This window comes from Eleutherodactylus coqui, chromosome 8, assembly GCF_035609145.1.
Source record: "Eleutherodactylus coqui strain aEleCoq1 chromosome 8, aEleCoq1.hap1, whole genome shotgun sequence".
Classification (NCBI taxonomy): Eukaryota; Metazoa; Chordata; class Amphibia; order Anura; family Eleutherodactylidae; genus Eleutherodactylus; species Eleutherodactylus coqui.
This window is the reverse complement of record NC_089844.1, coordinates 174,837,263-174,981,441: the sequence shown is the minus strand read 5'-3', so window position 1 is coordinate 174,981,441 and position 144,179 is coordinate 174,837,263. Positions and strand designations below refer to the sequence as shown.

Below are 144,179 nucleotides of genomic sequence, written 5' to 3'. Positions count from 1 at the left end.
AATTCCAGTGTAGAATTATTTAATAGAGATGGCAGAATGGAGCATTAGAGAATAATTGTGTTCTTATATTGTTCAGGAAAAGATATGGAAGACCTACAGCAGCTAAAAGATAAGATCCTGAACTACCAGCTGGCAGGGACTAAGTTGGGAGAACTTGGCTACACACGTATCCTGATCCAGATCTGCGGACATGCTGGAAATGGCAAGTCTTCACTCATCAACTCCTTTAAGCATGCCTTGTATAATGAGAAGTTCTCAATGTCTGCCTCTGTGGCACCAGCGGAGCATAGCCAGGGAGGGTTCACTATGGTGAGAAACTCATATAAGCTCACTGATGTCATCACACTGGTGGACAATCGAGGCTTTGGCAAGTCAGACAGTTTTGAGAAAGAAGAACTTTATGCTCAACTTGGTAAGTTCTCCCGTAACCTTGAATCAAGTATATTACTGATTTACACATGATATCCAATGTGAAAGTCTAAGATAATATGTGTAGGGGAGTGTATCATACTAAGAAAGATTATGTTTCTTGAAGCTCTATTTGAAGGTTTTTTTTGTGCAGATTCAGGAAGTGTGAGGGTTGACAATTGGTTGGCTGATCTTCTGATGGTCCTTAATCCTAAAAGTATAGAGCAAACTTTCCAAATGTTCTGTTTGGCTAGTTCACCAAATGTTGGCTAAAAGTTTGGTTTGGTGCAAATTAATTTGAACCAAACTTTACCAATACCCTTAAAGGTGGTGTATAACGCTGTCAAAGAGCCACTGTCTAAGGAAAAAGAAGACAAAGAAGTAAAAAGAAACAGAAAAGAAAAGGAAGATGAAGAATTTGAGCAGGTTTGCTTCAGACAAACCTCCTGAGGCCTGGGTTCGCACCAACCTCAACTTTCAGCAAAGTTCGACCCAAAACAGGTTTGCTCAATGCTACTAAGTAATGAACAGAAATTTCCATTTCCTCTTACATTGACACACTTACATCTATAGATTGGTGCTTTATTGTTGAGCTTGATGCAGAGGAACCTTGTAAAAGTTATCTACCCTGACTCCAAACCATATTTTAAGATGCAGCCCCAATAAAGTTTGAAGAGCGGGTTGAGGAGAGTCTAGTAGTTCACAGAGCTACTTAATCCCCATGAAATATTAAGGAAGGCTGATTCCTGGCACCAGTGATGGCTTCCACTGCAGGAGCGTCTCCTCCCCCCCCCCCCCATCCCCTTCCCACTGATGCATGTGATGGACGTGTCATAGAAGCTTATAGTTTCTATACAGATGACTTATGAAAACATATGGCAGGAACACTACTCATGTATTTGTACCTCCAGATATCTGGAATGACATTTGCTCTCTGTTCTTCCAGCCAACATCCAACCTCTGGATAAAAAAGTGGTCTGGAACCGGTCTTATGAAGAGAGGATGAAGGCAGTGACCTCTGCAGTATGTAACACTAATGACCTGCTGGTGCCGATATATGTCCACAGGTGAGACTCCTACAATTACATATGAAGCAAAGGATGACGCCATCATTGTCCAAGCCCACAAATTACAGGGAAGGTTCCATTCTGAAAATGATTTCATGTTGGTTTTTAATAGTTTCTCCCATTAATCTTCTGTATTTTATGATCAGGTCCTTAAAGGGATTGTGCAGTTTAGCAGAGCTGTAGCTTGTTTTCCTGCACTTGGGTTAAAGATACAGTATCCCACCCTCCCCCCATCAATCCTAAATTAACGTATTTTACCCTTTTCATTTATTTTGTCCTTACATTGTGGAGTCCGGATCTGGACATCTGAGGATAAGACCCCACAGTGTAACGTTTGGGCAGCCGCCTTACAGCTTAAATATGTGCAGAACGGCATGTTGGTAATTTGTAAATTGATAGTTATTGTCTGTGCAGTTTTGCAAGTAAAGCAGCTGTTTACCTAAAAAATTGTGCATCCATTTAGTTATCAATTTTAGACCGCGCCAAACAATATCTCCATTCTGTTCTCAGTTGTACTATGATAGTGACACTATGTGGCCATACTCTAAGGGGTGTAGCTAAAGGCTCATGGACCCTGGTGAAAGAATTGAGTTTGGGGCCCTTCTGTGCAACTTCTATTCATGGCTGCTGGTGACCATCTGTAACCTTTCACTGCATCACCGGCTCTATTAGGCCATGAAAATCCACAGCAGAAATCCCTGTGGTTGCTGCAGATTTCCGGCACAGGTTATCATTTGTTGGTGTCACAGTTCTGCCTGCAGGTTTAGCACAGTTGTTCAGTGCGATTTTTCTGATGCAAAATCTGTGTTAAGAAACGACTTGTCATTTCTTTGTCTTCCGCATGTGGATTTCAAGTACACAAGTGGAAAAAAAACCTTACCTGCATACACTACAGTAGATTCACAATAAAAATGACAGACTTCCGGTACGGTTTGATGTGGAATTGGCATAGATTTCATCAGAGGCGTAACTTGAAGCTCCTGGGCCCCAATGCAAAACCTGGAACGGGGCCCCTAACTATAATGCTTTATACATAGTACTGGGCTCCCTATATGGAAAAGAGAGGCCTTATGGGCCCCCTAAGGCTCCTGGGCCCGTGTGAAACCGCATCCCCTGCATCCTCTATAGTTACACCCCTGGATTTTTTTTATGTCGAATGCGAAGTGAAAAACACCATGGGAACGTGGTCTTAAGTAACCCATCACTGCAGCACCAGTAGTCAGGGGTGTTCCTAGGACCTTAAGACATCAGGTGCACAAGTGTCCTCCTATGTGCCCTCTCCACAGTGGTAGTGTCCTCCTATGTGCCCCCACCATAGTTATCATGTCCTCCTATATATGTGCTCTTGCCATAGTGATAGTGTCCTCCTATGTGCCCCAACGTGATCGTATCCTCCTGTCTGCCCCAGAGCGATAGTGTAGTGGCCCAGAATTAACAAGCCTCTTTATAAGTGTGCATCTGTTTGTCCTGTGCCTTTGTATTGTCAGTGTCTTCTATGTGTATGAGGTTGAATACCCACTTGCGTTTTCCTTGCGCGATATCACTGCTTATTTTCACGCGATTGTCAATGGAACGTTCTAATTTTAAAAACATATTGCACAAAAATTGCAAAGCACAAACTAGCGACGCGTTTTTAACATTAGAAAGTCCCATTGACAATAGCGTGAAAAAAACGAGCAAGAAAAACGCAAGTGTGCAGGAGCCCTAAATATGATGTGTATTGCACCTTTGCAGCACTGAATGGGTTAACTGTCTGGCACGTAATATTCTGTCTGGAAATGTATCTTTTTGTCAGTCATGTGATTGCGCTATGTATATGTGTTTATGCAAAGTGTGTGCAAGTCAGCCTGCTTCTGAGTCTTGCAAAGTGAGTTGGAGCAAGTCTTGAAAGAGAGGTCTGCAAGTGAGCCACACAGACACTGTCTGCTCTGTGTGGTCCAGAATAGAAGAGGCAGAGAAGTTCCAATCAGCGTGCCTTGGGCCCTGTTCACCCAGGCCTGCCTTCCACTAATACGGAGGACTGAGAGAGAGGAAGTGAGAGGAACTGCCATGCAGCGCTGAGTGGCTTCTTCCTAAAAAGTGAATGTTGACCGGTAGACAGCTGGAGAGAAGAGAGTAGCCCAGAACAGAACCTTGCAGATAACTTGGACTGTGGACTCGTCTGTCATCCTGTGATTCCTCCCTGCAACATAACTAATTTGTCTGCACCAGTGTCCTGATGGCCTATGTAAAGTGTTAGGACTGTTAACCATTACTACAAGTAAACGAGCACTGCCGACCGTTCCCGGTTATGCTCTGAAAGTTAGCCCCATGACAAGGCCTAAATCTACCCCGCTATCTCCTCGGCTGTGGGCCTACTCGTCGGATGCTGCAATAGTATCCTGTATGTCCCCTCCACAGTGATAGTGTCCTCCTATGTGTCCCCACAGTGATAGTATCCTGTGTATCCCCTCCACGGTTATTGTGTCCTGCTGTGTGCCCCTTGTGCAATGATAGTATCCTCTAGGGTGCTCCCACAGTGATAGTATCCTGTGTGTCCCCTCCACAATGATAGTATCCTCTTGTGTGCCCCCTCCACAGTGATTGTGTCCTCTTGAGTGCCCCCTCCACAGTGATTGTGTCCTCCTATGTGCTCCTTGTGTGGTGATAACTCTTCCTACCCCTGTGACCAATCACATGTCCATGACACCATGAAGGTCATTTAGCTCCTCCAGCAGCCCTATATATGTGACTGGTTACATGATCACATCATCATGAAGGTCCTTTAGCCTTTTTCTGCTCTTCTGCAGCAAACAGCTGATGCCTGCTTTTGCCCCCTCCCTCTTTGCTCCCAGGGCACATGCCCCCTACTTCCCCCAAGCTACGTCCCTCAGTTTAGTAAACCCATTGTCATACACCCTATTAGGGAGTTTTGAGTTATTAGAAGTGTCCTCTGATCAGGATCCTTATCTCTTGGTCATAGTGAGGAGAGGTTTCATAGATCATCACTTTAAAGGACCTGTCCTCTCCTGCATTACACATACAACACATCGATGTGAATGAGCAGGGCAAGTGTGGGGGGAAATACGGGTCAGCAGAGTTAATGAAGAATTAAACAGTGTTCCCTGCTCTGACTGTTGGGCATCTCAACTATATTATATCCATATGTCCTAATAGTGATTGAGGATACTGGTAGCCTCAGACAATATAACACTGTAGTGGCTCCACTGATGCCATTCTTATTCTCTTGCAGTGTGGAGAAAAAAATCACTGAGGAAGATAAAGAAGACATGAAGACGCTTCTTACGACCATTCATAATATCACAGGTAAGAGAACTGTCAACAGCTAAAAGAACCCCATAAATAATCCTCATGGCTGCTGGCTGCGGTCTACCCCAAACTTGCTGCTGCATAACCAGGTTTCTTAAGTGACCCATTGATGCAGAACTAGTCTCCAGAAGCATTGCTTTAGGGCTCCTACCCACTTGCGTTTTTTTAACACTGCGATATCGCTGCGTTTTTTTAACGCGATTGTCATTGGGACTTTCTAATGTTAAAAAGGCATCGCAGGTTTGCGCTTTGCAATTTTTGTGCAATATGTTTTTAAAAGTGCAGTTACCTCCAGTGATACCTGAGTGGCTTCTTCCTAAAAAGTGAGTGTTGAGTCTTAGACAGCTGGAGAGAGGAGAGTGGTCGGGAACAGAACCCTGCAGATATTTTGGACTGTGGACTTGTCTGTCATCCTGTGATTCCTCCCTATAACATAACTAATTTGTCTACACCGGTGTCCTGCTGGCCTATGTAACGTGTTAGGAATGTTAACCATTATTACAAGTAAACGAGCCGAGCAATGCTGACCGTTCCCGCTTATGCTCTGAAAGTTAGCCCCATGACAGAAGCATTACCTACAGTGCAGTTACCTCCAGTATTGCTGATTACAGTGCAGTTACCTCCAGTAATGGTGATTACAGTGGAGTTAAAACAGATTGTCTAGTTGCCAAACAATTTTTAAAGTAACACTGCAAATGTGCTAGAATAATAAGAGAGGCCACAGCAGTCAGGTGCTGTTCTCCTGACATCACTGCTCAGCCGTGGGAGCCATAATGTCAGGAGAACCGTACCCGACTGCTGCGGCCTCTGATTGTCTGCAGTGCTTAGGGGTATTATTGTATCTTGACGCCACCGGAACTAGGAGGTGAAGACAAGATGCACGCCCACGACCAATGCTCCCACCTGGATTCGCTGGGCAGGATAATGGGTAGGCATTAGAGATGAGCGAGCACACTCATCCGAGCATGATACTTGTTCGTGTATTAGGCTACTCGAAATGCTCGGTACTCGAGTCGAGCAACGCACGGTACTCGAGAAAATTACTCGAGAAAATTTCATTTCCCTTCCCCGCATGTTTAGCGCCATTGTTTAGCTAATAAGCATGCGGGGAAGGCATTACCACTTTCTGCTGTCACGTGCCAGCACTCTGCCCGCCAACAGCAGTGAGTGGCTGACGGGATCAGGTGACCGCCGAGTACTTAAACTGGTCCCACCTGCGGCTCGCCTCAGATGCATGCTGGCAGAGGTTAGGGAAAGTGCTGCTGCTGATATAGGGAAAGTGTTAGAGTAGGATCCTGTCTTTAAGAAACCCAACGGTCCTTCTTAGGACTACATCTGACCGTGCATTACTGCTGTGGCTGGCTGGGAGCAGTAGTGCACCATTTTTTGTAAGCATCTAGGCCTGTGCAGAGCATTTCAGCTGTACTGTTCTGTGTGTGCAGTGCATTAGGCAGAGGTACAATACAATACAGTACCCTAATATTTCCTGGGCCACTGCAGACCATTTCACAGATACCATTCTCTGTGTTGGGTGAAGTAGCTGTAGTTATCAGCATTATCCACTGGCTTTAGAGTTTTCTGCCACTGTGCAGAGTGTCTCACAATACCCTTTCCTTGGGTGCAGTGAAGTAGCCACAGCTATTAGCACTGTACACTGGCTGCATAGCTTTCTGCCCCTTTGCAGAGTGTCTGAGCAGGCAGACTCCCAGGAACTGTTTTCGGGTTCCTGCCCTGAGTGGGAAAAAACAGTTCCTCTCTCACCTGAGGAGTTTGTCATGACCGATGCCCAACCTTTGGAAAGTTCCTGGAGTCCGAGTGATGAGGCTGGGGACTTCCGGCAACTGTCTCAAGAGCTTTTTGTGGATGAGGATGATGAGATACAGTTATCTGTCAGTGAGGTAGTAGTAAGGGCAGTAAGTCTGAGGGAGGAGCACACAGACGATTCGAAGGAAGAGCTGCTGGACGATGAGGTGACTGACCCCACCTGGCTTGCTAAGCCTACTGAAGACAGGGCTTCAAAGGGGGACGCAAGTGCAGCAGCAGGACAGGCTGGAAGAGGCAGTGGGGTGGCCAGGGGGAGAGGCAAGCCCAGAGCCCTGAATCCACCAACTGTTTTCCACAGCACCCCCTCGCGGCAAGCCTTCGTGCAGAGGGCTAGGTGTTCAAAGGTGTGGATGTTTTTTAATGAGAGCGTGGATGACCGACGAACAGTGGTGTGCAACCTGTGCCACACCAAGATCAGCCGGGGAGCCACCACTACCAGCCTCACCACCACCAGTATGCGCAGGCATATGATTGCCAAGCACCTCACAAGGTGGGACGAAGGCCATTCACTGCCTCCGGGTCACACCACTGCCTTTTTCCCTGTGCCACAATCCCCCTCCCAGAACGCAGGAACGAGCGCTTCCCGGCCTGCACCCACGCCCTTACCTCCATGGTCATCCACGGTCTCTAGCAATGTCTCCCAGCTCAGCGTTCAGCTGTCGCTAACACAAGCGTTGGAACGAAAGCGGAAATATGCCACCACCCACTCACATGTACAAGCTTTAAACATGCCCATGGCCAAATTAATCAGCCTGGAGATGCGTCTGTACAGGCTTGTGGAAACGGAGGCTTTCAAAAAGATGATGGCGGCGGCAGTCCCGCAATTCTCGGTTCCTAGTCGCCACTATTTTTCCCGGTGTGCTGTCCCCACCCTACACCAGCACGTCTCCCGCAACATTACCCGTGCCCTCACCAAAGCAGTTACTGGGAAGGTCCACTTAACAATGGACACGTAGACAAGAACTGGCGGGCAGGGCCACTATATCTCCCTGACGGCACATTGGGTGAACTTGGTGGAGGCTGGGACCGAGTCAGAGCCTGGGTCTGCTCACGTGCTACCCACACCCAGAATAGAGGGTCCTACCTCAATGCTGGTATCTGACCTGCTCGGCAAGGTGCACCACGTTTGCACACATTTCCGCAAGTCCACCACGGATGCTGCCACCCTCAGGACACTGCAACGTCGGTTTCAGCTGCCAGAGCACCGACTGCTGTGCGACGTGCCCATGTGCTGGAATTCTACGCTGCACATGTTGGCCAGGCTGTATGAGCAGCATAGAGCAATTGTGGAATACCAGCTGCAACATGGGTGGCGGAGTGGTATTCAGCCTCCGCAGTTCTTTACAGAGGAGTGGGCATGGATGGCAGACATCTAACAGGTCCTTGGAAACTTTGAGGAGTCTACCGAAATGGTGAGCGGTGATGCAGCCATCATTAGCATTACCATCCCGCTGCTTTGCCTGCTGAGAACTTCACTGCTAAGCTTAAAGGCCGATGCTTTGCGGTTAGAAGAGGAGAAGGGGATGACAGTATGTCGCTGGATAGCCATACCACCCTCACTTCTGTATCTCAGCGCGTTTTGAAGGAGGAGAGTGAGGAGGAGGAGGAGGAGAGGGAAGAGACTGCTGTCCACACTTCAGAGGGTACCCATGCTGCTTGCCTCTCATCTGTTCAGCGTGTATGGACTGAAGAGGAGGAGGAGCATCCTCCTAGTGAGGACAGCGATGTGTTGTGTACTGGGACTCTGGCACACATGGCTGACTTCATGTTAGGCTGCCTCTCCTGTGACCCGCGTATTAGTCGCATTCTGGCCAATATGGATTATGGTGTACACCCTTCTCAACCCACGGTATAAGGAAAACCTTTCCACTCTCATTCTCGAAGAGGAAAGGGGTATGAGAGTGATGCAATACCATAGGGCCCTGGTGGAAAAACTGATGCTAAAATTCCCATCTGACAGCGCTAGCGGTAAAAGACAAAGTTCAGAGGGCCAACTAGCAGAGGAGGTGCGGGGATCAGGCAGCATATCCAGCGCAGGCAGGGGAACACTCTCCAAGGCCTTTGGCAGTTTTATGGCTCTCCAGCAAGAGTGTGTCACTGCCTCCCGAGGCAAGACTGAGTCGGAGGGAGCACTGTAAAAAGATGGTGAGGGAGTACATAGCCGATCGTACCATGGTCCTCTGTGATGCCTCTGCTCCATACAACTATTGGGTGTCAAAGCTGGACCCGTGGCACGAACTTGCGATATACGCCCAGGAGGTGCTGGCCTGCCCTGACGCTAGAATTTTGTCAGAGAGGGTGTTTAGTGCTGCTGGGGGATCATCATGGATAATTATACCGGCCTGTCAACTGGCAGCGCCGACATGCTTACCCTCATAAAGATGAACAAAGGCTGGATTTCCCAAGACTTCTTTTCTCCACCGGTGGAAAGCAGCAAATCCTAAGGATTCTTTTCGCTGCACCAGGAGAAAAATGCATCCTCTATCACCCCAAAAAAGGGGAGAATTAGCTTTGTCTATCCCTCTCGGATATTATTACTCCTCCTCCCCCTAAGGGTGACTACCCACTACAGTTTTTTTTCACTGCGAAATTCGGAGCGTTTTTTTTTCTGCAGGGGTCTATAGGACTTGTAATGTTAAAATCGCGATTGCGCAAAAATGCGATTTTGCGTGATCGCGATTTTACCATTACAAGTTCTATAGACCCCTGGAGAAGAAAAAACCGCTGCGAATTTCGCAGTGAAAAATAAACGGTAGTCACCTTAAAACAGCATGTCATCACGCTGAACTGCCAATTTTTCTGTGGCCCAAAAGGCTCTGCTACAAATTAAGCAACAACGAGCTGTATCTTTAAAAAATGTTTATGGGTTTCACCTGCCCCGGGGTTCAGCAATTTTTCATGGGTACACTTGTACTCTTGGTACACCAATTTTTCAGGACATTGCCTATACTGTTAGCAAACTAATTTTTCCAGGCTTCGTCTATACTCTTGGTAAACAAATTTTTTCAGGTGTTTGCCTATACTCTTAGTACACCAATGTTTCCGGGGTTCGCCTTTACTCTTGCTACAAAAATGTTTCAGGGGTCTGCCTATACACTTTCTACAGAAATGTTACAGGGGGCCGCCTATACACTTTTTACTGAAAGGTTTGAGGGGTTCACCTATACTCTTGCCACAGAAATGTTACAGGGGGCTGCCTACACATGTCCTACTGAAAGGTTTGAGGGGTTCACCTATACTCTTGCTACAGAAATGTTACAGGGGGCTGCCTACACACGTGCTACTGAAAGGTTTGAGGGGTTCGCCTATACTCTTGCTAGAGAAATGCTACAGGGGTCTGCCTATACACTTGCTACAGAAATGCTACAGGGGGCCGCCTATACACTTGCTACTGAAAGGTTTGAGGGGTTTGCCTATAGTCTTGCTACAGAAATGTTACAGGCGTCCGCCTATGCATTTGCTATAGACATTAGGGTGGTGTGGCTATCAAGCGAGCGTGTGGCATGAGGGCAGCTGAACACTGCGCAGGGAAAAATTAGAGTACGCTGTGGACGCAGGGTCATGCGGTTGATTGGACAGCAATGCCAGCATGTAACCAAGGAGAAGAGGCAGCAGTGTCACCCGAAGGTGGTTATTGTCCTTGGTTGCAGCTAGTGTGGTGCTTAGCTAACATGTACCAGTGCATGTGCCTTGTTAATGATGGTCTGTCCAAAGTAAATTGTTAGGGGGGTGACCGCCAGTCTCTTGCCCCAATTTGGCTTAATAGTGCGACCTGGGAGCCTCAGATGCAGCCATGCATGCTGCTCTTGGAGTTCCCTACCCGTTACTGTGGTGTTTTCATGACTTTCTGATGTTTTCAGGTGATTCACACAACCTCCCCCATGCGGAGAATCGGTCAGCTTAAAAAAAAATAAGAATCATAGAATGGTAGAGTTGGAAGGGACATCCAGGGTCATCTGGTCCAACCCCCTGCTCAGTGCAGGATTTACTAAATCATCCCAGACTGATATTTGTCCAGCCTTTGTTTTAACACTTCCATCGAAGGAAAACTCACCACTTTCCGTGGTAACTTGTTCTACTCATTGATCACCCTCACCATCAGAAAGTTGTTTCTAATATCTAATGTGTCTCCTCCCTTTCAGTTTCATCCCATGGCTTCTAGTCTTTCCCTGTGCAAATGAGAATAGGGCTGATCCCTCTGCACCGTGATAACCCTTCAGATATTTGTAGAAAGCTATTAAGTCTCCTCTCAGCCTTCTTTTTTGCAAGCTAAACATTCCCAGATCCTTTAACTGTTCCTCATAGGACATGATTTGCAGACTGCTCACCATCTTGGTAACTCTTCTCTGAACTTGCTCCAGTTTGTCTATGTCTTCTTTAAAGTGGAGTGCCCAGAACTGGACACAGTATTCCAGATGAGGTCTGACTAAGGAAGAGTAGAGGGGGATAATGACCTCACATGATCCAGACTCTATGCTTCTCTTAATACATTCCAGAATTGTGTTTGCCTTTTTGCCTGCTGCATCACATTGTTGACTCATGTTCAGTCTATGATCTATTAGTATACCCAAGTCTTTTTCCCATATGCTGCAGCTTAGCTCAATTCCTCCCATTCTGTATGCGCTTTTTTCATTTTTCTTGCCCAGATGTAGGACTTTGCATTTCTCCTTGTTAAATACCATTCTGTTAGTCGCCGTCCGCTGTTCAAGCTTTTATAGATCTTTTTGAATACTCTCTCTCTCTTCCCTGGTGTTAGCTAATCCTCCTAGCTTTGTGTCATCAGCAAATTTGACCAGTTTCCCATCAATTCCCTCCTCCAGATCATTTATAAAAATGTTGAACAACACTGGGCCTAGGACAGAACCTTGTGGTACCCCACTTGATACATTCTTCCACTTGGATGTGCAGCCATTTATGACCACTCTATGAGTACGATCACTCAGCCAGTTCTAAATCTACCTAACAGTTGATCCACCTAAATGCTCGAGTCCCCCATTGACTTCAATGGGGTTCGTTACTTGAAATGAGCTCTCGAGCATTACGAAAAGATCGACTCGAGCAACAAGCACCCAAGCATTTTGGTGCTCGCCCATCTCTAGTAGGCATCATCTCCCGTGTCTTCTCTGTTGGTTCCTATAAAATCCCCTTTCGCCACTCAGCACTGTTCCCTTCCCGGCTCCTGCACTGTCAGTCTCCTGTCTGCCATAATTGGATGCCGCTGAGGAAACTGACAGCGGCTGAGCGACTGTGGCAGAGCAGGGAGGGGTGAAGGCAGAGCGGCGGACCCACTAACATCGCGGGACGGACGACTTCCATTTACTACAAGGTAAGCCATCTGTGCGATTTTTTTCCATCATGAGTGGAAAATCACAGTTGATTTCCACTCATGGTCAGGGGAGAATCTTTTAACCTTGCATGTCTATGGATGGACATTACAGAAGAACTCTCGGCAGCCGCCTGGCTGTGTATTCCGTAGCGATAATCCATCCGTGTGCATTGGGCCTTAGTAGGGCAGCTTTTATTGTTGTGACCTGCTGTACATGGGGTGAATAGTCAGACAGCAACTTCTGACAGCATTCCTGAAGAGTCATGCCATTCCTCATGGACAATGTATGCCAGTTCACTAATATTCTTGGGTTTGGTTACTGCAGTCAGCTGCACATCCCACCAAAGAAATACTTTTTTTTGTATATATATTCTTTATTTTTCCATTATAGTAAAAGGGGAAAGAGTTACAACAAAGGTGAGATAAAATCAGTAAGTAATCACATTGTAAAACAATCAATCTTATACATAACAAAGAACAATAACATTTATGACAAAAATGGAATAGAAATCATCAGATAAGAAAAAAAAAATGCAAAGAATAAAACCTAGATGTAGCGCAATCAAATAGAGAGATACGAGTCACTCAATGATTAGGAGGCATCAACGCATTGTGGTGGTGGACCTGGGTCTACGCATGTGAAGGAGAGCTGAACATTCCAAAGATTTGCAAACTTCTCAAAATCTCCTTCTCGTCTGACTCTGACCCTCTCGAAGGAACATATAGTATTCACCTCATTATACCATTCCAAGATAGAGAGAACTGCGCTGTTTCTCCAGTATATAGGGCTTAAAATCTTAGCTGCATTTATGAGGAACGGGAGAGTGGGCTTGTAGTTAATAAGTCTGGAACATTTATATTTAAGAGGACGGTCTCAAGTGTAAGGGGGATGATAGTTTTGAAAATAAGACCAAGTACCCTTTTGATCTGTTCCCAGAAAGCTTGTAAGAGTGGGCATGAGAACCAGATATGAGTGTACAAACCAATACCATCTGATCATCTCCAGCATAAAGGGCAATAGTCTGGATCTATTTTATTGAGCAGAGCTGGGGTTTTATACCACCTGAAGATGATTTTGTAATGTAATTCTTGGAATCTAGTGGAAGAGGAGGATGAGTGTGATCTGCAAATGATATCCTTTATCTCATCAGCGGTAAAAGTGGTGTTAAGTTCAGACTCCCATCGTGGAGATAAAGGAGGGTGGTTGTTAATTCTGTATCAGAGCCCTATAGATTTTAGAGATTGATTTCTTAACAGGTTGGGGATTCTAGAATAATTTGTGAAATGGAAGATTCTGATCCGTGTCTATAATATCTGGAGAATGTGTCACAACTGAGTCCTTAATGATGCGTAAATCTTCGCTTTTGAGTAAAGTGTCTCCCAGGTGGTTCAGGAACTGTAAGTCCAAGGGTACAGACTTGTGCGTAATGAGGCAGCGGCATTGTAATGCAGTTAAGTAGGTGTCACTCATAATTTTCTGCTTAAGCGTTCTACATTTATTAGGAATTAATGCAAGGAGTGGAGTATAGCTACTGATTTGGGGTACAAATGTATGCTTTTTGTTAAATTTATGCCATAAACTCAAGGTTAACTGGGTGAAAGGGTTTTGGATCTCTTTCAATTTAGGTTTGCTATATGAGGTGGTCCAGAGTAATATTTTCTGATCATTGTTTAGTGAAAGAAGTTCCAGCTCCACCTAAAGCTTAGGACTTGTTTGGCAGGTTAGGTCCATCATGCGGTTCAAGTGTGATGCAATTCAGTACAGTTCAAAATCTGGGAGCCCTATGTGAACACACCTTTTGATTTTGATAAGTGTTGTGTGTTTAACCCTATAAGGTTTTTTAGTTTAGCAAAAAAGGATTTGCCGGACCTCTATCGGAAGAGTTTGGAGTACATCTAGTATTTTTGGCAAGCAGGCCATTTTAATTAGGTTCTTCCTGCCAAACCAGGAAATCAGCAGAGAGCTCCAAGAGATAAGGTCCTTCTCAATTCTCTCAAGTAGAGGCACAAAGTATAAATTGTAAAGAGGTTCTGGGATATTTTTGCCCCTAAATATGTAATCTGTTTACCAGAGTTTTTGAATGCCAAGATTTTTAAGATTTCTATCCATGGGTCAGGCTTGATATTTATATTTATTATATATTACATTTTCTGATTTTTGAAAGGTTTAATTTAAAATTGGAGATCTGGCCAAAGTTCCTAAACTCTTGTAGAAGATGGGGGGATTGAGATTTTGGCGTCTGTAAGAAAAACTTAATATCATCCACATAGGAGACCGATTTGTGTTCCTTGGACCCACACTTCATTCCCGTAATTTGTTATTTCGTCTGACTTTTTCCAGAAAGGTCTCCATAGCTAGAACAAACGATAAAGGAGACAGGGGGCAGCCCTGTCTAGTTCCATAGTTAATCTGGACTGTAGGGGAGAGTTAATTTTGATTCTAGTCAAAGTAAGGGAGTACAAGGCCATAATCTTGTCTATGAATTTTTCTGGAAAACCAGATTTTTGAAGGGACATTCACGAAAATAAGCAGTCAACTCTATTAGCTAAACTTTTAGCTGATATTTTAACATTATTATTAAAGATATGGGTCTATACCACAGGATAGCATCTTTTCTCTCTTTGGGGATTAATATTATATGTGCTGAATTCCTACAGTCCTCTCTGTCCCCCATCTCTCTCTTCTCCTGCCCCATCCTAGCTGCCGCTCACTACAACACCGCTCTCAAACATGCCCTGGATGAAGCGGCGCCCCCCCCAGGACCTGAGCCATCCGATGTAGAACGCGGCAGCCCTGGCTCACGCCTCAAACACGCTTCATCCGGCAGTGCTCTAGAAGTGCTGAATGGCTGTGGAGGAAGTCACAAACGTCCGCAGACTTCCTCCACTACAAATTCATGCTCAGAACCTACAACCTCGCCCTCCACAACGCCAATCAAGTCTACTTCACCTCTCTAGTCTCCTCACTATCGCACAACCCTAAACGGCTCTTTGACACTTTTCACTCCCTTCTCAGCCCTAAACCGCAGCTCCTGTGATGGATCTCAATGCTGTTGAGTTGGCTGCTTACTTCAAAAAGAAAATTGATGACATCTGTCAGGAAATAACTTCCCAATCCCAGAGTAGCCCTGACCCTAGTCTTGTCAGCACTGCATCTAGCTCCTGCTCACTGTCTGTACTCAGACGAGCGACAGAGGAAAAAGTCTCCAAATTGCTCTTTTCTGCTCGCCCCACCACCTGCGCTAGCAACCCCCTCCCCTCACACCTCCTCCGATCCCTCTCCCCAGTGGTCATCTCCCATCTCACCACTATATTCAACCTCTCTCTGACCTCTGGCATCTTTCCCTCTTCTTTCAAACACGCCATCATATCCCCACTGCTAAAAAAGCTGACTCTGGACGCGACTGATGCTGCCAACTACCGACCCATCTCAAATCTCCCCTTCATCTCCAAACTACTAGAATGCCTGGTTTACTCCCGCACTCTCTCCTAGACCCCTACAGTCTGGCTTCCAACCTCAACACTCGAAAGAAACTGCCCTTTTTAAGGGTATCCAATGACCTACTGACAGCCAAATCGAGGGCCGATTACTCCCTACTGATCCTCCTCGACCTTACCGCAGCATTTGACACTGTTGACGACAAACTCCTCCTCAGCATGCTTCGCTCCATCGGCCTAAAGGACATTGCTCTCTCCTGGTTCTCCTACCAATCTGACCGCTCTTTCAGTGTCTCCTTTGCTGGCTCAACCTCCCCTCCTCTTACCCTTGTTGGGCTCCCCCAAGGCTCTGTCCTCGGCCCCCTCCTTTTCTCTATATACACAGCCCCAATTGGACAAACCATTAGGAGATTTGGCCTCCAATACCTTCTGTATGCTAACGACATCCAGCTATACACCTCTTCCCGTGACATCTCTACACCTTTCCTCCAAAACATCACCGACTGTCTGTCTGCTGTCTCTAACACTATGTCCTCTCTCTACCTAAAACTAAACCTCTCTAACACTGACTTACTAGTATGTCCACCCTCCACTAACTGATCTCATCCTGACATCTCCATCTCAGTGAAAGTGGCAGCAGCAAGGTAGTCCTTAAATTTTTCAGTGATGGCCCACACCAATGCTAACAATTCCAGTTTGAATAAGATGTAATTTTGATCATTTCTTTCAGGACCTTTGAGAGCTAGTGTATGAGACTACTATTTTCTACAATATAGAAAAATCATTCAGTGCGTGTTGAATACATGTATAGTCAGTCAGCCTAGGATTTTCCTGTAAAAGTACTATCAGAATATGGATTATGGATCTATGGAAGGTTTAGTGATAGGATTTTCAGTAGCAGGTTTTCTATTTTATGTGTACTGTTGTATATATATGTAAGTGATTACATTTTTTCAAGAACCTCATTTAATCCATGGGGGTGTAGGGTGTTAAAGTAATAAATGAAAAACATTTCTTTTGCTCTAAGCTTTGAAAATTCACCTTTAGGTATCTGTTCAATTGGAGTTATTTTCATTAGGGAGGGGTCAGAATTATGATGGAGAAAAAAATGTTTGGAAAGACTGTGTTTAAGGAAGTTTTTGTTTATATTATATCTGTGCTGATTGACCCGGGCTCGTAGTGAGTTGATTGTGCGACCAACATATCTTATCTGGCAGGGACATTCAATCAGGTAGATTAAATGTTCGGAGGCGCAATTTAGATGTTGCTTTATTTCAAAAGGTGTATCTGAAAGTCCTGTATTGACATTTTTTCTCCTGTGACAGATATTGGCGCAGCATTTGCATCCTGATGATCCACATTTATAAACCCCTATAGAACTGAAAAGAGATATGGGATTCTTCTTATGTTGATTTCTGCTTTTTTTGGAATTTTTTGAGGGACGGGATGGGGCCAAAATGTTGCCCAATGTTTTGTTTCTTCTGAAGATTAAATTTGGGTTAGTTGGTAGATGATCCATAATAAGGGGGTCACTTTTCAGGATATTCCAGTGTTTTTTGAGGACTTCTCTTAGTTCTTTCTGTTTTGAATTGAATCTTGTTATGAAGCATAGATCAAAGGTGGAGTTTGTAGGTCTATTGTTTTTCTTTTGTTCTTTATTACTTTGAGGGATCAAACGTTCTTCAAATTTAGCCCTATTAAGGGAGCTGTCCAAGAGGCTTCTTGGGTATTTCCTCTCTGTAAACCTCTTATATAGGGTTTCTGATTGTTTATCGAACATTTCTATGGTGGAACAATTTCTGCGTATTCTCTTGAATTGGCTGTATGGGACGTTGATCTTCCATTTTTTCGCGTGACAACTTCTAAAATCAAGAAAGCTGTTCGCGTCAACCTCTTTGAAATGAGTTTTGGTGTGGAGATTACCATCCTTGATGTATATATCTAAGTCCAAGAATGTGATTTCTGATGTACTGAAGGTACCTGTGAACTCTAGGCCCCAAATATTAGTGTTTAATGACTGAATATATTGTTTGGCTTCTTCAATCGGGCCATCCCAGAATAAGATGATATCGTCTATGAACCGTTTGTAGAAGATTATATGGGGGTCATTGATCTGCTGTTCAACTACACCCATAAAGAGGTTCGCATAACATGGCGCACATTTTGTACCCATGGCGGTCCCTTTTACCTGCAGAAAAAAACGGTTGTTAAATTTAAAGTAATTATTTTGAAGAATAAATTCTAGACTGTTGAGTATAAATTGTTTTTGTCTTGGTGGTAGTAAGGTGTCATTTTCCAAAAAAGATGCGGTAGCTTGAATGCCTAAAGAATGTGGAATACTGGAATATAAAGAACAAACGTCAAGGGTTATTAAGGTATATGTTGTTTTCCATGTGAAATTTTGCAGTAATTGAAGTAGATGTGAGGTATCCTCAAGTAAGCTGGGAGCTGGATGACGAATCTCTGGAGTTGTCGATCTATATATTCTGACAGATTACTTGTAAGGGAGCCTATACCGGCAATAATAGGTCTGTTCCAATAAACATTGCCTTCTGAGAACCCAAGAATCTACTCTCTACACGCCGACCAGGATTTTAGGGGTGTCAACATCACTGACACCCCTACAAAGTAAGTCAGCCTTCCACCTATTATCTATCTGCCCAAATATACTGGAGCATCAAAGGTTTTTTCCTTGTGTTTATATTCCCATTGGGGTTGTGAAGGCAGTCTTTTCTCTGTCAGCCTTGCTCATAGGTACCTGCCAGTAACCACTGGTCAGGTCAAGGGTGGAAAAATATGCTGCAGTACCCAGGGCAGTTAATTATTTCTCAATACGGGAAGAGCATATGCATCTTATGTGTTACATTATTCAACTTACAGTAATCCACACAATAGCGTATGCCACCATCCTTCTTTTTGACGAGCACTATTGGGGCTGCCCAGGGGCTATAGATCTCCCTAATAATGTGATTCTGTTTCATTTAAGCAATCATGTCCTTGACTTGCTTGTATGAGGATGGGGGCATTGGCCTGATGGGAGAATGGCCATTAGTGGAGATGACATATGTAATGTCCTTTACTTTACCAAAGTCTAGGTGGTGCTGGCTAAAAGCAGCCTGCTTAGTCAAGACAACGTCTTTCAACCCTTAAATCTGGGTCTCAGATGTCTGTGCATCTCCTAGGTCGAGATCAGCAAGCCAGGATGGCAAACTAGTGGATTCCTTCCTCACAGTTTGCATGCCCTACTGAGCACCCTGCTCCTCCTGATCTAGTACATCTTCAGGGGAGAGTAAGGATACTTGTGCAACACTTGTGTACTTTTTGAGCTGGATGGGAACGTTACCGATATTGATTAACTGGATGGGAATCCTGCCATCTCTTACTATATTTAAGTTCCATGCCACCATCAGAAATGGAAACCCATCAATAGAAATGGGTTCCACAAGAGCTTCATAGGCCCTCGCCATGAAGACCTGGGCGAGTCTGATACCTTAGAATAAATTCAGACTCTGGTGGGACTATGACAGGTCAGACGTCTTTAACATGGGCTCTGCCTATGTGGTCTTGTGGGTTAGCAAACCGCTAGTGGGCAGTAAGATCTTTTATAGCTGTTTTCAGGACGGCTTGCTGGGCTTGAGAGGCTACGGGAATCGTAATCTGCAGAGCCTCCAGCATTTCTGAGTAGCAGTTTCGAAGTATATTCATTTCAAAGGTTATTATGGGAGCGTTTTTATCTGGGGCATCCACCACAAGGATACCCTTGTGACACAGCTCCACTCTACCGGCTACCACATTGGGCTCCCAATACCCCCATATTGGTACGGGTAACCTGTTACTGGCCACCTGATTGATTAGCTGTTTGGGGGAACAACAGACCACGTCAGGAGACCAATATTTTTCAAAGTCTATTTTTTTTATTGTCGTTACTTGTGATCCAGTGTCCAGAAGTCAAAGTCAGGAGTTTCTACAAGGACCCTTTCCTAAACTAATTTCAACTAAACTACTAAATCCATCCCATCAGTTACCTAAAACACAGAGGAGCAGCTTCTAGCTTAACTACTGTTAAAGTACAGAAAGAGAGAGCATTGAAGAGATTGTCAATATAAGGATTCAACCACATTTCTATGTTATTCTGCTTGCACAATTGTATCTTTGGAAGTGTGTTGCGTTCTCATTGGACTGTGCTATATTACTTTGCCTCCGGCAATTGAGTTTAGTAAACTGTGCGCTTCAAGTTGTTAAAAATCACATCACTGGACTCGTGTCAAGTTATTTCCACCATCTTGATAAAAGTCCAACTGAAGTGCTGGCGTCACCCGTGACAAATACAAATCTAAAGGAAAAGAAGATCCGTATACAGGTAACCGCTAAGTCAGCATTGCCTGGAGAGGCCTTCAGGGCCTTGGCATAAGGTTGCATGCTTCCCTCTGGGAGAGGACTCGGGTAGAGCCATCGTGAGAAGTGTTACTTCTACCCCGCCAGCTCCTCCGTTGTGGGCCCTGCGCCTCGGTCACTGCACTTGAGACAACACCTGATTTGCAAATGTGTGCGCTTTTGAAGTATTCTATTCAGGGGTTAAATATTCTGAGACTGCAGTAGTCATTAGAAGTGGCATTTTGTGTTGAATTTGGAGAAACCCTTTGTTATACTAGTTGTGTTTAACTATTTAGACTGTTTTTGGTTGATTGGCTTTTTACAAACAGCTGAAAATTTGTAAATTTGGTAAATAAACCTAATTTGCATTAGAGGCTGAATAATAGTATTGTAATGATATATTATATTTAAAGGAAGTGAACAGTCCATGGCTGAGAAGTCTTTCATCCATAGTGTGAGGAGATGAGTGTTATTTCACAGTCCCATGCGGGAAGATTACATCCTTAAATATTGTAAAGCAGCAAGTTTAAGCCCTACTAACTTAGGCCGCCTGCAGACGGCCGGGTCAGATCCGGCTACAAGAATTCTCACAGCGGGACCCGACCCAAGCGTCTGCAGAGAGCAGCGTGTCACTCACCTGCTCCCGCGGCCCCGGCTCTTTCATGTGCTAGCTGCCGGGCAGCCGGCGCATGCGCAGAGCGGAGCCGGCAGTCGGTGAGTGACAAAAGCCTTAAAGGGCTTTTGTCATTAGAAAAAAAATGTCTATACTTGCCTATTTCTCCACAGGCAGTCTTCTTACCACATCTTGTCCTCCAGTCCCCCAGCTCACGTCAGCTCAAACTGGCCGGATCTTCTTCCTGTGATGTAGTGTCCATTCGCTACATTCTGCTTCCTGCAGGGAAATGTACACTATGTCACTAGTGATGTAGCATTCACTACCTGGCAGGAAGTAGAATGTAGCGAATGGACGCTACATCACAGGAAGAAGAGGATTCAAATAGTTTGCGGTGACGTGACCTGGGGGACTGGAGAAGCTAGAAGATAGGTGAGGAGAAGATCTGATAAGAAGACTGATGGGGAAAAATAGGCCACTATAGAAATTTTTTTTTTTCTGATGACAAGATCCCTTTAAGGCCTGTTAACATGTGCATTGGGGATTCCGTTTTCCTGCTCCATTATGGTTACAAGACAATGTAATCCCTTGACTGAATGGTTCCATTTTATGACTGAACCAAATGACATAGAATGACCTCATTGAATATAATGGGGTTTGATCGGTTCCTGTTGTCCTGTCCTGTGATTAAGGCTTCTCTTACACAGGTATTTTTGTACAGGATTTAGTGCAACCTTTTCAGCGCTGCACTAAATGCCTCCATTCTTTTCAATGGGGCTGCTCACACAAGCATCAAAGCGAAGTGTTTCTAACGCTGCACTTTTACAGTGATGCATGTTCTATCTTTTGACGTTTTCAGGCCTGCGTCTCCCATTTAAAATGAATGGGCAGCGGTTTCAGCGTTGTCGAAAACATGGCACAACTTGGTACCAAGTTTTTGGCAGCACTGAAATGCCCTAGCTACACTACCTGAGAGGATGCCGGGCACTTGTCAAGCCGGCAGAGGATCTTTTGCTGGTAACGGGAATTGGAAATGAATGGCCATGATTGGAGCATCCAGCACTGGCTGTAATTGGCTGAGCAGGTTGTTACTCAGTCGACTTACCCAATCAGAGCAATCTCTTGCTGGAGGCGCCTGCACCCATTGCCATAAAGGCAGACGCATTCACAAAAGCCACAGATTGCCACAATAAATTAAAATTTCCATGTTTCTGGCTATTAAACGTAGCCAAGAGCCTGGAGTTTTCACGGAGGGCCATGGTTCATGGTCACTGGACATTTGTTCGCCATTATCCAATAGATAACGGCTATCATGTAAAAGTAAAAAGCCAGCGCTGGATGCTCCTATCACAGCCATTCATTTCCAATCCCAGTTACCAACAGCCTGCCCCGAGGTCCGGAGCGTGGTGCTGGGGACACTGAGGTAAGTATTGATTTTTTTTTTTCAGCATCCCTGGCTGCCTTTTCAGCTGTGATGCTGAAACCGGGCGGAATCTGCAGTAAACACCTGTGAGGGAGGGCTCAGTGGACAAAAAGTCCTGATGAAGATGTGAACTCGCCCTAAGTCTTCTGTTTTCTGCCTTTCAGGTTTCCTTCCATTCATTGTCCTTACTAAGAAATTAAATGGTGATGCTGAACAGATGCGCCTCCAATTTGACAAGACATCTGCAGAAAACATATTTGCGGTGGAAAACTATACTGCGAAAAACAATATCAAATCTCCCGGGAAGGACAGAAGCTTCCTTACCATCCTGTCAGCTGTTCTGGACCTTGTGGACTTTGTTGCCAACTCAGTGATCCCTACCTTGGACACCCCAGAGCAGGAGCACTTAAAGCGGGTGCAGATGTTACTGACAATGGCATGCAACAACGAAGTTTTAAGAGAAAAGGATAAATTGATGAAAGAGATTATGCAAGCGAAACCCCAACCAATGCCCAAAAAAGAAGAAAAATGCGTTCTCTTGTAACCAATCTTAACCCCTTACTGACCAGCCCATAGTCTTTTTACATCCTAGGTTTCTGGGCTTTAATCCCCAGGGCTGTAAAAACACACTTGCTCTGGAGATTAAAGCCCTGCCTGCTATAGATATGACAGCTCCCTACTGTCAGCTGCCAATAGTAGCTGATAACCTGGAGCTGTCAGTAGGGGCCGTGATATGCAACCCCCGATGACGTGATCGCTATTATCCAATAGAGAACAGTGATCGCATGGAAGTAAATAACAAGCGAAAAAAAGATAACATTTCAGCTCTCCTAAAGAATAGGATACATTAGGGAAGCTGAAACTACTCAACTCCATCCTACATGATGTCCCACAGCGTTCTGGTCCTTCCAGGACCTGATGCCACCTTCTACGCATGCATTCCAGACATAAAACGTCAGGTGCATGCACAGAAGCCCTGGAGGCCCGGGAAATTTAAAATCACCCTGCTCCCAGCTAGTAGTACCATAGCAACATATTATGTTAGGCTGAATGAAGACAATGTCCATCCAGTTTATCCTGTTTCACCCCCCTCCCCTCCCCCTGTTAACCAGAGGAAGGCAAAAAACCCCAATAAGGGTGACTACCCACTACAGTTTTTTTTTTTTACTGCGAAATTCGCAGCATTTTTTTTTCCTGCAGGGGTCTATAGGACTTGTAATGTTAAAATCGCAAGTTTAACATTACAAGTCCCCATACAAGTCCCCTGCAGGAAAAAAAATGCTGCAAATTTCGCTGTGAAAAAAATCTGTAGTTGGTGGTCACCCTAAGGCAGATGCCAATTAGCCTATTCAGGGGGAAAATTCCTTCCCGACTCTGTAGTGGCTCAGAACACCATCCTGGTCCCCTCCATAAATGTCATACATGTTTGTCCTATGTAGGCACACTGTGCAAAGCTTGTCTTGTCATATCCAGTGTGTGTGTGTTGCACAGCTGCGGTGCTTGAGAGGTTAACTTCAATAAAATCATTGCCTGCATGTAAACTTAACAGTCTGACATGTCACGTGGTGTGAGTGAAGGTAGAAATATGAGTGATTGAGAGTGGGAAGGGAGTTCCATCTTGTGTGCTACCTGAGTGCTAACACAAAGCCACATGGAAGCACCTTTAGCTTCGATGTAGGTGAAGATGGAGGAGAAGGAAAGACATCCCGTAGCAATTGCAGTCTGGATGTAAGTGGAGTGAGTCCTAAGACAAAAAAGAGGGCATCCCCAAATAATTCTGTATATAGAGACCCATCGTTCAGGTACCATTTCAGACCACAAGTTTTGCCTATGCTGCCGTCCAGAGTCAGGATCACCACATAGAGCAACGCTACTGAGACATACCCACATGCCTGTTGTGCTGGGTGTTATTGTTAATCCTTTGAATTAATAATTGTTTTGCCTGACTGTCTGTGGAGTGACCCCTGTCTCCTTCCTTCTCTGGAGTGCTCCCAGTCCAGGAGTTGTACCGTTAAGATAACGTGGACTGTAGAACCAGTTTCATCCTAAAGATCCTCCCTGACCTCGGAGCTCTAGTCTGCTTGCACTTGAAAGAATTGTACCTGCCTTTCAGTGAATATTTGTTTGCCAAAGTTGTTTCTCTAAGTAAAGATTTTACCAGGTTCTAACCATTCCTGGTGACTTGAGGTACGATACACAAGTTTCTGTGTATTATTCTCTGATGCGTAGCATACCGGTGTGTGGGAACAGTTGCGTCATGAGTGCTAACCACTACTACTTCCCTCATCCCATTTATTGGCATGCCCTATCCTAGGGGTGTCGAAGGTGGCCTGCAATCCTGCTCTGGCCTTGGCTACGTGTCATCCCTCTGGGACCAGAGCCTGGTAAGTGCCGCCAAGACAAGCCACTTTACCCTCCCAGCTCTCAGATTAGTCAAGTGTCAGGGATGCCCCTCTGGGGTGTTGCAACTCCATAACGGCAGTCAGAATAATCCCTGGATCAACGCTTGATAGTTCCTGCCTAACTGTAACGCCCAGATCAACAACCTGCTGGTCACCTAGTGTCTATATCCTATAATATCATAGCGCTCTACAAAGACATCTAGTCCCCTCTTAAACTCCTGTATAGATTTTGCCATCACCACGTCCTCAGGCAGAGAGTTCCACAGTCTCACTGCTCTTACGGTGAAGAACCCCCTTAAAGTAGCCGAGAGCAGGGAGATTTCACCGGAAGCCGCTGCATTTGATTCCTGGTCACATGATCGCTGTTATTCAATGGATAACGGCGATCATGTAAAAGTTTTAAAAAAAAAGAGTAAAAAATAGAAAAATGTTTACGAAGTTTAAGTTTCATCTGCCCTCAGGGAGATGAAATTACACAGCTAAGGCCCACGGATTTATCCACAGACCTTACCCCGACTTCTGCATCTGCGCCTATTGTCATAATGGCAGATGCATTCACAAAAGCTGCGGACTGCCTAGTTAATTTAAAGTCTCCCTTTTCCTAGCTACTAAATGTAGCCGAGAGCCTGGAGATTTCACGGAGGGCCACGGTACTCGGTCCCTGGTCATGTGTTCGCTGTTATCCAATAGATAATGGCAATCATGTAAAAGTTAAAAAAAAAGTTAAGGCTCCGATCCGTGAGGGGAGGTGAAATTACTTACCTAAGGCCCCAGGCAATGTCCACTGATGGCAGACGCAAGCGCAGAAGCTGGGGAAGGCCTAGGAAATTTAAAATCTCTTTGCTCTTAGCTACTAAAGGTAGCTGAGAGCCTGCAGATGTTACTGGGGAGGCCGCAGTGAGTGGTCCCCTGTCACGTGATCGCCGTTATCCTATAGATAATGACGATCAAGTAAAAGTTTTTAAAAAAGTTGACATTTATTCTACCCTGACCGATGCAATTAGTTAGGGGAGAGGAAACTTGACACGTGACGCCAACTCTCTAACTGGGCACTCAAGATAATATGTCACAGAAATAACAGAGATGAGTCTAGTGGTATTTTAGTAAACTGAGAGAGTGCAGATTTACAGTTCTCTGTAACGTATTTGCAGCAAGTACACAGGCAATTTGAGTAACAAGAAGATGTAGTGTTGGGATTTATTTGTGGTCCACGACGTAATCAATAGGAATGTTTTCACCCTTCCTGATTAATCCTCTGAGATTGTGCATGCACAGAAGAACTTGACACCGAGATAGACTGTCAGTGTTAAAAGTCTTCCTCGACTCATGGGAATGCCAGAAGCAATACGTGATTGAAAATCAACGCATGGGATTGGGTGGTCCAAATAAGGGCTTTTTACATCCGCTTCTGCGTGTATGTAAGCTGTAAAATATGTTATATTAATGATCCTGGTAAAGTATCAATAATCCATCATCATGGGTGTTTGCTAACAGACCGTCAGGCTCAGTGATCCTAGGGAAAACAATTGAATAGCAGATTTTCATTAATCTATTTGGGGTGTACCGTATCCAGTCTAAATATCCAAGCCGGTTCTTTCTGGAGAAGCAAGGATCAATATCACCTTTCCTTATTCTCCCACTACACAAGGCACTTGTTAGGCCCCACATGGAATACTGTGTACAGTTCTGGTCACCGGTGCTCAGGAAAGATGTCACAGTGCTTGAGGGGGTTCAAAGAAAGGCAACTAAACTAATACATGGAATGACGGGACTGGAATACCCAGAGAGACTAACAAAATTGGGATTATTTACCCTGAAAAAAAGACGGCTAAGGGGCGACCAAATAACCATGTATAAATACATGAGGGGACAATACAAGGATCTCTCCCAGGATCTGTTTATACCCAGGACTGCGACGGTAACGAGAGGGCATCTGCTACGTCTAGAGGAAAGCAGGTTTTATCACAAACACTGAAGGGAGTTCTTTACTGTAAGAGCAGTGAGACTGTGGAACTCTCTGCCTGAGGACGTGGTGATGTCAAAATCCATAGAGGAGTTTAAAAGGGGACTTGATGTCTTCCTAGAGTGGAACGATATTACAGGATATTAATCTTAGGTCAATTGTTAATCCGGGTATACAGGCAGGTAGGAACTATTAGGGGTTGATCCAGGGATTAGTCTGATTGCCATTAAAGAGTCGGGAAGGAATTTTCCCCCTAAATGGGCTAATTGGCTCCTGCCTCTTGGTTTTTTTTTGTCTTCCTCTGGATCAACAACATAGGAGTTATTGTGATTGCTATTTAGAGAGAAAGGTCTTTTGACTGTCAAATTTCTTATGAATTTATGTATGTCCATCAAGGTGTTAAATAAGTCAAACTCATTGCAGGGGACAAAATTCCAGCCTTTTTTCAGGATTTTTAATTGATTTTCAGTAATAATGAAGGGGGTTAATATTATTTCATTGTTGGTTGATGTCTCCTGCTTCGGTTTGGATATTTTTTCAATCCCCCGATAAACTCGTTGTTTTGTTGCTGAGTTTTCCATCGGTTTTCTCTATTTGGTAATTCCGGGCTAGATAAGTTACAACTGGACAAATCTCGTTCCGTTGTATAATCTTCCATATCAGTGGTAAAAAATGAAACTCGGTTTTGCTTTTTATCATATTGCGTCTTCTTTAGGATTGGTCTGAATTCTCCGTAAGATCTTTTCTTGAACCAACTATATACTTCTTTCCTTTCATAATCTTTCTCATCCCGTTCAAGTTTTCTTCTTTTAATATCTATTATTCCTTCTTCCATTTTAGTCAGGTTGTCTTTAATTTTTTTATTTATTCTATCATACTCCTCTGGTTTTGTAACTTTTAATAATTTTTTTCCGTATTATGTATGTTCCTTTTCAACTCTTTCAGTTTATCCTCCTCGTATTCCACAATAAGATTCATTACTTTCAGTGAACAGTCCGTTAGTATTTTAGTTTTTTTGCTATTAGATTGTAATACAAAGAAAAAAACAAACACATTCACTGAAAAAGCCAAAAATACCTGAAGGTCTGCAAAGCAGACACGGTCGCCATAGGCACGATCGCCATAAGGCAGGCACAATCGCCACCGGCACAATCGCCGTAGGGCAGGCGCAATGGCCTTAAGCCCTGAGGATATGTAGTCAGCCAGACAATAATGTGTGGAGGAGCAACTTGTTCCTGGCAAGCTAATATGCAATCACCCACTCAACCCAGCCCAGGATGGGGAGGAGTGACTGCATATACTAAAAGCCTGCACATGTGAACGATACCAAAGATGTCAGCCATAGATAGGTGGTGACCCACCATACAGGATATCAACCCTGGCTGATATGACAGCGGGTTGCCCTGTATCTCCAAGGTGGGCCACACTGGCTGACATCTTGGGCTCCCCCACCAACTAGCAAACTACATACAAAAGTACTAATGCATACTGATAAAATGCGGGTGTTAGTACTGCATTTTGGCCAAAACGCATAGGCTGACGGACCGCGTCGAGGTCACACCGCTTCCGCCAGTACCTACGCTAACTCACGATAAATTACATAAAATCACAGAGGTGAGGAAAAAGAAAAAAACAAACACATTCACTGAAAAAGCCAAAAATACCTGAAGGTCTGCAAAGCAGACACGGTCGCCATAGGCACGATCGCCATAAGGCAGGCACAATCGCCACCGGCACAATCGCCGTAGGGCAGGCGCAATGGCCTTAAGCCCTGAGGATATGTAGTCAGCCAGACAATAATGTGTGGAGGAGCAACTTGTTCCTGGCAAGCTAATATGCAATCACCCACTCAACCCAGCCCAGGATGGGGAGGAGTGACTGTATGGTGGGTCACCACCTATCTATGGCTGACATCTTTGGTATCGTTCACATGTGCAGGCTTTTAGTATATGCAGTCACTCCTCCCCATCCTGGGCTGGGTTGAGTGGGTGATTGCATATTAGCTTGCCAGGAACAAGTTGCTCCTCCACACATTATTGTCTGGCTGACTACATATCCTCAGGGCTTAAGGCCATTGCGCCTGCCCTACGGCGATTGTGCCGGTGGCGATTGTGCCTGCCTTATGGCGATCGTGCCTATGGCGACCGTGTCTGCTTTGCAGACCTTCAGGTATTTTTGGCTTTTTCAGTGAATGTGTTTGTTTTTTTCTTTTTCCTCACCTCTGTGATTTTATGTAATTTATCGTGAGTTAGCGTAGGTACTGGCGGAAGCGGTGTGACCTCGACGCGGTCCGTCAGCCTATGCGTTTTGGCCAAAATGCAGTACTAACACCCGCATTTTATCAGTATGCATTAGTACTTTTGTATGTAGTTTGCTAGTTGGTGGGGGAGCCCAAGATGTCAGCCAGTGTGGCCCACCTTGGAGATACAGGGCAACCCGCTGTCATATCAGCCAGGGTTGATATCCTGTATGGTGGGTCACCACCTATCTATGGCTGACATCTTTGGTATCGTTCACATGTGCAGGCTTTTAGTATATGCAGTCACTCCTCCCCATCCTGGGCTGGGTTGAGTGGGTGATTGCATATTAGCTTGCCAGGAACAAGTTGCTCCTCCACACATTATTGTCTGGCTGACTACATATCCTCAGGGCTTAAGGCCATTGCGCCTGCCCTACGGCGATTGTGCCGGTGGCGATTGTGCCTGCCTTATGGCGATCGTGCCTATGGCGACCGTGTCTGCTTTGCAGACCTTCAGGTATTTTTGGCTTTTTCAGTGAATGTAGATTGTAATACAACAGCACAGGCATGGTTTATATATATATATATATATATATATATATATATATATATATATATTTTATATTTCCTTTTGTAAGTGAATTATGACAAATATTGAAATAATGATAATCTTTCTTAATATTACCTAGGTCTTTAGAACTACTAATGATCGCAAATAATTTCATATAGAATAATGAAAATAAGATATAAATGGTTTTTTTTTTGTTAAATAAACTGAAAATCATTCCCCTGTGTGTAGGGTGTATAGTGTACTAAGCTAAGTTACCATATTATTATGTACTACTCCACAGAGTAGACTAAGATTAAAAGATTTGAATTTTATTTGGTTGAATTAAAAACACAAACCACAGTAAGGGAACACAAGGGGGGTCATTAACAGAAATTAGTGGATAAAAATTCCTGCAGAGAGTCTTGTGAGGAGTTAGCTGCCCCAGTGTTACTGGAGAGCTGTTTTTTCTTGTGCCAGAGAGAGTGAGTGAACTCGGACTCCTGGAGTGACACTACCCAGCTCTTGCAAAGTGAGTGCTAGAGAGAGATCTATTAATTGTCCAAGGAAACATCAGCTGCCAGTGCCAACCATAAGTGCTGAGCTAACAGCTGGAGAAAGACCACCAGCAAGAGCTGACAGCCAGTATCTGGATATTCAAGTTTAGGTTGTGTGTAATTGTGAGTATCACCCCAAGGCTCTTCACCATTAAAATGGATAATCACTATACCGCCTCCCCAAAGGTCCTGTGCTAATAATTTGGCTAGGGGATGGTGACTGCATATTTCAGTTATCACATTTAATCATTTGGTTATCCTATGTTCCTGCAAGACTAAGTTACTTTAGAGGAGACTCGTAATTTCAACCAGCATCTGTGGAGCTATTTGCCCCTGGCCAAGGAAAATCATTTACTGACTGTGATAATTCTATATTGTGTGCACAATATTAAGAACACCCTATTCATACGGTACAGGCTGAGTTATTGCATTAACTGAATTTTAGTAAATTGTTTGCACTGTATCCAAAAAACGTTGCATTTATACGGTCAAGTGCAATATCGGTCTGATATCACAATTGTGAACAAGCAATTTTTACTTGTGATTTTGATTCTGATGCGTTTTGTGAAAAAAAACACATCACTACATATGTGATTGTCATGCGTGCTTTTAATGCACGTGTACATCGTATGTTTCAAAAATAAAAATAGAAAAATATCATCTCCCTTGCATGAAACTCACGTTTACATATGAATGTGATGCAATTAATTTTCCTCCTTTAAAAACGAATGAGTGGATCCTAAACAGAATCGCCCAAAAATAGGACATTCTGTGACTTTACTATTTTGGACCATTGTACATAAACACATTGAAATTAATATGTTATTTTTACGCATGAGTTCCGTCCATATTGCTATCAGATAGAACTACGCATAAAACTAGTCTGTGTAAATATGGCCTAATAATGTTATATAATATGGCCATGTTATTTTTTATTGTACATTCAGTTAAGCATTCTTTGTTCCTCTGACCTGGTGTAATGTCTTCCCATAGTCAGTGTCATATTGCGTACCTGCAATCTGTTTCATCCGCTGGCTGGCAGGGATTTAAGGGTGGCTAATACCGTATTTCCCCCCAAAATATGACACTGTCTTATGTTAAATTTTACCCCAAAAGAGGGTCTTATTATCTGGCTTTGAATTCTGCTATTTCCAGCAAGTGAGCGCTGTGATTGGATCGAGTGCCAGCCAGTCACAGCCGGCGCTCAATGAACCATTCAGTGAATTTAGGGGAATTCAAAGTCCCATGTACCAGAGAGAGAATCCTCTGACAAGGGGAGGATTATACAGCAGCTTGCCGCAGCCCCGGGGAGACTATTGCGGGAGACACAGACCCCGGCTGCGAGGTGAGTACAGTGGGTGTTTATTTTCACCTAGTGTATCTAGGGCTTATTTTGGGGGAAGGCTTATATTTCAAGCCCCTTGAAAATTAAGGTAGGGATTATTATCGGGGTAGGTCTTATTTTCTGGGAAACATTGTAACTTGTTTTAATGAGGCAAAAATAGAGAAAAATCTGCCCTGAACACAAACATTAGCCGCACCCTTAATATAACTCATGATATCGTAGTAAAAGGCAAAGAGGAGAAGCTTTCATTTTCATTTACAGACGCAGAAGAAGTCTCTTCCAGTTTATTCTCACATCTGGAGGAAAACAGGTAAGAAGATCATAATATATACATTTTGGGAGGTGGATGAGGCATGACCTTCTCGGGGCAGAGGTCTCCTATAAGTGGCACAGGTCAGTATGTGGGTGATGTGGGCTCCAGCCTGTGCCCTCCTCCCTATTGCATTTCCATACTATTTAAAAGCAGAAGTATTGCATGGAACACAACTAATAATGGTGGAAGGGCAAATTCACACTGTGGTATAAGATGTTCGGGTCTCTGCTTGGTCTTCTGCATTGGTTCTTGGGTGATGTGGGCTCCAGACGGTGCCCTTCTCCTTATTGTATTTCTATACTATCTAAAAGCACAGGTACTGCACAGAACACAACTAATAATGGTGGAAGGGCGATCTCCCACTATGGTGTAAGACGTTCAGGTCTCAGCTTGGTCTTCTGCGTTGGTTCTTGGTTGGACGTTGCTCCCTGTTGTGGGTAATTACCTCCGCTGCTGGTAGGGTGCAGGAACAGCCAATATTTAGCTCACACCACACAGTGTCTCCTCTGCTGAGTATGTACTACAAGCTCCTTGTATGTCAACCTCCACCATGACTGAGCGTCCAGGGATCCCATTCACAGGTATCCACCTATTACAGAGGCAAGTTGATGTTATGCTTAAGAAAGGGCATTTTTATTTGCTGCAGCATTGTACTCCGTACTGGATGGATACCTGAGAATAAGGGCGCTTTTTACACAACAGTTTTTATGTTCAGTTTTTTGTGAGCCAAAACCAGGAGTGGAGAGAAAGTATAATGGAAAGATTAGCACTTCTTCCGTATTTTGGAGCCAATGCTGATTTTGGCTCACAAAAAAACTGAACATAAAAACTGTCGTGTGAAAGCGCCCTAAGAGCAGTAACACTGATCCAGATGTCTTCTGAGATGATGTGAATCTTTCTGCTGATGCATCGCCTGTACATTGGGGACTTAATGCCCTACGATTACTTGCACAGCAGGGCATTGTCTAAATATTGTCCTTTATATTGTTTTTGATGTACCATTGTCATAGGTCTCCAGCATCTAGAAAATCTCGGCTTTATTGAGACCTACTAAAACCCCAACAAGAAGGACATACATTGGTACAACACTCTGACACATTTCAAGCTGTCCGAGCAACTCTTAGTCATAGTATGAAAACATGGCGCACCCGCTCAGGTTAAAAACAAACCACATCACCCTTTAAACAAACAAAAAGGTAATCATGTGGCTAAGCAGAAAACACCAGGCATGAAACACCATGCAATTAATCCTTAGTAGTGCAAAATCAGGTCAGATCTCTTGTTTAAACCAAAGGAAGCGCTAGTTTTTAACTGAAAAATCCAGTCATGTGATCGTCATTATTTGATCGGAGAGGGGAGATGAAACTTCTCATCTAAGGCCTCCAGAGATGTCCCTTGACGAAATATTCCTCCATAGACCTTCCCCAGCTTCTGCGATAGAAAAATGATGGACACATGCAGATATCAGGGAGGGTCCGCGAAATTTAACATCTCCTTGCCCCAGTTGCCAAAGGTAGCCAAGAGCCTGGAGCAGTGACCGGAGACCCGGTGACCAGTCTACAGTCACATGATCACAGTTATACATTTGATAACGGCGATCACGTTAAAGTTTAAAAAAAAGTTTAAAAAAGTTAAAGTTTCATCTCCCCTCACTGATCTGATCAGTGAGGGGAGATGAAACTTCTTACCTGAGGCCTCCACCAATCTTCAGTCCCATGCTCCTCCGCTGATCTATCTTATTCAGATCGCTACCTATAATGCATAATTTACGAAATGTTCCCGGGAATGTGGAGCGCCTTCTGTGTGAATTCACCGCACCTCAGCAAGCTTACAAATCTCACAGAGCACCAGTTTTTACACCCTATCCCTGCCGTTGAGGTCCAGAAATACCCCCAAAAAAGTGTCGGGTTTGCAGCAACCAAGGGAGGAGGAAGGATGCCCGGTTTTATTGCCCCATGTGCCCATTCCAACCGGACCTCCGTAATTACCCATGTTTTGAGACATACTACACAATTTTAGATTATTAATAGAGATGAGCGAGTATACTCGCTAAGGCACATTACTCGAGCGAGTAGTGCCTTAGCCGAGTATCTCCCAGCTCGTTTCTAAAGATTCTGGGGCGGGGAGTGGCGGGGGAGAGCGGGGAGGAACGGAGGGGAGATCTCTCCCTCTCTCCTCCCCCCACTCCCCGCCACAACTCACCTGTCACCCGCGCCGGCCCCCGAATCTTTAGAGACGAGCGGGGAGATACTCGGCTGAGGCACTACTCGCTCGAGTAATGTGCCTTAGCGAGTATACTCGCTCATCTCTAATTATTAATTTTTTAAGATTTAGGGAATGCCAAAAAGTGTGTGTGGGTGGATTTTTTTTGAGGGAGTCAATTTTTTTTATTTCTCTTCTGCACAAAAGTGCAATGGAGCCTGGAATTTATTCAGTTGTGCCCTGAAATCCAATGGGTGTTCCCTCCATTTTAGGCTTAGCCACGTGTCCTGTAAGTAGATTGGGGCTTCAATGGGGGTATTGCTGAACACAGAGGAACTAGTTGTATAAAATTTGGAATGCGTCTCCCTAGTTTTTCCTGCTTGAAACAAAGAACACTATCCTAGAAGTGACATATTTGTGACACTAATGAAATTTTATTGACTTTTTACCTGCTATATAATAATTTTGCAGAAAACAGTGGGGTCAGAATGTACAGTACACACCTAGATAAATGGGATAATGGGTCTAGATTTCAAAATTAGGTCAATTGTGGGGGGTGTTTTATCGTTTTGCAAGCTTGATGGCCCTACAAGTGAGCAATGGGGCCTGCAATTTATTTAGTTGTGCCCCGAAAGCCATTGGATGCTCCCTCCATTACAGGCCAAGCCATGTGTCTAGTAAGCACACTGGGGCTGCAATGGGTTTGTTACTGAACACAGGACAAACAGGGGTACCAATTTTAGGGTGAAAGTCTTCATTTGTATGTGTGTTGTTTTTAAGATGACACAATTGCCAAAAACATGAAAATCATATTTTTTTTCCTTCTGCTTTGCCTAGATCCATTCAACAACTGTGTTGTCAAAATATGCAGTACAAACCTAAAATTTAAGATGCGAACACGCAAGGCGTGTGAGAGGTGCTTGAAGGGTTGCAAACGGGCAGAGGCATGAGGAGTGTGATCTAGTTTGTTCTCGTTACTTCTATAAGTAAATTTGTGGATCCCCACTAGAATGAGCTCCATGCTTGACAATGCCATCCAGTGTGCTGCTTGTGCAATGTATGCGGTCCTGAGGGCGCCCACCCACTGGCGTTTGCGCCGCGGTTTCCGTGATTTTTCCGCGCGTTTTTCGCGGCGTTTTCCGCGATTTTTCCGTTAATTTCCATTGACATTCATGGGTGCATTAGGAGAAAAATAAGGACACATATGCAACTGACAGTTCCTATGTTAAAAACGCAAACGCAACGCAAAAAAAAATGCCAGTGGACAGGAACACATGTTATCTCTATGCCTGTGCAGGAAAAACGCAAAACGCAGGTAAAAAACCGCCAGTGGGTGGGCGCCCTGAATCAGCCGATCCAGGATGCATACTGTTATGCAAAAGTCATGCACGTCGCACATTTGAAAGTCCAAGTCCTGGATCTAACTACAATCCACTGACAATATAGAAAGGAGTTTGCGGCTCACTGAGCAGGCAGTCATTGTGGTAGAGGCAGGCATGGATGGTAGTTCAGAAGAGCAGGCAACTTGCTGAGTGACAGTAAGAAGGGGTAAAGGAAAGAAAACCACGGAAGCTAGTCCTGAACTGGCACACCCCAATAACTTTGAAAAGTTGGCAGATGAGGGAAATGCTGTTACAGAGCCAGCACCGCTGCAGTACGACATGCCCTCTGAATGCCAGGGAAATGACTGCTCCAGTAAGAAGGGGAAGGGGAGCGCAGAGCAGGTTAGACAGGTCCTAGTGGTGGGCGACTCAATTATAAGGGGGACAGACAGGGCAATCAGCAACAAAGACCGGGATCATCGAATGGTGTGTTGTCTTTCTGGTGCTAGTGCAACGGGCAACAAGCAGGAAGAGACCTGCACTCTCTGAGTGGTTTCTAAGATGTGGCTGAGGAGCCGTGTCACAGTGGCAATGAGTGTAGCACGCTCTTTGTAATCTCGTGCACCGTTGAAGGTACACAGCAGGATCTGGACGACTAATAGAATTAGGTGATCATGACTCCAGTGCCTGGATTAAAAGCGCTTGGTAGTTAAATAAGACTAACATAGGTATGTAGGTAAATGACAGGCACACCATTTACTTTAAGGCTCATGGTTGTCTGCATTATTTTTATGCACCAGAAATTGCATATACAACTTGCATAGATACTATTTAAAACATTATACACCAATAAACAAACTTTAAGGGGGCAGCATCTAGGCTAAGGAAGAGCTATATAGAAAGAACTGACAAGAAAATACACTTTATAAACCCCCACTAACAGTTTTGCCATTTCTGAAACACTGTGCTCCAGGTTTCTTTTGTACTCACAAACTTCTATGAAGATTCTCGACTTCTTGCCTGAGGTTGTCCTCTGGTAGAAAGCAGAGATGGTTTGAATGGACATCAGGTTTGGGCAAACAAACAGTCTCTCTCAGCTTCCAGGTGATTTATGGGCTGCTGCACACAGGATTTCTTGAAAGTTTACATAAGGAGTCTCTAATTACAGCAGGACAGAGAAAAGGAAGAAGCTGTGTCTTTACATGGCTTCTCTCTCCCCTCTGACTGACCTCTTTACTGTCTCACTCCATACTGCCTACTCTCTTTCACTTCCATCTTCTAACACTGTTATCAATTTCTAAGTGCACAATACAAAATGAACCGAAACCCCAACCTTTTTTTCTTCACTCAGGGAGCCTGTCACAGCTTAACTGATTCCTGACAGTGCCTAAACAACCTTAACTCTTCAGTTTCCTGACTCTCTCTTCTTATTAAATGAAGTCCAGCATAACTACCCTTTGGTAAATGAACTGGTAGTTAGAATAGTTGCTCTTAACTTACAGGTAAAGTATGTTTATTCTGTAGTGGTAGTCCAGGTCACTACACTAGAGTTCGACACATCGTGAATCGGGTTGACAGATTACTGGGAGAGGTTGGTGAGGACCCAGTGGTCATGGTGCACATTGGCACCGACAACAAAGTTAGTGGGCAATGGAGGACCCTCAAAAATGATTTCAGGAACCTAGGATTTAAGCTTAGGGCGAGGACCTCCAAGGTAGTTTTCTCGGAAATACTACCTGTACAAGCCACACCAGAAAGACAGTAGAAGCTTAGGGAGGTAAACAAGTGGCTCCAGAGTTAGTGTAAGAAGGAGGGCTTTGGATTCCTGGAGAACTGGGTTGACTTTGCTGCCTGCTGCAGGTTCTACAGTAGGGATGGGCTGCATCCCAATGGGGATAGTGCAGCTCTTCTAGGGGAGAAGATGGCTAGAAGGTTGGTGGAGTGTTAAAACTAGGGACTGGGGGGAGAGCAAAAAGAGTAATAGGGCGAAAACAGTGCAGACAGTGACCTGGGACCAAGTATTGGGAATGGGGGTCAAGCGGGGTAAGGGTTAGTACAGTTAGAACAGCTAATAGGACCATAAGTAGCATAATGAATAAAAAAAATAATAACTACAACAGTATAAACTGTATGGCAATGAATGCAAGAAGTCTTATAGGTAAGATGGGTGAGCTTGAAGCAAGAAAGTCTGAAAAAACATAGTAGGAATAACTGAAACATGGCTTGATGATAAGTGCGATTGAGAAGTAAATTTACAGGGTTGCAATCTCTTCACAAGAGACCATGAGAAACAGAAAGGGGGAGGAGTATGTCTGTACATTAAATCCTACTTAATGCCGAAGCTACAGGAAGATACAGGTGTAGGAGATGAACATCTATTCTACATAGATTGCGGCAGGGAAGGGGTTAACAGCGGGGGAGCGCATCTTCGATGCACCCCCACTGCTGCAGCGGGAGGCCGGCTGTGACTGACAGCCGGCTCCCACTGCGGGATAGCGCAAGATCTGTCATAATCTCACGCTATCCCTAAGACGTAAGGGTAAGTCATTTTGCGGAAATAGGGAGGAAAGGGGTTAAAAGAGGTATAGGGGCGAGAGATGAGAAAATTATTCTTCAACTATGTAAGGCACTTGTTCTTGACACCAGTGCTCAGGAAAGATGTTGCAGTGCTTGAGGGTGTGCAAAGAAGGGCAACTAAATTAATAAATGCAATGGGAGGACTGGAATACCCAGAGAGGCCATTGGGATTATTCACCCTGGAAGGATGACCAAATAACTCTGTATTGATACATTAGGGGACAATACAAGGATCTCTCCCGTGATCTGTTAATGTGCAGGACTGCAATGGTAACAAGAGGGCATCCTCTACGTCTAAAGGAAAAAAGGTTTCATCACCAACATAGAACTGGGTTCTTTACTGTAAGAGCAGTGAGACTGTGGAACTCTCTGCCTGAGGATGTGATGATGGCAAAATCCATAGAGGAGTTTAAGAGGAACTAGATGTCTTTCTAGAGCGCTATGAAATCACAGGATATAGACATTAAATAACCAGCGGGGTGGTTGACACAGGTCTTGGAGTCAGGTAGGAATTTTAAATGTTGATCCAGGGATTATTCGGGCTGCTATGGAGTCGAGAAGGATTTTTTTCCCTAAAAGGGCTAATTGGCTTCTGCCTTATTGTTTTTTTTTTTGCCTTCCTCTGGATCAACAAGGGGGAATGAAGCAGGCTGAATTAGATGTTTGTTTCCCTTCAGTCTAACATACTATGTTACTATGTTATCCCTAGATGAATTTGTTAAGCGGTTTACTTTTCAAAATGGGATCATTTGTGGGGAATCTCTAGCATGTTGGCAGCTTTACAAGTGTGCAATGGGGCCTGAAGCAAAATTTCTGTTCTGAAAGCCACCGTCTGCTCCTTTCGGTTTGAGCCCCCTTGTGCATACAGACAAAAGATTAGGGCCACAAGGGGTATGTTTCTAAACACGGGACAAACAGGGGGATCCATTTTGGAGTGCAAATCCTCAATTTCGTATGTACTATAGAAAACAAAACTGTCTTTAAAATAACATATTTGCAAAGTTTCTCCTCAAAATTGCATTAACTGTTGGGCCAAAATACTCATAACACTCCTCAGTGCATACATTAAGGTGTGTATGTTTAAAAATGAGGTCATTTGTGGGGGTATCTATCATCCCGACACCTATGAGCCTTTGCAATCTTGGCTTGGTGCAGAAAAACAAAATGTTCAACAAAATTTTAACAAATATTACAACTGTAGGTTTCATAAATTGCTAAAAAAAATAAAAGTTTTCTGATGTGCTTCCAGAATAAATCAACAGATAGAAATGTATATCTCATCCTAAAATTGGTTTGCATATATTTGACATATTGCAGTTGAAAATGTGAAAAAATGACTTTTTTTTTTTTAAATGTTCCAAATTTTGGCGCTTTTAATAAATATGCACAAATTCTCTTACTCTGTCTTTTCCACCTAAATTGAAGTACAACATGTGGTGAAAGAACAATGTCAGACTTAGGGCTCACACCCACTTGCATTCTTTTAATGCGATTGTCAATGGAACTTTCTAATGTTAAAAACATATCGCAAGTAGGTGCTTTAAGTTTTTGTATGGTGCGTTTTTAACATTAAAAAGTCCCATTCACAATCACGTGGAAAAAAAATGCAGCGATATCGCGTGAAAAAAAGCTCAAGAAAAATGCAAGTGTGCAAGAGCCCTTACTTGGAAATGAAAAACCTCTCTATGTTAAAGTGATACATGACAGATTTCCAAAATTTGGTCTGGTCATTAAAGCGCAAACAGGCTTAGTCACTAAGGGGATAATACAGGGGCATAACTAAAGGGGATGCAGAGGATGCTGTTACACCTGGACCAAGGACCCTTAGGGGGCCCATAAGGCCTATCTTCTCCATATAGGGAGGAGCCTAGCAGTATAAATAAGGCATTATAGTTGGGGGGCCCTGTTATAGATGTTGCACTATGGTCCCGAATCTTCAAGTTACGCCTCTGGGTATGGGTACAGATGGAGGGCCTAGCTGAACTTTTGCACCCAGGCCACTGAGCCTTTAGTTAAACCACTGAGTTAGTATATTGTTTAATATCCAATGAATTGCCAGTTTCATATGAAATAAATGTTTTTGAGTTATGCAGAACTGAACAACACCCACATTTGGTGCAGCGTCTACTGAATATTAACAGCTAGCAGGGTTGGTTTGAGTGAGCTATCAGAGACACCACAGGCCAGTATACAGTTGAACCGATCTGAACTGATTATAACCAACTTGAGAAACGGTCCAAATAGAACTGATGTAAGTGGAAAGATAATGGAAATGAACTAATATCCGTCTGAACAGAATTTATATTGAATCCAGACCCAAGATACTCTGTATTCCATTATCCTAGTGCTTCCCCAGGGAAGTTAAAATGGTAATATATCTGCGCTGAGATATCTAGATTGCTCACAGATATATGATCTATTGGTGAACAGGGACCTACGCATTATACCTGATTACCATTCAGATTCGTGTTTTCTAGTTGCCGATATCTCCTTTGTGAGAGTCCGCATGATGGCTTTGTAGCCCATAATTTTTAATATAAATTAATAAAGAATAAGTTTTAGGTACATGTCTATCCTGTGAAGGGTATGACCTGAATTGCCATCAAAATCTGAGCTTTAAATGATCTTTATTGTTGTCTTCCTCAATCCTGCTCCACCATTCAATCTCCAAATCCCTTGTAACTACCTGCTCCACCTGATACAATTTATTTCCAAACATCCTCCATTGCTCCACACCATCTCACCTTCTTAGCACGTGACCGCCCATTCTCACCAGATTCTGCATTGTAGGCCTAATTCCACTTTATAGTTATTTACTAGAGATGACAGAATGGAGCATTAGAGAATAATTGTGTTCTTATATTGTTCAGGAAACGATATGGAAGACCTACAGCAGCTAAAAGATAAGATCCTGAACTACCAGCTGGCAGGGACTAAGTTGGGAGAACTTGGCTACACACGTATCCTGATCCAGATCTGTGGACTTGCTGGAAATGGCAAGTCTTCACTCATCAACTCCTTTAAGCATGCCTTGTATAATAAGAAGTTCTCAATGCCTGCCTCTGTGGCACCACCGGAGCATAGCCAGGGAGGGTTCACCACAGTGAGAAACTCATATAAGCTCACTGATGTCATCACACTGGTGGACAATCGAGGCTTTGGCAAGTCAGACAGTTTTGAGAAAGAAGAACTTTATGCTCAACTTGGTAAGTTCTCCTGCAAAGCTTGAATAAAGTATTACTTATTTGTACATGATATCCAATGTGAAAGTCTAAGATACAATGCATAATATATAGGGGAGCATGTCATATTAGGGCGCCCACCCACTGGCGTTTGCGATTTTCGTGCGTGAAAAACGCCGCGTTTTCCGCGCGTTTTTCGCGGCTTTTTCGCGGCATTTTCGCGGCTTTTTGCGTTAATTTACATTGACATTCATGGGTGCATTAAGAGAAAAATAAGGACACATATGCAACTGACAGTTCCTATGTTAAAAATTGCAACGGACTGAAAAAAAAAACGCCAGTGGACAGGAGTACATTCAAAACTAATTGCTCTTGAGAAAAAACACAAAACGCAAAGGAAAAAAAATCGCCAGTGGGTGGGCGCCCTAAGACAGATTATGTTTCTCGAAGCTCTATTTGAAGACTTTTTGTGCAGATTCAGGAGTGTGAGGGTTGCCAATTGGTTGGGGGATCTCCTGATGGTCCTTAATCCTGATGGTAATGAGCAAACTTTTCAAATGTTCAGTTTGGTTAGTTCACCAAATATTGGCTAAAAGTTTGGTTTGGTCCAAATTAATTTGAAGCAAACTTCACAAATACCCCTAAAGGTGGAGTATAAGGGCTCAGTCACACGGACGCCGATCCGCCCGTGTTTCTGCCCGATAAGATGGCCGCACTGCGTGTGGACGATTCTCTGCATGACCGGCTACATTGCCGGCCATGTGTTCTTTCTGTCGGTGGTGTGGCGAGTCATCCGCACCTGCAGTGCAGTGGTCAGAATCGGGCAGAAACACGGGTGAATTGGCGCCCGTGTGACTGAGCCCTAACGCTGTCAAAGAGCCACTATCTAAGGAAAAAGAAGAAAGAAGAAGTTAAAAGAAAAAGAAGATGAAGAATTTGAGCAGGTTTGGTTGAGACAAACCTCGTGAGTCCTGGATTCACATAAACCTCAACTTTTAGCAAAGTTCGACCCAAAACAGGTTTGCTCAACACTACTAAGTAAGGAACTGAAATTTCCATTTCCTCTCACATTGTCATACCTACATCTATAGATTGGTGCATCATTGTTGAGCTTGATGCAGAGAAAACATGAGTAAAGGTATCTTCCCTGGCTGCAAACCATATTTTGAGATGCAGCGCCAATAAAGTTCGAAAAGCGAGGTCGAGGCGAGTCCAGTGGTTCACTTACAGAGGAACTTAATCTCCATTAAATATAAATGAAGGCTGATTCCTGGCACCAGTGGTGGCTTCCACTGCAGGATCACCTCCTTCCCCTCTTCCCACTGATACATGTTATGGACATGTCATAGAAGCTTATAGTTTCTATACAAATGACTTATGAAAACGTATGGCAGGAACACTACTCATGTATTTGTACCTCCAGATATCTGGAATGACATTTGTTCTCTGTTCTTCTAGCTAACATCCAACCTCTGGATAAAAAAGTGGTCTGGGACCGGTCTTATGAAGAGAGGATGAAGGCGGTGACCTCTACATCACATAACACTAATGACTTGCTGGTGCCGATATATGTCCACAGGTGAGACTCCTACAACTACAGATGAAGCAAAAGATGACGCCATCATTGTCCAAGCCCACAAATTACCGGGAAGGTTCCATTCTGAAAATGATTTCATTTTGTTTTTTTTTTAATAGTTTCTTCCATCAATCTTCTATATTCTATAATCAGGTTCTTAAAAGGATTGTGCAGTTTAACAGAGCCCTCTCCATGGTGATAGTGTCCTTCCATGTGCCCTGACATAGTGATAGTATCTTCCGATGCCCCCCTCCCCTATAGTGATAAGGACCACTTATGTACCCCATCCACAGTGATAGTGTCTTCCTATGGGTTCCCAAAGTGATAGTATCCTCTGTGCCCCCTACACTGTGATTGTGTCCTCTTATGTGCCCCTTGTGCAATGATAGTGTCCTCTTCTGTGTCCCCAAAGTATCCTGTGTGTCCTCTCCACTGTGATAGTGTCCTCCTATGTTCCCCTTATGCTGTGATTAATTGTCCATGTTCATGACATCAAAAAAGGTGCTTCAGCTCCTCCAGCAGCCCTATACAGGTGACTGGTTACATGATCATCACATCATGAATGTCCTTTAGACTTTCTCTGCTCTCCTGCAGCAAACAGCTGATGCCTCCTTTTCCCTGCAGGCTGCTCTGGCCCCTCCCTCTTTGCACCCCAAGCACATGCTCCCTGCTTCCCCTAAACTAGGTCCCTCAGTTTAGTAAACCCATTGTTATACACGCTATTAGAGAATTCTGAGCTATTAGAAGTTTCCTCTGATCAGGATCCTTATCTCTTGGTCATAGTGAGGAGAGGTTTCATGGATCATCACTCTCGAGGACCTGTCCTCTCTTACATTACATATGCAACATATGGATGTGAATAAGCATGGCCAGTGTGGGGGGCAAATAAGGGTCAGCAGAGTTAATGAAGAATTAAACAGTGTTCCGTTCCCTGCTCTGACTGCAGAGCGTCTCAACTATATTATATTCATATGTCCTAATAGTGATTGAGGATACTGGTAGCCTCAGACAATGTAACACTGTAGTAGTGGCTCTGCTGATGCCATTCTCATTCTCTTGAAGTGTGGAGAATCAAATCATTGAGGACGATAAAGGGGACATGAAGACGCTTCTTACGACCATTCATGAGATCACAGGTAAGAGAACTGTCAACAGCTAAAAGAAACCCATAAATAACCCTCATGGCTGCTGGCTATGGTCAACCCCAAAATTGCTGCTGCACCACCAGGTTTCTTAAGTGACCCATCGATGCAGCACTAGTTTCCAGGGGCATTGCTTTACACTGCAAAGATCAGGAGAACAAGCTCCAAGATATGTATCACACCCCTCTCAAAAAATGTATATTGAGTCATGTCTGTATGATGCTAGAACACCACACCCAACATGGACGCAGGGCCATGTACACCCAGAACCACAAAAAGACTCACAGTATTTGCTAGGGCAGATTACACCATGCCAGAACACAAATGGAAAGTAAACTGGCAATCTCAAACAGGGCTCGCAAGCAGACATAACACAGGGATTGACAAGTGACAAAATCACTCGCCTAGCATATCTGCATGCATAACCAGATGGAATAGCTCTAAAATGTACAAAGTATTACCCACTGACAAGGGTCTTCTTTGTTTTGTGGGTCTCTACACTCACAAGACAACTTCCACATGAATCCTTCCTGCATGCAGGGTGATCATCCCGATAGGGACGGCCCCATGATGGAACCTAAGGATCTAATTCACCCTTGATGATAAATGATTAGAGATGAGCGAACGTACTCGTCCGAGCTTGATATTCGTGCGAATATTAGGGTGTACGGGATGCTCGTTACTCTTAACGAGCACCACGCGGTGTGCCGGTTACTTTCAGTTTCCTTTCTGAGACGTTAGCGCGCTTTTCTGGCCAATTGAAAGACAGGGAAGGCATTACAACTTCCCCCTGTGACGTTCAAGCCCTATACCACCCCCCTGCTGTGAGTGGCTGGGGCGATCAGATGTCACCCGAGTATAAAAGTCGGCCCCTCCCGCGGCTCGCCTCAGATGTCTTGTGAGTTAGCTGAGGGAAAGTGCTGCTGTAGGGAGAGTGTTAGTAGTGAGTGTAGGCTTCAAGAACCCCAACGGTCCTTCTCAGGGCCACATCTATCTGTGTACAGTACTGTGGAGGGTGCTGTTAGCAGTGTTGCACAAATTTTTTTTTTTTCAAAATCGGCAGTCTGCAGAGCATTGCGCCTTGCAGTAATACTACAGGGACAGAAGTGGTGCTTAGGTAGGGAGAGTGTTAGGAGTGAGTGTAGGCTTCAAGAACCCCAACGGTCCTTCTTAGGGCCACATCTATCCATGTGCAGTACTGTGCAGGCTGCTGTTAGCAGTGTTGCATATTTTTTTCTTTTCAAAATCGGCTGTCTGCAGAGCATTGCGCCTTGCAGTAATACTACAGGGAGAGAATTGTGTAGGCAGGGCCAGAAGACATATATTATTGATTGAATATAGTCAGTGGGCCCTCCGTTTCCAAAAAAGGGAAAAATTGTATTTGTCCTGCAGTCTTGCGCCAATTTATTTCCTGCCTGGGAAAAGTAACCGCTGTGCTGCACTTCATATAACTGCATTTCTGTGCAACACATATCTTATCTGATTGAATATAGTCAGTGGGCCCTCCGTTTCCCCAAAAGGGAAACATTCTATTTGTCCTGCAGGCTTGCACCAATTTATTTGCTGCCTGTGAAAAGTCTCCGCTGTGCTGCACTTCATATAACTGCATTTCTGTGCAACACATATCTTATCTGATTGAATACAGTCAGTGGGCCCCCCGTTTCCCAAAAAGGGAAACATTGTATTTGTCCTGCAGGCTTGCGCCAATTTATTTGCTGCCTGTGAAAAGTAACTGCTCTGCTGCACTTCATATAACTGCATTTCTGTGCAACACATATCTTATCTGATTGAATATAGTCAGTGGGCCCTCCGTTTCCCAAAAAGGGAAACATTCTACTTGTCCTGCAGGCTTGCGCCAATTTATTTGCTGCCTGTGAAAAGTAGCCGCTGTGCTGCACTTCATATAACTGCATTTCTGTGCAACACATATCTTATCTGATTGAATATAGTCAGTGGGCCCTCCGTTTCCCAAAAAGGGAAACATTCTATTTGTCCTGCAGGCTTGCGCCAATTTATTTGCTGCCTGTGAAAAGTAACCGCTGTGCTGCACTTCATATAACTGCATTTCTGTGCAACACATATCTTATCTGATTGAATATAGTCAGTGGGCCCTCCGTTTCCCAAAAAGGGAAATATTCTATTTGTCCTGCAGGCTTGCGCCAATTTATTTGCTGCCTGTGAAAAGTCTCCGCTCTGCTGCACTTCGTATAACTGCATTTCTGTGCAACACATATCTTATCTGATTGAATATAGTCAGTGGGCCCTCCGTTTCCCAAAAAGGGAAACATTCTATTTGTCCTGCAGGCTTGCGCCAATTTATTTCCTGCCTGGGAAATCACTGGTAATACAGCATGCTGAGGGGTAGGGGTAAGCCTAGAGGACGTGGACGTGGCCGAGGACGCGTAGGCCCAAGTGAGGGTGTGGGCACAGGGCGAGCTCCTGATCAAGGTGTATCGCAGCCGACTGCTGCGCGATTAGGAGAGAGGCACGTTTCTGGCGTCCCCACATTCATCGCCCAATTAATGGGTCCACGCGGGAGACCTTTATTTGAAAATGAGCAGTGTGAGCAGGTCCTGTCGTGGATGGCAGAAAGTGCTTCGAGCAAGCTATCATCCACCCACAGTTCTGCGCCGTCCAGTGCTGCAAATCCAAATCCTCTGGCTGCTACTCCTCCTTCCTCCCAGCCTCCTCACTCCACTACAATGACACATGCTCAGGAGCGGGCAGACTCCCAGGAACTGTTCTCGGGCCCCTGCTCAGATTGGGCAGCAGTGGTTCCTCTCCAAGCAGAGGAGTTTATCGTCACTGATGCCCAACCATTCGAAAGTTTCCGGGGTCCGGGGGATGAGGCTGGGGACTTCCGGCAACTGTCTCAAGACCTTTCAGTTGGTGAGGAGGACGATGACGATGAGACACAGTTGTCTTGCAGTGAGGTAGTAGTAAGGGCAGTAAGTCCGAGGGAGGAGCGCACAGAGGATTCGGAGGAAGAGCAGCAGGACGATGAGGTGACTGACCCCACCTGGTGTGCAACGCCTACACAGGACAGGTCTTCAGAGGGGGAGGCACGGGCAGCAGCAGGGCAGGTTGCAAGAGGCAGTGCGGTGTCCAGGGGTAGAGGCAGGGCCAGACCAAATAATCCACCAACTGTTTCCCAAAGCACACCCTCGCGCCATGCCACCCTGCAGAGGCCGAGGTGCTCTAAGGTCTGGCAGTTTTTCACAGAGACGCCTGACGACCGACGAACAGTGGTGTGCAACCTTTGTCACGCCAATATCAGCCGGGGAGCCACCACCAACAGCCTCACCACCACCAGCATGCGCAGACATATGATGGCCAAGCACCCCACAAGGTGGGACGAAGGCCGTTCACCGCCTCCGGTTTGCACCGCTGCCTCTCCCCCTGTGCCCCAACCTGCCACTGAGATCCAACCCCGCTCTGAGGACACAGGCACTACCGTCTCCTGGCCTGCACCCACACCCTCACCTCCGCTGTCCTCGGCCCCATCCACCAATGTCTCGCACCGCACCGTCCAGCCGTCGCTAGCGCAAGTGTTTGAGCGCAAGCGCAAGTACGCCGCCACGCACCCGCACGCTCAAGCGTTAACCGTCCACATAGCCAAATTTATGAGCCTTGAGATGCTGCCGTATAGGGTTGTGGAAATGGAGTCCTTCAAAAGTATGATGGAGGCGGCGGCCCCGCGCTACTCAGTTCCCAGTCGCCACTACTTTTCCCGATGTGCCGTCCCAGCCCTGCACGACCACGTCTCCCGCAACATTGTACGCGCCCTCACCAACGCGGTTACTGCCAAGGTCCACTTAACAATGGACACGTGGACAAGCACAGGCGGGCAGGGCCACTACATCTCCCTGACGGCACATTGGGTGAATTTAGTGGAGGCTGGGACCGAGTCAGAGCCTGGGACCGCTCACGTCCTACTCACCCCCAGAATTGCGGGCCCCAGCTCGGTGCTGGTATCTGCGGCGGTGTATGCTTCCTCCTCTAAAGCACCCTCTCCCTCCTCCGCAACCTCTGACTCGCAATCAAGATGTGTCAGCAGCAGCACGTCGCCAGCAGTCGGTGTCGCGCGGCGTGGCAGCACAGCGGTGGGCAAGCGTCAGCAGGCCGTGCTGAAACTACTCAGCTTAGGAGATAAGAGGCACACGGCCAACGAACTGCTGCAGGGTCTGACAGAGCAGACCGACCGCTGGCTTGCGCCGCTGAGCCTCCAACCGGGCATGGTCGTGTGTGACAACGGCCGTAACCTGGTGGCGGCTCTGCAGCTCGGCAGCCTCACGCACGTGCCATGCCTGGCCCATGTCTTTAATTTGCTTTCTGAAAAGCTACCCACGCTTGTCAGACCTGCTCGGAAAGGTGCACCGGCTCTGCGCACATTTCCGCAAGTCCCACACGGACGCTGCCACCCTGCGGACATTGCAACATCGGTTTAATCTGCCAGTGCACCGACTGCTGTGCGACGTGCCCACACGGTGGAACTCTACGCTCCACATGTTGGCCAGGCTCTATGAGCAGCGTAGAGCTATAGTGGAATACCAACTCCAACATGGGCGGCGCAGTGGGAGTCAGCCTCCTCAATTATTTTCAGAAGAGTGGGCCTGGTTGGCAGACATCTGCCAGGTCCTTTGAAACTTTGAGCAGTCTACCCAGGTGGTGAGCGGCGATGCTGCAATCATTAGCGTCACCATTCCTCTGCTATGCATCTTGAGAAGTTCCCTGCAAACCATAAAGGCAGCCGCTTTGCGCTCGGAAACAGAGCCGGGGGAAGACAGTATGTCACTGGATAGTCAGAGCACCCTCCTGTCTATATCTCAGCGCGTTCAGGAGGAGGAGGAGGAGCATGAGGAGGATGAGGAGGAGGGGGAAGAGACAGCTTGGCCCACTGCTGACGGTACCCATGCTGCTTGCCTGTCATCATTTCAGCGTGTATGGCCTGAGGAGGAGGAGGAGGAGGAGGAGGATCCTGAAAGTCATCTTCCTAGTGTGGACAGCCATGTGTTGCGTACAGGTACCCTGGCACACATGGCTGACTTCATGTTAGGATGCCTTTCTCGTGACCCTCGCGTTACACGCATTCTGGCCACTACGGATTACTGGGTGTACACACTGCTCGACCCACGCTATAAGGAGAACCTTCCCACTCTCATTCCCAAAGAGGAAAGGGGTTCGAGAGTGTTGCTATACCACAGGACCCTGGCGGACAAGCTGATGGTAAAATTCCCATCCGACAGCGCTAGTGGCAGAAGGCGCAGTTCCGAGGGCCAGGTAGCAGGGGAGGTGCGGAGATCGAGCAGCATGTACAGCCCAGGCAGTGCAACAGTCTTTAAGGGCCTGGCCAGCTTTATGGCTCCCCAGCAAGACTGTGTCACCGCTCCCCAGTCAAGGCTGAGTCGGCGGGAGCACTGTAAAAGGATGGTGAGGGAGTACGTAGCCGATCGCACGACCGTCCTCCGTGACGCCTCTGCTACCTACAACTACTGGGTGTCGAAGCTGGACACGTGGCCTGAACTAGCGCTGTATGCCCTGGAGGTGCTTGCTTGTCCTGCGGCTAGCGTCTTGTCGGAGAGGGTGTTTAGTGCGGCTGGGGGAATCATCACAGATAAGCGTACCCGCCTGTCAACCGACAGTGCCGACAGGCTAACACTCATCAAGGTGAACAAAGCCTGGATTTCCCCAGACTTCTCTTCTCCACCAGCGGACAGCAGCGATACCTAAGCAATACGTAGGCTGCACCCGCGGATGGAAGCATCGTTCTCTCTCACCATCCAAAACGGGGACATTTCTGCTTCATCAATCTGTGTCTAATATTCCTCCTCCTGCTCCTCCTCCTGCAACCTCACGTAATCACGCTGAACGGGCAATTTTTCTTAGGGCCACAAGGCTCACTCATATAATTTTTCTAAAAATTGTTTATACGTTTCAATGCTCTTAAAAGCGTTGAAACTTTAACTTGAAACAATTTTCCGTTAAACTGGGCTGCCTCCAGGCCTAGTTACCACTTAAGCCACTTTAACCAAAGCGATTAATGGGTTTCACCTGCCATCTTGGTTGGGCATGGCCAATTTTTACTGAGGTACATTAGTACTGTTGGTCCACCAATTTTTTTGGGCCCTCACCTACAGTGTAATCATAGCAATTTCTATGTTCTTCGCCTGCACTCATGGTACAGAAAGGTGTGTGGGGTTGGCCTACACTTTAGCTACATAAATGTAACTTGGGCCTTGGCTATACTGCAGCTACTAAAATGGAACTAAGACTGCGCTCCCACTATACTGCTGCTTCGGAATTGTTCCTGGGGCCTGTGTAGGCTGCTACTATTACTTAAATGGAACTTAGACTATGCTCCTCCTATACTGCTGCTTCGGAATTGTTACTGGGGCCTGTCTTGAATGCTACTATTACTGAAATGGAACTAATACTGTGCTCCCCCTATAATGCTGCTAGTGATATGTTAGTGGGGCCTGTCCTAATGCTACGGCTGAAATGTTACGAATTATGGGCTCTGCCTATACCGCTGCTAATGGTATGTCTCTGGGGTGTGGAAACAGAGGCTTCCCAAAGACATGATGGCGGCGAGGCCATTTCCCACCAACGCGGTTACTGTTAAGGTGCATATAACCACGGACACGTGGAGAGGACACGTAGTGCCTCAAAAACATCCCCCTCCTCCTCCAACAATGAAAACATTCTTGGCAAATGCCTTTGCATTGGTTCGTCTGGTGGCAGTCCAAGAATTTCACCTTTACCGACACAACAAGAGAGCCCCCACACCATCCCCCCGCCACGGCCCACTTAATCCTGGCCACATTCCGAAAACCAACAAAATACAACCGCGCTACTAGGTCCGCAGTCACCACCACATTACCACCAACGCGGTTACTGTTAAGGTGCATATAACCACGGACACGTGGAGAGGACACGTAGTGCCTCAAAAACATCCCCCGCCACGGCAAACTTAATCCTGGCCACATTCCGAAAACCAACAAAATACAACCGCGCTACTAGGTCCGCAGTCACCACCACATTACCACCAACGCGGTTACTGTTAAGGTACATATTACCAGTCTGACTGGGGCATGCAGACACCTTGACAGAATGAATAGTGTGTGGCACATGGGTTCCCCATTGCTATGCCCACGTGTGCAGCTCCTGATGGCGGTGGCACAGGATTATATTTCTCATTGCTTCTGTACAGCATTGTGGGCTATCGCCCCACCACTTTTAAAGAGGGTCGCTGCCTAGCCGTGCCAGCCCTCTGCAGTGTGTGCCTGCAGTTCCTCCTCATGGCAGACGCACTTATAAATAGACATGAGGGTGGTGTGGCATGAGGGCAGCTGAAGGCTGCGCAGGGGCAGTTTGGTGTGCGCTGTGGACACTGCGTCGTGCAGGGGGGAGGGGGGTTGGGCAGCATGTAACCCAGTAGAAGTGGCAGCGGAGTGTCATGCAGGCAGTGATTGTGCTTTGTTGGAGGTAGTGTGGTGCTTAGCTAAGGTATGCCATGCTAATGAGGGCTTTTCAGAAGTAAAAGTTGTTGGGAGGGGGGGGAGGGCACTCTTGCCGGTATTGTGGCTTAATAGTGGGACCTGTGAACTTGAGATGCAGCCCAACATGTAGCCCCTCGCCTGCCCTATCCGTTTCTGTGTCGTTCCCATCACTTTCTTGAATTGCCCAGATTTTCACACATGAAAACCTTAGCGAGCATCGGCGAAATACAAAAATGCTCGGGTCGCCCATTGACTTCAATGGGGTTCGTTACTCGAAATGAACCCTTGAGCATTGCGAAAATTTCGTCCCGAGTAACGAGCACCCGAGCATTTTGGTGCTCGCTCATCTCTATAAATGATCCAAACAGACAGGACACAGTTCACATTAACACACCAGGTAATGCATACTAGGGTGTTTCATTTTTCCAAAGATGTGATTTTCAAATTATTTTGCTTACGTGGGTCTATACACTTCTGTATGGCCATAATAATGCACTTTGTAATATACATTGTGCATTAATTATGAGCCATACAGAAGTTATAAAAAGTTTTATACTTACCTGCTCCGTTGCTGGCGTCCTCGTCTCCATGGTGCCGACTAATTTTCGCCCTCCGATGGCCAAATTAGCCGCGCTTGCGCAGTCCGGGTCTTCTGCAGTCTTCTATGGAGCCTTTCGTGCAGGATGCCGGCTCCGTGTAGCTCCGCCCCGTCACGTGCCGATTCCAGCCAATCAGGAGGCTGGAATCGGCAATGGACCGCACAGAAGAGCTGCGGTCCACGGAGGAAGAAGATCCCGGCGGCCATCTTCACCGGTAAGTATAGAAGTCACCGGAGCGCGGGGATTAAGGTAAGCGCTCCGGTAAGCTTTCTTGAAAAAAAAAAAAACCCGTTTTGGCGCGGGACAACCCCTTTAAGGGTTGCACACATTGATCAATTTTATCTCAAAATAGTGACATTTCTAATATTGAAGTGCTTTGTACTAATGGGCTTGTCATGCATTTCTTTCATCTTTTGCAAGTAATTGAACTTTAAAATGGGAACCAAAAGAGGAATTTGGCTGCTAGAAAAGGTGCTTAGTGGTGAGTTTTTAGGAGCTTGGCTCCCTTTAAATGAACAAGTACTTTTAGTTTTTATTTACCATCACAAGGAAATGAAAGAAACACTTTTGGATGCTGCTACATCTACCAGTGCTAAACTCCAGGAAGTGTGGAGGGAATCAAATATCTCCTCCTATGACAGAGGGGAATATCCGTGCTGGTACACAGAAGCTGTACAAAGAATACCAAAATCTGGGTAAAGAAAAATCGAGAAACACGGATAAAGCAAATGTGAAACGGCGGACCGCAATGGGCATGAAATGTGCGCCCTGCTACGTAAATCTCTTCATGGGGGCCTTTGAGCAGCAGATCAAAGACCCTCGAATGGTTCTTTACAAACGCTTCATAGATGATATCTTTATCATCTGGAATGGCAACATCGAAGAAGCGAAACAATTTCTACACACATTAAACATGAACACCTGTGGCCTAGAATTCACTGGGATTTTCAGACCGACTTTTTTGGATCTTGAGATTGATATATATATATATATATATCTCAAAGAAGGAAACCTACATACAAAGACCCATTTCAAACAAGTTGACGCAAATAGCTTCTTGGACTTTAGGAGTTGCCACGCAAAACAGTGGAAGACAAATGTACCATTTAGCCAGTTTAAGAGGATACGTAGGAATTGCTCAACCATGGAGACATTTGATGAACAATCCAAAATTTTATATAAAAGATTTGAGGAGAAAAAATACCCCAGAACTCTCCTAGATCATTCCCTTAATAGGGCTAAATTGGAAGAACGATCCTTCTCGACCAAAAAGGGGACACCTACACATTCGACTAATCCTCCCGATCTTTGTTTTATAACAAGGTATAACTCTAAACAAAAAGACCTCAGAGATATTCTTAAAAAACATCAGAAAATTTTAAAGAGCGACCCTTTTATCATGGATACCTTAGCTACTAACCCTAACCTAATTTTCAAATGGAACAAAACACTGGGTAATATTCTAGCTCCATCATGTCCTAGAAACAAGAATAGAAATAGAAATGCAAACACCAATCCCACACTTTTTTCCACCATAAAAGGGACCTATAAGTGTGGAGCTTCAGGATGCAAATGCTGTATGAACATCTGCCATAGGAGAAAACATGTGGATATAGGGCAACCGAACAACCCCTTTGAAATAAAACAGTATCTAAATTGTGCCTCTGAGCACCTGATTTATCTGATTGAGTGCCCATGCCCGAATAAATATATTGGCCGGACAATCAACTCACTACGCACACGCATCAACCACCATCGACACAATATTAACAAAAACTTTCTCAAACATAGTTTATCGAAACATTTCTTTTTACACCACAATTCTGATCCTTCTTTATTGAAAGTCACCCCTATTGAGCAAATCCCCAAGGGTGAATTCTCCAGACTAAAAGCCAAGGAGATGTTTTATATATATCATTTCAATACGCTACATCCCCATGGCCTAAATGAGGTCCTTGAAAAAATTTAAGAGTAAAAAATCTGAGAACAAATCCAATAATAACCAACTACCTGATTATCTATATAAGTTTGGTGTAACACTTCAGCTATATTTATCCATTTTGTTCATGCTACCACTAGGATGTATATTATTTATATTAATTGTATGATTTAGCATTATCTTTAGTCTTTTTATGCATACTCATTTTTATGGATCCATTGTCCGATGCGTCGTAGTTTTTATATTCTATTTGTTTTACATATAATAATTTTTAAATTATATCTATATGTATTTATATACATTTTTAATATTCACACCCGTAAGTATTTACAGTTTTATTAGTCTTTAATATGCCATATAGCTGTATATGTAAATTCTATGCTATATAGAATTTTATTACTGTTTTCCCCTCCATGTATTTCTATCTATAGAGACTCTATATGTTCATCTCTTTGACATATATCTTACTGTAGTGTGGGCTTTCTGGTTTTTAAAATCCCTTCTGAACAGACTGTAACCCTGTAAGTTCACCACGCAGTCACAGTTTTCATCCAACTAGTTCATCTCAGTTATTCCCAATATTTCATATTTTTTTTCTCAGACATTATTACTTCTAGTTTGTCCACCTTATCGGTCAGACTTCTCACATTAGCTATCCCATATTTTAAAAAGTTTTGGTCATTTTTTATTTTAACTGTATATCTCTACTATCTGTTCTGCCAGTTATAACTGTACTAACCCCTCCCACTGCTCCACACCCATTTCCATTACTTAGGTCACTGTCTACACTGTCTTCTCCCCCCATCTCTCTGGTTGCCCACCCCCAGTTCTTAGTTTAAACACTACTCCAACCTTTTAGTCATCTTCTTCCCAGCACAGCTGCACCCTCCCCATTGAGATGCCCCATCCCTACATTAGCACCTGTAGCCAACAGCAAAGTCGTCCTATTTCTCCAGGAACTAAAACCCATCCTTCCTATACGAACTCTTGAGCCACTTGTTTACATCCCTAATCTCCCACTCCTTTTTGGTGTGGCACATGGTACAGGTAGTATTTCAGAAAATACTGTTTTGGAGGTCCTTGGCCTAAGCTTACATCTTAGTTTCTCAGATTTTTTTTAAGGACCTACCTTTACCCTTATCATTGGTGCCAATGTGTACCATGAGTGCTGGATCCCCACCAGCCCCTCCAAGTAGTCTGTCAACCTGATCCGCGATGTGTCAAACTCAAGTTCCAGGAAGACAACATACCGTTTGAGAATTCCAGGCTTTGTTGCAGATTAAACCTGTCTGCCCCCTAATAATTGAATCTTCCACTACCAGGACCTGTCTAGCCCGCCCTGCCTTCCTATTCCCCTTCTTACTAGATCAAACATCCGCCTGGTGGTCAGAAGCCATATCTGGATGCAGCAGTGCTTACCCCCTAATCATATTTCTCTCATCCGCCAACTTTGCAAACTTGTTTGGGTGTGCAAGTTCAGGACTAGCCTCCCTGGATCTCTACCCCTCCATCTGTCACCCAGTTAGCTGCCTAATCACCCTGCACTCCCATACTAACCAATGAAATCCTATGGCAGCATTCAATGGCGGAAATTCCGCATGGAATCCCGCTGCGGAATTTCCACTCGTGTGCATTAGGCCAGAGGAGGAAACAGAAATACTCCAAAGAGAAAAGAGGATGCTCTTCAGCAAACCGTTCAGTGTGAACAGGACTTTAAGAAAATCAAATAAGAGCTCAAGAGTCATGCCACTCTCACACATAATGTCAGCAAAATGTTGCGATTATGATTGTGATGTTTTGTCACGATTTTATCGTTTTCAGTTGCAGGTTACTGAGTTTGACAGCGTTTTTTAGCACACCCTATAATTGTGATGGGTGATGAGGTACGTTAAAAAGCGTGAAAATGTGGTAAAATAGATCAGACAGCGCATTAGAAAATGCCACGTTCGAATGCATGTCTGCGAGGCCCCATTGAAAACAATGGTAGCGTTCTATCACGATTCAAAACGCTGCGGTAATAGGTGTAAAAAGCACATGTGTGAGAGTGGCCTAAGTAATTTAGTAACCAATTGAGCTTGAATTGCATTAGTTTTATTAACCAGCCCCAATACTCCTACGTTTGTAGTATAAATGGGCAAATAAATCATACACTAAAAATCCTGTTAGCCATCCCATTGACATTACATGAGGCTTACCATTTAGATTTCGCCCAATTACCTGCAGCTTTCTTGAAGAGTGTGTGTTCAGGGCTTACTGTTTATGACAGACCATCATACGGTAACACAAAGGTGGCAGCTGTAAGCCTAGCAAGGGTACAAAGGCCTGTGAGATTAAGAACCATTTCTATGCTTCATGACCGCAGCCTATGTGCATACGAAGTGGTATGGCTACTATCGTGTCATCTAGAATGCCAGACTACTGTCATCCAAAGAGCAGAACATCCCACGCTCTGGTCCAATTTTCTACTGTATTATGTTGTCCAACCTTGAGACCCACCTTTTTTTTTCTCTGTAATTTAAAATCGTGTAGTGATTCCCCAAGCATATGCTTGACCCACATATTAGGTAACCCATTGCAATCGCCATCGGAGGTGCTAATCGAGGACAGAGTCGTCCCATAATTTGTAACCTGCACACACACCCGGTCCAGGAGGAATAACCACTTGTAGCCTCTGCAAAGGGTCTCGACAACTTGTCAAGGAATCTAGCCACATTGCTAAAAACCGAGCCGTGTTCGGATACAATGGGACGGCCCGGAGGGTTCTGGAGATCCTTACGTATCTTTGGCAAAGTATACAAAACCGGGACCCGGGAAAAAGAACTTTCCAAGTTATCTAAATAACAAAGATCACAAACAACCATCAGGGGACTATATAATCTGTTTGCTATTATAAATCACCAAGGTTTTCCACAATATTGGTGTTCTGGGACTACATGACTACATGGACATCAGTATGTCCATCGTTAAACTTTCCAAGTGTAGTGATCTATGGCTCAGATGATGCTATGATGACAATGTCTCTCAAATATCAATGGTTTGTGTCCTTCATTTGACTATATCACAGAACCCACACATTGATTACACCATTTATATACTAATAAGTAAAATCCCTTTACAGTCACAGTCAGGGCAACATCAAGTCATTCAGTTAAAGGAATCCCGGTCGTAACCCTGAGCGGGCCCTCTCACTGGATCTTTGTGACAACAAATATGACTTGTACTGGCAACGTATTCAACACAAACTCCCAGCATCTTCCCAGGTATTTCTTGTCAGGCACAACACGCAAACTGAGTACTTATAGTTTACTTCTGTCTATTCTACGTTGACTACCAGTGTTGTCAACTAACACCAGTGATGCTATGTCATAAAAGAAAAAAATTCTTCATCTGGTCTCAAACTGAGTTACACTACAAAACACAATTCTGACAATGGTAAATCATCTGATCATTCTTTAAAAATTAGTCAGTAAGTCACACCCAAAATATACCTCTGGTTCTTGGATGAAAGCTTCACATGATAGTGGTGCCTTCCATGAACAGCAGGCATGAAATAAGCTTTGTATCTTAGGCCCTGTGTATCTGTTTTTCTTTGTGGTAGTATGTTACTCTCAGGGTCTGCTGATCTCAAAAGCAAGCTTTTCGTCCCTGTTCGGGCGCCAAATTTGGTTGGTGAAGTTCTTCAAAGAACTAAGATACATTACACTCAAATCAGTGTAATCAAGATAGTTCCCCTTTATTCTATATTGCAGTAAACTTTATAATAGCAAATAAACAAGGGGGGGTCCAACATGCATAGTAAGTGATCGCAACATCTATCTTAAACATATATGGTTTGGTTTCTTCCTCTTGAAGATCTCCTCATCAGTCTCCAGGCAGGGTCTTGTTCTAAGTTGCTTATTTCTTACCAATTAGCAGTCATCTTTACTAGTCTGGAAATAGCTTTTATGTCTTATAGCACTTGTGATCTCTGTCTGGCTATGAATATTAGTAGCTTGTGCAGAGAGTTTTCCTCTTAAATGAGGAAGCTGTCTGTAGGAGAAAATCTTTGTAGGCATAAAAAACAGACTGACAATGCTTTCGTTATGGAAAATTACAAATCTTATAATAATTCATACTGAGTATACAAAAATAGATGTTAGTATACAAAATGGCCGTCAACACAAAATCAATTGTGATACATACTCTTACACTGCTCCTTTATGGGAGCAAGAAAATGTAACCCCTTGACTTAATGGTTCCATTTAATGACCAAATCAAATGACGCAGAACGACCCCATTGGATATAATTGGTTTTTTTTGGTTCCTGTACTGTAATGTAGCGAACAGTCCTGGTACAGATGTGAACTCGCCCTAAGTCTTCTGTTTTCTGCCTTTCAGGTTTCCTTCCAGTCATTGTCCTTACTAAGAAACTAAGTGGTGATGCTGATGAGATGCGCCTCCAGTTTGACAAGGCGTCTGCAGAAAACATATTTGCGGTGGAAAATTATACAGAGAAAAACAATATGAAATCTCCCGGGAAGGACAGAAGCTTCCTCACCATCCTGTCAGCTGTTCTGGACCTTGTGGACTTTGCTGCAAACTCAGTGGTGCCCACCTTGGACACCCCAGAGCAGGAGCACTTAAAGCGGGTGCAGATGTTACTGACAATGGCATGCAACAACGAAGTTTTAAGAAAAAAGGATAAATGGATGAAAGAGAATATGCCAGCGAAAACCCAACCAACCAAAGAAAAAAAAAACTTAGTCTCAAAAATAAGGGCTGCTTTAAAGACCCATAGATTGGACAACTGACCCACATGATTCTGCCTGACTATCGTTCTTGTACTTTACAAAAGAGCAATAGTCATTCAATAAATGGAAGTAGAGCGGCCCAAGATTGTTCTAGTTGCTCCCCATGCTCTAATATAACTATTCAGCATGTTCTCCCCTCTCCTGACTCCCACGCCGCTGCTCCAGCTCTCCCCTCTGATGTCACATTTACAGGATGTCACAGGTGCTGCAGCCAATAACAGAGCTCAGAGCTTAATTGCTGGGCTCTGTTATTGGCTGCAGTGCCTGTGACGTCCCATAAACCGGGCGGGACTGCAGCCTGTAAATAAATGTGATAGCTGGGGACCAAGCAGCTAGAGATACAGTATATGAATGAGTACAAGATGTAAACTTACTATGATCGCTATGAAATGCTTGTTGAATTATGATTGGATGTTGACGGATGAGTCGGTTCGTGATCAACTCCATACATACATATATGTATGTATATACACAACAATGCAATAATAAAGTGCTTCAGCAAAGATTGGAAACATCACTTAAGTGTTTCTCATTGTTTTCTTCTTTGATGCATAGTATAGTAACTAGGGATGACTGATTGATAAGGCTGCAATACCGCTTGTATCACAGAATTAAGTGATTTCTCTAACACCTTCAAAACAGCATCAGTTCTCCTAAGTACACTTTCACACAGTTTTTGTAGGAACTTGGCAGGGAAGTAGTTCCAGACATCTTGGAGAACTAAGCACAGATCTGCTATTGATGTTGGCTTGCTGCAATTCTTCTGGCTCTTCAGCAGGTTGGCATCATTGGCACATGTCCTTCCCTGGCTTCAAATTGTGTGTGGTGAGCTATGTTTCAGCGTTGGCCTGCAGAGCCATCAACAGCTCGTCAGCCATGTTGCTGTGCTCCCCTTGACATATAAGATTATGACAGCATTTTGGTGTTCATCCTGTGAACCGCTGTATGGAGGTCAGATTTTGTTACATACAAAATCAACACCCTCCACATCGGATGTCAATCCGGAAAGGTGGTATGGAGAGGTAGAGGAAGAGAAGGAGGAGAGGGTTGAAGGGAAAGACAACTCTTGGAGGTACCATGAAATGTGGTCCCACCAGCAGGACATTGATCCAGTGAAATGCAGCTGTGAAATGCATGCATTCAAGCTCTGTGCTTGTGGATGGTTGGGGTGGTATAAGGAGGCACTCTAATAACTATTGTAGCAATACGGGGGTTAAAGAGCACGCCAAAAGGTCACTTTTGCTTCTTGGTTGGTTTATTCACACAATCTTTAGCAGAAACAAAGATGACTGGGTCTCCGGAGAAATAATAAACGTTTGCAACAACAAAGTCTCTTTTCAATTTTTAACCCTCCTCAGTCCGCAGTAGGAGCAAGTAAATCCTCAGCTGAGGAAACAATAACAAGTCCGTTGGTTTGCACAGACCTGTGGATGTCCAGAGCGCAGCTGGTCCTTAAGTCTTTAGTATCTTCAGACCTTTAGTCCAAGTGCAGGCGTATCACAGGGGTCCTGCTGGAACCACGTAGCACCTCGTCCACAGCGCCTCTCTGCTCACAAGAGAAGTCACGTTTCAACTGAGCCTGGATCTCTCAGACTCACACACCTGCCTCTCACTTCCAACTGTCTCCTTAAATAGCATGCTGGTTGAGTTGTAAGATCTGGCCTGGAGTAAAAGAGGACCGGTGTACATCACAGAGGCTAATAACCTCTGTGACATATACTTTCCTTTCCAGACCACACCTCTCACCCTGTTACAATATGTATAAATATATCAGGGGACAATACAGAGATCTCTCCCATCATCTATTTAATCCAGGACTGTAACAAGGGGTCACACTAATAACTATATATAAATATATCAGGGTCAGTACAGAGATCTCTCCCATCATCTATTTATACCCAGGACTGTAACAAGGGGGTGGTCTAATAAATATGTATAAACATATCAGAGGTCAGTACAGAGATTTCTCCTATCATCTATTTATACGAAGGACTGAAACAATGGGATGCTGTCAGGACTGGCAGCTCGCGGGGCCTCCATGCACACACCATCGGTACTATCACCCAGGCTGCCTGGTTACCTCCCACGGCTGCCACGTTCCTCCTCGCCGCCGGGCTGCTAAGGACGCAGCGGGTGCTGCGCCGCGTCCCGTCTTCAGCACCATGGCAACCAGGAGCACGTCTTGTTCTTTGCCTGTCCTGCAGGGCTGGAGGCGGGCTCCCCAGCGCCACTGTGAGTGCTCTGCTGCTGTCAGACTCCCTGCCCCAGTCAGCTGCTGCAGCAGGAGGTCTGACAGCATTTAAACTTCTTGGTGTGTTCCTGTCCTTGCCAGTGATAGTTAAGTCTCAGCTGCACTCGCATATTTGTATTGCCTGCCTCCTTGCTTGACTTATTGTTTGACTCAGACTTCGCCTTCGCCTGACCCTTCTGTACTGCATACCTTTCTGTTGCCGACTCGGACTGCCTGACTCTCCTCTGTGTTTTGTTTGTTCCTGTGTTGTCTGTCTTCAGGTCCCGTGCCCGCTTCCTGGTAAGTGTAGGGACTGCCGCCCAGGTGTCTACCTGGGGCTTAGCCTATGGGGGCAAGCAGGTAGGGACAGGGGTTGAAGGTAGTATTAGGGACTGCCCACTGCTCAGACTTGTCCCTGACAGATGCTATAAGAACTATATATAAATATATCAGGGTCAGTACAGAGATCTCTCCCATCATTTATTTGTATTCAGGACTGTAACAAGGGGGCGCTCTAATAACTACGTATAGATACATCATCTATTTATACCCAGGACTGTAACAAAGGGCGCTATGATAACTATATATAGATACTAGCTGATATACCCGGCTTCGCCCGAGTTCATTTGGTACTGGTGTTTATCTGGTGTTCACACGGAAACTCTTATAAAGTCATGGTTACTTTAGAGATACCAAGCAAAAAAATATGTTCACCCTTTTGCATGGTTCTTTGTGTTACCCAGGAAACACCACGTGGAGGTAATCATGTGACGTATATAAAATAAAAAAATTTAATTAAAAAGATTTGTGAAAAACAAATAAGAAAACAATTGAATCTTAAAAGGAAATAATAATTCCTCGTTAAAACTAAAAAGGTAGTAACAAACAGATCAGATAGATTCCTCTCAGTGTATAGGCAGATAGGAGAGAGATTTATCTCAGACTGTATGTGATAATGTCACCCCACAGAATGTCCACCTCTCACACGCTGCTCATAACACACAGATCAGATAGATTCCTCTCAGTGTATAGGCAGATAGGAAAGAGATTTATTTCAGACTGTATGTGAAAATGTCACCCCACAGAATGTCCACCTCCCACACTCTCCTCATAACACACAGATCAGATAGATTCCTCTCAGTGTATAGGCAGGTAGGAGAGAGATTTATCTCAGATTGTATGTGAAAATGCCACTCCCCAGAATGTGCAACCTCTCACACGCTGCTTATAACACACAGATCAGATAGATTCCTCTCAGTGTATAGGCAGATAGGGAAGAGGTTTATCTCAGATTGTATGTGAAAATGTCACCCCACAGAATGTCCACCTCACACACTGCTCATAACACCGGATCAGATAGATTCCTCTCAGTGTATAGGCAGATAGGAGAGAGATTTATCTCAGACTGTATGTGAAAATGTCACCCCACAGAATGTGCCACCTCTCACACGCTGCTCATAACACACAGATCAGATAGATTCCTCTCAGTGTATAGGCAGATAGGAAAGAGATTTATCTCAGACTGTATGTGAAAATGTCACCCCACAGAATGTCCACCTCACAAACTCTGCTCATAACACCGGATCAGATAGATTCCTCTCAGTGTATAGGCAGATAGGAGAGAAATTTATCACAGACTGTATGTGAAAATGTCACCCCACAGAATGTGCTACCTCTCACAGGCTCCTCATTTTTACCCTGAAAGGTAACGCCCCTTTTTATTCAAATTTCCTACCCAGACTGAAGGTTGCAGCCCCTTGTTATACTTAAAGGCATACTCCATCCCAGCAGTCCATATCCACTTCCTTTTGTACTTTACAGCCTTTCAATACATACGACAGTCAGTTTTATTCCTGTCAGCATATACTCATATTTCTAAATACGTTTTGTTTTGCTGTTTCATATATTGCGGGGTACAGATATGTTATTAGTTACATTACATAGGAATGGTCATGCCAAATTTCAAGTTTGTGCAGTACAGATGTGTTATTAGTTACATAACATAGGAATGGCCATGCCAAATTTCAAGTTTGTGCAGTACAGATGTGTGTTATTAGTTACATTACATAGGGGGTCACTTACTTTTATGCATAGGATTGAATAATCAAGTTGCAACCCTTTAAATTTCCAATATTTAGTACGCAAAGAATGGTCATGGCAAATTTGACATTTGTGCGGTAAAAATCTGTGTAATTATTTATTGCATCGGGAAGTAAGAGAATTAGATTACGTACATAAAATTTGGATGCTAGTTCTTTTGCGCTAGAATTGAATAATCGAGTTGGGACCCCTTTACTTTTACTATTTCGGACATAATCAATGCTTGTGCCAAATTTCAAGTTTCTATGATATTGGAAAGTGAGAAAATTAGATTCCGTACATAAAAGTTGGACGCTAATTCTTTTGTGCTTAGAATTGAATAATCGAGTTGAGACCCAATTACATTTCCTATTTTGGATATAATCTATGCTCGTGCCAAATTTCATGTTTCTACGACATCGGGAAGTTGGAGAGTTAGTGGCGAGTCAGTCGGTGAGTCAGTCAGTCAGTGAGTCAGTCAGTCAGTGAGGGCTTTCGTCTTTATATATATAGTTGAAGGGACAATACAGAGATCTCTCCCATCATCTATTTATACCCAGGACTGTAAAAAGAGGGCGCCCTCTACGTCTAAGAAAAGAGCAAATTTCTACACTGACACAGAAGGGGTTTCTTTACTGTAAGAGCAGTGAGACTGTGGAACTCTCTGCCTGAGGATATGGTGATAGGAACTCGCTAAAAGAGTTTCAGAGGGGCCTGGATGCTTTTTTGAGTATAATAATATTACATGTTATATCACTGATTACTCAGAAGGGTCGGTGACCCGGGGATTATTCCGATTGCCAGATTGGAGTCCGGAAGGAATTTCTTTTCCCCAGAAATTAGGAAAATTGGCTTCTACCTCACTGGGGTATTTTGCCTTCCTTTGGATCAACATTGAAGGAAAATAGGCTGAACTGGATGGACACAAATCTTTTTTCAGCCTAAAATACTATGTTACTATGTTACAGTATAGCTTGTATCTCTGTGCGCTGTCCTTGTTTGGTGCAGTGTAATTTTAATTTCCCCAAATCCCACTGCTACCACGATTCCCCCAAAATAAGACCCTGTCTTATATTATCTCCCCCCCCAAAAGAGGTGATAGGTCTTATTTTCAGGGGGTGTCTTGTTATACTTACCTAGCAGGCTCAGTCCCTCCCGCTGCTCTCCAGAGCTCCGACACGCTTCTTACAGTCCTCGACCGCTCACAAAACACTTCCTGGTTACTGGATTTATAGATCCCACCTCCATGAAGCGATGTCTCTGATTGGTTCTCGAGTGCCGCTCAGCCAACCAGTGCTGCATTCGATAAACCAATGCGATTGATGTGATTGGCTGAGCAGTGATTGAAAAACCAATCACAGCCATCGCGTTGTGAAGTCGAGATTTATGAATTGGCTGAGCCGCGGCATTCATTGGCCAATTCATAAATCCCATCTCCACAATGTGCACTCCAGAAAAGAGCGGGAGGGGCATGGACAGAGCTTGCTAGGTAATGTATTCCTCTTTTTTATGTAATGCAGATAGGGCTTTTTTTTCAGGGTAGGGCTTATATTTCAAGCCTCACCAAAAATTCCAGAAAATCAAGGTAGGACTTATTTTCAGAGAAACAGGGTAGCTGCATAATGTCTGCAAAAAATTTGTATTGGCCAGCTGCAAACGTTGAACAATATCTGAGACCACTGACACGCACTGTGCGTATTTGCTGTTTCCCTGTTTCGTTTTCTTTTTGTCTTATATTAATATAAAACACCAGCACCAACAAAATAAGCCACAATTCCTAGTAGGCACAATATGTGAGAACAGAAGGCCACAGAGTATAGCTTATATCTTTGTGAGCTGTCCATATTTGGCATAGTGTAATTGTATTCTCCGAACGCCACTGCTAACTGTGTAAGGCCTGCATATAATTCATACTGGACGGACTGGCAACTTTGAAAGATGTCTGAGGTCACAGAGAACTGCAATATTCCCCACAGCAAAGCGTAGTTTGCCTGTCTGCTTTGCTGCTACATATGGTGACAGCAGCAGAAATGTACAGACCACATTTTATATAGGCATATAAACGTGATGCAGCTTCTTTATCTGCTTCTTCCTATACAACCTGTATAAGTTCTCTGCTATAAAAGCTTTTACACTTTTGAACTCGCTGAGCTGATATTGTTCTCCATTATATCTAGGTAGGCTAGGGGCTCCTGGGTAATATGGCATGGTAAATGGCATTATGTGGGATGGAGTAGGGATCTTTGTTCCCGTGCGGCTTTGCTGTTCATTGCCACTTGAATCTGACATTTTCTTTCATTGACTTCAAGCAGAGGTAGTACCCACAAAAAGGATGACATTTAAATTTGAAATGACAGTTGCAGGTAATTTAGACAATGCGATTACTTGAAATAACAGTTACAAATAATGAGATGATGCAATCACATTCAATGACAGTTGTAAATAATTATACGATGCAATCAGCGATCACTTGCAATGGCAGTTATAAGATCACAGAGGATTTAATCCTGTCCGTAGATCCCACAAAGCGCTATGGTGAGCGCTAATTTTTATTGTGGGCGATTAATTGTGATTTGTTTTCTCTTTTCGTCTTAGTTCGGATGCCAGTGCCCTTCGGCACAACTTGTAGTTGTGAGTGGTGAGGTGCTAAATAGAGATGAGTGAGCAAACTTGCTAAGGGCAATTACTCGATCGAGCATTGCCCTTAGCGAGTACCTGCCCGCTCGGAAGAAAAGGTTTGGCTGCCGGCGACGGGCAGGGAGCAGCAGGGGAGAGCGGGGAAGAAAGGAAGGAAGATCTCTCTCCCTCTTCCCCACCCCCCACCCTGCTCACTGCCACAACTCACCTCTCACCCGCGCCGGCAGCCGAACCTTTTCTCTTGAGTGGGCAGGTACTCGCTAAGGGCAATGCTCGAACGAGTAATTGCCCTTAGCGAGTATGCTCACTCATCCCTAGTGCTAAATAATACACAGAGTCAGATATTTTGTTTAACTTGTTGTAAACATGGTATAATTATTAGGTAAAGCAGTGAGATGAGGCAATTTTCTTCAACACTCAGTGAATAATAAATGATACACAAGTTGCAACAATGTAGACACTTGTGTCTAACACATTTATACACTGGGAGCTTACTCTGGATTTCTTCTCTCTATCCCTCTTTGTATTTACATCACTTTATTTCTTTTTCTCCCTCTCTCTTTATATTTATATATATCTTTTATTTTTCCTCTACTCACTGTCACAGCTGACTCTCTTTCTCTGTTACTCACGGTTTCTCTGATTTTTCCTCATGTTTCTCCTGTTCCTCCGCTTTCTCTCTTTCTTCCAGTCTCTCTCTTTCTCTTTCTCCTGCTTGTTCTGCCCTCGCTGTCACTGCTGCTCTCTCTCTGCTAATTTTCTCTCCTGCTTGGCACTTTCTTTTCCCCTGCTGTGCGCTTCCATTCTCTCCCTGGCACTTCTCTGCCTGGTACTTCTCTGCCCGGCGCTCCTCTGCCTCCTGCGACTGTTGCCTCAGTATTTATCGCCTGTCACCTGACCAGTTTGCCTGCACCCAATCACAATCAGTCTGGTTGCTACGCTACCTGTCTCATCTGAGTCTCTAGGCATTTTTGTAACCTGTACAGCTGAATAAAACAACTAACTGGTTGCTAGGTTACCTGCATCAGCTGTGCAAAATGACTCCGATTAAACCCCCAAGGGCGGTTATTATATTCCTCACAGCTGAACAGCGCTATAAATTGCCTTTTTTCAGGACATTACAGTGACAAGGCAGTTCGCAGAAGGGTCTGCAGAGGGCGTGAAACCAGGCCTTCAGCATGATAATTAGCTGGGACAGCTGTAGGGGGAAGTTGGAGAAAAAAAAACTTTTGGATACACTTCCGCAAAAGGAGTAAGTTGGCTGAAAGTAACAGGCTGAGCTGGCAGCATCAGGACCTAGAAGCCTGAGGTCTGGCATGGACCAGACTAGGACCCAACACACGTCTGACAGAGGAGGATGCCCCCCCCCCCCCCCCGGGTGGAGGATAGCAATGGGGACCCCGCGCATTAGAAACCCTGAAATTATGTTCTGGTACATGTATGCTATGTCCTGCGCCTTTTTGAATGGGGAAGATGATGCCAAACTTTTTGAATGGGGAAGATGGCAATTCCAGTAAGCGAGTAAACCCCAGGTTGCCTATATATATATATATATATATATATATATATATATATATATATATATATATATATATATATATATATATATATATATGTATGTATATATATATATATATATATTCTAAAAGCGAGCCGTTCAAGACAAACAAAACTATATTTGACCACCTGACTGCAGATGACATCACCCAACACTGTATCCAATGCTGACATATACTGAGTCTATGCAGATCTTAAAGGGAATCTGTCACATCTGATAAGCTGCATAAACTAAGGACAGGGAATATGGTGCCTGGGGGTGTACTTCTTATACTTACTTTGCACCCCGTTCCCTCGCTGTCACTCGGCGAATGGAGTCAATGAAAGTACATCTATTTTTAGTGACCCATTCACATTTCTGAATATTAATTGTGTATAATATGTGCGTAAAAAGGAATGCATGTTCTATTTTGCATAATTAGATTACTTATGCGCTGCACTTATACACGCTGTCATTAACCGACAGAGCGGGAAATTTAAACAAAAGAAGTAACCAGGTGCGATGATCCGGATCAGGGTTGGAGTCCCTTTGTAGTAACCAGTGCAGATTGGTAGCATGGTCAGGGAAGCCAGAGGTCGATACACAGGTAGATATCAGTTGTGGTACAGAGGAGCAGGCGTGTAGTGTGGTCAGGGAAGCCAGAGGTCAGTACACAGGTAGATATCAGTTGCGGTACAGAGGAGCAGGCGTGTAGTGTGGTCAGGGAAGCCAGAGGTCAGTACACAGGTAGATATCAGTTGCGGTACAGAGGAGCAGGCGTGTAGTGTGGTCAGGGAAGCCAGAGGTCAGTACACAGGTAGATATCAGTTGCGGTACAGAGGAGCAGGCGTGTAGTGTGGTCAGGGATGCCAGAGATCAGTACACAGGTATGTATCAGTTGTGGTACAGAGGAGCAGGCGTGTAGTGTGGTCAGGGAAGCCAGAGGTCAGTACACAGGTAGGTATCAGTTGTGGTACAGAGGAGCAGGCGTGTAGTGTGGTCAGGGAAGCCAGAGGTCAGTACACAGGTAGTTAAACTGGGGTAGAGGTCTCATCTTTCCTACTGGACCTTTACACTGCCCCGCAAAAGGTTTCTCCTCCTCCATGGCTGCAGCCGGCCCCCCACCACACTGACCTATACCCCAGCTTAATGAAAACTAGAAAGTTGTTCACCACCTTAGCTTCATCACATGCATGCCAAGCTCCAGCAGACCCATTCACAGGCAATCTATGAGACACAGCGTCACCGCCCAGACCCGAGCGGTTACATGAGCACACAGAAAAGATAAGGAAGCTGATGTGTCAATATACAAGGATATGCTTTGTTTTATTCCACTTGGGCTATTACATAGCCACAGGTAAAATCCAACAGAGCGCGCGTTTCCGCTCTTGCTGGAGCCTTGATCACCTCAGTGAGCAATACACATGGCTTCACTTTATAAGAAGTACAATTAAAATCAAACAGAGCAGCTGGTTTTTAACCTTAATGGTTCAGTCTCGGATTCATTATATACTGTGGGGATATAGCTCAGTAGGCGTGCGGGTTTCTTGATACACAGAGGCAGAACACCAGGGGATGCAGTCCAAATACAGACGTGGCCTGTGTGTATTTTTCTACCAGCAACATAAAAAGTCCAACCCTAACTTCAGGCAAACAAATAATAGTCCATAACCCAGTTATCAGGTAAACCGGCAATAGTCCAGAGCCCAGCGCTCAGGTCGCACTTAGTCGGTGCAGAGTACAGCAGGGCTTCTCCCTCCGAGCCGGTCACATAGGCTGCCAGGGTCCAGCAGCCATCTTAGCTCCCCTATGTCCGTGCACCTGCTATTTATGTGCACTCTAGACCTGGCTCAGCCTCAGCCCCTGGGCTGATTGAGCTCGGCCCACACTCTGGAGTGGAGGAGGTGGAATGGACAGCCCCACTACCAACCTGCCATCCATTCCAAAAAAAACAGGCCCGGATAACTTTAAAGAACAGATCTCCAGCAACTACTTGCTGGAGACCACATTACACCCTGGTTTCTTAAGTCTCTGAGAGCGAGACATGACCCTCCTCCAGTCCCCTTATGTATAGTACCGGAACCTAGGGGCGACGTAGCGACCATCCACCACTACGCCCCTCAGTACCTCACAATACTAACCTACAATTCTCATACTATCTCATCTGAATGCACTACATGAGGAGCAGTATGTGCCGACGTTACTACTACAGTTTCATCAAATGATACAATATAGATGTATATATGGACACCACATGTCACTAGATCAGAAAGGACAGCAAAAATATGTATAGAGGGTAAACAACTTATTTAGAATAGAATAACTGAAAATCAGTGCGTGCAATTTCATCAGTCCATATAGAACAAATATAGAAATATAGTATGTACAAACATTGTGTATTAATTAAAAAAATGCTGTTCGAGGGTCCCGTACGCCCCCCTCCCCCCCCCGCCCGCAGTGAGATTGGGGGAGCCGTGCAGGGGTCATGGCTGCCGGGGGCCTTCTGAAAGGCCCCAGGGCTGCCTTGAGAAACGACTGCCTATCAAGCCATCCCCATGGGGTGGCTTGATAGGCTGCCTGTCAGAATGCAGTATGACAGAATGCTAAAGCATTACGTCATACTGCAGGAGTGATCAAAGTATCGTATATTGTAGTCCCCCAGGGGGACTTCAAAGTAGAGTGACAAAAATTTAGTAAAAAAGAAAAAAAACAAAAGTTTAAACCACCCCCTCTTTTGCCATATCTATAATTAAAAAGTCTAAATAATACAATAAAAATACATATTTGGTATCGCTGCGTCCCTAGAAGTCAGCTCTATTAAAGTAGTACATTATTTACCCTACACGGTGAAGGTCGTCCGAAAAAAAAATAAAGAACGCCAGAAATGCATGTTTTCAGTCACTGTGTCTTCCAGAAAAAAACGCAATAAAAAGCGATCAAAAAGTCATACGTATTCCGAATTAGTACTAACGGAAACTACAGGACATTCCGCAAAAAATGAGCCACCGTTGAGGTACACCGGAGGAAAAATAAAAAAGTTATTGCACGCACAAGACGACCGCAGAAAATTATTTAAAAAAATTAAATGTCTACGAAAAAAAAAAAAAGAGTAGTATAGTAAAAAAAAACGATACAAGTTTGGTATGGTAGTAATCGTACTGACCCATAGAATAAAGGTATCATGTCATTTTTGTTGCAGTTTGTGCGCCACTTAGAATTTATTAAATGTTTTTCAGTACATTATATGGTACATTAAAAAGCACCATTGAAAAATAAAACTCGTCCTGCAAAAAACAAGCCCTCATACAGCGACGTCGATGAATAAATAAAGGCGTTACGATTTTTTAAGGTGGGCCATCTGCGCTCTGCCCCCTACCCAAGTCAGTCAGTGTCTTTGTGCCAGACAGGTCAAACACCGCGATGGGAACTAAGTGTGCACCAGCAGCATAGGTGGGTCCTAGGAAACCCAAGACATGAACAATTAATAAATCTGAGCGGCCAAACATGGCAGACTTGCACCGCGCCCACAACATAGGCCTCGGCCCACAGCTTCAGCAATCGTAGGCAGGAAGCAGACTTTCACAGCGCCCAGGACATAGGCCTCTGCACAAACCCTCAGCAATCGTGGGCCTACAACTGACTCCAATGCTAGCGTAGCTGTTCATGTCTCATTAGCGCTGTATTGCTCCTGTAGTTTGTCCCAATGCAGTGCCCCGGATAGTAGAGCTAACATCAGATTAAATGCAGGTGGGATTCGGCCCACACTGCATGCCCCAGTCAGACTGGGGTTTCTTATAAGTAGACACAGGCAGTTACAACTCCCTAATGTGAAGTCCGTGTGGACCGCCAGCATGGGTAGGTGCCAGGAAGCCACCGGCGGTACATAAGTAAATCCCATTGCATTGCCCTGCACAGCTGAGGTAACGTCAGATAAAATACAGGTGGGCTTCGGCCCACACTGCATGCCCCAGTCAGACTGGGGTTTTTTATACATAGACACAGGCAGGTACAACTCCCCTATGTGAAGTCCCTGTGGACCCACAGCATGGATGGCTCCCTGGAACCCACCGGCGGTACATAAATATATCCCATTGCTGTGCCCTGGACAGCTGAGGTAGCGTCAGGTAAAATGCAAGTGGGCTTTGGCCCACACTGCATGCCCCAGTCAGACTGGTTTTTTTTATAAGTATACACAGGCAGGTACAACTCCCTAATGTGAAGTCCGTGTGGACCCACAGCATGGGTGGCTCCCTGGAACCCACCGGGGGTACATAAATGTATCCCATTGCAGTGCCCTGCACAGCAGAGCTAACGTCAGATACAATACAGGTGGGCTTCGGCCCACACTGCATGCCCTAGTCAGTCTGGGTTATTTTTTGGGGGGCCATGTACGTGGAATACCGCGATGGGAACACTTAGTGCACCCATAGTATGCACCGACCCCTGTAATACTCCTGTAGCAAAGGTATACGCTGACCCCACTAACAGTTATGTTGCAGAAGTCTAGGGAGACCCTATTAACACTTCTGTAGTAACAGTATAGACGGACCCCAGTAACATTTCAGTAGCTTAAGTATAGGGAGAGCACAGTATCAGTTACATTTCAGTAGTAACAGTATTGACCGACCCCAGTAACATTTCAGTAGTATCATTAGGGACAGGCCCCAGTAACATTTCAGTAGCAACAGTATAGACAGACCCCAGTAACATTTCAGTTCCAGCAGTATTGATAGACCCCAGTAACATTTCAACAGTATCAGTAGGAACAGGCCCCAGTAACATTTCAGTTCCAGCAGTGCAGACAGACAGCAGTAACATTTCAGTAGTAGTAACAGTATAGACACACTCCTTTAACATTTCTGTTGCAGCAGTGTAGGCTGACCCCAGTAACATTTCTTTTGCAGCAGTATTGACAGAGTGCAGTAACTTTTCAGTTGTAGCAACAGTATAGACAGACCCCAGTAATATTTACGTAGAAGCAGTATGGGCAAAGCAGCAGATTAACATTTCCCTTGCAGCAGTGTAGGGAGAGTACAGCATTTTTAACATTTCAGTAGTAGCAGTATAGACAGGCCCCAGTAACATTTACGTAGAAGCAGTATGGGCAAAGCAGCAGATTAACATTTCCCTTGCAGCAGTGTAGGGAGAGTACAGCATTTTTAACATTTCAGTAGTAGCAGTATAGACAGGCCCCAGTAACATTTATGTAGAAGCAGTATGGGCAAAGCAGCAGATTAACATTTCCCTTGCAGCAGTGTAGGGAGAGCACAGCATTTGTAACATTTCAGTAGTAGCAGTATAGACAGGCCCCACTAACATTTACATAGAAGCAGTATAGGCAGAGCCCAGTATTACTTGCATTTCAGTTATAGCAGTATAGACATGCCCCAGTAACATTTCCGTTGAAGCAGTATGGGCAGAGCCCAGTATTTGTAACATTACAGTAGTAACAGTATACACAAACCAAGGTAACATTTCAGGAGCAGAAGTATCGGCAGACCGAAGTTACATTTCTGTTGCAGAAGTATAGGCAGACCCCTGTAGCATTACTGTGGCAGAAGTATAGGTAGGCAGAACAGAGTTACATTTCTGTAGCAAAAGTGTAGGCCAACCCCAGACAGTGGTGTACCATGAGTGCAGGCGAAGCTCATAAAAATTACTTGGATTACATTGTAGGCGAGGGCCCGAAAAATTGGTGTACCGACAGTACAAATGTACCCCAGAAAAATTGCCCATGCCCAACCCAGAGGGCAGGTGAAACCCATTAATCGCTTAGCGTACTGTGGCTTAATTTTTAACTAGGCCTGGAGGCAGCCCAGTCAAAATAAAAATTGGTTCAGGTGGAAGTTTCAATGCTTTAATGAGAATTGAAACATATAAATATTGTTTAGAAAAGTTATATGAGCCTTTTGGGCCACAGAAAAATTGCCCATTCGGGATGATTACGAGAGGTTTCAGGAGGAGGAGCCGGAGGAGGACGACGAATATCATACACAGATTGACAAAGGTCTTTAGGTACTGCTGCTGTCCGCTGGTGGAGAAGAGAAGTCTGGGGAAATCCATGCTTTGGTCATCTTTATGAGTGTAAGCCTGTTGGCGCTGTCAGTTGACAGGTGGGTACGCTTGTCTGTGATGATTCCCCCAGCTGCACTAAACACCCTCTCTGACAAGACGCTAGCCGCAGGGCAAGCCAGCACCTCCAGGGCATACAGCGCGAGTTCGGGCCACGTGTCCAGCTTTGACACCCAGTAGCTGTACGGAGCAGAGGCGTCACAGAGGACGGTGGTACGATCGGCTACGTACTCCCTCACCATCTTCTTACAGTGCTCCCTCCGACTCAGCCTGGACTGGGGAGGTGTGACACAGTCTTGCTGGGGAGCCATAAAGCTGGCAAAGGCCTTGGAGAGTGTTCCCCTGCCTGCGCTGAACATGCTGCCTGATCTCCACGCCTCCCCTTCTACTTGGCCCTCGGAACAGCGCCTTCTGCCACTAGCGCTGTCGGATGGGAAGTTTACCATTAGTTTGTCCACCAGGGCCCTGTGGTATTGCATCACTCTCAAACACCTTTCCTATTCGTTAATGAGAGTGGAAAGGTTCTCCTTATACCGTGGGTCGAGCAGTGTGTACACCCAGTAATCCGTAGTGGCCAGAATGCGTCTAACGCGAGGGTCATGAGAAAGGCATGCTAACATAAAGTCAGCCATGTGTACCAGGGTACCTGTACACAACACATGGCTGTCCTGACTAGGAAGATCACTTAAGTATCCTCCTCCTCCTCAGTCCATACACGCTGAATGGATGAGAGGCAAACAGCATGGGTACCCTCTGCAGTGGGCCCAGCTGTCTCTTCCTCCTCAGGCTCCTCCCCCTCCTCCTCCTCCTCCACGCGCTGAGATATAGACATGAGGGTGCTCTGACTATGCAGCAACATATTGTCTTTTCCCGCCTCCGTTTCCGCCCGCAAAGCATCAGCCTTTATGCTTTGCAGGGAACTTCTCAACAAGCATAGCAGGGGAATGGTGACGCTAATGATTGCAGCATCGCCGCTGACCATCAGGGTGGACTCCTCAAAGTTTCCAAGGACCTGGCACATATCTGCTATCCAGGCCCACTCCTCTGTAAAGCATTGAGGAGGCTGACTCCCACTTCGCCGCCCAAGTTGGAGTTGGTATTCCACTATAGCTCTACGCTGCTCATACAGCTGGGACAACATGTGAAGCGTAGAGTTCCACCGTGTGGGCACGTCGCAAAGCAGTCGGTGCACTGGCAGATTAAACCGATGTAGCAGGGTGCGCATGGTGGCAGCATCCGTGTTGGACTTGCGGAAATGTGCGCTGACCCGGCGCACCTTGCCGAGGAGGTCTGACAAGTGTGGGTAGCCTTTCAGAAACCGCTGAACCACCAAATTAAAGACGTGGGCCAAGCATGGCACGTGCGTGAGGCTGCCGAGCTGCACAGCCGCCACCAGGTTACGGCCGTTGTCACACACGACCATGTCCGGTTGGAGGCTCAGTGGCGAAGGCTAGCGGTCCGTCTGCTCTGTCAGACCGTGCAACAGTTTGTGAGCCGTGTGCCTCTTCTCTCCTAAGCTAAGTAGTTTCAGCACGGCCTGCTGACGCTTGCCCACCGCTGTGCTGCCGCGCCGCGCGACACCGACTGCTGGCAACGTGCTGCTGCTGACAAGTCTTGATTGCGAGGTAGAGGTTGTGTTGGAGGAGGAGGAGGAAGAGGAAGGTTTAGTGGAGGTGGCATACACCGCCGCAGATACCAGCACCGATCTGGGGCCCGCAATTCTGGGAGTGGGTAGTACATGAGCGGTCCCAGGCTCTGACTCGGTCCCAGCCTCCACTAAATTCACCCAATTTGCCGTCAGGGAGATATAGTGGCCCTGCCCGCCTGTGCTTGTCCACGTGTCCGTTGTTAAGTGGACCTTGCCAGTAACCGAGTTGGTGAGGACGCGTACAATGTTGCGGGAGACGTGGTCGTGCAGGACTGGGACGGCACACCGTGAAAAATAGTGGCGACTGGGGACAGAGTAGCGCAGGGCTGCCACCGCCATCATGTTTTTGAATGCCTCAGTTTCCACCAGCCTGTAAAGGAGCATCTCCAAGCTGATCAATTTGGCTATGTGGACATTTAAAGCTTGAGCTTGCGGGTGCTTGACGGCGTATTTGCACTTTCGCTCCAACGATTCTCTTAGCGACAGCTGGACGCTGCGCTGAGAGACATTGCTGGATGGGGCCGAGGACAGCGGAGATGAGGGTGTGGGTCCAGGCCAGGAGACGGTCGTGCCTGTGTTGTAAGAGGTGGGTGGGATCTCAGTGGCAGGTTGGGGCCCAGGGGGAGAGGCAGTGGCGCAAGCTGGAGGCGGTGAACGGCCTTCGTCCTCCCTTGTGAGGTGCTTGGCCATCATATGCCTGCGCATGCTGGTGGTGGTGAGGCTGGTGGTGTTGGCTCCCAGGCTGATCTTGGCGCGACAAAGGTTGCACACCACTGTTCGTCGGTCGTCCGCCGTCTTAGTGAAAAACTGCCACACCTTAGAGCACCTTGGCCTCTGCACGGTGGCTTGGTGCGAGGGGGTGCTTTGGGAAACAGTTGGTGGATTATTCGCTCTTGTGCTGCCTCTACCCCTGGCCACCCCACTGCCTCTTCCAACTTGTCCTGCGGCTGCAATTGCCTCCCCCTCTAAAGACCTGTCCTCAGTTGGCTTATCACACCAGGTGGGGTCAGTCACCTCATCGTCCAGCGGCTCTTCCTCCGAATCCTCTGTGCTTCTCCCTCGGACTTACTGCCCTTACTACTTCCTCACTGATAGACAACTGTGTCTCATCGTCATCGTCCTCCTCACCCACTGAAAGCTCTTGAGACAGTTGCCAGAAGTCCCCAGCCTCATCCCCCGGACCCCGGGAACTTTCCAAAGGTTGGGCATCGGTCACGACAAACTCCTCCGGTGGGAGAGGAACCATTGCTGCCCAATCTGGGCAGGGGCCCGAGAACAGTTCCTGGGAGTCTACCTGCTCCTCAGAATGTGTCATTTTCATGGAGTGAGGAGGCTGGGAGGAAGGAGGAGCAGCAGCTAGAGGATTCAGAGTTGCAGCAGTGGAAGCCGTAGAAGACTGGGTGGTTGATAGATTGCTGGATGCACTTTCTGCCATCCACGACAGGACCTGCTCACACTGCTCATTTTTTAATAAAGGTCTACGACGTGGACCCAAAAATTGTGATATGAAGCTGGGGACCCCAGAAACTGTCCTCTCTCCTACTCCCGCAGCAGCCGGCTGCAATTCACCTGGACCAGGAACTCGGCCTATGCCCACACCCTCACTTGGAACTACGCGTCCTCGACCGCGACTGCGTCCACGTCCTCTACCCCTCAGCATGCTGGATTAAGAATCGAGCAGAGACAGAGCGGTGTAAAAATTTTTGTGAATTATTGCCGCGCAGTTGGTGGCTGCCAGCGGTAATATAACGCAAAATGAAGCCAGAGATAAATTATAAGGAAGGCTGCACTTAGGCCTTGCTGTGCACTATGCAGTTTGGATGGGCGTGAAGTCCCACAGGTCACGCAGGCAAATGCACTGGGTCACCGGTAGCCGTAAAAAGGATTTCTTTTTTAGATTTCCTTTTTTTTCTAGGCAATGCAGGCTGAGGCTATGCAGTGTGTATTGTACTTTCAATCTATGGGCGTCTGACACACCGTGCACTTGTGAGACAGCTGGCATCTAACACAGAGAGGTGTAAAAAATTTGTGGTTTCTTGGCGTACACTTAGAGGCAGACAGCGCTGACGTAGCGCTAAGTGCGGACAGAAAAATATTTAAATGAAGGGTGCACTTAGTCCTTGCTGTGCACTATGCAGTTTGGATGGACGTGAAGTCCCACAGGCCACGCAGGCAACTGCACTGGGTCACCGGTAGCCGTAAAAAAGATTTCTTTTTTAAATTTCCTTTTTTTTCTAGGCAATGCAGGCTGAGGCTATGCAGTGTGTATTGTACTTTCAATCTATGGGTGTCTGACACACCGTACACTTCTGAGGCAGCTGGTGTCTAACACAGAGCGGTGTAAAAAAATTGTGGTTTCTTGGCGTACACTTAGAGGCAGACAGCGCTGATGTAACGCTAAGTGCGGACAGAAAAATATTTAAATGAAGGCTGCACGCAGGTTCTGCTGTGCAATACTGAGGTACTACAACTCCCAGCAACCACAGAGTTAAATGCACACGGCCACAGGTTGCCCTAAGAAGGACCGTTGGGGTTCTTGCAGACAGGATTCTACACTACCACTGTCCCTGCCTGACCAATACTGCCCCTATACTCAAGTACAGACTGCAGCCTGAGAACACTATAGCCTGCACGCCCGATATACATAAAAAAAAAGTGCAAAACTGCTCCCAGCACCCACAGCAGCAGTGCACTAGGTGAGCTGTGGCCCTAAGAAGGACCGTTGGGGTTCTTGTAGACAGGATTCCACACTACTACTGTCCCTGCCTCACCAATACTTCCCCTATACTACTTAGTACAGACTGCAGCCTGAGAACTCTATAGCTGTAATGGGGCTGCACGCCCGACATACATTAAAAAAAAAAAAGTGCAAAACTGCTCCCAGCACCCACAGCAGTAGTGCACTAGGTGAGCTGTGGCCCTAAGAAGGACCGTTGTGGTTCTTGTAGACGCTAACACTATCCTTATAGCAGCAGAAGCAGCAACACTGTCCCTCATCTCTCTTAGCGTGTGTCTGTGGCGAGCCGCGGGCGGGGCAGATTTAAATACTCGGGGGTCACTTGATCTCGCCAGCCACTCACTGCAGGGGGGTGGGATAGGGCTGGAACGTCACAGGAGGAAGTTGTAATGCCTTCCCTGTGTTTCTATTGGCCAGAAAATGGCGCAAATTTCTCAGGGAAGGAAATGTAATTGAGTCGAGTGCCGCGTGGTGCTCGTCTCGAGTAACGAGCATCTCGAACACCCTAATGCTCGAACGAGCATCAAGCTCGAACGAGTGTGCTCGCTCATCTCTAGTGTTCACCAATCCGTGTTTTTAGTTTTCATGTGGTGCAACCCCCATATTTATGATTGCACCTATTACATTCTATGATATAAATAATAATTTTAGTTAGTTAATATAATTATTAATGGGGATTTTTTTTGCATTATAGCCATCTTAAAAGTGTGTGACCCTCTGCATCTTATCACCCCCTCACACACACACCTTTGCATCCCGCATTTATAAGAACCTTTATGGCTTATCCACTGAAGGGCACCTTTTTGGTGATTTTGAAACAAACTTGGAGACAGGCTGTTTGCTAGATTTTTGTTCTTTCTAGATGCGCACAGTACCCCTTATTCCAGAATATTATTAAGGGAAACCTCTTGTTTTAAAATAGGAAGAAAATGGAAAAAAGGCTCTTAGTCTTAATCCACACTGTATGGGGTTTATTCTTTATTCCCTCTCAATAATCTGTGCGAGTGCGTTAATCATTTTTAACCAAAGCTTTTTTTAGAGAAGCATCACTGTAGCCTCGTCTTTCTATGTAGCCTGTCATAAATTAATGTTGTTGATGCATTAAATTCTTTGGGGGTGGAGCACGCTCTCTTTGCCCTCACCATTTCTCCAATTGGTATGGCATCAATAACATGCCTAGGATGGGCACTGCTGGCAGGTAGTCATATAACCGGCCACTTGTTTCCTGTATAAGCATGTGTCTATACTTGCTGCGTCTGAGTTTCCTCTAAGTGTGAGATCCAAAAAGGATATTTCCCTTTTGTGGTGACTGTGTGTGAATTTAAGATTAAATTCCTTAGTATTAAGATACTCGTAAATTCATCCAAAGTTGACAAATTAGCATTTTCATCATCACCTTCATCGTCCCAGATAATAACGATGTCATCAATATATCGTGCACACCACACCATATGACCATAGAACGGACTTCAACTAGAAAAAATGAAAAATGATCCCTACCAGCTCATCGTAGGGATAGCAATGGCTCGTGATAATTTAGAGCCCATAGGGGCTACTGCAATTCCACAGCTTAACTGATGAAGGGTCCTTTATGTTCTGATGCTAGTTATTTTGCTGAAGGTTGTTCCATGTCAACAGTCTTCTATCTTTTCTATCCTATGTAAATACCGTGTCCTGACCTCAGCAGACCACTATCTGGTTGGACAGCACCATCCTGACTAGCATTTCAATTCTTAAGCCCCATACACACCACGTGGGCACTCAGCAGACTCATCAACAACTGGAGGACATCTCACCTACTACAAGCCCTAATCAATAATTGGGGGACTCATCAACAACTGCCGAAAAATTCATCAACAACTTGGGACATCTCACTTATTGCTGGAAAGAGACACAGGCCCAATCAACTATTGGGAGGAGCTCATCAACAACTAAGAAGAGACTCATCAACAACTAAAGAGAGACATCAACAATTGGGGGGACTCATTCAAAACTGGCGGAGACTCATCAACAACTGAGGGACATCTTCCTTGGGCTTAATCAATAATTGGAAGGACAAATCTATAATTAGGGGAATCAACAACCAGAGGGGGCTCATCAACAAATGGAAGACATTTTACCAACCACTAGGGAGAGACTCATCAACAACTGGGGTGAAACTCATTAACATATTGGGGAGACTCATCAACAAATTGAGGACATCTCACCTACTGCTGAAGAGAGACTCATCAACTACTGTGTGGGCCGAATCAATAATTAGGGGGGATTTATCATCAATTGGATGGGACACATCAACAACTAGGGAGGACTCATCGTCATCTAGGGCAGGGGTGTAAAACTAATTTTTTTCCCCGTAGGTCATATAAGCCATATGGTTTCCTTCAAAGGGTCGATTGTAACACTATATAGTAAAAGGGTCCCCCATAGTGACTCCAGTAGTAACAGTGACCCCCCTAATGACTGCAGTAGTAATAGTGTTCCTCATAATAGTGACAGCTATATTGTTTATGCCCATAGTGGCCCTAGTAGTAATAAGGTCTTCCGTAGTGGCCCAGTAGTAAATGTTCCCTATATTGATGGTTCCAGGAACCCCCCCCCCCATATTGACTCCAGTACTAATACCCTGTTTTCCCCAAAAGCAAGAGCTACTCCAAAAAATAAGCCCTAGCCTAATCTTCAGGGAGGCTTGAAATATAAACCCTAACCCAAAAATAAGCCCTTGTTACACTACATAAAAAAAGAGTAAATTACCTAGCAGGCTCGGTCCAGGTCCCTCCCGCTGCTCTTTAGAGGTTCGGTGTGGTTCAGCGCAATTCCCACAGTCCTCAGGTGCTCTCAGCCAATTTATAAATCCCGCCTCTACAACACGATGGCTGTTGATTGCTTCTTCTGACGCTGCTCAGTCAATAATCAGTGCAACGCTGGATAAAACAATCACAGCCATTGCATTAGTTCATACAGTGCTGCATTGATTGGCTGAGCAGTGGTTGAAGAACCAATCACAGTCATCGCTTCCCGGAAGCAGGATTTATGAATCCCGTAACCAGGAAGTGATGCTGTATGAGTGGCCAAGGACTGCGGGAAGCGCTTCAGAGCTGTGGAGAGCAGCGGGAGAAATGTGGACCAAGCCTGTTAGGTAAATATAATAAGACCTCCTCTTTATTGACCCCACTAGTGATAAATTATCTCCATAGTGGCCCCATTAGTAATATTTACCCACTTATTGGATTCTGTCCAGGCAGCTTCCCTACAGGCATTTAAATATAAATTGCAGCTTGCAGCTATGGTCCAGCGGTAGCAGCAGGCAACCTCTGATGAGTCTGTGACTGCTGACCTCTCCCCTCAACAGTTGCACTGCATACAGGATGGCACACATAGACACCATGGCTGGGGCACCCCATGAAATGAGGTGGCGGATTGGCTTTGGCCCCCAGGCCTTGTGTTTGGCATGTGTGATCTACAGGAAGCCTCATCCCTAAGCTTGGGGAAATTCACCAAGAACTGGGTGGACTCATCAACAACTGGGTGAGGCCTTATCAACTGATGGATGAAGCCTTCACAACTAGGAGGAGCCTCACCACCAACCAGCGGAGACTCATTAACTGGGGGAAACTCATCAGCAACTGAGGGAGCTTCACCAACAACTAGATGGGTATTCATCCTCAACTAAAGGGCTTATCAACACTTGGGGGGACTAATCCACAACTGGGGGGCTTATCAACACTTGGTGGGACTCATCTTCAATTGGATGGATCCTAACTAGAGATGAGCAAACGTACTCGTTAAGGCCGATTTCGCAATCGAGCACCGCGATTTTCGAGTACTTCACTCCTCGGGTGAAAAGTACTCGGGGGCGCCGGGGGGCGTGGCATGGCGTGGTGGAGCGGGGGGTAGCAGCGCGGAACAGGTGGGAGCTCTCTCTCTCTCCCTCCCCCCCCCACTCCCCTCTGCAACCCCCCGCTCACCCACAGCGCACCCGAGTACTTTTCCCCCGAGTAGTTAAGTACTCGAAAATCGCGGTGCTCGATTGCGAAATCGGCCTTACCGAGTACGTTCGCTCATCTCTATTCCTAACTAATAACTGAGGAGACACTTACCAGCCACTGAGAGGATTCTTACTAAGAACTGTGGAGCTTCAGCAACAGCTTGAGGGTGCAGAAGTAGCAGTCACACCCGGGCCCTGATGATGTGGGGGGGGGGGGGGCTCAAAAATCCCTCTGCCACATATGACCTTTATTGCTTTATCTCAATAAATGTCTTCTCCCACTTCCTCTGCCTCATCCTTCCAATACCAGCAGCGCCCGAAGTCTCCGGTTTTGTTCTGCGCACCTCTCATAGTCCTGTATTATAAATGGCACATGGTGGGTTTGGAGCCTAGTTACAGCTTTTGCAAGTCTGTTCCTTTAATCCCTGGATGTAATTAGCAGAAAGGGTCTGCTTGTATTACTGCACAGATATTCAGGTTTTCTGTTCAGAACCCTCAGAAAGTTGGGTGACAAACAATATGGCCACATCTCATATGGGGGTGCTACATAGGTTCCCTGCAGTCACAAATGAATCTGCCTTACAATGCACAGACACTGGAGTACGGGACGAATCATGGCACAAACAGCTGCCATTCAGGATCCTTGGAAAGTTGGATGATATCTCCTGTAGTCACTTAGCTTTCCAAACACACATATGACCAAGATCTTGCTGACAGAAGAGGACGATTCATGTTATATGTAAAGGGGGTTTCCAGGTAGTGCCAGCTGTCCGCACCAGATACACCGGGGTCAAAGTGGAAGCCACTGCTCCAACCCCTGTGTAGCGCTCCCATTGATTTTAATGGGAGCTGCACCTGCAATTACAAGTGCTGGCCACCACACGGTGGATGACGTGGTTGCCAGGTTCCCCTTGGAGGACTCTGACACAGCTAGTTCCCTGATCCCCCAGAGACTACAACACCCATCAGCTGATCCCGATCTTGGAGAGGGGTACTCTGCCCCGGACCCCCTTTTTATTCACACTATCTTCCATAGTAAACTAAAGCCACAATGGTCTGCTGGCTTTTCCATGCAACAGACACCAGCAGCATCTTCCAGACCCCGTTGATGCGAGCTGCGCTATTCTCCCGTCACACATGATGGGAGTGTGATTGTTCTCAGTGAGAGAAACCAAGTAATCTTGTAGATATGAGACCTTCTAATGGCCAACAATAATACATGATGTTAATGCGAGCTTCCGAACCAACGCAGGGTTCTTCTTATGGCTTAACTTCTTTAGTTTTACATGATGGAGGTGTGATGAGAACCTGTGATGCCGTGTTTCTATCAGCGTGTGTTCTGCAGACAGCAGGATCAGGTTTCCACATTCTGCAGTCCTTCCCCTTTAAGGCGATGCAGCAGAGTTCTGTTGTGCTCACAGAGTGAAAGTGAAAGGAACTTTTCTTTCGAAGCAAATTACGGGAAAGAAGAATTCCTTCCTTACTCCACCCAAATCAGTCGTTACCAGAGAGAACAGAGTGCGCTGCCCCCCGAAAACCTGCAGCAGTCATAGAGGGGGGTTGTAAAAAGACTCAGCAACTGCAGGAGCCGAGATTCCGGGATGGCAGCGATCGCAGCTTCGCCACGGTGACGTCGCAGGTCAGTGTTCTCATCCCATACGTGACGTGTGTACATGCTGTGTTACAGCGCAAATGATGAGATCATTTTACGTCAATCTGTAATCATCTTAGCAACAACAAATGTCTGAGTCGCAAATACGCCGGTCTCACGCGAATCCGCGGTGCAGTTACACAAGCCTTTTGATTTCAATGAGCTTTTGCGCTGCACACAAGACAGAGCATGTGAATGAGTCCACTGAAATCGATGGGTTCTATTCACTGCATATAGTGCGCAATAAGCTGCGCAATTCCAGATGTGTGAATCCGGCCCCACTGTTACCTGGTTAAAGGGGTTTTCCAGCAAAAACTAATAATGACCGCCGGTCCTCGGGTTAATCACTCAAGATGCCAGGTGATCACATGATAGGGGGCGGCAGCGGAAGGGTCTCAGGTGACTAGACTCACATTAAAATCTACATGAGTGAAGCGGCTAACACACTTCCATCACTTCCACCGGCAACACCGAGGTCAGACGCAGAAGTGTAATAACTGCTTTAATTCTTGTTGATTTCACTAGGGGTGATGCCAGCTGGGGCACTTCCGCTGCTGTCCCCGATGACAAAGTCCGACTCCGCTGCACTGACAGCCATGCAGCGATCAGCTCACTGCCGGGAATCCTGAGCAGCAGGCCCCCCACCATATACTATTGATGACCGACCCCAATACAGTTTCACTAAACTCATCTTATATTTGATATAACAGATAGAATTGCCTTTAACCGCTGATAACCAAGCTTCAGTGAACTATTCCATAGCTGATCGTTTCCCCGACCCGTACATCTTCACATTACAGACTTCATTCAGGGACAACTGTGTCCAAACTAAAAACCCAGAAGGCTTCCTCTCGAAGCAATATTTTCTTTGTCTGATCACCATGATAGTTTCCCTATCCCATGGAAGGTACGAAGCGCCTTATGTGACTTCATAGAAGCAAGGGGGGGCGCTTTAGACAAGATTTTGACTCCCTAACTAGCAGTATGGGGGAGTAGCACTCTGCCCCCTTTTATTGCAGTGCGGCTCACAAGAGTCTTAAAATGTCCCAAAATTGTGAGAAAATTAAGGTGCAAAATATTGGTCTAAGGTAATATAGCCATGATGTGGCAGGAGGACGAGAGTCTGACATGTACATCACGATACACCAAGTCTACCGCACAGCGCGTATTCTGCCACTTGCCTGGTCTGAGGCAGTAAACCCCGCTCAGTTCTTACATTTCCCGTCCCCTGGCGCTCTTGCTCTTTCACTGGCGGTTCCCTGAACACATCACCGCGTCGGTGACAAGGCGCTCTCAGTGATAACTGAGAAATCTCCCAAAGTCTATCAGATGATACAAGAGTTGTAATGTTTTTCCCAGCCACCACTCCTTACAGGGAGTCACAGTTATGTACTTTAGATTGTCACCCAGGCAACCACAAACACAAGGCTCCGCCCAGAGCGATCGCCTGGCGCTGCTGCTTAGAGTCCATAGACTGTCTAACTGAGATGTGGCATGGGAGGGGAGGGGGGCTGTTCCATCAAAAAAAGGTTTCACCATTAGGGATGAGTGAGTATACTCGCTAAGGCACTACTCGCTCTAGTAATGTGCCTTAGACGAGTATCTCCCAGCTCGTCCCTGAAGATTCGGGGGCCGGCGTGGGGCGGGGAGCTGTGGGGGAGAGCGGGGAGGAACGGAGGGGAGATCTCTCTCTCTCTCTCCCTCTCTCCCGCCCGCTCTCCCCTGCTCCCCGCCGCGACTCACCGATCAGCTGCGGCGGCCCCCGAATCTTCAGGGACGAGCGGGGAGATACTTGTCTAAAGCACATTACTCGAGCAAGTAGTGCCTTAGCGAGTATACTCGCTCATCCCTATTCACCATCATACGTGTAGCACTGTATTGTATGTCCATCTATTACAACCCCAATTCCAAAAAAGTTGGGATGCTGTATAAAGAAATGTAAAGAAAAAAAGAATACAATAATTTGGAAATCTCATTTAACTATTCACTATAGAACATAGAGAACCTATCAGAAGGTGACAGGGGGACATTTTTCTATTTAATTTACAAAAATTACCTCATAAAAAACTAACTTATTTAGAAATTGATGGCAGCAACACATCTCATAAAAGTTGGGGCGGGGCCGTGCCTACCATTGTGTAGCATCCCCTCTTATTATAACAGTCTGTAAACATCTGGGAAGTGAGGAGACCGATCGCTGGAGTTTGAGAGAGAAATGTTGTCCCATTGCAGGCGGCCAGTTCAGCCCCCTTCCGTGAAGCCGCGCAGCTGTGATGGATGAAGTATGTAGTTTAGCGTTGGCCCAGAGAAGATGCCGGCACTTCTGGATATTGTTGATGTATGGCTTCTTCTAGCTTTACCTTACATTTATGGATTGCACTGCAAACTATGCTCACAATCTTGATTTGTGGAAGCATTCCTGAGCCCATGCAGTGATTCGCATTACACAATCATGTCCGTTTGTAATTCAGTGGCGCCTGAGGACCCGTAGATCTCAAGCATGCAGTATTGACCATCGGTCTTGTCCCTTGCTTTTTTAAACTCGTTTTATTGAGAATATAAGAACATATCAAATCATATTACTCCGTAACAAACCTGAGTGTAGCATGGTTCAAGGATACAAAACACTTCCAATTACTTAACACGGTGTACGCTGTAGAACATGACATATGTGAAAGGGTACTTTGTAGAGTTCAGGATATGATCACCATACTGTGTAGGTGGAAGGGTCGAAGACCACATTTGGTCCACCACTTGCTGAAATGCGTTTTGCGTGTGGGTTGTGGTTGATGAGCCACACCAAATCCCCCAGATTTTATAGAATTATTCTGGGCGTATTGTCCCTTGTGTACATGAATTCCCCAGATTCTCCGAATCTTTTGATATTATGTACTGTAGATGGTCGAATATTCAAAGTCTTCTCAACTTTACATTATAGAACATTTTTCTGAAATTGTTCCACAATTTTTAGACGCAGTCTTTCACAGATTGGTGAACCACTGACCATCTGGGCTTCTGAGAGACTCTGCCTCTCTAACATGCTCTTTTTATATACAGTCAAGTGACTCTTCACCTATTTTTCATTAGCATCACTTACTTTTCCAGACTTTTTTTAATCCTTTAGTGACGGAGTTTTTTTGCTTTTTTCCATTTTCGTTTCTTCCTCCTCCCTTTTAAAAAATCATAGCTCCTTTATTTATCCATCGACGTCGCTGTATGAGGGCTTGTTTTTTGCGGGACGAGTTGTATTTTTCAATGGTGCTATTTATTGTACCATATAATGTACTGAAAAACTTTTTAACAATTCTAAGCGGAGAGAAATAGAAAAAAAACGACATTTCGCCATCTTTCAGTGCGTCTTGTTTCTACGGCGCACAAACTGCAACAAAAATGACCTGATAACTTTATTCTATGGGTCAGTATGATTCTACGATACCAAACTTGTATGGTTTTTTTTTGCTGTACTACTTGTATTTTTTTTTTTAAGATATTTAATTTTTTAAAATTATTTTCTGTCTCCATTTTCTGTGCACAATAACTTTTTTATTTTTCTGTTGCCATAGTTGTGTGAGGGCTCATTTTGTGCGGTACGTCCTGTTGTTTCCGTTGGTACCATTTTCGCATACAATTGACTTTTTGATCGCTTTTTATTACATTTTTTCTTGGAGATAAGGTGACCAAAAAAGTGCATTTCGGGGGTTCTTTATTTTTTTTTTGGACCACGTTCACCGTGCGGGGTAAATAATACATTACTTTGAGAAATCAGACATTTACGGACACAGCGATACCAAACACGTATTTTTGGTTTATTATTTTGATTTTTTTATTGCAAATATGGCAAAAGGGTTTTTTTTTTAAACTTTTATTACTTTTTTTTTTTTTTTTTTTAATAATTACTAAAACTTTATTGATCTTATTTTTATACTTTCTTTTAGTCCTCCTAGAGGACTACAACCAGCGATGCTTTGATCGCTCCTGCAGTATGACGTAATGTTATAGCATTGCGTCATACTGTTTTTTGACAGGCAGTCTATCAAGCCACCCCACGGGGATGGCTTGATAGGCAGCCTGTGGCCTTTCAGAAGGCCCCTGGCTGCCATGACACCTGCACGGCTCCCCCAATCTCACCATGGGGGTGAGATTGGGGGAGCAGGACGTAAAAAGACTATTGGGCCGTCACTAAGGGTTTAACCCTGGCCCAACTTTTTTAAGATGTGTTGCTGCCATCAGTTTCTAAATGAGGTAATTTCTTAAAATGAGATGGAAATAATTCTCTCTTTCCCCGTCTGATATGTTCTATTGTAAATTAAATGTGGTTAGATGCGATTTCCAAAAAATTGCATTTTTTTATGTCTTTTTACATTTATTTACATTGTACACCGAATTGGGAATTGGGGTTTATATGACACAATAGAAACTATAAAGAGCTGAGATCAGGATAATAATAACAGTGATGATGATGATGATGATAATGATGGTAATAATGGTGCTATTGTGATAATAATGATGGTAATTATAATGACGTATTTGGTGTTTTCCACAGTTTCCGTTCCCGCTGCAAAAAATTTTTGTTGCTTTTCATCAGTAGAAGAGTAAGTAAATCCCTGTGACAGGTGTCTGCTCATTAGCATCTCATTATATTCTCTTGCTCACCATGTTGCTGCTCTTGCGGTTGCTTTGGCACGTAAAAAGGTGTGAATATGAGCATTTACCAGCGCTATGCGTCCAGGTGCAGGATCCTACGGTGGAGCGCATGTGGTGTGCCAAAATGGGGTAGGGTATCCAGGTGTAAAAACAATTGATGGAACGCACACCTTGCACTCCAAAGTGTCAGAGGCATTAACCCCTTCCCACTCCAGGGCGTAAGTTACGTCCTGGGGATAACGTGAGATCATAACGCTGTTAACCCCTTTCCTGCCGCTATCTATGTAGATCACGGTATGGGAAGGGTTGACAGAGGAAGCATGCTCCCTCTGTGAAATTACCAGGCTCTCGCAATATAATCACAGAGAGCCCCGCTGGTTGCCATGGCAACAGGACGCCAAATACCGGTGTCCTGTATTGCCAGCGCCTGTGATCACTGTAATAAGCGATAAGGCAGTGCAGGAGAGAAATCCTGCAATGCCTTATCATAGCGATCATCAGTGCTGTGCTGTAAGTCCCTCATAAGCACACAAATAGTGTAAAAAAAGAAAAGATAACAAAAATATACAAAAAAGAAAAATGTAAAACCTTTTAAGGTGCTTTTTCTCATATTAGCATAAAAAATGTACAAAAAAATTAAAATCCCACATATTTGGTAACAACGTGTACAATAAGTTGCACAGGCTTTTTATTCTGCACGGCAAAAAGTGTAAAAAAAAAAAAACCGCTACAACAACAAAGGCAAAATGCCAATTTTTTGAATTTTGCCTCCCAAAAAACGCAATAAAAGTGATTTTTAAAAAATGTATGTACCCCAAAATGGTACCAATAAAAGCTACAGCTCGTCTGGAAAAAATAAGCCCCCACAGAGCTCTGTCCATGAAAAAATTAAAAAGTTATAGGACTTTGAATGCAGTGATTTAGAAAGAAGAAAAGATTTCCAAAAAAGGTTTTTTATTGCAGAAAAGTGAAAAAAACCTTTAAAAAATTATAGTAATTTTAGTATTGTTGTAATCGAGCCGGCCCGCAGAAAAAATATATTGTGTCATTTATGCTGCAGGATTAATGATGTAAAAAAAATTAAAACATTTATGGCAGAATTGATGCGTTTTCTCTCCCTGTTATCATAAAAAAATAAGTTTCACAATAAAGTCTATGTACCCAAAAACTACAGTTCGCCACGCAGAAAACAAGCCCTAATATGGCCGTGTCGACGGAAAAGTAAAAATGTTATGGCTTATGAAAAAAGGAGATGAAAATCCAACAAAAAAATGTTGCGTCCTTAAACCCAAAATAGGCCATGTCCTTAAGGGGATAAAGCGCTCTGGTGACTGAATATGATGTGAAATAAAAAAAACTAAACAAACAATAATATGAATGGCTACTGATGTAAAAATTCCAAAAATAAATAATTAATTAAAATCAAACACATAATTTACTACGGAGAGGAAACTGAAGCCGTGAAAGTTATACTTCAGAAAAACATGCAAAAAATGCTTAAAGAGATCAATTAGTATGTAATTGTCCTAAAAGCTATGGGCCATTTTTGGTCTGTAAGCTCTGTATATTTTGACTTTGTAAAAGTTTTGTCTCCCACCATCAGAGCTGGATTGTGCTGCTATAGATTCCCCCTTTTTTTTGAGGGTGACAGTACCTTGGTTTGTTCTTATCCACATCACCAATTTTTTCAGGATTTCCAGTCTGAATAATGATGCATCACGGACAAGGCTTGACTAATAAATCGCAGATTTAGTCTAAAAAAGACCAGCAGTGCAAATATATATTAGGGTGGTCCTTATTTTTCAACTTTCTAAAAGTTTAGCTCCCACTCTCTATCTTATTCCAATCAACGAAAAAAACGACCTGTGCAAAATGTTAGCTCAATTGGACAACTGCGTCCACAAATTCAGTTTTTTGGATAAAAAGTTTTTATTAGCCATTTTATTTATAGCATTGCTAAGTTAAGCCGGCGCTGCAACTGATTTCATATACTGGTATATCAAATAATGTTGCATGCAGCACTTTTCCTGCATTAAAAGTAATGTCACTATTAACGGCGGCGCTACTTGTAACATGGTTCCCTATATATAACGCTGTACACCTATGGTCTGCGTTATACATAGGGAATGTTATCGGGTTTTATCACTACACTTAATAAGGTACAGCTCATTAAGTGCAGTGAATTATTCATGAGGTGGGAGGGGCGGTGCTGTCCAACATTTTTTTTTACAGATTATTGCCAGAGACTGTAAAAAATACCCAACTGCTTCTAAGTCCTCTTAGGAAAAAATAATGCTCAATGCTTTTTTAAATGGTTTCTATTAAACAGTTCTGTCATATCCAGATGATGTTTCATGAATGTGTGTGGGGGGGGGGGGGGGTCCAGCAAATGAACGCCCCCATTTCCAGGATTAGTGAGGGAGCCGAATAGTCACATCTTCACTATTCAGTATCTACACCAGATAAGTATATATATATATATACACACACACACACACACAAAGAATATACAAAAAGGTTGTCACGTGGGAGTGTGAGCGTATACAGGTATACAGAAACTAGCAGTGTTTTAAAATAAACAGAAAGAAAATAAAAGAAAGATACCACATTTGGGATATAAGGCTCAAGGTTCTGAGTCACTGAAGCAAAACAGAACAGCCTTATGCCAAGGCCTAACTCTGAAGCCTGACAACATTTATTCTGACACCTCAGCTTTTTTAAAGTTTCCCTCAGGACACACCTTCCCCCTCTGATGTCATTCAGGAGGCGTGGCATGCATCCCTTGTGGAAAAATCATAATTCCCCATTTTTCCTATATCTCCACAGGCGATCTTCCGATTGGCAATTTGTGCCTGGCATATTTCTGCTTATGATTTTAACTATCCAGCCATACTAAGCATGACACTAGAGATGAGCGAGTATACTCACTAAGGCACATTACTCGAGCGAGTAGTGCCTTAGCCGAGTATCTCCCCGCTCGTCTCTAAAGATTCGGGGGCCGGCAGGGGGCGGGGAACGGCGGGGGAGAGAGGGGAGGAACAGAGGGGAGATCTCTCTCTCCCTCTCTTCCCCCCCCCTTCCCACTGCCCCCTGCCGCAACTCACCTTTCACCGGCGCCGGCCCCCGAATCTTTAGAGACGAGCGGGGAGATACTCGGCTAAGGCACTACTCGCTCGAGTAATGTGCCTTAGTGAGTATACTTCACAGTATACTTCACAATATTTCACAGAGTAGGCAGAGCAAAAAGTCTCCAAATTTAACTTGAGTAGCCCTTTCACAGTGGTGACTTGAATTAAAAAATATAATTTTTATTTTGAACTTTTTAAAAATGCACATATAGGGGCACAACACATAAAACAACAAAAACAAAAAAAGTAAGTAAGGGGCGTGGTAAATACCATCCAACCACACCGTCACTAAAGATGGGCATCCAATTGTGCTGTGTGTGTGGGTGTTTGTGTGATCTGGTCACCGGCGACCACAAAGTTTTTTTGTCCTGCTTAAAGCCGGTAATGTATGAGGCAGGGGTATATTGGTACTTGGGGTTTGTAAGATTATCCCCAGTTGTTTTGGTCTTTTTTATTTATAAAGCCCACACACCGTAGATGGATGCAATTTTTAGTGATTTGAACGTTCGTTTCTTCACAATTCTTTTTTGCCGCCCCCCCCCCCTTTTTTTCAAAGGAGGGTAGAGGTACCTGACCAATTCCTAAATGGATAGTCGGAATTGGCCTTGGCCGTAGGGATCATCTCCCGAGGTTGCTAAATATGTATGATGCCAACCTCCAGAGAGAGTCTCCCGGTTAGTATAGGACGGCCTCGCCTCTATAGATAAGGGTCGTAGTGTAAATACTTGACCCAAGCGTATTCGAATTTCCCTTTTTAGTATGCTGATTCTCGTATTTAATTGCTCGACGCGTTTCACCACTTCAATTCTCGTGGATCATCAGGAGCATTATAAATCGGGATTGAGTAGAGACAGTATAGATGATATCATGAGGTCACCAATAGACCAATTGATAAAGAAACGAATATCTTAATTTTTGGAGGGCCTGTTCATGCAGCAGGTTTCTCAAAGGATCGGGTCTAGTCTGGGTAGAAAGTTCGATACTCAAATTTCTCTTATTGACAAAAGCAATAATTTGAGATTTGCCAGAGATAGCGTATCCTAATGACCCAAATCAGCCTCCAAAAATTAAGATATTCGTTTCTTTATCAGTTGGTCTATTGGTGACCTCATGATATCATCTATACTGTCTCTACTCAATCCCGATTTATAATGCTCCTGATGATCCACGAGAATTGAAGTGGTGAAACGCGTCGAGCAATTAAATACGAGAATCAGCATACTAAAAAGGGAAATTCGAATACGCTTGGGTCAAGTATTTACACTACGACCCTTATCTATAGAGGCGAGGCCGTCCTATACTAACCGGGAGACTCTCTCTGGAGGTTGGCATCATACATATCTAGCAACCTCGGGAGATGATCCCTACGGCCAAGGCCAATTCCGACTATCCATTTAGGAATTGGTCAGGTACCTCTACCCTCCTTTGAAAAAAAGGGGGGGGGGGGCAAAAAAGAATTGTGAAGAAACGAACGTTCATTAACTAAAAATTGCATCCATCTACGGTGTGTGGGCTTTATAAATAAAAAAGACCAAAACAACTGGGGATAATCTTACAAACCCCAAGTACCAATATACCCCTGCCTCATACATTACCGGCTTTAAGCAGGACAAAAAAACTTCGTGGTCGCCGGTGACCAGATCACACAAACACCCACACACACAGCACAATTGGATGCCCATCTTTAGTGACGGTGTGGTTGGATGGTATTTACCACGCCCCTTACTTACTTTTTTTGTTTTTGTTGTTTTATGTGTTGTGCCCCTATATGTGCATTTTTAAAAAGTTCAAAATAAAAATTATATTTTTTAATTCAAGTCACCACTGTGAAATGAAAATATAATTCAGATCGGGCTAGGACCTTCACACAACTAATAACTCTTATTAAAAGAGGTTTCCCTAATCTGAATTTTGGCTTCGGCGTGTCTGTGAGAAGCCATATGCTAGGTGAATGATCTTCATTAACAAGTACATGGACATACAACGTGGTCACTCATGGTAATGCTACACCAAACAAGCAAGTGGACAAAAGAAAGGACGGGGTTATTTACACACATAAAGGCTCTTGTCCAGAAGAAGGTCAAACAATGGCCTTCTAAACGCAAATATCAACAGGCAAGAGTCAGCAATCGGTGGGGGGAAAACTGGACACATACTGCATTCTCACTACCCAAGGCCTGAACGGGGTAACAGTGGCACAACATGGGTGACGATACGGCTGAGCCTGACACTATAGCCAGGCCTACCAGTCTCTATATCACAATGGAAATCAAAAGCCATAAATGATATTACTGGTTGATTACAGTAGAAATAAACCCTCATACTAGGGTGTATAAAGCCCCATTTACACTCAACGGGTATCGCTCAAAATTTGTTCAAACGATGTCTTTTGAGCGATAATCGTTGCGTGTAAATACTACCGTCATTTGGTTTTCTGCTGAATGATGATTTTTAGTTCAGCATAAAATCCATCATTCGACCGACCAGCTGATAGCAGGGACCGCATGCTGTGATTCTCCACGGGAGCGCTGATAACATTGTTTTCAGCTGCAGTCCCCCAGGAGAACAAAGGGGCTGTATGCAGATAACAGACCACCTGCTGTTATCTGCATACAGTGAAAGCAGGCTAATTTGCGCGCAAATGAAGCTAAAAAGCTACTAATGTGCATTAATGCCTACTAGTTGTTTATGCAAAATGATCTCTCAAACTGTCATTCAAGCCATCGTTTGAGTGAATCTTGAGCAATCATCTTTGCGTGTAAATGGGGCTTTAGACCAGTGTAGAGAGTCGCCCTCTAATTGTATGCCAATTGTCCTAGTCTTTTGCACGGCCTCTTTAAGCTTATTTTCATCTAATATAAATAAGCCTACATGCTTTTTCTTGCCCCACACTTTGTCTCCTTTGCTGTAACTTTGGTGCCTGATGTTGGTGTTATTACATGACACACATGCTCACTGCTGCCGTAAAATTATCAAATGTGAGTTTAATACATTCAGGGACTGTCAGGCAGGTTGGATGTTACAATGTTAAGTCTATGGGTGGCGCTGCTGTGCTTCAGGGATGCACTGGAATACAGGACACACTGCTAAGCTGCACCATACACTGCCCAACCAAGAGCGAGAGAGAGACAGCGATAGAGAGACAGCGATAGAGAGACAGCGAAAGCAATAGAGACAGACAGAGTGAGAGAGCAATGGAGAGAGAGGCAGTGAGCGAAAGACGAATAGAGAGACAGAGAGACAGAGAGAAACAGACAGAGCGAAAGAGAGAGAAACAGAGAAAGCGATAGACAGAAAGAGATAGTAAGACAGAGCGATAAAGAGAGGGACAGTGAGAAAAGAGTGATAGAGATAGATAGAGATAAGGATAGAGAGACAGAGAGTGAAAGAGTGACAAAGAAACACAGAGAGAAAGTGATAGAGAGAGTGATAGACAGAAAGAGAGAGCAATAGAGAAACAGAGAGCGATAGAGAGACAGAGAACGATAAACATAGAGAGCGATAGAGAGGCAAATAGAGAGCTAGCAATAGAGAGCAATAGACAGAAAGAGCGATAGAGACAGACAGAGAACGACAGACAGATATAGCAATACAGAGAGAAACAGACAGAGAGAGTGATAGAGAGACAGAGAAACAGAGAGAGTGATAGACAAAAAGAGAGCGATAGAGAGACAGACAGAGTATGGTAGACAGAGATAGCGATACAGAGAGGAACAGACACAGAGAGAGTGGTAGAGAAACACGGAGATACAGGGCGTAGAGACAGAGAGAGCAGTAAACAGAGAGGGGTAGTGAGACAAATAGAGAAACATATCAATAGAAAGTGATAGACAGGACAAGAATGATAGCGAGACAGACAGAATGAGAGTGATAGAGAGACAGAATGAGAGCGATAGAGAGTGAGAGACAGACAGAAAGAGAACAAAAGAGACAAACACAGAGCGATACAGAGACAGAAGGAGGGACAGAGAGAGATAGACATACAGAAACAGACAGAGACAAACAGAACTAGTTGCTATTTGTCTACTATGGAGTTAATAAAGAGGCATCATATGGATGCACTTTTATTGAAGACACTCGTAATGCTGCTCACTTTTGCTAAATGACACTACATGGACTAAGCAGGACCATTGGAGTCTGGTCTTCTTCTGGTGAAGCTCTGCATCCTAATTTCAGTTACCTCCCACTACTGTGGTATTTTGTTAGTGCCGCTGTGACTTTTTCTGTTTTACAGAGACAAACGGAGAGAAACAGAAAGTGAGAAACACAGACAGTGAGAGAGACAGAGACAGACAGACAAACAGAGAGAGCCAGACAAAGACAGACAAACAGAGAGAGCCGTGTAAGCTTTTTTATATTAGATATCTGCTCTAAATACGAAATGATACTCTAAATAATCACCTAACCAAGCAGATTTAGAAGTTCTTGAAACATTTTGTGTTGCGTAGCTATATTTTATGGGTTATTGGTGAATTCTTCAAGGTATATATCCCTACTGCTTTGGTGATTCCGTACATAATACTCAAAAATTCACACATAGAAAAATATATGTGCACGGAAAAACACACATGTACATACAAAATTCCACAACCCACTATGTGGGCCTCGTGTGGCGCAAAGTGTTTAGGTGGCAGTACGCAGTCCTAAGCTCTCGCTCACGACCTGAAGGTTGCAAGTTCAATCCCTGTATGGTTCAGGTAGCCGGCTCAAGTATAATTTTTCTGAAAAGTAGGCATGTACACACAGATTCCTACTGTATCACACCAGGTGTACACATGTATGAGTCTGTGTCCATGTCTAAATACAGTATACACCATGTACTCATAGATTCATGCATGTGTATACAGGATACACCATTCATACAAGTACACACCATTTGCACACAGACTCATACAGCATACACACAGATTTATACCACAATCATGTGCGCACGGATTAAAGCACATACATATAAAAATACATATATGTACATGCAGAGGTACACATACAGCTGACTGCATGCCAGTATATAATGCACTGTTATTTACTCTGCTGTCTATTATATCAAACAGGAAAAATGCTCCGTTGCTGGAAACCTAAGAGGACTTCCCCCAAGCCACAGCCGTCAGCTGCAGGTAAGTCATACTGGAGGGAGGCTGATAAAAACTACAGTGAGGGCTTAAACAGATGGACCTGATTTAACGGTATGAAATGAACCCGTTGATTTCAATTGTTTCATTTTCATTATCGGTATTCTTGCCCATTAACCCCTTAATAATGCGCCCCCCCCCCCCTATTTTTTTTCTTTCCATTTTCGTTTCTTCCTCCCCCCTTTTAAAAAAATGGTACCTCCTTTATTTATCCATCAATGTCGCTGTATGAGGGCTTGTTTTTTGCGGGACGAGTTGTATTTTTCAATGATGCTATTTAATGTACCATTTAATGTACTGAAAGACGTAAAAAAAATTCTAAGTGTAGTAGAACGATAAAAAAAACGACATTCCACCATCTTTCGGTGCGTCCTGTTTCTACGGCGCATAAATTGCAACAAAAATGACCTGATAAATTTATTCTATGGGTCAGTACGATTACTAGCATACCGAACTTGTATAGTGTTTTTTTTTCTGTAGTACTTGTATTATGATTTAGATTTTTTTATTATACATATGGCAAAAGGGGGCTTATTTAAACACGTATTATTTTTTTCTTTTATCATTAGTAAAACTTTATTGCTGTGATTCTTACTTTCTTTTTTAGTTCCCCTGGGGGACCACAACATGCGATGCTTTGATCGCTTCTGCAGTATGATGTAATGCAAAAGCATTACATCATACTGCGATCTGACAGGCAGTCTATTAAGGCACCCCATGGGGACGGCATGATAGGCAGTTTGCTAAGGCAGCCCTTGGTTTTCTGAGAAGGCCCCTGGCTGCCAAGACACCCGCACAGCTCCCTGCTATCTACCTGCTGTCAGATTGAAGCTATTGCCCGCGGTGTCAGCTGTAATAAACAGCCCGCGACCTCTCTTCATACATACCCCGACGCTGCAGGACGTACATCGGCATCATATAGTGGGATAGAGCAGGACCTATCTTGAGGCTTTTGTTTTTTTCAAATTCGTGAGTTTGAATAGTCCCAAAAAAAATAAATGCAAAACCACGCTCTGTAGCGGCGACCATAGTTGTGCATGTATGCTCATCTGTTTAAGAGCCCATACATATATCTACAGTAGACACAGACTTATACAACTACAATATATATACAGTACACACCATGTACACACAGACTCATACATGTAGATACAGATCACACCATGTACACACACTCATGCAGATACAGTTCACACCATGTTCACACAGCCTCATGCATGTAGATACAGTACACACCATGTACACACACTCATACATGCAGATACAGTACACACCATGTACACACAGACTCATACATGTAGATACAGTACACACCATGTACACACAGACTCATACATGTAGATACAGTACACACCATGTACACAGATTCATACATGCAGATACAGTTCACACCATGTATACACAGCCACATGCATGTAGATGCAATACACACCATTTACACACAGACTGATACATGTAGATACAGTCCACACCATGTACATACACTCACACATGTAGATACAGTATACACCATGTACACAGACTCATACATGTAGATACAGTACACACCATGTACACACACTCATACATGCAGATACAGTACACACCATGTAAACACAGACTCATACATGTATATACAGAACACACCATGTACACATGGACTCATACATGTAGATACAGTACACACCATGTACACACAGCCTCATGCATGTAGACGCAATACACACCATGTACACACAGACTCATACATGTAGATACAATACACACCATGTACACACATCCATACATGTAGATACCATACACACCATGTACACACAGACTCTTGCATGTAGATACAGTACACGCTATGTACACACAGGCTGATACATGTATATACAGTACACACCATGTACACACAGACTCATACATGTAGATACAGTACACACCATGTACACACAGACTCATGCAGATACAGTACACACCATGTACACACACTCATACATGCAGATACAGAACAGACCATGTACACACAGACTCATACATGCGTACACAGTACCCACCATGTACACACAAACTCATACATGCAGATACAGTACACTCCATGTACACACAGACTCATACATGTATATACAGAACACACCGTGTACACACATCCATACATGTAGATTCAGTACACACTGACTCATACATGTAGATACAGTACACTCCATGTACACACAGCCTCATGCATGTAGATGCAGTTCACACCACGTACACACATCCATACATGTAGATACCGTACACACCATGTACACACAGACTCTTGCATGTAGATACAGTACACACCATGTACACACAGACTCATACATGCAGATACAGTACACACCATGTACACACATGCTCATGCATGTAGATACAGAACACACCATGCACACACATGCTCATGCATGTAGATACAGAACACACCATGCACACACAGACTCATACATGTAGATGCAGAACACACCATGTACACACACTCATACATGCAGATACAGTACACCCCATGTACACAGACTCATATGTAGATACAGTAAACACCATGTACACAGACTCATACATGTAGATACAGTACACACCATGTACACACAGACTCATACATGTTGATACAGTATACACCATGTACACACAGACTCATACATGTATATACAGAACACACCATATACACACAGCCTCATGCATGTTGATGCAATATACACCATGTACACACAGACTCATACATGCAGATACAGTACACACCATGTACACACAGACTCATACATACAGACTCATACAGAACACACCATGTACACATGGACTCACACATGTAGATACAGAACACACCATGTACACACAGGCTCATACATGTAGATGCAATACACGCCATGTACACACAGACTCATACATGCAGATACAGTTCACCTCATGTACACACAGCCGCATGCATGTACATGCAATACACACCATGTACACACAGACTGATACATGTAGATACAGTACACACCATGTACACAGACTCATACATGTAGATACAGTACACACCATGTACACACAGACTCATACATGTATATACAGAACACACCATGTACACACAGCCTCATGCATGTTGATGCAATATACACCATGTACACACAGACTCATACATGCAGATACAGTACACACCATGTACACACAGACTCATACATGCAGATACAGTACACACCATGTACACACAGACTCATACATACAGACTCATACAGAACACACCATGTACACATGGACTCATACATGTAGATACAGAATACGCCATGTACACACAGACTCATACATGCAGATACAGTTCACCTCATGTACACACAGCCGCATGCATGTACATGCAATACACACCATGTACACACAGACTGATACATGTAGATACAGTACACACCATGTACACAGACTCATACATGTAGATACAGTACACACGATGTACACACAGACTCATACATGTATATACAGAAAACACCATGTACACACGGACTCATACATGTAGATACAGAACGCACCATGTACACACAGACTCGTACACGTAGATACAGAACACACCATGTACACACAGACTCATACACGTAGATAAAGAACACACCATGTACAAACAGATTCATACATGTAGATGCAGAACAAACCATGTACACACATCCATAAATGTAGATACAGTACACACCATGTACACACTGACTCATACATGTAGATACAGTACACACCATGTACACACAGTCTCATACATGTATATACAGAACACACCATGTACACACAGATTCATACATGTAGATACCGTACACACCATGTACACACAGACTCTTACATGTAGATACAAAACACACCATGTACACACTCATACATGTAGATACAGTACACACCATGTACACACACTCATACATGCATACACAGTACCCACCATGTACACACAGACTCATACATGTATATACAGAACACACCATGTACACACAGATTCATACATGTAGATACTGTACATACCATGTACACACAGACTCATACATGTAGATACAATACACACCATGTACACACATCCATACATGTAGATACCATACACACAATGTACACAGACTATTGCATGTAGATACAGTACACACTATGTACACACAGGCTGCTACATGTATATACAGTACACACCATGTACACACAGACTCATACATGTAGATACAGTACACACCATGTACACACAGCCTCATGCATGTAGATGCAATACACACCATGTACACACACTCATACATGCAGATACAGTACACACCATGTACACACAGACTCATACATGCATACACTGTACCCACCATGTACACACAGACTCATACATGCAGATACAGTACCCACCATGTACACACAGACTCATACATGTATATACAGAACACACCATGTACACACAGACTCATACACAGTCCACACCACGTACACACAGACTCATACATGTATATACAGTACACACCATGTACACAGACTAATACATGCAGATACAGTACACTTCATGTACGCACAAACTCATGCATGTATATACAGAACACACCATATACACACAGACTCATACATGCAGATACAGTTCACACCATGTACACACAGACTCATACATGCATACACTGTACCCACCATGTACACACAGACTCTTGCATGTAGATACAATACACACCATGTACACACAGACTCATACATGTATATACAGAACACACCATGTACACACAGACTCATACATGTAGATACAGAACACACCATGTACACACAGATTTATACATGTAGATACAGAACACACCATGTACACACATCCATACATGTAGATACAATACACACCATGTAAACACAGACTCATACATGTAGATACAGTACACACCATGTACACACAGCCTCATGCATGTAGATGCAATACACAGCATGTACACACAGACTCATACATGTAGATACAATACACACCATGTACACACAGACTCATGCATGTAGATACAGTACACACCATATACACAGACTCATACATGTATATACAGTACACACCATGTACAAACAGACTCATACATGTAGATACTGTACACACCATGTACACACGGACTCATACATGTAGATACAATACACACCATGTACACACATCCATACATGTAGATACAATACACACCATGTACACACATCCATACATGTAGATACCATACACACCATGTACACACAGACTCTTGCATGTAGATACAATACACACCATGTACACACAGACTCATACATGTATATACAGAACACACCATGTACACAGACTCATACATGTAGATACAGAACACACCATGTACACACAGTCATACATTTATATACAGTACACACCATGTACACCCAGACTCATACATGTATATACAGAACACACCATGTACACACATCTATACATGTAGATAGAGGACACACCATGTACACACAGACTCATGCATGTATATACAGTACACATCATATAAACAGACTCATACATGTATATGCAGTACACGCCATGTGCACACAGACTCATACATGTAGATACTGTACACACCATGTACACACGGACTCATACATGTAGATACAATACACACCATGTACACACATCCATACATGTAGATACCATACAAACCATGTACACACAGACTCTTGCATGTAGATACAGTACACACCATGTACACATAGATTCATACATGTAGATACAGAACACACCATTTACACACAGACTCATACATGTAGATACAGAACACACCATGTACACACAGACTTATACATGTATATACAGAACACACCATGTACACACATCTATACATGTAGATAGAGGACACACCATGTACAGATTTATATATGAACATGGTGTTTACTGTATCAACATGTATGAATCTGTGTGTACATGGTGTTTTCTGTATATACATGTATGAGTCTGTGTGTATATGGTGTGTTCTGTATATACATGTATGAATCTGTGTGTACATGGTGTGGACTGTATCTACACACAGATTCATACATGTTGATACAGTAAACACCATGTACACACAGATTCTTACAACATACAAACAAAATACACATAAAACTGACTGCATGCCAGTATATAAAATGCACCGCTATTAACTCCGCTGCCTATTATATCTAACAGGAACAGGGAACAATGAGTGTAACAGTATGAACATTTCCCATGAGTCACCGCCACCAGCTCCAAGTAAGTGAAAAGTAGGCGAGCATACAATCTCCACAACTATCACTTAAGCAGGTAAGGGTGGACACCACTTGCTATAAAATAGCCTTGCCATGCGAGAGTGAGTGAAAACGCATGATAATAATACCAATGATTTTCACTGGGTTCATTCTCATTAGCGATGTTTTCACTGTAATCTCGCATCGCAAAGAAGAATGGGCGATATCACCCATTGCAAACAATGGGGCCAGCGGCAGCAGCGCTAGCCCCAATGAAACATAGGGAGTACATTGCACTCCGCTGTCACAGCTATGGCAGGGAATCACTCCACCCCTGCGGAGACCGCAGGGATAAAGGAATCCTCTGCCACAGCTGTCACAGCCGATGCAAGATGAGAGAAATGTGTTCCTCAAGCAGTTAGGGGAAGATGCTGAAAATAAGAGAAACCTGGTGGACCAGATTACAACACTTAAGGCTCAGGTGTCAGCGATAAAGAAACAATGGCAGGATGAGGTGTCTCAGTTAAAAGAAAGCAGGAAAAAAAGTAAATGAATGGTTCTCAGGGTTTGATGAAGTGTAAAGAGGCTGAAGTCCAGAAGTTGCAGAGAAAACTGACAGACATGATGGTAGCCAACCAGCACATGAAAGTAGAGATTGCCGCGGCAAGCTCTTCCTGCATATGGGTTGAGTGTTTCAGAAGACAAGCACAACAGGAAAGAGATGAACTCACCAGTGAAATTGCAGGAAGCAGAAGTAAAGATGCTCTAGTTGTGGAAAAAAAAAAAAAGTTAAAATTCAGCACAGCACAACTAGAGGAAGATGAAGTAACTGGGAGAGTGTTAGTGGTTCTCACTGTCTTATGTGTGGAGACCATTTAGAGGGGAACAGTTCTCTGTATAGGGAACACAGTCCTGGTGGAGAGTGAAAACACAGAAGCTGTGCAAGACGCACTCTCAATGAATGAGTGTGAACATAGCCTGAAGACACAGCAAGAGTTCCTGAACATAGACAGGGAAGGTGAGGAAGAGGCCATTGAAGGGTTCTCGGGCCGTTCCTCAACTGATCAGAAATGAATGTATCCTCTGCAGAGAGTGAAAAGACTTCAAGAAAGTTGTGCAGAAAACATCTCCGGGAGCTAAGTGTTTACTCTAGAGCGTCACATGTTGGAGGAAAAGTGTTCCCTGCTGGGACGATGCCAGAAGTATTTAAGGGAGAAAGTTGGTGGAATGGAAGCTTACCATAAGAGGTCACACAAAGGTGTAAAACTCCTGAAGGGACATTGAAGCTGCCATCATTCAAACAGGTGAGGCCCTGACTGAGCAATGGGGTAGAAATTAGGGGCAAAAAAACAGAGATGGGCGGTAACTTGTGAATGATAGCCATCAGATGATGGAGAAGAAAGAGACAATGGGGAAGATGCAAAAGATTGTGACCTGCTGAAGAAGATAGATAGTGAGGTGGCTGACCAGTATGGTGCTGGAGCAGAGGCTCCTGCAAAGCACTTGTCTTGAAATGCAAGTTAGAAAAATCACCTGAAATGAGAATTAAATCGGAAGGTTATAACAAGCAGTTAAGCGATGCAATGGAGGACTTGTTCACTCAACGGTGGATGTTACAGAGAATGTACGGGAATTAAAGAGCGCCTTGAATCTACAAGTAGGAAAAGTGAAGGTTCAGTTTGAGGATGGGTTGCCAGTCCCAGGGAATGCCGAGCGGCACTGGGAAGTTAACATACAAGCTGTGAGGGCGCAGTGTGAGAGAGATGTGCAGAGATGTGATAAGGCTGAAGACAAGAAGATACAGCTTATCAGACAAATGAAAGAAAATGATGCAGTACAACATAGACCCCTTGTTGGAGTTCAGCAAATTGTTACGGCACTCTGACCCCCAAGCGCCAGGTGGGGTGCCCTGAACTTCCCGCACCCCACTGTCCCTGCCTACTTGCCTCGGCCCTGGCTAACCCCAGGCGGACAACTGGACGGCGGTCCCTATCCTGGCTAGGGACCTGGCGACTGGACAAGATGGGACTAACTAAAGGGGGGGAACAGAGTGCCGACAGAGAAGGCAGATGGAAATACCGACAGAACTTACGGAGCAAAGCAAGTCTGGAGATGGGGCTCACCGAAGGGACAAAAGGTTTCGATAAAGACTCATGGAACACCCTGCGAACCCTCCTTTTGAGATTTCCAGAGGACCGGTACACCTTCTGTCCCACCCTGTACGGCTCAGATACAGACAGACAGACTCTTCCCACTATGCAACTGCATACGAGACCCCACCACTTCTAGATTCTTTTGCACTTCCTTCCATCCCCCCTGCAGCACATCGGTGACGACCTCTGCAACAGGACAGGCAGACGGGGTAGGAAGGGAAGTCAGACCACGGGGACTGAGCGAGGTATCAACTGAGCAGAGAGGAAGGGGAGCAAGATGGCTATGGCAGGATGGTCCCCACTGGGTCAGCTCCCTAGTGGCCCAATCGAATTGGGGGTTGTGCAATGCCAGCCACGGCATCCCCAGTACCATGTCTACTGACATTTTCTCCATCACCAGGAATGATAGATCTTCCGAGTGGCGACCCCCCCCCCCCCCACCACCACCGTGAACTGTAACACTGGGGTCCTCCATCGTACCAAGCCCGAAGCAAGAGGGGTAGCATCAATACAGTAAAACGAATTGGCGTCTTCCGCGCCACAAATTCAGCCATCAGGGGCCTAACGAAACGCATGCTTATCAGGTTAGCAGCTGCTCCGGAATCAATAAACGCCTGCCCTGGGTGGGAGAAGTTCCGGAATTTAACCTGGCAGGGTACCAGAAGTTTAGGACGTACCTGTAGTCCTAGGCGATCCTCCCTGCAATCGCCTAGGACTTGGAGTCTTTCTGCCGATTCAGACTGTGGGCGCTGAGGCCTCAGGGGGCAGGTTATCACCCGATGTCCAGTTTTCCCGCAGTAGAGGCAGAGATGATGCAATAAACGAATCCGGCGTCGCTCCTTGGGGTCCAACGGGTCCATTTCCATAGGCTCGGGAACAGAGACTGGTACGGATGGGGAGGGAACAGGACAAACGACCTCCCTGACTCTACGGACCTGTCTATCTTGCTTCCCAGCCCTGAGCCTCCTATCTGCCTTCACCGCTAACTCCATAGCCTCCTTTAAGGACCCGGGAACGGGATGGGAAATCAGTAGTTCTTTAACCACGTCCGAGAGGCCCTGCAGAAAACGTCTTTCAGAGCGCTATCGTTCCATGCAGTATCACCCGCATAGCGTCTGAAGTTGGAGCAATAATCCTCCACACAAAGCGACCCCTGCTGCAACGACAACAGCCGGGAAACCGCCAACCCCACTCGGTCCGGTTCATCGAAGATACCCCCGAGTTCCTGGAAAAAGGAGTCCACCGACTGCAGGCCGGGGGAACCCTCGGGAAGGGAAAAAGCCCAGGTCTGGGCAGAGCCCCGCAGCATGGACATTATAAGCCTGACCCTCTGGGCCTCCGACCCGGAAGAGTGGGGACGCATCTGAAAAAACAATCGACATGCCTGTTGAAAAACAAAAAACTTGTTCCTCTTCCCAGAGAACACCTCGGGAAGAGGGCACTTGGGTTCCGGACTGGTTGAGGCGTCCCGCCCCTGCGACAATGCCCACTGCTCCTGGGCCACTATGCGAGCTGACAAATCCTGGATCACCGGCACCAGGGCTTGCAGCTGGTTTGTGAGGAAGCTGATCGCCTCCATGAAAAAAAAAATACAGTTTAAAGGGCCAGTTATGTTACGGCACTCTGACCCCCAAGCGCCAGGTGGGGTGCCCTGAACTTCCCGCACCCCACTGTCCCTGCCTACTGGCCTCGGCCCTGGCGAACCCCAGGCGGACAAATGGACGGCGGTCCCTATCCTGGCTAGGGACCTGGCGACTGGACAAGATGGGACTAACTAAAGGGGGGGAACAGAGTGCCGACAGAGAAGGCAGATGGAAATACCGACAGAACTTACGGAGCAAAGCAAGGCTGGAGATGGGCCTCACAGGCAAACTAGAAAGAGACTGACTAGCAACTAGTACTGACTGAAACAGACCTGACTAGAGGCTAACAGAACCATGAACTAGGTTGGGAGATGACTAGAAACATGCTGATACATACCTGCCAGCATATAGTACTGTAATTTCTGCACTCCAAATGCCAGTTCACATGCTTGTCTTTTATTCCCTTTCCATGGAATAGCAGTTAATTGCCAAATATGGGCCAGCTGTTGTCTTTTCCTTTTGTTGTACGCAGGGTAACTCTCTCCCCCTCCATTATTTTAAGCTGCCGCAGAAGGAAGTACAGAGTCGGCTAAAAAAGACTAAAATTGACAAATTGCCAGCCCGGATGGAATACACCAAAGAATTCTAAGTGAACTAAGTGACGTGATAGAGAGACCGCTATTTCTAATATTTAGGGACACTAATAAAACTCAGGGTTGTGCTACTAGATTGGTGCATCGCCAATATGGTACCAATATAAAAAAAGAAGAGAGCCTGGTAACTACAGGCCGGTAAGTCTCACTTAAATAATTGGAAAAATATTTTAGGGGTTTCTGAGAGCTGCTATTTTAGAATACCTCAAGGAGAACAACGGTATAACTCCTCACCAGCACGGATTAATGAAGGGTCGATCATGTCACACCAATCTGATCAGCTTCTACAATGAAGTAAGTTCTAGGCTGGACATGGGAGAGTCTATTGATCTTGTATATCTGGACTTCTCTAAAGCATTTGACACCGTGCCGCATAATAGGCTGATATATAAAATGAGACAGCTCAGATTGGGTGAAAAGGTGTGTAATTGGGTAAAGAACTGGCTCAGAGATAGAAAGCAGAGGGTGGTAATAAATGGTTAATACTGATTGGGCCACAGATGCTAGTGGGGTGCCACAGGGTTCAGTATTGGGTCCCATTCTGTTCAATACATTTATCAATAACCTGATAGAGGGACTGCACAGTAAAATATTGATATTTGCAAATGATACGAAATTATACAATATAATTAATACAACGGAGGACAATGTGCGGCTACAAATGGACCTAGATATGCCGGGGGCTTGGGGGGGAAATGGCAAATGAAGTTCAATATTAAATGTAAAGTTATGCACATGGGCAGGAGAAACGAAAAAAGATAGGACTTACCCTGTCTTTATTGCACATAGTTAATATCACTTGAGGGAAAGACAAAGCAGGACCTATCTTCCCACTTCTTTTTCAAACTAGCGCACAATAGCTCAGAGTTTGAATAGTCTGAAAAAAACCTGTTCATGTGCAACTACGCTCCGTTGCGGCGAACATAGCTGTGCATATGCCCATGTGTTTAAGCCCTCATACACATAAATATACAGTACTCACCATGTACACACAGACTCATGAATGTAGATACAGCACACACCATGTACACACAGACTCATACAGTCTCATACATGTAGATACAGTACGCACCATGTACTCACAGACTCATGAATGTATACACAGTCCACACCATGTGCACACAGACTCATACAAGTAGATACAGTCCACACCATGTGCAGACAGACTCCTGCATGTATACACAGTCCTCACCATGTGCACACAGACTCATACATGTATACACAGTCCACACCATGTACACACAGACTCATGCATGTATACACAGTCCACACCATGTGCAGACAGACTCATGCATGTATACACAGTCCACACCATGTGCACACAGACTCATGCATGTATACACAGTCCACACCATGTGCACACAGACTCATGCATGTATACACAGTCCTCACCATGTACACACAGACTCATACATGTATACACAGTCCACACCATGTGCACACAGACTCATACATGTATATATAGAACACACCATGTACACACAGACTCATACATGTACATACAGTACGCACCATGTTGACACAGACTCATGCATGTATACATAGTCCACACCATGTGCACACAGACTCATGCATGTATACACCATGTGCACACAGACTCATACATGTATACACAGTCCACACCATGTGCACACAGACTCATGCATGTATACACAGTCCACACCATGTGCACACATACTCCTACATGTAGATACAATACACAACATGTACACACAGACTCATACAAGTAGATACAGAACACACCATGTACACACAGACTTATACATGTACATACAGTACGCACCATGTACACACAGACTCATACATGTACATACAGTACTCACCATGTGCACACAGACTCATACATGTATATATAGAACACACCATGTACACACAGACTAATACATGTACATACAGTACGCACCATGTACACACAGACTCATACATGTACATACAGTACTCACCATGTTGACACAGACTCATGCATGTATACACAGTCCACACCTTGTGCACACAGACTTATGCATGTATGCACAGTCCTCACCACGTGCACACAGACTCATACATGTATACACAGTCCACACCATGTGCACACAGACTCATACATGTAGATAAAATACACAATATGTACACAGAGACTCATACAAGTAGATACAGAACACAACATGTACACACAGACTCATACATGTACATACAGTACTCACCATGTACACACAGACTCATACATGTACATACAGTACTCACCATGTACACACAGACTCATACATGTAGATACAGAACACACCATGTATACACAGAATCATACATGTAGATACAGAACACACCATGTATACACAGACTCATACAGTAGATACAGAACATACCATGTATACACAGAATCATACATGTAGATACAGAACACACCATGTATACACAGAATCATACATGTAGATAAAGAACACACCATATACACACAGACTCATACATGTAGATACAGAAAACACCATGTACACACCGACTCATACATGTGGATACAGAATACACCATGTACACACAGACTCATACATGTGGATACCGTACACATCATGTATACAGATTCATGCATGTAAATACAGTACACGCCATGTACACACAGACTCATACATGCAGATACAGAACACACCATGTACACACTGACTCATACATGTGGATACCGTACACATCATGTAAACAAATTCATGCATGTAAATACAGTACACACCATATACACTCACACTCATACGTGTACATACAGTACACATCATGTACACACAGGTTTAAGCACATACATAAAAAATACATATATGTACATGCAGAAATACACATACAGCTGACTGCATGCCAGTATATAATGCACCGTTATTTACTCTGCTGTCTATTATATCTAACAGGAGAAAAGTCCAGAACCACAATCGAAAACTTGAGAATTAAGAAGACTTCCAGCGAGTCATCGTCAGCTGCTGGTAAGTCATACTGGAGGGGGGCTGATGAGATATTCAGTGAGGGCTTGAACACATGGCCGTGATTTTGTCCTTTTATGCGGATGTGGCAAATCAAACCATTCATTTTCATTAGCCGTACCCTCGCCTGTTAACAGTACGCACAAGTAAACATAGGACTTGCCCTATCTTTTTCGCAGGTAGTTATTGCTTTGTATGAGAACGTTAGGGCAGGACTTATCTTCCCGCTTTTCTGGCATGCTATGGTGCGGGGTTTAAGTGGTCCAGGAAAAAAAACTTGGTTCATGCACTAATATGCTTCATAGTAGTGAGCGTAGTTATTAGAGATGAGCGAGCACCAAAGTGCTCGGGTGCTCGTTGCTCGAGTCGAACTTTCCGCGATGCTCGAGGGTTCGTTTCGAGTAACAAACCCCATTGAAGTCAATGGGCGACCCGAGCATTTTTGTATATCGCCGATGCTCTCTAAGGTTTTCATTGGTGAAAATCTGGAAAACCCAAGAAAGTGATGGAAACGACACAGAAACGGATAGGGCAGGCGAGGGGCTACATGTTGGGCTGCATCTCAGGTTCCCAGGTCCCACTATTAACCCCTTAGTGACGAAGCCTGTTTGCGCCTTAGTGACGGAGCCAAATTTTGGAAATCTGACATGCGTCGTTCAACGTAGCATAACTCCGTAAAGGCTTTACATATCCAAGTGATTCTGACATAGTTTTTGCGCCACATGTTGTACTTGATTTTGATTGTAAAAAGAGACCAATATAATTTGTGTATATTTATTAAAAGTACCAATATTGGAAAAATTTTGAAAAAATTGTCATTTTTTCAAATTTTCAACTGTAATATCTCAAATATGTCCAAACATACTGTACAAATTTTTGATAAGATATATATTTCCATCTGTTTACTTTATTCTGAATGCACACTTTAAAAACTTTTGTGTTTTTTTTAACCATTTATAGGACGTACAAATTTAACATTACTTTTCAGCATTTTGAGGAACACTTTGTTTTCCTGCACCAAGCCAAGTTTGCAAAGGCTCATGAGTGTCAGAATAATAGATACCCCCCAAATGACCCCATTTTAAAAACTACACCCCTTAATGTATTCACTGAGGGGTGTCATGAGTATTTTGACCCTACCAGTTTTTTTCAGGAATTAATTCAATTTAGAGGAGAAAAAGTAAAATTTCATATTTTTGCAAATATGTCATTTTAAAGACATATTTTTTTCCTATATTGCCCATGAAAATGAGGATTTACACCCCAAAATGGATACCCCCGTTTCTCCCGTGTTCAGAAATATACCCATTTTGGCCCTAATCTTATGTCTGGATGCACAACGGGACCCAAAATGAAAGGAGTAGTCGGTGTCTTTCAGAACATAAATTTTGCTTGAAGGCGTTTTAGGCCCCATAGCACACTTGTAGAGCTCTTGAGCGGCCAAAACCAAAGATAACCCCCACAAGTGACCCCATTTTGAAAACTAGACCCCTCAACGAATTTATCTAGGGGTGTACTGCCCATTTTGACCCCACAGTTTTTGAATGAATTCAAGCAAAGCAAAAGGAAAAAAACGTGATTTTCGTTTTTTTGGCAATTCTGTCGTTTTAAAAACTGCTTTTTTGGTACAGCACACATATGAATGAAGACTTGCACCCCAAAATGGATACCCCTGTTTGTCCCGTGTACAGATACATACCCATTGTGGCCCTAATCTTTGGTCTGGATGCACAACGGGGCCCAAAATGAAAGAAGTAGTCGGTGGCTTTCAGAACAGAAATTTAGCATGAAGGTGATTTAGGCCCCATTGCCCACTTGTAGAGCCCTTGAGCGGCCAAAACGACAGAGAACCCCCACAAATGACCCCATTTTGAAAACTAGACCCCTTAATGAATTAATCTAGGGGTGTACTGTGTATCTTTACCCTACAATTTTTGAATAAATCTAAGCAAAGCAGTAGGAAAAAAATAACAATTTTCATTTTTTTGGCATTTGTATCAATTTAAAAACAGGTTTTTTTGTACAGCACACATAGGAATGAAGACTTTCACCCCAAAATGGATACCCCTGTTTGTCCCGTGTTCAGAAACATTCCTGTTGTGGCCCTAATCTACTTACAGGACACATGGCTAGGCCTATAATGGAAGGAGCACCCGTTTGATTTCAGGGTACAACGGAATAAATTCCAGGCCCCATTGCCCACTTGTAGAGCCATTGAGCGTCCAAAACGATAGAGAACCCCCTCAAATGACCCTATTTTAAAAACTAGACCCCTTAATGAATTCATCTAGGGGTGTACTGTGTATTTTGACCCCACAGTATTTGAATAAATCTAAGCAAAGCAGAAGGAAAAAATTAGGTTTTTCATTCTTTTTGGCAATTTTGTCAATTTAAAAACTGGTTTTTTTGTACAGTGTACATAGGAATGAAGACGTTCACCCCAAAATGGATACCCCCGTTTGTCCCGTGTTCAAAAACATACCCATTGTGGCCCTAATCTACTTATAGGACACATGGTTAGGCCTGTAATGCAGGGAACACCCGTTGGATTGCAGGGCACAACTGAATAAATTCCAGGCCCCATTGCCCACTTGTACGGAATAAAAATTGACTCCCTAAAAATCCTCCTCCGCGCCCTTTTCGGCGTTACCCAAATCTTAGATAAAAGTAATAATGTGAACTGTGTGGTATTTCCGAAGACAGGGGTAATTACGGAGGCTGGTTGGGATGGGTACATGGGGCAATAAAACCGTGTATCCCCCCTCCTCTCATGCTTTTTGGGGGTCATTTCTTGACCTCAGTGGCGGGTATGGGGTGTAAAAAGTTGCGCTCTGTGAGTCTCCGTAAGCTTGATGAGGTGCGGCGGTCTCACACAGAAGGCGCTCAACAAGCTGCTCCTGGAACTGCAGGAAGGCGAACGTTCCCGGGGATTCTTGTAAATTGCGTATTACAGGTAGCGGTCTGAATAACGCCGGGCTCACACGGCCGTAGGCGGAATCCGCTTGTGGAGGCCCGCAGCGGATCCCAGCTGTGAGCCCGGCTGTGTCCCTGCGTACGGCCGCGTAATGTACTGCCCATAACTGCCTACTCACACAGGCAGTCATGTGCAGTATATTTTTTTTTGTTGTTTGCATTTCCCGCACCGTCACTTAGCGATGACGCGGGTACCCGCAGCCCGTATACATGGTAGTTGCGTATGGGCTACGGGTATATCTGCGACCATGGAGCACAATGGGGTCTATGTTGCGGATATCCGCGGTAAAATAGAACCTGCTGCGTTCTCTTTTCTGCGAGTGGATTACGCAATTCCGACCTGCTAATGTGAGCGGAATTGTGTAATCCAATGCGATTGATCTGCGTATTACCGCGGATCAGACGCATGCGGAATCTGTAATTCCTATCCGGTCATGTGAGACCGACCTTAGGTAGATTGCTACCTTTTTATCACGTGATCGGGGACCACTCAACGAGGCCACCCGTCACTGCTCCAGGCTCTCGGTGACCGTTGGTCGCTGGGAGCAAGGAGATTTTAAATTTCCTGTGCTCCCCCACTCCTGCGCATGTGTCCGGTGTTTTGCCGGCGGTCGCATGCGCAGGATCCGGGAAAGTTCACGAAAGAAGATCGCGTCGGGGTGCAAATATGGAGGCCTCTGGTAAAAAGTTTCATCTCCTCTCACCGATCGCATCGGTGAGGGGAGATGAAGCTTCACCTTTTTTTTACTTTTACGTGATCGCCATTATCCATTGGATAACAGCGAACACGTGACGAGGAACCGCTCACCGCGGCCCCCCGTGAAACCTCCAGGCTCTTGGCTCAGTTTTGTAGCCAGGAGCAGGGAGATTTTAAATTATCCTGGCAATCCACGGCTTTTGCGCATGCTTCTGCCATTTTGGCGACGGGCGCGTGCGCAGAAGCTGGGTTAAGGTCCGCGGATAAATCCCCGGGCCTTAGGTACGTCATTTCATCCTCCCTCACGGATATGATCCGTGGGGGGAGATGAAACACAAGTTTTTTTCACTTTTTTTTAACTTTTTAAAACGTTTTTTTTTACTTTTACACTTTTTTTTTCTCACTTTTTACACTTTTTTTTTTACTTTACATGCTCACTGTCATCCATTGGATGACAGTGATCCTGTCCCCAGTGGTCAGAAACACTCTTTTCTCCTTAGGGAGAGCAACTATATACTATAAATAAGTGAGGAGACTCAAATGGCCACGCACGCTCCTCTGGGTAATATGCAAATAAGGGAGATGGAATAAATCCTCCACAGTGCCACCTACTAAAAGGCAGCATTCCTTCGAGTCAAAGTCAGCATTCCTTCGAGTAAAAAGTCCCACTTTGACTCGAAGGAATGCTGCCTTTTAGTAGGTGGCACTGTGGAGGATTTATTCCATCTCCCTTATTTGCCTGTCCCCAGTGACATCCCTCTGCTCTGGGCTACACATGGCTGCCAAGAGCAGAGGGATTTTAAATTTCCCGGGGCTCGAGGCCCTCTGTGCACGCGCCCGATGTCAATCATCGGGCGCGCATGCGCAGACGGGGATTCGGGTCCCGGGACATCGGGGAGGACTTAGGTGAGTATTTTCACCTCCCCTCATGGATCCGATCCATGAGGGGAGGTGAAACTGACTTTTTAAAAAACTTTTTTTTAACTTTTTCGCGATCGCCACTATCCGATGGATAGCGGCGATCGCGTGCCCGGGGACCGCTCATAGCGGTCCCCGGTAACACCGCCTGGTTCCCGGCTACCTTCAGGAGCTGGGAGCCAGGAGATTTCAAATTTGCCGGGGGCTCCCAGGCTTCTGCGCATGCGCCTGACGTCATCGTCTGGCGCGCATGCGCAGAAGACCGCCGGCGGGTCCAAGAGGACCCGATCTCCGGGGGATGCCGCCGACAAGCCAGGTAAGAATTTTCAGCTGCTCTGATGGATTCGATCCATCAGGGCAGCTGAATATCTAACTTTTTACGCACTTTTCTTTACTTTTTTGCGATCGGCGCTATCCATTGGACAGCGCCGATCGCAATGCCGGGGGTGACTGCTCGCATCCTGGGATGACAGCTCCATGCTGTCGGCTACCTGCGGGCACCGACAGCATGGAGCTGTCACGTCCTCAGGCAAGTGGGCATCAATCCAAAGAGGATGCATAAAACTATGTCCTCTAGGATTAAAGCCCACTTACTGAGGACGCAGTTTCCCGATGGGGCACTCGTTAAGGGGTTAAGCCACAATAGCGGCAAGAGTGCCCCCCCCCCCCAACAATTTTTACTTCGGACAAACCCTCATTAGTAAGGCATACCTTAGCTAAGCACCACACTACCTCCAACAAAGCACAATCACTGCCTGCGGGACACACCCCTGCCTCTTCTCCTGGGTTACATGCTGCCCTACCCCCCCGCACGACCCAGTGTCCACAGCGCACACCAAAGTGTCCCTGCACAGCCTTCAGCTGCCCTCATGCCACACGCTGGCCTCATAGCCACACCACCCTCATGTCTATTTATAAGTGCGTCTGCCATGAGGAGGAACCGGAGGCACACACTGCAGAGGGTTGGCAGGGCCAGGCAGCGACCCTCTTTAAAAGGGGCGGGGCGATAGCCCACAATCCTGCACAGAAGCAATGAGAAATCCAATCCTGTGCCACCTCCATCAGGAGCTGCAAACATGGGCATAGCAATGGGAAATCAATGTGCCCACACAGTATTCATTCTGTCAAGATGTCGCATAGCTCAATCCACACTGCAAGGGGAAAGCCGTCTGCGCTCTGCCCCCTACCCAAGTCAGTCAGTGTGCCAGATAGGTCAAACACTGCAATGGGAACTAAGTTTGCACCAACAGCATAGGTGGGTCCTAGGCAACCCAAGACATGAACCAAAAATTGATCTGAGCGGCCAAACATGGCAGACTTGCACCGCGCCCATGACATAGGCCTCGGCCCACAGCTTCAGCAATCGTAGGCAGGAAGCGGACTTTCACTGCACCCAGGACATAGGCCTCTGCACAAACCCTCAGCAATCGCGGGCCTACAGCAGACTCCAATGCTAGCGTAGCTGTGAACGTCTCATTAGCGCTGTATTGCTCCTGTAGTTTGTCCCAATGCAGTGCCCCGGATAGCTGAGCTAACGTCAGATTAAATACAGGTGGGCTTCGGCCCACACTGCATGCCCCAGTCAGACCGGGTTTTTTTATAAATAGTCACAGGCAGGTACAACTCCCTAATGTGAAGTCCGTGTGGTCCCACAGCATGGGTGGCTCCCTGGAACCCACCGGCGGTACATAAATAAATCCCATTGCATTGCCCTGCACAGCTGAGGTAACGTCAGATAAAATGCAGGTGGGCTTCGGCCCACACTGCATGCCCCAGTCAGACTGTTTTTTTTTTTATAAGTATACATAGGCAGGTACAACTCCTTAATGTGAAGTCCGTGTGGACCCACAGCATGGGTGGCTCCCTGGAACCCACCAGGGGGAACATAAATATATCCCATTGCAGTGCCCTGAACAGCAGAGCTAACGTCAGATTAAATACAGGTGGGCTTCGGCCCACGCTGCATGCCCCAGTCAGACTGGGTTTTTTTTATAAGTCGACATAGGCAGGTACCACTCCCTAATGTGAAGTCCGTGTGGACCGACAGCATGGGTGGGTCCCAGGAAGCCACCGGCGGTACATAACTATATCCCATTGCAGTGCCCTGGACAGCAGAGCTAACGTCAGATTACATACAGGTGGGCTTCGGCCCACACTGCATGCCCTAGTCAGACTGCGTAATTTTTTTGGGGGGCGATGTACGTGGAACACCACGATGGGAACACTTAGTGCACCCATAGTATGCACCGACCCCTGTAATACTCCTGTAGCTAAGGTATAAGCTGACCCCACTAACAGTTATGTTGCAGAAGTCTAGGGAGACCCTATTAACACTTCTGTAGTTACAGTATAGACGGACCCCAGTAACATTTCAGTAGCTGCAGTATAGGCAGAGCTCAGTATCAGTTACATTTCAGTAGTAACGGTATCGACAGACCACTGTAACATTTCCGTAACAGCAGGATAGGCATAGCCCAGTATTAGTGGGATTTCAGTAGTAACAGTATAGACAGATTGACAACACCTATGTGGAAAAGCTAGTATTTTCTAAGACAAGAGAGGGACATTTGATTGCAATGAAAAGGATACTCAAGGTACTGAAAGTCTGCACTCCTTCTCATCTCAAGCTGGAAAATGGAAAGGCTTCCTTCCTATGGTTTCCGTTGTCCATTTCAAAGTGTTAACAAATAGCAATCCAAGTTTCCGGCTACTACCACGGATCTTTCTTAGGAATTACCATAGATGATCACAAGTAAAGGCCTCATCATCGGTCAGTCCAAAATCATTCAGGGAGTATGTGGTTCTTAGCTGGCCTGCTTCCATTTAGGGTCGGTACCTGCTGCCACTCAGCCCCTTGCCCTGCAGGGATGGTGTGTTCTATAGTCACCTGTATTCCGACCTCAGCTGTACGCTAATCTTTGGACTTAGAAGTAGCAACAAGTTTTTTGGTTTTTTTTCAAATCAATTTTTATTAGTTTTTCAATATACAAGGTATATCAAGGTATAACAAGGTTACATACAAATAAAACTGTCTGCTATTCCTGATGCAGATGGAAGCGTTTGTCTTAGCATGAACATTGTCAGCAATTTAACGAATACAGACAAAGCTAAAGTACATTACGTTCTCAACATTCTGAACTTACTGAGGTATTACCATCAATTTCAAAACCAGTTCAGACAACTATGCGACGGTCTCTTAATAGTTATACAACTTGTCTGCAAACTCTCTGACCGTGTGATATTGGAACCGCATTTGAAACAGGAGATACCAATTGGGTAGGAAACGGGGGAAAAGGGTAGGGGGGGTGGAGAGGGGGGGAGGGGATAGAAGTTAAGGAAGTGTAGTGAGTATCTACAGTAGAGGGTTAGGGGGTATGAGACATATGGATGGAGAGTTCTGTTTCCTCCTGTATGTGATGTGGTTCTTACCTAGTCCGGGACAGCGAGGGTTTAGGTCTCCGCTTTGGTTGCGGCACTTTACTCAGCTTCGGATGTCCAGGGTCTGAAGGCCCTCCCCGACTTAGTGTTATCTGGGAGTTCTTGAGCAGGACAGCACAGGCTATCTTCCCTCCAGACGGAGTAAGGAGAGGTATAGGGGAGAGTCAGCAGGCGTGCGACGCCAGAGGACGTGATAGGGCAAAAAGAATAGAGGAGGTAGAGGAGGGGGGTCTAAGTCATGTGTCTCAGATTTCTCCATGGGGCCCAGATTTGGAGGAACTTGTCATGCGTGCCTTTATTCCAGCTCGTCATCTCCTCCATGTTGCACAGCATTTCTGTTTTTTTCCTCCACTGGGTTACGGTAGGGGGTGTCTTTTGGAGCCAGTGTAGGGGTATTAGCGCTTTAGCTGTATCTAAGAGGAAGGCTGTCAATTTATTTTTCAAAGGGTGAAAGGACTTAGAGGGTTTCCATAGGAAAATCATGTCTGCCCTTAAGGAAAGATTTGGGTGGACCTGTCTGAGGATCTCCTCGACCCCTCTCCAATAGGGAATGATGTCTGGGCACTCCCACCAAATGTGGAGGTAGGACCCAGTATCCGCATCACACCTCCAACATCTGTTGTGTGGAGCTAGTTTATAGTTGCACAGCCACTGCGGGGTTTTATACCATCTGACGAGCAACTTATAATGGCTTTCTTGCATGAGAATGCATGGAGAGAGGCCGTAGGCAGTTCCCAAAATGAGATTGATATCTTCATTTGTTAGTGTTATCCCCAACTCCCTTTCCCATGATATGAGAAAGGTAGGTTTGGTAAAGGACCTCGGCGAAATAAAATGTTTTCTCAAATAAGCGATTCTGAATGTTTTGGGATTGTTCTCACTGATAACTTTTTCAAATTGGGTTTTGGGTCGGGAGGATTTATGTTTTGCATGGAACTCTGCAAAAATTTTATGGATATGCTCTCTCTGTAGAAAGGAGAGGGTTTTGTGGGGTAGGAGATTTTGTCTAATCTCCTCAGGGGGTTTGTGGTGTATGGCTTGTAGGTCTTCTATCCGCTTATTGTACGTTCCCTTCCACAAATTGGAGATCCCTGAGTTTTGTGGGATACCTAGCATTCTGTATAAAGTCTGAAGTGGCGCTTTTGGTGAAGGCTTAGGTGCCAGGGAATCCTTCAGCCCGTCCCAGATCTCGCAGGGTCCTCTGAGTAGAGGGTTGAAGTTTTTTGCTCTATATGTGTTTTTCTTTGGAAGCCAGAGGTCCTCCAAGAAGAAGTCTCCATGAGCCTCCTCCGCGATAGCACACAATAATGGATCCTTATTATTGTTAGTTAGGTCGCACCAGTATCTGAGCTGGGTGGCTTTGTAGAAGTCTTGGATAGATGGGAGGTCCATTCCTCCTTCGGTCCTCCTCTTAGTCATCAAACTATACGCCAGTCTGGGTCTCCTCCACCTCCACACAAACCCCGAGAAAGCCGTCCGTAGGGTTTTGAAAAAGGACACCGGTAAGTGTATAGGGAGCAGGCGGAGTTTATATATTACTATAGGCAGAATATAAGATTTTAATACGTTTTTCCTACCAAACCAGGATAGAGCTGGAAGGTCATAGGAGCGTAAGAGTGCTTTTACCTGGTCTATCAAAGGTAGGAAGTTTTGTTCAAATAGGTTTTCTATTTTTTTGGTGAGCTTTATGCCTAAGTAGTCTACCGATGTCTCCGACCACGACAAGGGTGAGCTGGACCTTAACGCATTGCAGTGTTTCTTGGGTATCGAGATGTTTAGTATTGTTGACTTGGAGAAGTTTATCTTAAAATTTGAAAAGGCGCCGAAGTCATTTAAGAGGGATGTAAGTCTAGGTATACTTCTCTCCGGTTCCATTACGATGAACATTATGTCATCCGCAAAGGCCGCCGCCGAGAGCTTATGTTTGCCTATTTTCAAGCCCTTTATCACTGGGTCTTGTCTCACCCATTGAAGGAGGGGTTCCATGGCCAATATAAAGAGAGTGGGGAAGAGGGGGCAACCCTGACGGGTGCCATTGCGGATGTCAAAGGGGGGAGATAGTATATCATTAATTTTTAACCTGGCGTGGGGTTCTGTGTATAAGGAGAAGATCGCGGCGATGAAAGGAGCTGGAACGTTAAAATTGGAGAGTACTCTTTCTATATATGTCCAGTCCACCCTATCAAAGGCCTTCTCGGCATCGGTGCTGATCAATGCTAAAGGGATGTTGCGTTTTTGGGAGTATTTTATTGCGTGTAATAAGCGTATGCAGTTGTCCCTGCCTTCTCTGCCTTTCACGAATCCTGCTTGTTCGGGGTCTACGATGGCTGGGATAAAATCTTCCAGTCTTTTGGCTAATAATTTGGCCCATATCTTCATGTCCTGATTGATCAAAGAGATGGGCCTATAGCTGCCGCAAGCTTTGGGATCCTTGTTTTCTTTATGAATTAACGTGACATGTGCTTCCTGGGCTTGTCTGGGAAGCTTTTCTCCTTCAAGAAGGGCGTTAAACATTTCTGTCAGGTGTGGTGTTAGTTGTGGTTTGAAGGCCCTATAATATGCTATTGAGAAGCCATCCGGCCCTGGGCTTTTTCCTTGGGGGCACGAGTCTATTATAGCCTCTACCTCTGTGCAATAGTGAGGTACTACAACTCCCAGCAACCACGGAGTTAAATGCACACGGTCACAGGTAGCCCTAAGAAGGACCGTTGGGGTTCTTCAAGAAAGGATTCTACACTACCACTGTCCCTGCATGACCAATACTGCCCCTATACTCAAGTACAGCCTGCAGCCTAAGAACGCTATAGCCTGCACGCCCGATATATATATATATATATATATATAAAAAAAGTGCAAAACTGCTCCCAGCAGCCACAACAGTAATGCACTAGGTGAGCTGTGGCCCTAAGAAGGACCGTTGTGGTTTTTGAAGATGCTAACACTCTCCCTATAGCAGCAGCAGCACTTTCCCTGATCTCTCTTAGCGTGTGTCTGTGGCGAGCCGCGGGCGGGGCAGATTTAAATACTTGGGGGTCACTTGATCTCGCCAGCCACTCACTGCAGAGGGGTGGTATAGGGCTGGAACGTCACAGGAGGAAGTTGTAATGCCTTCCCTCTGTTTCTATTTGCCAGAAATTGGCGCAAATTTCTCAGGGAAGGAAATGTAATTGACTCGAGTGTGCGTGGTGCTCGTCTCGAGTAACAAGCATCTCGAACACACTAATACTCGAACGAGTATCAAGCTCGGACGAGTGCGCTCGCTCATCTCTAGTAGTTATGCATAGGCCCATCTCTATAAGCCCTGATACATTAATACAGGTAGTGTATGCACTGTGCACACCCTGTACGACGGGGTGCTGATAAGTCTTTGGCTTCACCCAGAAAGGAGCGAGATAGGAAGATGAAACTTTACATTTATTCCACATACTCTCCATTGATGCCAACACACTTCTTACATCGGTATTCCAAGTTCTGTAAGCCTTGCAAAAAGAAGGATTTCGGTTGTGCCTCAAACCAGTCATCCGTAGCAGCCATGGCATTAGAAATGGTGTGCAATTTGGTACCCTTGAGGTGTTTCTTCAGGTTTGGAAACAGATGATAGTCGGAGGGAGCTAGATCTGGTGAATAAGGTGGGTGGTCAACCAGCTGGAAGCCTACCTCCATCAGTTTTGCCGTGGTTGCTTGTGCAGTGTGAGCGGAGGCGTTGTCTTACAGGAACAAGATTCCTTTGGACAGCTTGCCGCACCTTTTGGCCTTCCGAGATGCCTTCAATTGGTCCAGAAGTTCTATGTAATACCTTGCATTGATGGTGGAACCATTGTGAAGGTAGTCCACTAGCAGCACGCCCTCCTTATCTCTGAACACAGACACCATCACCTTAGTGGCTGAACTTCTTTGGGCGAGGAGAACCACTGTGCTGTCACTCTTTTGACTACTCTTTGGTTTCAGGGTCATACAAATAAATCCAGGTCTCATCCATAGTGACCAGTCGATCCAGGAAGTTCTTATCAGTCTGGAAACGCTGACAAATGGACCGGGAAGTTTTCACTCGCATGCTTTATTGACCTGTTGTCTAACATTTGGGGACCCACTTTGCAGATAGCTTCTTCATGTTCAAATGTTGATGGATAATGACACAAACACGTTCACCAGAAATCCCCATGATGTCTGCTACCTGCAGCTGAAATTGGCCGATTCTCCAGTATGAGGTTGTGCGCAGCATCGACGATCTCCGGAACAACAACCTCTCTCGGTCATCCAGGACGTTCCTCATCATTGGTGCTGAAGTGGCCCATTTAAATTTGGCAACAGAGTTCTTCACTGTAGAATATGAAGGGCATCGATCCCCCAATGTCTGCGACATATCACCATCAATATCCTTCGCAGACTTTCCTTGCAGAAACAAGAATTTTATCACTCCTCTGCTCTCATTTGCCGTGAATATCGCCTTAGACTCCGCCATTTTGTTTTCCCGCGTGCCTAGATCACTGTTGCCATAAGCTACAAACGTATATTAGACATATAAGGCTTTCATGTGATGTAACATTCGTTACCATAGAAACAAGAAAAGAACACAAAGCCAAAGACTTATCAGCAGCCCCTCGTAAACACAGACTCATACACATATATACAGTACATACATACACATTGTATATACAACACATAATATGTATACGCAGATGCATACAATGTATATACAATATACACTGTGTACACAAACTCATACAGTGCACATACACATACATAGCGTAGCTGCTAAACTCCCTCCCTCTTCTCTCCTCCCATCCTGCATAGTTCCAATGGGAGGGGGCAAGGCTAAGCACTGCCGCGCCCTGGCCCCCTCCTCCCACTGCAATCAGACGGCCGAGAGGAAAGAGGAGGTGAGTCGGTGAGAGGGAGGGAAGGGGCGACGGCATGGCAGCCTCAGTGTATATGCGGCAGGGCACTTGCCATCTGAACGGGTGTACAAACGTTAGATTTGTGCGCCCATTCACGAGCTTTTACTTCCCAGATGGTAGCGTGAAAACGGCGGCAGACCCCTGCTTATCTAATACTGATGGCCTATTTTGGGAATAGGGCCATCAATAGTTTGCAATTGGACTGCCCTTTACGAAGCCGAGTCTGTGTTTTTGTATTACCTTGTCAGATTCCTATTTTGTCTTGGCCACTCTTCCCAGGTATCAGATCCGGCAAAGAGCGGAAACAAGAAGATGAAGTCACCAATGAAGAAAGTAATTCATTTGAAGGAAAAATGCGGACGATGCGAAAGATAATAAAGAGTAAATGTCTCTTCTTTCTTTTACTCCCATTCATTGTTTAAAGATATTAAAACATCTTCTTTTGTTCTCTTTTAGAGCGGAAAACCAGCCATGTAAGTGGAGACGTCTTCCCATTGTTTTCCTCTCAAGGTGCAACCGGAAGCTTCTGGGCCCCCGTGTATAATCTATATCCAGGGCCACAACCTATGACTTATAATACTTGAGGTTCTTATATGACAGAGGGGCCTTAAAGGCCCACATAGGTACCAGGGCCCAGGTGTGACTGCTACGCCCCATGACACGGGTGTAGGGTCGACATGCACTAGAATGCCAGCTGAATGTGTCTAATTTAGTGCCAGGTATTTAACCATCCGGGCTGCCCATAATGACCAAGAGCCAATTTTACCTGTGGCATGGTCATAAAATAATTCAGCTATAGGACGGCATGGTCATAAAATAATTCAGCTATAGGAGGTTCTGAGGAAATTTATTACTGTAGGTTGATAAGAACTGGGTAAACTGTTCAACCATTAAACCCACTTGGCCAACAAGAAAAAAAACTAGTGGAGCGAGGAATCAGCAAATCCATGGTCCAACAGCAAAGGGTTGGAAGGATCTGATGGGAAGGTTAGGTGCCAACCAATGTGGCCACCAGTACAGCGCTCAGAGGGCTTTCTGTGACTCTCGAAAGGCAAATCTGCCTTCATGATCATGGACATATTCCAAATCTGGGCAGAAATGAGCTGTAATGATGGCCATACTGTCATCCCCGAAACTATATCACAAGTTGATGGAAGAGGGCGGCTTGAGGGCGATCCAGACATAGCAAGCGAAATAAAAGGCATTCACTCGTATCTTAATTTTGTTGAACGGTTTTATAATCTGTTTTCTAGAAGTTAAAGGTGGGGATATTTTCACGGTCAGCAGAATGTGAATATGAATGGCTGAAGACGATTCTGAATTCTCAATTCTTCCAAAACACTGTGAAGAGCGTCCAACCATGTTGTATCACCAACAACGGAGACCGGCAGTTCGCTGAGGCCGTGTCTCACTGCAAGTTTGGGATTCTTTATCACTCTCAGAATAGAGGACGGCTCAATATCACCAACGTTACTGACTCTCTGTATGATAAGGAGCTGCAAGACCTGTCTACCAAGCTGGGTAAGAGGATATGAGGGACCTGACCGGTAAAGTGATAAAGCTATTAAATTATCAACTATGCTGCTCTCAAAATAGATGGATTGTGTGTGGATGACGCGAGCGGTAGTTAGGTCAGACATGTCACAGTGGCTATCACCAGCACTTCCCCAAACAGCAGCGCCTGTAGTGGTTAAAAACAAAATTGTAAATTGTGAGGAGGATGATGATTCCTGATGGCAATTGTCGTGACGCGAGGGCTGAGGAAGGGGCAGCCGGCTAGTTGTACTCCCACCCCGTTCGTGCCACGAACAAAGTCCTTATTGCCATAGGGCCTTGCTTAGGGGTTGTAGCCCCCTCCCCTGGAGGGCGGTGCAGTACGTGGGGCAGAGCAGGTGGTCTTTGGTGAGAAGGAGCTCCAGGAGTCAGGGTAAAGGGCAAAACAACAAATCTCACTTTTCATTTGCAGATTTCTTTCATATAAAATGATCTGGACATTACTAACCAGAGAAACTCTTACTTCTTTAATTCTTCTTTTATAGACTCTTCTCTCTATCCTTCTTTCTCTTATAATTTATTTCTCATTTATAAACTTTGTTTTCTGTTTTTATTCTAAGGTTTTCTTGTTATTAACTGCACTGTAAGCTCCTTTATCTTCCTTCTTCTCTTCCTTCTTCTTAGGCTCAACTCTAACTAGCCTTGTTATCTCCATTTCAACTCCTCTCCAACTCCTAACTTCCTTCCCATGCGAGACTTTCCCTTTTCTCTCCTCCAATCACTGGGCCTCTCTCACAGACACCCCACTGACACTCCATTGTTTCTCAGCCAATTCCATCAGGCAGAATGGCCAAATAGGGTGGTTGTTGGGAAGATTATACTTAACTCTGTTATCAATTTCCTTTTCTAACGGTGGGTTCTCCATTTACCAAAGTCCCGCTATAGTAAACACAAAATGTAAAGCTACATCCATACATTGAAATACACTGTATACGTGCTTCTGTAGTGCTCCGTCTGAGCCACTACATCTTTCCATAGAACTGGTGATAAAAGTCTGATCAGTGGGAGTTTCAGGACCCCACTGATCCTTAGAACGGAGGTCCTGTGTTACTCTATCACTGCAGGCTCACTGCACCCACAGTGGCGTGGAGATTGAATGGAGAGTTGGTTGCATATGCGTGGCTCCACTCCTTTCGATGGGGCTGGTGGTAATAGCCAAGTACAAGAGCTCACCTATCTCTGGCAGTCCCATTAAGTGCAACTGCCACTCAATTCAATCTGCTCAGAATCTCAGGGGTGAGCACTCCACCAATGGGACTTTTATCACCTATTCTGTACAACCCCTTTAAGTTACCTTCTATCTATAAAGTACAGGAATTGGGGAACTCTTCAGTCAGGGCCCATTTACATGGAACAATCGTGGGAATTTATAGTGGGTCTCACTATAAATGCCATGATTAGTCATGCATTGTCAAAATCATCTATATTACTACTGTCATTCCCAGTCATCATAAGATGAACCATGGGAGCTCCAAAGATTCTCCAGGGCAGAAAACAAGAAAAAAGGCAAAAGGCGCTAACTGGTGTAGTAATTAGAGAACTGGACCAAACAGGATGTATTATCCAAAAGATTATGCCCTCACCTGGTTGTGCCAAGTATGAGCACAACTACAATGTGTGAAAAAAGCAATGCAAAAAGAGATTGCGCACTACCAAGAAACATAAATATCACATTTTATTGTTAACAAGACCAACGAGCTGTCAGCAACTAGAAGCTCAATAAACGAAGTCATGGTGCTTATAGTGTAGGCGGCGTGGAATCCAGGGAGCCTCTTCTCATACTCCCCCTGGTCTTCGTTCTTGCAGTGTACCCCCGTGACGTCAGTGCCTATACACAGAAGGCTGTGCATGCACATGCATCCCCATTCATCTCTATAGCGTGTGCCAACCACTGATATTAATCACATTAGGAGAAAAAAACTCTCTTTCCATCTACGCGTTTCTGCTGTCAGAGACTATCTGGCAGCGTCATCAGGATGGATTTTATGCTAGAGACAGAGGATTCAAGCCACACAGCATCGTGGCTGATGAATGATCTGCACAGCACGCTGGCTGTGGAAAGAATGTGATTAATATCTGACCTTGTGCCAAATGGCTGACCTTGTGCCAAAGTTATCACTTAGGTATATTGCTGCTGGGCACATACAAATAAATCTTGAGTGTACTCTAGCAGCAATCTGACAGAAGTCACTTATATCAACAGCAAATTGATCTGAAGCTACATCTCAGAGTAATATGTATGATCTGTAGTCATATCCCAGATCAGTATATATATATATCTCTTTTGTTCTAAAGGAGCTCTCTAGATGAATCAGGGGGAAAAAAAAATTTTGGTCTATTTATATAGACTTTAGATGGCAAGAATTTTGCTTTAGGTTATTCCTTTGATATAGGGTAATACCTCGCATCATTCGATAAATTACAAGCCATCTTCATGAATATGCACCACTTGATTTTGGGATGTCTATCCATCTCTTGATGATTGCAGATATACGTGGGTTACCTTAGGAACCTAGGATTTGCATATCACTTATTGTGGTGATTCATTCATGTGTTTTAGCCTGATACATAATCCTAGTACTCTATATATATTAAAGTGAATACATATTCCATTGAATTTGGGGATATAGTATTCCAGTCGACACTTTCATCTGCGATTGGGACACTTACCAATCCCTGGTAACACCTACAGTCTCCCCTTATATTGGACTATCTAATACACTGGATGACAGGAGAATTGGCTTAAATCAATTCTCCTCACTAGAATAAAAGGGAGAGAGAGACTATAGATTATATGGAGTTCCAAATGGGTTATATAAGATTTCTTTCTTAAAGGGAGTATCTAGACTTTATGAAAGCAATCAATAAATAAACGAGACCTCCTATTTGTATTATTATATCAGCATAGGTACATTGTATCACTTTATATCGCACAAAAACTTTCTTTTCTTTTTTATCTAAATAAATTAATAAAAGTTATATTTTATTTTCTTGTGGTTCCCTACGGTGAAATCACTTTGTAATATACATTGTGCATTAAATATTGGCCATACAGAAGTTATACACTTACCCCCTCCGGTGCTAGCATCCCCTGCATGCGCAGACCAGCTCTCCGGCGCAAGCACGCCGGAGCGGCCCCAATCAACAGAACAGAAGAGCGGACAGCGCAAGCGCGTCTAATGGAAGGAGAAGGCAGCTTTAGTCGGCGCCATGGAGACGGGGACGCCAGGACCGGAGGAGGTAAGTGAATAACTTCTGTATGGCTCATATTTAATGCACGATGTATATTACAAAGTGCATTAATATGGCCATACAGAAGTGTGTAACCCCACTTGCTGCCGCGGGACAACCCCTTTAAGTCTCCTCACTCACCTCCTAGATGCTCTCCTTGAACCATGCTTTGAGCCAACGGAGGGGAAGAGAGCCTGCACTAGTTGTGCAACTGAAACCAATTTGCATACTTTGCACACCACATAAAAATAACAATTTTGGGTCCATGGATTGTCTGGGCAGGAAAAGCAAATGGTATAACACTTTTCTTTAGGATCCCCTTCTTTGGCTAGGTTGGGTTAATGATGGTAATTTTGGGTGAAAAGCTTCCTTTAACAATTTTTTCCCAAAATTTAGGTAAGAATAGCGTGATTGTGGTGATCGATGACCTGGATGATGTCAGTAAAGAGAAGAAGGACGCCATCCTGGAAAAGCAGAGGAGCCTTAAGGAACTGGCCGAGGAAGTCTTCTTATTCTCGAGAGATGAAAAGAAGAAACTGGATCAATAAAGAGAGCAGAAGCTAAAAGCCCTCGTCTCTGCCCCACCGGGCGGTAAAGGGAGCAGAAGCCTCCGGCGACCTATCAGAGAACCGTGTTTAACAATGTGAACTAAGTGTATTAGGTTATTGTAGTACAGGGGCAGCGGATCAGACGGGGCTGCAAGTTATGGCCCAAAATAACGGAAGAGATTAAACAATACATAGTCTCTTGTGTAAATGCCGTGCGCTACATTGGCCTACTGGGTTCTGGGGGTTTTATAATCCTTGGCACAGTGATGGGAGCAGAGCCAGTCTGATAAGAGGTGAAGTTCTGCTTCAAGTTGGTCTTTAACTAGAGATGAGCGAGCGTACTCGCTAAGGCTAACTACTCGAGCGAGTAGTGCCGTAGCCGAGTATCCTCCCGCTCCTCTCTAAAGATTCGGCTGCCGCCGCGGCTGACAGGTCACTTACGGCGGTGAGCAGGGGGAGAGAGGGAGAGAGAGATCTCCCCTCCGTTCCTCCCCGCCGGCCCCCAAATCTTTAGAGATGAACAGGCAGATACTCTACTAAGGCAGTACTCGCTCGAGTAGTTAGCCTTAGCGAGTATACTCGCTCATCTCTATCTTTAACCCCTTAAAGACCACACTGTTATGGTTGTAAAAGGAGCAGACACTTTAAGGCAGTTACCAAAATTATTTTTGCTGGGGTTTTTATTTGTTCTATATAGGGCTATTTTTTAATATCTTTTATTCACTAACTTTTTTCCCCATTCTTTAGTTTTATTGGGGGTAAAAAGCTAAAATAATATATATTTTTTTTAATTTATAGTTTGTTTTTTTTAAATTAGTATATTTACACTAAAATAAAGTATGGGAATGGATTCATCATTTTGTCTTGGACGTTTTGATATACAATATGTATAGTTTTGGATTACAGGGGGCATATGGTGACTGTTTTCGTTTGCGCCAGCGGTGGGATATTTTCTGTATGTATATATTTTTATTTTATTCTGTAATTTTTTTTTTTACTTTTTCTCTATATCCATGTCCCTCATGATGTCATATAAGACCTCTGGGGGTCATTCAGTATCTTTTTTTATTTCACATTTGCCCTGTAACTGGAGCATCCATAGGAGCCCCAGTTACAAGGTCAAACACCCCTCCATAGAGACAATAGTCCCTAACAGAGCTGATCTGGGTCTGCTAGGACCCTGCAGCTCTGCTGTAATGGGGGAGTATCCGGCGATCACGTGACCGCCAGGTTGCACAGTGGAAACCACTTTTTAGTTCATAGTGCTTATTGAGAGCTATGTACCAGGGAAAGGAGAAGGCAGAAGCTGTTAAAAAAACAGCTGCTGACCTGACCTGCCCCTACTTGATTGCAGGAGCAGAGGCTTTAATCCCGCGCCGTACATCTATCATTAGCAAGGATTAAAGCGCAGGATCAAGCACCATATATTTACTGCGCCTAGTCCTTAAGGGGTTAAAGGCCTCACCATCTGAGATCCCACAAACACACACTGCTCTCCAGGAGTCAAGGGATTAACACCCCTACACATAAGTACTCAAAAGGCTAAAAGGCCATTTTACACACAACGAATTTCGTCCAAATCTGCTGAAAGTGAACGATCACCTTTACGTGTAAATGCGGGCAGCCAAGCGGTTTTCGTTGACTTTTCGCTCATCGCTGACGTTCAGGCCGTATAAAAGTTTTTGTTCAGAAATTCGTTTTCGCTTGGTTTAAATTACAATCACTCCATCGCTAATTGATTTGTGGGTATGGGTTTTCGTTGGGCGGGGCGATCTTGCTATTGGCTGTCGGGACAAGAAACAGTACCTCGTTTTTACATGCCCGCTTACTGCTCAGCCTTTGGCAAGAAAAATACAATCACTCTCTTTTCCACATGGCAGCAGGTCTCGGTGACACATCCGGCACTGGCCATTGTAGTCCTTTATTTAATTCCTAAGAACCAGAAAACCAAGATTCATTCTGTATAGCAAACCCCAAATCTTCCTTGTTACTTATGCCCACCCACCTGCCCTCAAAGGCCAATCCCTCGCAAGTGCAAACGCCCTGCAACGCAAACAATCACCTGTGTAAACGTTACCAAGAGTCTCATTGAGATATTGAAAAGGCGATCATTTAAACAAAAACCGTGAAACGCTCATCTTTCAAAGAAAAGTCATTTACATTTTCGGTGGGTCTGGTGAACTTTGAACTAAATTCGTTGTGTGTAAAAGTCCCCCAACGACCCAACTCTTAGGATGGATTCCTATAAAGCACAAAGGCAGACTTTACTACAAAAGAGAAAAAACAATATGATGCCAGGTGCAAAGGAAAGATCTGGCCACTTCCAGTCTCCAGAAGCAAGGGACAACAACCGACTTAGATCTAAGGGTCGTTTTACGCGAGACGATTCTTGGTTGAACGCGTGAGTGATGTCACCGTTAGCTTGTTCACTATCGTGGAGCCTGTACATACAAGCAGATACATCGTGTCTGGAGACCTCGGGCTGAGCACCCAGTCCTGCCTTTGCTGTGGAGCGGCACACTACCCCCTGTTGGTGTGATGGTCTGGAGGACATCGCATATGACAGTCAGTTATCCATAGTGGTGGTACGAGGGACGATGACAGCTCAGCGATATGTTCAGGACATCCTGCTCAGCGATATGTTCACCACATGTGTTCCTCTCATGGCAGCTCCCAAGAGGCAATTTCCAGCAGGATAATGCATGGCCGCACACACAAGAGGGTCACAGGAATGTCTCCACAAGATTGTCACACATCCGTGGCTGCCCGGCCGTCAGATATATCCCCAATAAAACATGTATGGGACCATCTGGGACACCAACTGCAACAGACTATGAGTTTGCACAATCTAGAGACTCAGTTACTGCAAATGTTGGGCAATATGCCGCAGCAATCCATACAGGATTTGTATGCTTCCATGCCCGCCCGTATCATATCTTGTATCTAAGCTAGAGGTGGTACAACAGGGTACGAGTGCCCAAACTGCAACCCAAAACCTACTTATTTATTGCAAAGTGCCGACACATCAGGGGGCAGGGCTTATAACAACGTATGATTTTACCCCCGTCATTCTAAAAAGGACCGGGCCGCTTCACAATAGACAGTGCGCAGATTTTGACAGCTTTTAGGATGCGGAAATTCTGCAGAATGTCCTCAGCGGAAACCTCTGTGGAGAATTTTGCAGCATTTCCGCATCCAAAAAGCAGTCAAAATGTGTACCCGCTCTATTTTGAAACAGCTCTGCCCATTTCCCACATATGTAAACATTCTCCGGTGGTAATCGTGACACGCCCCGGCGGCCACCGCGACACCCCACAGCGGCCCCGGCGGCCACCGCGACACCCCACAGCGGCCACCGCGACACCCCACAGCGGCCCCGGCGGCCACCGCGACATCCCACAGCGGCCCCGGCGGCCACCGCGACACCCCACAGCGGCCCCGGCGGCCACCGCGACACCCCACAGCGGCCACCGCGACACCCCACAGCGGCCCCGGCGGCCACCGCGACACCCCACAGCGGCCCCGGCGGCCACCGCGACACCCCACAGCGGCCCCGGCGGCCACCGCGACACCCCACAGCGGCCCCGGCGGCCACCGCGACACCCCACAGCGGCCCCGGCGGCCACCACGACACCCCACAGCGGCCCCGGCGGCCACCGCGACACCCCACAGCGGCCCCAGCGACATCCCACAACGGCCCCAGCGGCCATAGTGACATCCCACAGTGGTAATAGTGCCCCCCAACTAGTTAGTGACCCCCCCCCAGTGGTAATGTTGACACACACACCCCCCCAGCGGTAGTATTGACACCCCCCCAGCAATTATAGTGACCCCACCCCTAGTGGTCTCAGCAGTAATAGTGACACACACACAGCGGCCCCTGCGGTAATAGTGACTCCCCCCCACATCAGAGCTCAGCATGATAGTGACACCCCACAGCAGCCCCCAGCATGATAGTGACAACACCCCTCCCCCCACAGCGGCCCCCAGCATGATAGTGACAACACCCCTCCCCCCACAGCGGCCCCCAGCATGATAGTGACAACACCCCTCCCCCCACAGCGGCCCCCAGCATGATAGTGACAACACCCCTCACCCCACAATGATAGTGACACCTCTCAGCGGCCACCACTATGATAGTGCCCCCCGAGATCCACATACTTACCCCCTCCTCCTCGTGGAAGCTCCGCCCCTCCTTTACCCGGTGTTGCTGATCTGCGCTGATCCGACAGCATATTAACTTTTCCCACACCACTTCTGCCCTATTCAGCAATTCGAGCAACCTGATTGGTTGTTTGGGTTGGCTGATTCACCGAAAAACCAATCAGGTTGCTGAAATTGTTGAATAGGGCAGAAGTGGTGTGGAAAAAGTGAATATGCATCCCATCACACACTGACGCCAGTGTGCTGTCGGACGCCTCCTCCCCCTGCTCATTCGGAACCTAAGATGAGACGTCAGGGGAGGAAGATCCCGGCTGCACACGGACGTCACAGTGTGGCCGGAATCAGCACCGCTAGCAGCGCAGTGAATGGTGAGCGGCCGTCCGCCTCTGGCACACGTGCCGTAGGTTCACCACCACGGCATTGGGGTATAGCTTTGGCCTCTGTCTGTGACCTGCAAGCAATGTCCCTATAAATTATGTTTGCTGCAGTGTAGATGTATATCTATATAACCAGCATGGCCCACTGACTCAGTCCCTACGAGTATGCACACCCACTATCTTTTTGGAGGTCAACCTCACTCACGGCTCATTGATTACAGAAGAAAAGCGTTTCAGGTGAGCTACTGTGCATTCACATGGGTGACAGCAAGTCGCATGCGACATTCTCAAGCGCACCGCTCACTCTCCTCCGCTGTGCTAGGTCATGTGCAGGAGACCACACAACATAGTCCGCACATATGAACTGATACCAAAGATGCCGGAAATAGATAAGTGCGCCACACCATTCAGGAATAAAACCCCTACTGGGAAAGCAGTGGATTGCCCTGCATCACCCCAGTATGCCATACTGGCGGGACATCCTGAGCTCCCCCAGCATCTATAGCACATTGCATGCTAAAAAAAACCCTGATAAATGCGTGTGTTAGTTTGCATTTTGGCCAAAACACGTAAGCTGATGGGCCATGGCAAGGCCACCATGTGTACATCAGAGCCTGCGCTCTCTCACTGATAACTAAAAAAAAAAATTACAGAGGTGAGAGAAAAAAAAATGTACAAAGACTCTACACGTATTACCACATCAGGCAGTTCCTGAACCACCGTGATGCAATAGGGTTTCCAATTTGCTTACTTAGCAGCTCTGGTTGGTCCTTAGAAACAAGGACTAACCAGTGTTTTTTTGTGATTAATGATTAGGAGACTTCTGCATGGAACGGAGCAGCCGTACCCTTATATCCTGGACTGTACACACTGTCATCTTCAGCCGCCCTCCGTTATGTGCATCCAAAAAAGTTCCTGTTTGTTTGCTAGTTGCCGAATGGTTTTAGTGGTGGATATGGTATAACCTTGAGACTTTGACCAAAATTGGCCTTAAAGGGGTTGTCTCGCGCCGAAACGTTTTTTGTTTTTTTTCCATATGCCCCCCGTACGGCGCGAGACAACCCCAAAGGATGTGTTAAAAAAAAAAAAAAATTTCATTACTTACCTGAATCCCCGCTCTGCGACGTCTTCCTTCTTCCTTCACCAAGATGGCCGCCGGGATCTTCACCCACGATGCACCGCGGGTCTTCTCCCATGGTGCACCGTGGGCTCTGTGCGGTCCATTGCCGATTCCAGCCTCCTGATTGGCTGGAATCGGCACACGTGACGGGGCGGAGCTACGAGGACCTGCTCTCCGGCACGAGCGGCCCCATTCACCAGGGAGAAGACCGGACTGCGCAAGCGCGTCTAAAAACGCCAGAAGACAGCGAATTTAGACGGATCCATGGCGACAGGGACGCTAGCAACGGAGCAGGTAAGTGAATAACTTCTGTATGGCTCATAATTAATGCACGATGTATATTACAAAGTGCATTAATATGGCCATACAGAAGTGTATAACCCCACTTGCTGCCGCGAGACAACCCCTTTAACACTCCATGAACTAAATCGTCAACCAGCACGTGCGTACCAGAAAAGCACGCTGTTCCGTAAAATACTCCGAAGCCGTTTCGTATTTTAAATGTTTCTCTCCCCCAAGAATGGAGCAAAGAGACGGAAACCTGAGCCGACCCCAACGCAGGTGTGAGCGGCCTTCCTGCAAATGTGAACTTCCGATAACATCTTCATAAAATCAGAATGCGAGAGTCTAGATCAGAAAACCCAATCTAAATTTTATTTTTTCAACAAAAGACTTTCATAAAAATACCCCAAAACTAAATCCTAGAAGGCAGCGATCACCTGATGTCTAGATAGGAGACGGAATAACCATGGAGGCAGGAGACCGTACGGTAGAGGATAGATCACATACCCCACAGAGCACATACAAGGCTCCCCGACCCTCAGAGCCTCAGCACTACTGTCATACACAATGTAGCATCTGATACAGATGAACGATGGATACGGAGGAGTCCAGAACTGTGTGCTCCATGCTGGTCACAGGGCGAAGGGATTGGCATGGATGGTGACATCTTTGATTCGCACTTCTGTCAGAGGTCGAAAGGACTTCTCATGTACGGGAAGCTTCTCCAACTCATCCAGTGTGTCTAGTCCATCGATGACTCTGAAATGTGGGACACAAGAAATGGTTCAAAGCAGTAAGACTTCTGTCTACGAAGAGTCTGTTGTCTTCTGACTCAGCCCGGGACCTTCCGCTTGGCCTTCTTTCTCTTCCTCACATCACAATGGTTACACAGAAAAAAAATCTGTTCACTAACCGGTCTAAAGTTTTAGAAGGCCTCAATTTTTCCAGTTTTTGAAATGTACAGTTAAATGTCTGAAATGTACTTTGAAACGAAAGCAGAGAACAAAGATGAATAAAAATGATGGGTTCACTTCCTTTCACCAAATTAAATCTGGACTCTTCAAAGTCGCCACCTCCAGCTGATATAACGGCTTTACACAAGCAAGGCACGCTACCACAATTTACAGCGCGGTACCCGAATGGTCGCACAACCACCCCAGGTGTGCAGAGTCCTCATTGATACCCCTTCCTACCCATGAATGTTCTGCATTGGCCATATGACACCCAGTCCCTTCCTCATAGACGTCACCTGAGGGGACAGGTCACGAACCGAACTCTACTCAAATCCTTTGTGCTGCTGTGGGATCCTGCTCATTCACAAGGTAGTGTTTAACCTGCGACCTCCCCTTGGTGACCACTCATGTCAGCGCCGGTCACATATAACCCAGTGACCGTCATCATGTGACTGGACAGGTAACAGTCTACTAAGTACTCCGCACTGCTAGGGGTGCTGCTCCAACCAACTTTCTGTCTGACCTCCCATGTCATCAGCCCCCTCCTCTCCAGACCCCCTCTGCGCTGCCGGCGGCCCCCTCCTCTCCGGACCCCCTCTGCGCTGCCGGCGGCCCCCTCCTCTCCGGACCCCCTCTGCGCTGCCGGCGGCCCCCTCCTCTCCGGACCCCCTCTGCGCTGCCGGCGGCCCCCTCCTCTCCGGACCCCCTCTGCGCTGCCGGCGGCCCCCTCCTCTCCGGACCCCCTCTGCGCTGCCGGCGGCCCCCTCCTCTCCGGACCCCCTCTGCGCTGCCGGCGGCCCCCTCCTCTCCGGACCCCCTCTGCGCTGCCGGCGGCCCCCTCCTCTCCGGACCCCCTCTGCGCTCCCGGCGGCCCCCTCCTCTCTGTACCTCCAGGTTACCCTGCAGGATTCCCCGTTACTTACTTTCCGAAGACGGTGTACTTCATGTCCAGATGAGGCTGCTTGCCGTACGTGATGAAAAACTGGGAGCTGTTGGTGTTGGGGCCGTTATTTGCCATGGAGACAACGCCGCGCACGCTGTGCTGGAGGAGAGATGGTGAGATACTGGATGAGATCATCCGCAGATCTACATATCATACCAACTATACCCCCTCCCCGACGTGCGCTATACATGTACCGCACACATTACGTGTCAGTGTATGAAGCCAAGCCACATGCAACAGTCACAATCAGGGTTCATGCCGTTAACTCTTTAAATGCCCTAAATGGCACCTTCTAGGCCTCGGGGCTACCATGAATGATTGCCTATCAAAGCATCCCCGTAGCAAGTCTTCATAGACTGCCTGTTAGAATACAGTATGGTGCAATACTATGGTATTGCATTATACAGTGTGAGTGATCAAATGATCACAAGTTCAAATCCCGTAAGGGGCCTAAGGAAAAAAAAAAAAAAATCAATTTTTTAATTTATCTCAAAAGAGGATAAAAAAAACTTTTTAGTTGTCTCAGAAAAAAAAATTGGAGATCTGGACTTTTGTGGACAAGTGATTATTAAAATATCTTGTTATTAATCCCATATTGGGAGCATAGAATCCTAGAATGGTAGAGTTGGAAGGGACCTCGAGGGTCATCGGGTCCAACCCCCTGCTCAGTGCGGGGTCACTAAATCATCCCAGGCAGATGTCTGTCCAGCCTTTGTTTGAACACTTCCATTGAAGGAGAACTCACCACCTCCTGTGGTAACCTGTTCCACTCACTGATCACCCTAACTGTCTAAGATCTAATTTGTGTCTCCTCCATTTCAGTTTCATTGTACAAATGAGAATAGGGCTGATCCCTCTGTACAGGGCTGAACACTGGCAGAAAAAAAAACATGAATGGTTTGAATGCCAGAATTGCACTTTTTTTGATCCCTTCTTATCCGAAAAAAAAAATTGAATAAAAAGTGATCAAGTAGTTGAATGTACCCCAAAATGGTATTAATAAACTCCACCATGTATAATAAGAGTTCTCAGACAACCCAATCGATGAGAGAATAAGAGTTATCAGGGCCACAAGATCGTGAAAAAAAATTTTTTAGGGGTTGTTTTTGTTTTAAAGGAGTACTGCATTAAAAAAAACAGCCCATAAATTAGGTTTCCCCACAATCGTCCTGCCCACAGAACAGACAGGTCACTTTTACTGCACCCTGACTGTTTAAACAAACCCCTCCCCAAAAACGTAGCGCAATTGCATTTTTTTCCATTCCTCCCCACTTAGAAAATCGTAACTTTTGGAGCCCATTATATGCTACAATAACAGTACGAGCGGCCCACAACGGCCCCCGTGTGGATCAGTCAGCGGGAGAGAAAACGGCTGCCATTTATTTAAAACGGGAAGAAAACAAAATTAGGATTCGATAAAGAGCCGCAGCGAAGCGGAGCACAATACAGCATGTACGGCCGACACCGCGGCGTCTGCTCAGAGCCAGAACACCCAATACAGCATGTACGGCCGACACCGCGGCGTCTGCTCAGCGCCAGGAACACCCAATACAGCATGTACGGCCGACACCGCGGTGTCTGCTCAGTGCCAGGAACGCCCAATACAGCATGCACGGCCGACACTGCGGCGTCTGCTCAGGGCCAGAACACCCAATACAGCATGTACGGCCGACACCGCGGCATCTGCTCAGCGCCAGAACACCCAATACAGCATGTACGGCCGACACCGCGGCATCTGCTCAGCGCCAGGAACACCCAATACAGCATGTACGGCCGACACCGCAGCATCTACACAGCGCCAGGAACACCCAATACAGCATGTACGGCCGACACCGCGGCGTCTGCTCAGCGCCAGAACACCCAATACAGCATGTACGGCCGACACCGCGGCGTCTGCTCAGCGCCAGAACACCCAATACAGCATGTACGGCCGACACCGCGGCGTCTGCTCAGCGCCAGAACACCCAATACAGCATGTACGGCCGACACCGCGGCGTCTGCTCAGCGCCAGAACACCCAATACAGCATGTACGGCCGACACCGCGGCGTCTGCTCAGCGCCAGAACACCCAATACAGCATGTACGGCCGACACCGCGGCGTCTGCTCAGCGCCAGAACACCCAATACAGCATGTACGGCCGACACCGCGGCGTCTGCTCAGCGCCAGAACACCCAATACAGCATGTACGGCCGACACCGCGGCGTCTGCTCAGCGCCAGAACACCCAATACAGCATGTACGGCCGACACCGCGGCGTCTGCTCAGGGCCAGAACACCCAATACAGCATGTACGGCCGACACCGCGGCATCTCCACAGCGCCAGGAACACCCAATACAGCATGTACAGCCGACACCGCGGCGTCTGCTCAGGGCCAGAACACCCAATACAGCATGTACGGCCGACACCGCGGCATCTGCTCAGCGCCAGAACACCCAATACAGCATGTACGGCCGACACCGCGGCGTCTGCTCAGCGCCAGAACACCCAATACAGCATGTACGGCCGACACCGCGGCGTCTGCTCACCGCCAGGAACACCCAATACAGCATGTACGGCCGACACCGCGGCGTCTGCTCAGCGCCAGGAACACCCAATACAGCATGTACGGCCGACACCGCGGCGTCTGCTCAGCGCCAGAACCCCCAATACAGCATGTACGGCCGACACCGCGGCGTCTGCTCAGTGCCAGGAACTCCAGATACAGCATGTACGGCCGACACCGCGGCGTCTGCTCAGTGCCAGGGACACCCAATACAGCATGTACGGCCGACACCGCGGCGTCTGCTCAGCGCCAGGAACTCCAGATACAGCATGTACGGCCGACACCGCGGCGTCTGCTCAGTGCCAGGGACACCCAATACAGCATGTACGGCCGACACCGCGGCGTCTGCTCAGCGCCAGGAACACCCAACTCACCTTCAGGTATTCACTGAACTCGTCCTCAAATTTACGCCCCCAGATGCTCTGGCCGCCCTTCCCGGTCCCTGAGGAAGAAGAGTAGGATCAGCGGTAGAACTCGTGGGAGCGTACAGCGATGTAGCGCGCGATCAGCGGCGGGGGATGGCATACAGCGATCTGTGGCACGCGATCAGCGGCGGGGGATGGCATACAGCGATCTGCCGGGCGTGGGCGGCGTCCTCACCTGTGGGGTCTCCGGTCTGCACCATGAACCCCTTGATGTTGCGGTGGAACAGGCAGCCATTGTAGTAGTTCGCGGCGCACAGAGCCAAGAAATTCTGTCAAACAAGACGAAAATGTCACATCAGTGATGGAACAGACCTGCCCCGCCCTCTGCGCCAGAGGTGGCGACCGCGACGCTCGGAGTGGAGCGGCAGCATAACCCAACTGCAGGCAGAGGCGACTCGGATGTCACATATCAGAATCACTTAACGTGGAAGAGCGAGACGCTGAACAAGATGGCGGCACGTTGTGGCTACACCATCACAACGAGCCTCAGCATCGCCCCCCTGCTGCCCGGGATGACACCGTTCACGCAGAGCGGCCTCCTCCCCCCGTCCGTGCGGCTGCTCCCCCCCGTCCGTGCGGCTGCTCCCCCCCGTCCGTGCGGCTGCTCCCCTCCGTCCGTGCGGCTGCTCCCCCCGTCCGTGCAGCTGCTCCCCCACTCACCAGGCACTCACCTCGCAGGCCTTCGGCGCTCGCTCACAGAACACCTCAATCTTGATGTCCCCCAAATCCGAGTGAAACGTCACGGCCTGAAACACAGAAAATGGCGTCAGATCATCACCATGTACAGAGCGCAGGCGTGCGGCGGTCACATCTGGAGACGGCAGACCTGACGGCTCATCGGGGACCAGCGCCATCACCTCAGACGCAGCCGCCACCGCAGACCTCACGGCTTGTCCTGCGCGCCACGGGCACGGCGCAAAGTGCACTCTCTCATCTATTGTGGTCATCGGGGATATTGAATTATATAAACAATTAGAGACGACCCGCTGACACAACAGAAATAAGGCAATGACCAGCAGGGGGCACTTACTTAGTCATACAATGGTTAGTAACAGCCAGGGATTGGGGGAAACAGCTGCATGGCTCCTCATGACGACGATACAAAACTCACCATGATGTCCCAGAGAAGACAGCGCTGCAGTGAAGAATCCTCCGGGCTCGCTCCACTGTGCTGGGTGTACCAACATGGCCGACACCCGCCTTTCCCTCTTGGATCTACACTTCCGGTAAAGACGTAACTTCCTGTAGTTTGGGTGTAGAAACATGGCGGCTACCTAATAGCTAATAATAATAATAATAATAGGATTGGGTGAGCCAAGATGGCGGCTTTTCCGGTCGGCAAGGAAGTAATGCGCATGTAAGTGTAAAAAGATGGCGGCACGGTGAGGCGGCTCGTGGTGACAGTGAGCGGCGCTGGTGAGTCCCGGGAGCGGCTAATTGCTGTATGCAGCCATAGGGACTCTATACTGTAGTAGAATCTACTGCTCCCTGTTATCAGCCATTGTATTGCAGGCAGTAACTTCCCGCAGGACTGGTAAATGCAGGCTACTGCTCCCTGTTATCAGATGTTTCAGGCCAGGCAGATAGTGACTATGGGACAGAATAATACAATCTACTGCTCTCTGTTATCAGCTCTTTGTAGACTCCACCCTGTTTTTCTGGCTCTGACCCCCAGATGAGCTCTCTGCACTGCTGGGACTTGTAGTGCCACAGCATCCACATTAACCCCTTGTGGTGTGAAGAACCCCTGAACTGTCTTCGTACGTTCGCGCCGCTCTTCCGTCATATGATGAAGCTCCGCCCCTTTCTTAGGACACTACAATATAATACAATTTTACGGAGACGTCAGTAATAAATTCTGAGGTTCCCGCGGCGGTCGCAGAACGCAGGCCGCCCGCGTGTCACATGACCTTTTATTTTTCCCGCTTGCAGACTCCTCCCCTTCTCCGTGTATGCTGCAGCGCCGTCTCTTGAGGCCCCTCCTCCTCGCGGTCTCCCTGCGCCGGCACATGATGGACCTCTGCTCGGTGGTCTCCTGTCTGGACGCGCTGGCCCCCCCGGCCCTGGCGGAGGGCTGGGACAACGTGGGCCTTCTGGTGGAGCCGAGCCCCCCGCACCACGTGCGCAAGATGCTGCTGACCAACGACCTGACGGAGGACGTCCTGGAGGAGGCGCTGCGGGCGGGCGCAGACCTGGTGCTGTCCTATCACCCGCCGCTCTTCAAGCCCCTGAAGCGGCTGACCTGTGGCCCCTGGAAGGAGCGGCTGATGGTGAAGGCGCTGGAGGGGCGACTGGCGGTGTACTCGCCACACACGGCCTGCGACGCGCTGGCCAACGGGGTCAACGACTGGCTGCGGCGAGCGCTGGGTGAGCGGTCCGGGGTTTAAAGGGGGCTCTGTGTGACATCGTGGGACCCTCCAGCGCTGCCGCAGATTATTGTGCCAGGCGCCAGCGCTGAGGGCCACATGGCCAGTGGGGCGCCAGCGCTGAGGGCCACATGGCCAGTGGGGCGCCAGCGCTGAGGGCCACATGGCCAGTGGGGCGCCAGCGCTGAGGGCCACATGGCCAGTGGGGCGCCAGCGCTGAGGGCCACATGGCCAGTGGGGCGCCAGCGCTGAGGGCCACATGGCCAGTGGGGCGCCAGCGCTGAGGGCCACATGGCCAGTGGGGCGCCAGCGCTGAGGGCCACATGGCCAGTGGGGCGCCAGCGCTGAGGGCCACATGGCCAGTGGGGCGCCAGCGCTGAGGGCCACATGGCCAGTGGGGCGCCAGCGCTGAGGGCCACATGGCCAGTGGGGCGCCAGCGCTGAGGGTCACATGGCCAGTGGGGCGCCAGGACTGATGCCGCTTCTCTCTGTACAGGAGCCTCTGTGTCGGTGCCGCTCCGCCCCTCCACCGCACTCTCCCACCCCAGCGGATACGGGCAGATCCTGGAGTTTGGGGGGAACATCCCTAAGTCGCTTCTGGACCGGGTGTGTGCCCTGCAGGGGGCGTGTGTGCGCAGCTCCTTGCTCAGGTAACAGACTGATGCCGCCTGTATATAACCTCCCCGTATACCCCTGACACTGTATGCCTTCCAGGAATGAGGACGGCGCCCGGGTCCGGCTCAGCTGCTCCCACAATTCTCTGCTGCAGGCCCTACAGATTCTGTCTGAGGATCCAGAGGCTTATGGGAGTGCAGAGCTGCTCACCCTGCAGAAGGTAAGTCACTCGGGCAATGCAGAACACGCCCCCGGGGTATCGTCTCACTAGCCCCCTCTGCTGGACACTACTACAGACCCTCTGGGGTATCATCTTACTAGCCCCTCTGCTGACACTGCTAGTACTGACCCCTGGGGTTTTGTCTCTAACTAGCCTCCTCTGCTGGACACGACTCCTACAGACCCTCTAGGGTATTGTCTCACTAGTCCCCTCTGCTGGACACATTTCATACAGACCTCTCTGAAGTATAATCTCACTAGCCCCCTCTGCTGGACACTACTCCTACACACCCTCTGGGGTATCATCTCACTAGTCCCCTCTGCTGGACACCTCTAGTACTGACCCCTGGGGTTTAGTCTCTAACTAGCCTCCTCTGCAGGACACTACTCATACAGACCCTCTGGGGTATTGTCTCACTAGTCCCCTCTGCTGGACACATTTCATACAGACCTCTCTGAAGTATAATCTCACTAGCCCCCTCTGCTGGACACTACTCCTACACACCCTCTGGGGTATCATCTCACTAGTCCCCTCTGCTGGACACCTCTAGTACTGACCCCTGGGGTTTAGTCTCTAACTAGCCTCCTCTGCTGGACACTGCTCCTACAGATCTCGTGGGGTAAAATCTCTCAGAAGCTCCCTCTGCTGGACGCAGTTCATACAGGCCCCTGGGGTATAATCTCTTACTAGCCCCACTCTGCTGGTCACAACTCATACAGACCCTCTGGGGTATAATCTCTCACTAGCCCCCTCTGCTAGACACTTCTAGTACTGACTCCTGGGGTTTAGTCTCTAACTAGCCCCCTCTGCTGGACACTACTCATACAGACCCTCTGGGGTATCATCTCGCTAGTCCCCTCTGCTGGACACGAGTCATACGGACCCCGGGGGAATCGTCTCATCAGTCCCCTCTGCTGGACGCAGTTCATACAGAACCCTCTGGAGAATCATCTCACTAGCACCCTCTATTGGACACTACTCATATAGGCCCCTGGGGTATAATCTCTTACTAGCCTCACTGTGCTGGACACGACTCATACAAACCCTCTGGGGTATAATCTCTCACTAGCCCCCTCTGCTGCTAGACACTACTAGTACTGACCCCCTCTACTGGACAAGACTCATACAAACCCTCTAGGGTATTGTCTCGCTAGTCCCCTCTGCTGGACGCAGTTTATACAGACCCCTCTGGAGTAAATCTCACAAGCTCCCTCTGCTGGATACTACTCATACAGGCCCCTGGGGGTATCGTCTCACTAGCCCCCTCTTCTGGACACAACTCATATAGACCCCTGGCGTATCGTCTCATCAGTCCCCTCTGCTGGACGCAGTTCATACAGACCCCTCTGGAGAATCATCTCACTAACCCCCTCTACTGGACACTACTCATATAGGCCCCTGGGGTATAATCTCTTACTAGCCTCACTGTGCTGGACACGACTCATACAAACCCTCTGGGGTATAATCTCTCACTAGCCCCCTCTGCTGCTAGACACTACTAGTACTGACCCCTCTGCTGGACACGACTCATACAGACCCTCTGGGGTATAATCTCACTAGCCCCCTCTGCTGGACACTACTCATACAGAACCCTGGGATATCGTCTCACTAGCCCCCTCTGCTGGACACTACTCATACTGGCCCCTGGGGTATAATCTCTTACTAGTCCCCTCTGCTGGATGCGGTTCATGCAGTCTTTGTCTCCTTAGCCCCCTCTGCTGGACACAGGGATGGGCCGCCTCTGCACCCTCTCGGAGCCGATGTCCATTGCAGCTGCTGTAGAGCGCATCAAAAGTCATGTGGGCGTCAAGCATCTTCGTGTCGCCCTGGGGCGAGGGAAGACATTGGGTGAGTGTGACCCCCTGTACATAATACACCGCCCTCGCCCTGGAGCCGTCCTTCTTCTTACACCTTTATTTTCCCAGAATCCTCTGTGTCTGTGATGGCCGTATGCGCCGGCTCCGGAAGCAGCATATTAAGTGGCGTCCCCGCTGATCTCTACCTGACAGGTAACCGCGTCAGTGTGCTGCCATGTTGGCTCTCATGGAGTCTGTATTGGGGGAGCAGTCGTCCATTTAGGGGGAGTGTGTAAAGTGACCCCATGAATCCTGGGTCCGTGAGCGCTACATACGCAGCAGTACTTGGTATGGGGCAGATCTGCCTTACAGGGGTCAGGAGAGGCTGGGAAGGTGCCCCCCATGGCGGACCCTCAGCAGCAGATAGACCTAAGAGATGTCTAGAGTATTTAGCAGACCGTTGTCTTGCTCCGGTTGTTGAGAGCGCCCCCTTTCTCCCTGCAGGTGAGATGTCGCACCACGAGGTCCTGGACGCAGTGGCGGAGGGCCGCAGCGTCGTCCTGTGTGAGCACAGTAACTCGGAGCGGGGGTACCTGCGGGAGCTCGCGGCACAGATCACACAGCGCCTAGAAGGGAAGGTGGAAGTGGTGGTGTCCCAGACTGACCGAGACCCCCTGCAGGTGGTGTGAGGAACAGCAGGATCGCCATTCACAATGTCCTAGAGATGAGAAATAAATGATTAGAATGTATGTGTTGGCTTTGATTGTGTTAATTACTGCGGAGCAGAGTGACGTCACTGGGGCCTGGCGCCCGATCTATAGTGGTGTCACTGGCGCCAGATCTATACCGGCGTCGCTGGCGCCTGACCCTGGGTCTATAGCGGCGTCGCTGGGGCCTGACGCTGGGTCTATAGCGGCGTCGCTGGGGCCTGACGCCGGATCTATAGTGGCGTCACTGGATATAGGGGGGCATAACACTGCAAATGATTGCATCACATGACTGCATACACTGTCATGGCCGACGCATGGAAGTCAGTAGAAAATGTTCAACAGCCACTCGTGCAGCAGGATGGATTACCTGACAGGTCCCCAAATGGCAGGAACCTGGGGGGTTGCACTCAACGTAAGGCCCTTTTACACACAAAGATAATCTTTCAAAGGACTGAAAGATTTTTGTGATCTATTTCTATTATGTTTAATGGCCATTAACACTTTATCATCTTTATTTGCATGTAAAGGAAC

The 144,179-nt window shown here is 45.9% G+C and overlaps 5 protein-coding genes across 6 annotated transcripts in view; 4 read left to right on the top strand and 1 right to left on the bottom strand.

Moving 5' to 3' along the window:
• LOC136577698 (uncharacterized) overlaps positions 1-22,925 on the top strand; it is a 26,229-nt gene extending 3,304 nt beyond the window's left edge. Inside the window, exons 2-5 of the mRNA XM_066577614.1 lie at positions 77-412; positions 1,355-1,475; positions 4,708-4,781; positions 21,947-22,925. Of these exons, the coding sequence (XP_066433711.1) occupies positions 85-412; positions 1,355-1,475; positions 4,708-4,781; positions 21,947-22,326 (903 nt within the window). The 5' untranslated portion in view covers positions 77-84 and the 3' untranslated portion in view covers positions 22,327-22,925. The remainder of the gene's footprint in view (positions 1-76; positions 413-1,354; positions 1,476-4,707; positions 4,782-21,946) is intronic.
• A 17,188-nt stretch (positions 22,926-40,113) lies between these two features.
• Positions 40,114-58,354, top strand: LOC136577696 (uncharacterized). The gene is made up of 4 exons (XM_066577613.1): positions 40,114-40,455; positions 41,890-42,010; positions 43,070-43,143; positions 57,564-58,354. The coding sequence occupies exons 1-4, from the start codon at positions 40,128-40,130 to the stop codon at positions 57,974-57,976; spliced, it is 936 nt and encodes a 311-aa protein (XP_066433710.1). The 5' UTR covers positions 40,114-40,127; the 3' UTR covers positions 57,977-58,354.
• Positions 58,355-82,323: 23,969 nt separating this feature from the next.
• Positions 82,324-127,991, top strand: LOC136577222 (uncharacterized). Of its 2 annotated transcripts, XM_066577028.1 has the most exons (10): positions 82,324-82,540; positions 87,096-87,144; positions 94,559-94,666; positions 95,376-95,438; positions 101,515-101,577; positions 108,809-108,880; positions 122,081-122,182; positions 122,258-122,274; positions 123,055-123,322; positions 126,983-127,991. In XM_066577028.1, exons 4-10 carry the CDS (start codon positions 95,381-95,383, stop codon positions 127,132-127,134), a joined length of 732 nt encoding a protein of 243 aa, XP_066433125.1. In that variant the 5' UTR covers positions 82,324-82,540; positions 87,096-87,144; positions 94,559-94,666; positions 95,376-95,380; the 3' UTR covers positions 127,135-127,991. The 2 variants fall into 2 exon arrangements, with proteins under 2 accessions (XP_066433125.1, XP_066433123.1); XM_066577026.1 differs by lacking the exon at positions 94,559-94,666.
• Positions 127,992-133,427: 5,436 nt separating this feature from the next.
• Positions 133,428-139,185, bottom strand: PPIL3 (peptidylprolyl isomerase like 3). Its single transcript, XM_066577025.1, has 6 exons — positions 139,053-139,185; positions 138,613-138,687; positions 138,117-138,210; positions 137,891-137,958; positions 134,954-135,072; positions 133,428-133,836 (listed from the first exon to the last, which is right to left on the bottom strand). The coding sequence occupies exons 1-6, from the start codon at positions 139,053-139,055 to the stop codon at positions 133,710-133,712; spliced, it is 486 nt and encodes a 161-aa protein (XP_066433122.1). The 5' UTR covers positions 139,056-139,185; the 3' UTR covers positions 133,428-133,709.
• Positions 139,186-139,280: 95 nt separating this feature from the next.
• Positions 139,281-143,687, top strand: NIF3L1 (NGG1 interacting factor 3 like 1). Its single transcript, XM_066577024.1, has 7 exons — positions 139,281-139,357; positions 139,874-140,308; positions 140,804-140,957; positions 141,022-141,142; positions 142,852-142,990; positions 143,068-143,151; positions 143,443-143,687. Exons 2-7 carry the CDS (start codon positions 139,894-139,896, stop codon positions 143,625-143,627), a joined length of 1,098 nt encoding a protein of 365 aa, XP_066433121.1. The 5' UTR covers positions 139,281-139,357; positions 139,874-139,893; the 3' UTR covers positions 143,628-143,687.
• Positions 143,688-144,179: the final 492 nt, after the last annotated feature.

Excerpts from the sequence above, each read along its gene's own strand:
- NIF3L1 (XM_066577024.1), top strand. The coding sequence starts at position 139,894 with ATGCTGCAGCGCCGTCTCTTGAGGCCCCTCCTCCTCGCGGTCTCCCTG. Across the intron at positions 140,958-141,021 it reads GTGCGCAGCTCCTTGCTCAG|GAATGAGGACGGCGCCCGGG; the intron begins GTAACAGACTGA and ends TATGCCTTCCAG. Across the intron at positions 141,143-142,851 it reads AGCTGCTCACCCTGCAGAAG|CCCCCTCTGCTGGACACAGG; the intron begins GTAAGTCACTCG and ends TTGTCTCCTTAG.
- LOC136577696 (XM_066577613.1), top strand. The coding sequence starts at position 40,128 with ATGGAAGACCTACAGCAGCTAAAAGATAAGATCCTGAACTACCAGCTG. Across the intron at positions 40,456-41,889 it reads AGAACTTTATGCTCAACTTG|CTAACATCCAACCTCTGGAT; the intron begins GTAAGTTCTCCT and ends CTGTTCTTCTAG. Across the intron at positions 42,011-43,069 it reads GTGCCGATATATGTCCACAG|TGTGGAGAATCAAATCATTG; the intron begins GTGAGACTCCTA and ends ATTCTCTTGAAG.
- PPIL3 (XM_066577025.1), bottom strand. Across the intron at positions 138,211-138,612 it reads GAGCGCCGAAGGCCTGCGAG|AATTTCTTGGCTCTGTGCGC; the intron begins GTGAGTGCCTGG and ends CTTGTTTGACAG. Across the intron at positions 137,959-138,116 it reads GCAGACCGGAGACCCCACAG|GGACCGGGAAGGGCGGCCAG; the intron begins GTGAGGACGCCG and ends CTTCTTCCTCAG.
- LOC136577222 (XM_066577026.1), top strand. The coding sequence starts at position 95,381 with ATGCTCCGTTGCTGGAAACCTAAGAGGACTTCCCCCAAGCCACAGCCG. Across the intron at positions 108,881-122,080 it reads CGAGTCATCGTCAGCTGCTG|GTATCAGATCCGGCAAAGAG; the intron begins GTAAGTCATACT and ends CACTCTTCCCAG. Across the intron at positions 123,323-126,982 it reads AGACCTGTCTACCAAGCTGG|GTAAGAATAGCGTGATTGTG; the intron begins GTAAGAGGATAT and ends CCCAAAATTTAG.